Consider the following 141,289-nt stretch of genomic DNA (forward strand, 5'->3'; position numbering starts at 1 on the left):
CCATTATAGCTTTAACTTTCTGAGGGTCTACTCTAATCCCAACTGCCGAGATCACATGCCCCAGGAAAATTACTTCCCTTAACCAGAACTCACATTTGGACAATTTGGCATACAACTTTTTATCTTTTAAAATTTGCAAGACGATCCTCAGATGTGTGCTATGCTCTTCATGGGATTTCGAGTACACCAGTATGTCATCAATAAAGACAACAACAAACTGGTCCAAGTAGGGCTGAAAAATCCTGTTCATAAGATCCATGAAAGCAGCAGGTGCATTCGTTACTCCGAATGGCATTACGATGAATTCATAATGACCATATCTCGTTCTGAAAGCTGTCTTCGGAGTATCTTTCTCCTGGATCTTCAATTGATGATAACCCGAACGTAGATCAATCTTTGAAAATACCGAAGCTCCTTTTAGTTGATCAAACAAGTCATCAATGCGCGGAAGAGGATACTTGTTCTTGATGGTCACCTTATTGAGCTGTCGATAGTCAATGCAAAGACGCATTGATCCATCCTTCTTTTAACAAATAACACCGGAGCTCCCCAAGGCGATACACTTGGTTGGATAAATCCCTTCTCTAGCAATTCTTGTAATTGATTCTTTAACTCTTGCAATTCTTTCGGAGCCATTCGATAAGGTGCCATTGCAATCGGAGCTGTTCCCGGCATTATTTCAATTTGGAATTCTACCTCTCTATCTGGAGGTAATCCTGGCAATTCAGCAGGAAAAACATCAGGGAACTCTCGAACTATTGGAATTTCCTCTAACCTTTTCTCTTGAGCTCTGGAATCAATCACATTTGCAAGAAAACCCTGACATCCTTGTAGCAATAATTTCTTGGCAGACATCACTGATACTACATTTGCTAAAGGATTAAACTTTTCACTGTTCACACTTATCTCTATTCCGTCTGGACTTTTCAGAGTTACCTTTTTCAATCTGCAACTAACATCTCCATAATACCGGAACAACCAATCCATTCCCAGAATCACTTCAAACTCGTCAAAGGGTAATTCCATCAGATTAGCAGGGAATTCAATTCCCTGAATCTTTATGGGACACCCCTTACAAATTTTATTCACCCGGGCACTCTGGCCTAACGGAGTTGTTACTATATTCTCATTACTCGTAGCTTCTAAGGGAATCCCCAACTCCTTTACTAACTTACTTGTAATATATGAATAATTAGAACCCGGATCAATCAGTACCAATACTAATTTATCATACAACTGAAAAGTACCTGCTATAATATCAGGGTCATCACGGTCTTCACTTGTCTTTAGGTTGTATACTCGAGCAGTGGATCGAACTTCAGGTTGAGCAGAGAATTCAGACGGGTTCCTTCCTCTGCCTCTTCCTCGTCCTCTTTGTGAGAAAGAACCAGCTCTTCCAGATGGTGCCGGCTCACCAATAATCAATGGACAATCACGGACAAAATGTCCGGCCTCTCCACATCGAAAACAAGTCCCAGCTGCCATACGACAAGTTCCATAATGGTTTTTCCCACACTGCTGACACTGTCTCCCTTGACCCGGAGTAGATCTCCCAACACCAGATTCCACTGACTGCGTCTGTCTAGGTCTTGCCTGACTTGCTCCCCTAGCAGACGATGCAACTGATTCTGATCTAGCTTGTGATCGAAATCCCGAGTCTCTTCCCCTTTTCGTTGGTGTTGAACCAGAATAAGTAGTCGTCCTCTTTGATGTCTGAACCCTTGAGTCCCCAAATCTTTCATTCTGAGCCCTTTCAAGAGCTTTTGCACGATTGATCACCTCCTGGAATGAGGACAAGTTTAATACTATCAACATTTCTTTAAGTCTAGGGCGCAAGCCCTCCACGAACCATTCGCAAGCATCTTTTTCAGTAGGCACAAGCTCGGCTGCAAACCTGCTCAGCTTATTAAACTCACATTCGTACTCATACACAGAGCGGCTCATCTGCTTCAAATTCATAAATTCCTGCTTCATTTGGCGGATAAACTGATCTCCAATATACTTGCTTTTAAATTCATCTAAAAACAAGGACCAAGTCAACTGGTCGGTTGACATCCTCATGGTGACATTCGTCCACCATATCCTTGCCTGACCCCTTAATAAAGACACAGCTCCATCTAATTTCTCCACTTCGGAACAGTGGAGACCATCTAACATTATTTTCAAATCATTCAACCAAAGATCCGCTGACACCGGACCTTCCTCAGCTTCTCCCTTAAATTCGGGAGCTCCTAAACTTTTCAATTCTTTTGCTACATTAATTCTGGGAGTTAGTGGAGCAGGAGGTTGAAGACGCGTCAGAATAGCGTCTAACGTTCTGAAGAACGTATCTTGATCTTGTACAGGCACTCCTTGAGATGCCTGTTCTTCACCGTGCCTGGCCAGGGCAGGTGAATTACTGCTTTCAGCATGCCTATCTTCTCCCGCTTCACTTCGGGAGCTATTATGTCCGGACATCTAATAAGAATAAACACATTATCCTATTAACAAAACAACATACTCATACTATACCAGAACAGAGGTTCTCACTATTTGTTGGCATGTATTCCATTTAAAGACTCCATAGACTCTGGTTTATGCCTAGAATCGGCTAAACCATAGCTCTGATACCATTAAATGTAACACCCCCAACCCATACCCGACCCGGATATGAGTCAGAGATACTACATTGACTTTAAAACACAACTCTTAATAAATAATAGTAAAATATTGGGACTTGTATTAAGAAAATACAATAATATACATACTGTAATATAAGTTTACAAAAAATATTCAGAGCATACACAACTTAACTCTTTAATTACATGCCAACTGCTATTACATAACAAAATAACCTACTGATAAGTTGCTTCTGATCTGATGGTTGCAGGAGTAATACTGTCAAGCTGCTTCACCTGTCTCTTCTATTTTCCTCGGATCCTACGTGTGAAACACTCACACGCTAAGTCATCGACTTAGTGAGGCAACAATAATAAGGCAATGTAATGTAATGAAAATGTCAGGATCATATGAGATGAGATGCAAACATGTAACTAATCAATGTAGTATACTTCATCAATATCCATACCTGTAAGCGTATGACTGTAACATTCATTATTCAGTATTAATAAGTTTATTGGCCCATGATAGCATATTGAGAACCTAAGGTATTTGAGTAATGTGAGGTTGTGCACTATGCTGTCACCACAGCTCGTATAAATGCACCGAAGTGCCCGTAGAATTGCACCGAAGTGCCCGTAGAATTATGTCCATAAGGACCACGTAGAATTCCTTAAGAATCATATACATATACTATGGATCAAGTATGTGTCTTTCAAGACTTCATACAGGTTCCAAAGGATATACATATGTCCTAAAGAACCGAGTATACCCTCTACCCTTGGCATGCCAACTATACCTATAGTTCTCATCTACATAACATGGGCTTATACCTTTCCCGTAGTTCATATCGCGTAGCCATAGTATTTCCATACCTTTAACACATAGGCATATCATTTACATACCTTTATCACATAGTGCATATAACTTTTTCTGCATATTCATGTCATGTAATACATATAATATGAATTCATGTCATGTAATATTTAATACAAATTCATGTCATGTATCATAATATGGAATGTAATCATATGTCAAAATATGGAATATAGACTTATCACAAGTCTAGAACTGAATATACTACTATATTCATGCTATGCATATGCACTCACCTATACTTCTTTGCCTTTTCCTCGATCGATCCTACTTGTAGATTGTTCCCGAACTCGAGTAGGCTCGGTATCTACATAAACATAATTTTTAAGATGATCATCAGATGTCTATGTCTTGCAATTAAGCTTTAATAGCTTACTAATTTAAAGAATTTATAGCTTAGTCTTGCTTTCTTTCTTTCTTCTTCTTTTTCTCATGGGGGAATCGGTTTCCCCCCTGGGGTATCGGTTCCCCTATAGCATTCTGGAATTTCTTATACGATGAGGGGGTATCGGTTCCCCCCTGGGGGTATCGATTCCCCTCTTACATTCTGGAAATTCATTTCGTTGAAGGGGTATCGGTTCCCCTTGAATGGGTACCGATTCCCCCAACCCAGAAATCCTATTTTGAGCCCGGAAATCATCTAATTTCAGCTCAAACATACTTATTTCAATCCCTTTAACACTCTTAGCTCTCATACACTTACTTAAACTAATTATTAACCATTCAATACCTCTAAAACTAAGAAAACTCCTCATCCATATAGAATTGAAGAATCTTACTCCAATTTCAACTTGTTCTAATTTCAATTCTATTACTTCATACTTCTTAATTAGCTTATTGACAAGTCAAAAATCTGATTCAAACATCAAAAACTCATTCTTATCAAGATTTCATCTAAAAACTCATTTTCCAAATCCTTCTCTAAATCACTTATCTTGTTGTTTTAATGTCCTATAAGCTTTCCTTTAGCTTATATAACATCTAAGCTTCCATTTGAAATCTTAAAACCTCAAAGAACTACCAAGTTCAGATTCTTACCTTAATTGCAAGCCACACGCTGAGAGAAGGAAGAGAAGAAAATAAGGAAGAAGGAAGAAGAAATGGGAGGGTTCTGGAACCTATGCCACACGTGGGTCTCATATATCCCATACATTTTATTTAATAAAAAAATTTCCTTGCAAATGACCATTTGGTCCTCACCTTAATCTCATATTTACCAACCTTTATTTTTAAACTATATAATTGTTCTACTTTAATCATCAAATGTTGTAACTTTGCAATTTAATCACTAACCCGGCATGGAGGATGTTACACAACATGTTTGATTCTCACTTCTGAATGAAGACTATGTTGAATGAAACAACAAAACACTACTGAATGATTCAACATTAAAGTACATTTTGAATCATTAAGCACCCGATATTTTACCATAATACCTATTTTTTCACATGTTGTCTTATTAAACAATCATATCTTATAATATAATAAATCATTATGAAGTTAAAAATGAAAATATTCATAATTCATATTGTACATTCAGAACCATTATCAAATAACATGTCACATTCAGAGCTAATTCATACAGAGTCTTTGAATCATTCAGGCCATTGAATCTTTCAACGCTTAATCATTTTATTTTATCAAACAACACCTAAATGTGTTATTGTACAAATTTGCTTATCCATCACATCAAAAATTTCATCAACAATTAATGGTAAGTAGCTTGATCGGATTCGAATAGAAAATTTGAAGGCCTAACTGATAATTTTTTATTTAGTGATCAAATTATAATCGATCTCATAATTTAGTTATTTCCACGATAGTTTACCCTATAATTTAATTAAGATATGTTTTACCATTATCGTATAAGCTCTCTTGGTGACTGATGAGAAAAGGATGACGATAAGAGTAGATGTAAAAATGACGATCATAAAGATGATGAAGTTGACATTCGATAATGGAGGTGTAACTCTGCATTATGTGTATGAAGAAAAATGAAATAGAAAAAAAGGGGTTGAAGATGGTGATGTCCAAGGCATGGATTGAGGTTGTCGAGAGACATGTAAGAAAGGAAAGAAAATAAACACCCAAAGCATCCAAGTCCAGGTTCAATGACACTTCCCTTCATCAAGTCCATGGAAAACGACATGCATTTTCCATTTCTCTTAAACACTTATCTCCATATACCTCAAATGCATGTCATTTTGAGGATTAGAATAAAAATATATTTTTAATAATGTAAAGTGATTATAAGGTAGTATCTGTTTAGAATATTTTTTAGTCATTGAGAACGGCACACACCCCCTTTAAATGCAGTTGCCCGAACTCGAGACATCTAGGGAGAACAACATTTTCTTTTACCATTGAAGTTGATTGATGAGCTCTTCAAATAAAAATAGGGTTAACTACATGGATGATCACTTATGTTTGTGTTTTGTCCATTTTTTGTCACTGATTTTAAAAAACATAAGATATGATCACTTTCGTTTTTATTTAATTAAAATGTGGTCACCCCGTCGTTAACATCAGTTAAATATTTTGATATAATCACACATTTGGTATCTGTTATTTACATATTCTCTAGATTTAGTCATACTTTTAATAAATTAAAATAAATTTAATCCTCCAATCGAATGATGCCACATGTTATGCCACACGTCACCGTTCGGTTGGAGGACTAATTTTATTTTAATTTAATATATTTATCTCCACCAATCAAAGAGTGACATGCCTCACCCTCTAGTTGAAAGAAAACAAAGGAAAGCAAATTGAGGCAAAAAAGATGCAAACCTTGTTCACTTAGAAAACTAAACATGTATCCAACCATTAAGCCAAGACCATTGCTTGGTCTAAAATAGACAACATGGTGTATATATTTTGTATCTTACTGTATAAATACTTAAATTCATAATATTTTATATATATTAACTTAAAAAAAATATTTTTGTATTAACTTATTAAATATATTTTATTATTAACTTAATTTAAAAATATATATTTTATGTCAAAATTTATTTAAAAGTATGACTAAATTGAGATAATATGTACATAACATAGACCAAATGTGTGATTATACCAATTACCACGTCACATATTTTGTACTGTTAACCGCAGTTAAACCGTGATGACTACATCTTAATTAAATAAAAACGAAAATGATCACATCTTATGTTTTTTGAAATCAATGATCAAAAGTGGACAAAACACATACATAAGTGATCATCCATGTAATTAACCCTTATACTTGAAATGTGAGTCGAGACAAAATCAAGATCAAACAACGATGGATAAACACTCTATTTTTGACCCAAAATAAAACGTTAGAGGTCAGAATGTTCTAAAAAAAAGAATAAGGATCAAAGTGATAATTTAATCAAACATTAAGAATTTTTTTATATTATGCCTTAAAATTTTAAGCCATAATTAATATCTAGGCTCTAGCAGAGCGTCATCGAGAAAGCCCAACTCCAAGCCCACGCTGAGCTTCACCGCAACAACATAATCACCTCTCCCGCGCTCGAAGGTTCCCCAAAACTAACCGAGCGAGCGACGAAAAAGAAAAAGAGAGTAGCAAAAATGGTGAAGGTCCGCCTTAACACCGCCGATGTCACCGCCGACGTCAAATGCTTGTGTCTATCTTATACGAAGTTTTTTAATAATTATTATGTGTTTACCATTTTTTAAAAATATTTATAGATCTGCTACTGATCATGTCGTAAACTATTCACACACATGCATATTTGTTGTTATTGTTAGGAATTTTGATTGAAATTGAGATAAGTGATAATTGAAAAGAATCTCACGTTGTTTGAAAAAAAAATTGAGACAAGTGAGATTTTATCCCCATAAGTGAAATTTAGGGCATTGATTTCGGTTTTTAAATGTGTCGAGTGAGATTTTTTATTTAATTTTAATTTTTTCCTTGTTTTTTGGGTTGTCCTTCCGGTTCTAAGATTTAGTCTTGACTAATTTGAATCGACCCGCATCGCACACTTGATTTTGGTGGGTGGGTCTATCTTATACGATATCATGCTACTTATCACTCGAACCAACCCCTATTGATTAATTTTTTTTCTTATTTAACTAGAGTGGTGAAAAGTGCAATCGAATATTTTTTGGATTTATTTGGGGTATTAAGCAGGGATGGGCATGGGTCGGGTCGGGTTTTTTGTCCACTGACCCGACCTGAGAACAAGGAGTCCTCCACCCGATATCTGACCCGACCCGACTAAAACAATATTTCACCCGGCCCGAACCCGACCCGATAAATAACTTAAAACTCGACCCGAAATAATTAAAAAATATTATTTTTATTCAATAAAAATGGTGACTTAACTGGAAAAAAATAATATATAGAGGGATATTATTGTAATTATTCCTAAATATATAAGGTAAAATTATATGTTTTTTCGGATCGGGTCGGTCGAGTTTTTTCACCTTAAACCCGAACTCGACTCAACCTGAACATCACGTTTAAAAAATTCAACCCGACCCGAACCTTTAAAAAAAATCGACCCGATCGGACAGAATCGGATCGAAACCCGTCGGGTTCCGATCCCATGCCCATCTCCCTAGTATTAAGATTGTGAAAATAATTTGTGTATTATTTCACATTGTGATTTCTCTTGTTGTCTTTGACAACGAACGTGTTTTTTTCCCCCTTCTCTATTTAGAAAGTTTTTATTTAATATCCTTATTTTCCTCTTCGTGTTTTATTTCTCAAGTTTATTTATTTTTTAATTAGATAATTTCAAGAAAAGATCGATCAATCTATTTTCACCGATCGAACGATATTGAATGAGTGATGATTTTCTTACCTTTATATTTGTATCATTGTCTTAACCTCCACATTACAAAATATTATTACTTTGAGATCTTTGAGGTTGTCCCTTGACTTCTTAACACTGTTATTTGAAATCGTCGTGACTTCTAAGTTGGTTGATTGTCACAAAAAGGTGTGACAAGATAAAAGTATGACACTTTTAAGCGATCATGTGAATTAGTGGTACTTATCGAGCAAATCGATTGCGAGTTGGATAGTATTTGACTCGTGCTTGTTAAAAATTTGTCGCTCAATTCGTTGCATGTTACTCGTTAAGCTTGATGCTCATTGCTCGTCTCGTTGTTCGATAAACTCACTGAAATATTTATCTTATTTTCTTAACTATAGGTAAAATCTACTAATATTATATAGAACTTAATATAAACATAAATTAATAAATTTAACCCAAAAATTATCAAAATAGTTTATGAAATAATTTTAAAGTCTAAACTCTAAAGTAACAATTTACAATTACAAATAATACATCTTAATAAATAAATATGTTAGAGTTAAAAAATATAAGGGTTAACAAAATTAATTAATATTATCAAAATATAAGGATTTTTTTTATATTATGCCTTAAAATTTTAAACCATAATTAATATCTAGGCTCTAGCAAAGCGTCATCGAGAAAACCCAATTCCAAGCCCACGCTGTGCTTCAACGTAAAAACATAGTCACCTCTCCTGCGCTCGAAGGTTCCCCAAAACTAACAGAGCGAACGACGGAAAAGAAAAAGAGAGGAGCAAATATGGTGAAGGTGCGCCTTAACACAGCCGATGTTGCCGCCGAAGTCAAATGCTTGCGACGGTTGATCGGCATGCGTTGTTCAAACGTCTACGATCTCACTCCTAAGGTTTTTTTTCTTCATTTCTTAAATCCCTTTACCCTTTCTTAATGCATCAGGAGTCTCTTTTTTGTTGTTAAATATAAAATCTAATGATTAATGCTGACGGATTTACGATTGTAGACGTATATGTTAAAGCTGATGAATAGCAGCGGCGTTACAGAGTCGGGAGAGAGCGAGAAAGTACTCTTGTTAATGGAGAGCGGCGTCCGTTTACATACAACTGCTTATGTTCGGTCTGTTTTTTATGTTTTCTTGTTTATTATAATGTAGATTTTCATTTTAATTGTTTCAAATTTACACTACGAATCGTTGCTAAATGTTTATAGGGATAAGAGCAATACCCCTTCTGGCTTTACTCTCAAATTAAGAAAGCATATTAGAACTAGAAGGCTTGAAGATGTCCGGCAGCTCGGTTATGACAGGGTATCTTTTTTTAGCTTGCTGTAATTTTTGTTTCCTTTTTTTGGTGTCAATTTTAGGAGTTTTGTTTGCAGATAATCCTTTTCCAATTCGGTTTAGGCGCAAATGCACACTATGTAATATTGGAATTGTACGCCCAAGGAAACATTATCCTCACTGATTCTGAATTCATGGTTTTGACTCTTCTTCGTTCTCATAGGTAGCAGTTGTTCTCATCCTCTTTAAATTTAGCAATTTGGGAATGCAGTAAGAATGTTGGACTTGGTGATGTTTAATTTTTTGTGGCAATTTTTTCCTTTTTGAAAATTTGTGGTTTGAATCTTTGGATGTTTGCTAGTTTGTAAATTAAGGCAATTAGTTTGATAAAGGAATTGTACACATTCATTCATGGCAGGGATGATGATAAGGGGGTTGCAATCATGTCTCGCCGTCTATACCCTACTGAGATATGTCGGCATTTTGAACTAACCACCGTCTCGAAGCTTCATACCGTCCTCACTTCTTCTGGTGAACCTAATGAGAATGAAGCTACTAAGGGTATTGAAGATGAGAATAATTCGCTTGATACAGCTAAAGGAAATGAAAAAGAAAAGAAGGGTAGTCAAAAGGGTGGTAAAAAAGGTGGGAAACCTTCTGAGTCGAACAAAAGTGCGAGTGATAATACTCGTGCCAAACAGGCTATGTTGAAGAATGTTCTCAGCGAGGCATTGGGTTACGGTCCTGCACTCGCTGAGCATATCATTTTAGATGCTGGCTTGGCTTCAAACACAAAAGTAACTAAAGATAACAAGTTAGATGATGATAAGATTCAAGCTTTGGCTCAAGCTGTTGAAAAATTTGAGGATTGGCTGCAAGATGTTATTTCGGGTGAGAAGGTTCCTGAAGTACATTTTGATGCAGAAAAAGAATTCAGGAAAGGATGTCCTCCTCTCTGAAGGAACTGCTGGCCAGGTTGCACTTGTATTATTAAGTATTACTAGTTATCAAATTTTCTGTAGGACCGAGTTGATAATTGATCCTTCAAATAATTGACTGAAGCTATTGTATTGATTAAACTTCCTGATTCATGTGTGTTCTTGCTAATTGTTCTCTGGTAATTTTCTACAGATGTATGATGAATGCTGCCCTATTCTATTGAATCAGTTCAAGTCAAGAGAGTATGTGAATTTTGAAACATTTGATGCAGCTTTAGATGAGTTCTACAGCAAAATTGAGAGCCAAAGGGCTGAGCAACAGAAAAAGACCAAGGAAAGCACAGCCAGTCAGAAATTAAACAAAATTCGCTTGGATCAGGTTTGTGATACTGATATGATTTCTACATGTTGCTTTATAATCTTGATAGCATGGCTATCCTTATGCTGATTATCAAGAGCATGTCAATCTTTTATTGTCATGTTAATGCCAGACATGCTTTGCTACAGGAAAACCGTGTTCATATGCTGAAGAAAGAAGTTGATAATTGTGTCAGAATGGCAGAACTGATAGAGTACAACCTAGAAGATGTGGATGCTGCCATATTAGCTGTTCGTGTAGCTCTTGCAAAGGTTATGAGTTGGGAAGATCTTGCTCGTATGGTAAAGGAAGAGAAGAAATCTGGAAATCCTGTGGCTGGCCTAATCAACCAGCTGAACCTTGAAAGGAATTGCATGACATTGCTACTGAGCAACAATCTTGATGAAATGGATGATGATGAAAAGACACTCCCAGCGGATAAGGTACTATTTCAGTTTAAATTTAGATTTCCCTTGCAATGCTTATTTATGCTTTTATTAATTTCGATGCACATATTGATCTGCTTCTGAAGTAATCTGCATATGTTAACTGATTTTGCCGAATATTGGTAATTTTCAGTAGCTCTTGCAGCATATATTTGTAAGTTAGTTGAAGTCTTAGATATTGTGAACTCTGATGTTTTTATTGTCTTTTTCATAAATACCTTCATCCTCAACATTAATTTTCCTTCCTATGTGGGGGTTCTCTTCATCTACATAAAATCATGTATGTATTAACAGGAAATGATTTAACACACACAAATTGCACCCTAATTATCTGGTTGCTATTGCTGTTTCTCACTTTGAAAAGGTTGAAGTTGATTTGGCACTTTCAGCTCATGCCAATGCTCGACGATGGTACGGGATGAAGAAAAAACAAGAGAGCAAGCAGGAGAAGACTATTGTAGCTCATGAGAAGGCTTTTAAAGCAGCTGAGACAAAGACTCGTCTTCAGCTTTCACAGGTAGCTGTAACTGTTATTATTCCTGTGGTCAGCTTGACACACAACTCAAGCTTTATTGGTTGAGAATATAATTAAATATATATATATATATATATATTAAAAGGATATGGGGTTTTGGTTCTGCTCCAACTCTGACAAACTTCAAATTGGCTCCGTGGTTGTGATTGAGATCATTATTTAATTGTCCCTTGTTTAGCTTGCTGAGTGAATCATTAATGAATTGCAGGAAAAAACTGTTGCAACAATTACACACATGCGCAAAGTTCATTGGTTTGAGAAATTTAATTGGTTCATCAGCAGTGAAAATTATTTAGTTATTAGTGAACGTGATGCTCAACAGAATGAGATGATTGTCAAGAGATACATGTCAAAAGGGGATCTGTAAGTATTTTTTTAATGGTTTACTTTTGTTCACTCTTTACTTCCAAGCTATTGCATTTTGAATTTCTCATGGATGTTCTTCATCTGAATTTCTATGCAATAGAGTTCACCATGGAAATCAATACTATAGTTTGGATTGGGGAAGAATTTCATTTAAAGTAATTCAAGTGGAGGACATGAGTTGAGGAAGAGTTTTTCACTGAAATATGCGTTTTTTGCTTTTTCTTTATTGAGGCATAACAATTATTTGATTGTTTCAGTATTTCTCTAGTTACTAGTTTAAAAACATGGTTTATAATATTATCTTGATAGTCACTTGCTTAATGAAACAGGTACGTTCATGCGGATTTGCATGGGGCTTCGAGTACAGTAATCAAGAATCACAGGCCGGAGTGGCCAGTACCACCTCTCACGTTAAACCAAGCCGGATGTTTCACCGTAAATAATCTTCCTGTCCCCTTAGTTAATACTCTTTATTTTCCAGGAAGAACAAAGTACAATACAAGCAGCTCATATTTCGTTTTCTTTTTCATGAAATAGGTTTGTCATAGCCAGGCATGGGATTCAAAGATTGTTACCAGTGCTTGGTGGGTTTATCCCCAATAGGTTAGTAAAACTGCTCCTACAGGGGAATATGTTACTGTCGGGAGTTTCATGATACGTGGGAAGAAGAATTTTCTTCCTCCACATCCTCTTATAATGGGATTCGGATTATTGTTTCGCTTGGATGAGAGTTCGTTGGGATCACATTTAAATGAAAGGAGGGTGAGGGGTGAGGAGGAAGGAGTAAATGATGTTGAAGAGAGTGGTCCTCCCATAGAAAATTCTGAGTCAGAATCAGAGAAAGGTGGTGAAGCAACTGATGTGCCCGAAGTAGCAGCTGAGAACGGTACTGGTTCTAATGATGTTGATAATGCAACCGTATCTGACCTTGTAGACAGTGGTGTTGCTTCTGTAAGTCCCCAACTTGAGGAGCTCCTTGACCACGCCCTAGTTCTTGGATCTACTAATCTCTCAAGTAAACCTCCTGTTCTGGAAACATCCCAAAATAATTTGGCCGAAAAAGATAACCATGAGAAGAATGCTACAATTAAGGAGAAGCCCCATATTTCAAAAGCCAAAAGAAGAAAAGAAAACTCAAGAAAGGAACAGGCAGTACTGCTGCCAATGCTAACACAAAGAAGGGCAATGAGAAGACAAAAGAGAATGTTAATGCTGTTAATGTAACTGGAAATAACTCGAAACCAGGTGGTGGAAAAATAAGCCGTGGGCAGAGAGGCAAACTCAAGAAAATAAAGGAGAAATATGCTGACCAGGATGAGGAAGAGAGGAGCATTCGCATGGCGTTGCTGGCTGTGAGTACCCCAAATTGATAATTTTTTACACACTTAAAAAAATATCTATAAATGTTGTGGACTTCTCTCTGTGTGTGGGGTCTCTTGCCTCGCCGAAGATTTTGTGAACTGCAGTCTTCGGGGAAAGCTAACAAAAATGAAGGGTCCGATGATGGGAAAACTACTACCAGCAATAACCAGAAAGCCAACCCTAGTGGTATGCTCTTTCCAGAAGTATTGATACCAAATTAGATTTTCTTGAGTCTAGCAATTTGAAGTAGAGAATCCTGTTATGGAGCATAAAAAACCTGTTGATTTTAAAATTTTCAGGCCCTCAAGATACCCCTAAAACATGTTATAAATGTAAAAAGGTAGGCCACCTTTCCGGGGATTGTCCTGAACATCCTGATGCCACTTCGCATCAAGCAACTGGAGTTGAAGATGATCGTTCAGGTTTGGATGATACGAATGACTTGGACCGAGTGGCCATGGAGGAAGACGATGTCAACGAGATTGGTGAAGAAGAGAAAGGGAGATTACATGATGTGGATTACTTGACAGGGAATCCTCTTCCCAATGACATCCTCTTATATGCTGTGCCCATCTGCGGTCCCTATAGTGCAGTTCAATCATACAAGTACCACGTAAAGATAGTTCCCGGAACAGCGAAGAAAGGAAAAGGTTTTAAAATTCTCTACTTCACAGTGTCGAAATTAAATCGTCGTCGTTTAGAATCCTGTTTTTAACTGTTGTTATTCTGGTGCACGGCTGCAAAGACTGCCATGAATCTGTTCAGTCACGTGGGGGAAGCAAGTAGCAGAGAGAAGGAATTGATGAAAGCATGCACGGATCCCGAGCTTGTGGCGGCTATCGTCGGCAATGTGAAGATCACGGCAGCCGGTCTTACTCATTTGAAGCAGAAGCAAAAGAAAAGCAAGAAGAGCAGCAACAAGTGAGAAAGCTAAACAATGCCGGTGTTGTAGTAGTAGAGAAGAAGAGAGGACTAATGAAATGCAGCGTTTTATTCTGATTTTTTTTTTACAATTAAAATGTTTTATATGTTGGATGTATTTATAAGAAAATATAATTATTAGTATAGAAATTATAATTTTCCCCAATATTTAATTGGCACAGTACAACTTAGATTCATTAGAAAATAAGAGAGATTATATTTAAGGATAAATGATAGCCACCGGTCATTCAATTATTAATGTTTTCTTACTGTAGTACTGAATTGTTTTTTTAATAAATTTGATTATTAACGTTATATTTTAAAATTATAATTATCAATCATTAAATGGTGATGTAGTTTGATGTAACAACAGCTGTAGTTTTAAATTCTATAAATTCTACTAATTTGATTCTTATTTTTAAAGTAATTTAATTTTGGGTTAATTATGTGGATGATTATTTATGTTTGTGTTGTGTATATTTTTTGTCATTAATTTTAAAAAAAAATATTGTTACTTTTATTTTTATTTAATTAACATGTTACCACCTCGAGTTAACTGCCATTAACAACAGTAAAATATTTTGATACAATCATACATTTGATCCTTGTTGTTTACATATTCTCTCAATTTAGTCTTACTTTTAATAAATTAAAATAAATTTAATCCTTAAATCTAATAATGTCACATGTTACCATTATGTTGGAGAACTAACTTTATTTTAATTTAACATATTTATTTTTACCAATCAAAGAATGACATGTGTCACCATCCGGTTGAAAGAAAAAACAAAGGAAAACAAATTAGGGTAAAAAAGATTCAAACCTTGATCACTTAGGAAGCTAAACATGTATCCAACCATTAAGACCATTGCTTGATTTAAAGTAGATAACATGGTGTATATATTTTGTATCTTAGTATATAAATACTAAAATTCATAATATTTTATATATATGAACTTAAAATATATTTTTTATACTAGTTATTAAATATATTTTATTATTAACTTAATTTAAAAATATTTTATTTTTATTTTCATTTAAAAGTATATATTTTATGTTAAAATTTATTTAAAAATATGACTAAATTAAGAGAATATGTAAATAACATAGACTAAATGTGTGATTATACCAACTATCACGTCACATATTCTGTTAATTGTTAACAACAGTTAACCCGTGATGACCATATCTTAATTAAATAAAAACGAAAGTGATTATATCTTATTTTTTTGAAATCAATGACCAAAAGTGGACAAAACACTAACATAAGTGATTATCGAGTAATAACCCTTTAATTTTTTTATAATTTAACCCACCCATCTCTCTTTTAAAAATAACTATATTTTCTTAAAAATTAAATCCCTATCATATATATGTTTTCATTGAGGAAATCATCTGATCATGATTTTTATTTTTCATATTATTGAATGAAATCACCCCCTCTTTCCTTCTCTTTCTCACACTCGTAACTCTAAAATATTATTATTATTATTATTATTATTATTATTATTATTATTATTATTATTATTATTATTATCAGATCACAGGCTGTAACGAACTCCCAAAATCAAACACAATAATAATAACATTGAATGGTCGAATGCTCAAAGCTATGTTGTACAGCTGAATTGTATCATTTGGTTGCAAGAAAGCATTTTGATTCACTTTGACAAAGCAAATCCAAATAAATCAAGAATCTTCATCTGCTGCAGCAACATCACTTAGGTCTAAACCTTCTGCTGGCAGGTCTGAGGTAAGGGGACCTAATATCCCATCCGAGCTCAGAGTTAACCCACTCTGCAGCATTCCATCACCGAGTTAACACAAGTATACTAATCGAACACCGTTGTTTCTACAATCACCGTCTAACTAAAATCGTACCTCGGGTTGGAATCTCAGCATGTCTGCTCGAGCCATAGCCTCTGCTTGGGCGATTCTCTGCCTGAACGTCTGAGCCATCTCTTCAGCCTGTAGGAAAAAAAGGAATGACCAAATTTGCATTTGTTATGTCCGATCACTCCAATCAACAAAGAAGAGGTTCGGGATCTACCTTCTCGAAAACAAGAGTTGGATTGCGAATCATGTCTCCCAGGGTAAGCTCGAGTTTCTTCGTTGAAAGACTTACTCGTCCCCTTTCGCAGTCATGGCTCAGTATCATGACCTATTCCCTTTTTTACACGGGTTTTAGAATATAGTTCTAAGAAAGCAGGATTTTCTTGCCAAGAATTTAGTGTTTTGTAACGATTCACCTTTAGAGCGTCACCGGGTTGAAGAACGGTAGCAATAACCGAAACACGATCATGACTGATTTGACTGACATGAAGAAGGCCGTTAATTCCGCCGATGTCGATGAATGCACCGTATGGTTTCAGGCTCTGAACAGGTACAAGCACAATCGATCCGATTCCGAGCTGCGCTTGGCTGTCAGCCATGGCCTGAAGACAAGTCTAGACTGTTCCTCGTCGACCTCGACAAACTTCAAAGGGAGCTCCTTATCTTAAAGCTCCTTTCTGGGTTTTCTTTGGTTTCACCGAAAAGCGAGATGAGGAGAGTGGGGAACATCTTAGACCTGTGAATTGTTAAGCCAAAGACGCCATTTTTATCAAAATATCACCTTCAAACCATTAATTACCTGTCAGACATCTTCTCTTCTAATATTAGCGATCTAATATCATTTTTTATAAAGTGATAATATGATGTAAAAGATGTATTTTTTAATTTTTTTTATCTTTATATCTAATGACATCATAATAAACCATACATATGAGTGTCTTAACATAGAAGCATAAATAGTTGGCTCCTGCTACTTGTTTTTTTAATCCTTTGGCAGATAATTCATAATTCCAAATGAATCAACCATCACTCTGGGTGGTAGTTTTGGCATTTGTATCGACAATGACAGTGGCGTTATTGTTGTTGGTGTTTGGATTGGTAGAGGAATCGATTACACACCCAAACAGGGGAGGCGATGTTTACACTGCTCTCCAAGTATGGAAACCTATAATCACTGATTACCCATTGGGAATTTTGAGGATTTGGATTGTGTTTGGTGTGTGTGCTCATAAAGGGATATTTCGTGTAAAAAAATTGATTCTGAAACATTTGTTGGCCATAGATTTCAACCATTCAAGGTCTAGAAGGAGAGGAAGGAAAGCCAAATCTAAAAATAATAATCTCTCCGTGTAAAATTATCTAAAATTTATAGAGAAGTTTATGAAAATTTATATAGAAGACGACACCGTTTCAGTCCTTTTAAGACGAAAGCAAATCTAACTAAAAAAATCTTCCAACTTTCCTACTCCTTTGTACTCTCTCAGAGTTTCTCGCAAGGGTTTCCAATTTTCTCGTTTTGATTCCACCCGAACAGCGCCTTCAGCTGAACCTTTCAGAAGTTTGGATTCTCTCTCTTCCAAAGAAAACCCTAAATCTGGTTTCAACAATGGCTACGACTTCGAATGTCCATGACGACTCAGGTTTCTTATTTTTAAAAAGAACAAAGCTAACTCTTTGATCACTCTAGGAAAAGAAATTTTCTCCAGTAGTAATAGTTTCTATATATTAGAGAATTTTAATGTATGGGTCTCTGTCATTTTCTGTTTTCCTGAAACGTGATATATATATATATATATATATATAATGTTTCAGGTAGTGCAAATGGAAAAGAGGTAACAATGAACAAGTCTGGGAAAGAAGATGCTATGACTTTGAATTCAGAGCTCCAATGTGAAAATACTGGTGAATTATTGTTATGTTTCAGCTTAATATCCCCCCCCCCCCAATTGATCCTGATTTTGGTTTTGTTAGAGTGGGAATTATGTTTATCATATGGATTGTTGTTTTTTGGGTTATGATAGAGGAGAAATCACGGGTGGAAGCGATGTGGGAGCAAATGAATAAGGGAATACCTAAGAATGCTCTGAGACAATTTTCGGCCAATAGAACTTCTGCCACAAATAAAGCTTCACAAAAACCTTCAAACGTTAGCAGTTTCGTATGCTACTCGGTTTTAGTTCAACTACATGTTAGATTGTGTTGTGTAGTAACTGTTTGCTTTGATTTTGAATCATAGAATTGGATGAACTATCTGCAAATGAAACCGGCATCGCCTGCGGGGTATCAAGAAAGAAATACAGAGGCGAAGGCTTCGAGTGAGACCAAAGAAACTGATGCCAAAAATAAGGACAAAGCACTGAAGGAAACTACTGCAGTCCAGAACAACGTTGGTGATGAGGCAAAGAAGATTGCAGCCGCTGCCCTCTCAGCAGTGAAAGACGCAGCTGCCGCTGCAGCAGCTGCCTCAAATAGAGGGAAAATTGAGGTAAGCACTAAGCACATCCTTAACCCTGTTAGGAAAAAAATTAGGTGGCAACTAGAAAATGCCGTAGTCATGGAGTTTAATGGTTTATTAGAGCATGCGAGTATGTTTATGGACCTCTTTCTGCCATAGGTTTATAATTTTCTTTAGCAAAAGGCTTCATATATGTTTCAATATTTGAGCAATCCAAATGTTTGTTGATGAGCAGACCTGAGCAATGATCTTAATTCGATCTTCCCTTTTGTAGATAACCGAGGTTCGAGACTTTGCTGGTCAAGATATTGAAATAAAAAAGCGAATCAATGCCGATTCAAAAGAGGCGGCTGAAAAGTCAAAAGCTACACCTTCTGCAGTTGATGCCATTCTTGAACAAATCAAGAAGAAGCAAAAGCTCAGTGTGCTTGACAAGACGAAAAAGGATTGGGGAGAATTCAAGGAAGAAAATAAGGGGATGGAGGAGGAATTGGATGCATATAAGAAGAGTTCAAACCAGTATTTGGATAAGGTTTCTTTCTTGCAGCGGACTGATTATCGGGAATTTGAGAGGGAGAGAGATGCAAGGCTTGCTCTACAGGCTAGGAGGAGACCGGAAATGCGGGAGGACCCTTGAATGCGTACATCCTTAAGTTGCTTTTTCTTGGACCATCATGCTGAAAACTACTGTTGGAAAGACTCAGAGTTGTTGAGAACTGAACAGGGACTTTTTATTCCCATGATTTATTGAAACCCTATAGCAAAGACTTTTCTGAGTGAATATTTTCTTAGTAAATGTTTTCTTCTTCTCTCTTCTTTCCCTCAATCGAATCATATTTGTTATTGCAATTTGCACAGCTGTTTGCTTTAAGTGTAAGCATCACCTGTACCTTTGGTTTCTGTTAAGAAAGAATATCTCCTGTACTCCGGTGAAAAACGGCAGCACAATGGTTCTTTTTATTCGATTACAGTAAAACTCTAACCGAATAACTTGATAAACATGCACATTCAGTTTCATAGTGAACCATATATTGTTTGGCAAACAAATATTCACTCAAGCTGGGAAAACTGCAATATATGTTTGAGAGTAAATCATTTGAACATGGAATCTGCTTGAAGGTACTAAGTTATTAATTGCAGATCAAAGATCAAACAAATGACAGAACATGCTGTGTTATTGTCACTGAGAAAACGTAAAGCGTGAATGGAAAATGTCTAGTCAAGCATGACATATGCTTAAAGTGACAAACAAGAAGATGAGCGAGCAGTTTGTGCTGACTGCTGCCGTCAATCTTGAAAATTATCAAACATGAATCAAAATGAAGAATAACATGTAAAATCCATATTTCTAGATGTGGATTGGCTTGTCATAGGTGGCCATTGCAGCTTCCTTCAATGCCTCGCTCATTGTAGGATGTGCATGGCACACTCGTGCGATGTCTTCACTTGATGCGTCATAATTAATGGCAAGGACGGCTTCATGGATGAGCTCTCCGGCATTTGGTGCCATGATATGGACTCCAAGAATTTTGTCCGTCTCCTTGTCAGCCAGTATCTTGACTATTCCTTCAGCATTATCGATAGCCTTGGCTCGGCTATTTGCCATGAAAGGGAATTTCCCGACACGGTAGTTGAGACCGAGTTCCTTAGCCTGCTCCTCGGTCTTTCCTACATATGCAACCTCAGGATGAGTGTAGACAACTCCAGGGACCTTATCATAATCAACATGACCGTGTTTACCAGCTATAAACTCCACACAAGCAACGCCATCTTCTTCTGCTTTGTGAGCTAACATAGGCCCTGGAATTACATCTCCGATGGCATAAACACCGGCCACATTTGTAGCAAATCTATCATTGACTAAGATCCTGCCTGCCTTATCCGTTTCCACTCCTATCTTGTCCAAGCCAAGTCCAGATGTGAACGGACTTCTACCAGCAGAGACGAGAACAACATCGGCTTCAAGTGTGGTCTGATCACCTCCAGCAGCGGGTTCAACAGTCAATTTCACACCATTTCCAGTAGTATCCACACTTACAACCTTAGTTTTGAGCATGAATTTCATCTTCTGCTTCTCAAGTGAACGTTGGAATTGTTTGCGAATTTCTGCATCCATTGTTGGAACAATATCTGGGGCAAACTCAACAACAGTAACCTCTGACTCCAATCGGCCCCAAACTGAACCCATCTCAAGCCCGATGTAGCCTGCCCCAATGACAATCAGTTTCTTAGGGATTTCAGACAAAGCTAGAGCTCCGGTCGACGACACAATCCTCTTCTCATCAATGGTGATACCAGGTAAAGATTTGACATCAGAACCAGTGGCAATTATGATGTTCTTGCCTTTTACAACAGTATTCCCACCTTCAAGAGTGTCTACAGAAACTTCAGAGGGAGAAATGAACTTGCCATAGCCTTTGACATAGTTTACCTTGTTCTTCTTGAATAGACCTTCGATACCACGGGTAAGATTCGAAACAGCTTTGTCCTTTTGGGCCATCATGGCAGGCAAATCAACCTCAACCGAGGAGAGTTTCACACCGTGGTGGGCGAATGAATGCTTAGCTTCATGGTACATGTGGGATGAATGAAGAAGCGCCTAGATACAAGTAAATGCAACATTAGAAAAACAAGAAATCTTACTGCAACTAAGGAAGTTCATGGAAACAAATGTCGTAAAGTCTGCAACCACAATGCCGCAACCGCAATTTAGTACTAATATGAATCAAGTAGGAGTTTTCAGCACTGACTCTATTAAAGAGAACGGTAAAGATGAGAGCTTTTCTCTTCAATTTGATAAAACAAATATGCTCAAAAGGGCAAAAGGACACAATTGGCAAATCCCAGTCTCAATTTCACAGATAGAAAATCATATAGTAATAGTTTCTTAAGGTATTCACAATTGAGAGTGAGGCTACCATTTGAATACCAGGATCAGCTATACAATTCATGACCAATCACAATCTTAAAAGGACAAAAACAAAAGAACCCAAACAAATAAATCCAAATTTCATTAGAGATTTATAATCAAAATCGATTAAACAAATTATATATTCTAAAAAAGAAAAAAGAAAAAAATCCCAAAATGGAACCGAAGAGCATACCTTAGAAGGGATGCAACCGACGTTAAGGCAAGTCCCACCGAGGGTGCCGCGCTTTTCGATACAGGTAGTCTTGAGACCTAGTTGTGCAGCCTTGATAGCCGCCACGTAGCCGCCGGGTCCGCCGCCAACGACGACGACGTCGTTCTCTTCAGATCCTGAAGCGAAACCCCTCGAGAAATTGCTGAGTGAAAAAGAGTACTTCAACGCATCTGCAGGCGAATTCGATAGGTTTCTCGACAAAAGGTACGCCTTTCTCCTGGCCAAGCTTGCCAAAGCCATTTTCTTTAACTCTTTTTTTCCCTGAGAAAATTGTAACTATTCTTCCATGAACAAACAAAGAAAACCTTGGTCTGATTTTGATCAAAGCGGCTTGCTTTTTAGACGTTCAGAATGCAGCTTCGAGGGCAATATTCTATCAAAATGGCACATCTATGCTCCTCCAAATAAGTCTCATTGGTGATTGATCCCCTGTGCCGGCTGTGCATGAGGTTGATATTATAATATTCGATTCTTTTAACATATTACGTTTTATATTCGATATATATAATTAAAACCCGAATTCTCTCATTTTATAACATAAAGGGATATCCAATCAAATTGCGGTAGTAGTTAAAAATGATTGATTATTATTCTTAGAAATCTCAATTATTTGTTTTAGTAGTTAAAATGATGATTGTTATTTTTAAAGGTTTTAAGTTTGAATATGTCATTTGTAAGAGTGTTTGAACATTAATTATCATAAGATTTAAAAATTTAAACATATATTATCGTGTAATCACCCGTACCAATATATATATATCATCAAAGGGTGGAAGCCAAGCTTAAGAACTTCGATGATGGGATGTGTTTCTTTGATTGCAGCATGGGATTATTTTTGTCCTATCTCTAATGGTTTCTTTATTTCTGCATTTAACAAATAAATGGTGGCCTCATAGTCACACCCTCAACTGTGTGCATGATAGGATTTCAAGTTCGTTTCCTGCTAAGGATATGAAGACCCTCATCTTGGCACAAACTTCCAAACCCATCATGATGCAGACAAAAAACCCAACGATAACATTATTCAATCCTAACCCAATTTCAACCATGAATCTCAAGCTCTGTTACTACCACTTATGTCAGACACATTCAAACACAAATATAAAAAAAGATACAACTTATTAAATATCCTCCAAGTACTTGAAAAATTGCAAAATATCAAGATATAACTTTCTAAATATCCTCCAAGCATATGAAAAAATGGAATAGAACATGTCATGGTTAGGTCAAGCTTAGTCATAATAAGAAGAAATACCCCATGAAAGAACACCTATGCAAACTGGCAAACATAGAACATGTTATGATTAGGTCAAGGTTGAGTAATAAGAAGAAATACCCATGAAAGAACACATTCTAGCAAAGAATGTCATCGAATTTATGACACCATTTCTGCAGTGAGAAACCCCATTACAATCAATTCAAAAAATCCTGCAATGTAGTTTTACACCACCAGACATTATAAAAGAAAAAAACACAATCCGATATTTAGCACTCTCCCACACCTACAAAACCGCAGGCTGCTTTTTGTTTTTGTTTTCCTTTCTAAACTCTCTGAAACAGCCCAAAACAGATTGCAAAAGTTCTCTAGGAGTAACAAACGGTAAATAGATGAGAAAATTAATTTGTATGCACATTCAAATTCAATTGCCTTCTAGCAAGCTCTTCAGCCTATTCCTGGCCTCCTCTGATAGATTGCAGCTCCTAAACCTCCGCCGTTGGGGAGGGCATGACTCGACACAAGCAGGGGTAAAAAAGCAGATAATGATTGCAGTGAGATTATCTGATGAATTCAAGCGCGTTGCTTCATTGACTAATTCTCTGGCACACTCTTTGGGGTCATCATGTCGTCTTAGAGCTCGGCGAACCAGGCTGACGGCAAACTGGCTTGACATGACATCCCAAATGCCATCACAACCAATGATCAAAAATTCATCATCCTCTGATAATACAATCTGTCTAACATCTGGCTCTGCAATCAGAGGCGATGCCGATCCAAGAGGGAATTTCATGTCCCAATCTCCAAGAGCTCGAGTGACTGAAAGATAACCATTAAGATACCCATCATCAATGTAGCCACCCAATTCCTCAACTCGCTTGCGCTCTGGCAAGTAAGATGGTCTATGGTCTTGGGACATTTCAACAGCGGCACCTTTTCGGCAAAGAACAGCTCGACAATCACCAGCATTTGCAACTAGCAAATGCCTTCCAAGTACAAGAGCAGTCAGCACTGTTGTTCCACAAGAACTGCTAACACTGCTTTCAGCAGCCATGGCAAGGTCCGCAAGCAAAAATGCCTTCCTATGAGAATCCTCCAACGCTTTCAAGAAAACAGCATCGATATCAGCTACCTGTGGAAAATCAAAATCTTTGAAAAATAACCTTGTAGCATTGCTCTTGATATAAGCAGCTGCATCAGCACCACCATGACCATCAAAAACAGCATAAAAAGCACTTGGCATCAAAGGGTTAAAGATAGAACCCAGATGAGAAGATAGGTCGTCAATCCTTATGTGTTCGTCCTCCATAGATCTCCTAGGACCAATATCCACACAGCTGCCAGATCGAATTCTTGGCACAAATTTGACAACAGATGTCTCGATAACAGCATCACCAATGGTCTCAGCACAAGCTGCAACCTAAACAAAGGATAGGAAAAAAAGGTATAAAAAATAAGTATAAATCATCCAAAAATCAGAAAACCTATGAAAAACCTACGGTTGAACTTTGGATCCATGCCAGTTAGCAAAGCATGAACACGTTTATTTCCCCATAATTCAAAAGAAGCATAATTCGTTCATAAACCACAAAACCCATGAGAAATCTACGCTTGAACTTCGGATCTATGCTAGTTAACAAATCAAGATCTTTTTCCCTCTTTTTCTTGCTAACCCTAATTGAAATCCAGTAATTCTATATTTCCCGCAAAAAAAGGTAGAATTTAAATACAATTATGGATAAAATTCACAACAAATCATTCAAAAAAAACCCAAATCTCGAGGGGGAAATCTCTTTTTCGATCAACCAATAAATAAGATCCAAACCCTAACACCGTTCAATCAAAAGAATTGACCATAACAAAATTCGACCCAATAATTCCACAATCAAAACGAAAGACAAAAAAGGAAACAAAGAAGAAAAGGGGTTTGAAACAAAAACTCACCGAATCGAAGCGGGAAACCTGGGTAGAGATGGACATTACATCAACAGCTTGGTGGCGAAAAATTATATCGGCTTCGGCTCCCATATTAGAACTAACAATCATCTCTAAGAACAACCACGAATCGGACAAATACCGTCCCCTTGATAAACAAAACTCTTTTTATTTTATTTTTTCAAGAATATCAAATGAACACTTTCTAGGGTTTAGCCAAGATGGAAAGTTGCGTGCTCGCTATTCTTCTTTTATTTGTAGATATTATATGGTAAGGCCATATGGAAAACGGGATTAGTCGGTCATTGTGACCGGCACGTGTAGGTGGAGGGTTTTTAGATGGAATGGGGACTCCATGGATATTTTAAACCTGCCGTGAATGATTAAATGACGAGTTTACCCTTATTACTGTTAAACTTTGCGCCTGATTAGGGGCATTGAGGAGTTGACTGTTTTGCTTTCACGTTCTGTTGGACAATAATGATTATAATGACTACAGTTATTTATTTACTTTTTCATAAAATAATTCATATATTAATTTTTTAATAGAACAATAAATAAAATCTAAAATAATATGTTTAGATATTTCGTCTAGATATTTATTTATTTTATTACAAAAGAAAGTAGTTCGTAGACTATATGATCCTGGAGGATAAAGTCTTACAATCCGCCCGAAAGAGATCTTGCACCACATTAGGAGGAGAGTCAAACAAATGGAACTCGAACGGTAGTGATCAAGCAGTTTTCGCCAATCTGTTCGCCATCATGTTACACCCTCGAGGACTGAACACCATAACAATACTCCAAGGGCGAGCTAAAGCTTCTTTTATGCACATCACGAAAGGGGAGAAAGAAACCTCGCTCTGATCCGGATTAATCACCGATAATGCTTGTTTGTTGTATGTTTCCACCATCAACTCTTGAACTCCCGAATCTCAAGCGAGCTTCAAGCCCTCAAAGATTCCCCTTTACTCCGCCTCCAAGGTTGAACATATACCAATGGATTTTGAGAACCTTGCAACCCAATTTCCCATAGAATAGGGCAAAATTTCACCAAATGTACTAAGTCTCGAATCCGTCCACCTGGAGTCATCCGTATTTAATTTCAACTATCCCTACTTAGGGGGTTGCCATTGTGAGGAGCTAATAACCATCCTTTTCGTCGAATGCTGCTGAACATGTGCTCTTAATAATTCCTGAAGCATATGTAAAATCCTCTACAAAACACTTTCAAACTCCACAAACCCCGCATCAAAGATTCTTTTATTCCTTCGACACCAAAGGTTCTATAAGACCACACCAAACAGGAGATTCCAATCCTCGAATGCAACCGGAAAGCGACAGTGATTAGCAAGATTACCTTCAATTCACACCATTAAATCTAGCTGAAAGAAGGACACTTCTCTTGGCTATAGTAGTGCCTCGATACTGCATTTCAATAAATGACAACTGTAGCATACAAGTGAATGAAAGTAGTCACGGGATGACTCTACCTATTTGCTTTGCGTAGCAGTGCCTGGATACCGTATTTCAATAAATGGTAGCTATAGCAATTGTGAAAGGTAGTTGTGATAGACCGACTCCCATCATAGCCGTGCTTAAAAAATATTATGTTAATGATAATGGGAGTAAATGTGTGATTAAATGGTTAAAGAAATTCTAAAGCAGAATAGAGAGCTTATCTAAAAAATTTCTAACTTTGTTAAGCATAGACTGGATACAATCACACGCACATAATGCAAAGGGTCTTGCTCTAGGGAAAAGTTCTTGAAATCATGATTTGTCTAGCATGTTGAAGCCAAATATTTTTTAGGGCTGAAATTTTATCTCAACATTACTGCATTGACTAAACTTTTGCCATAACATTATTTTCTGGTAATTATCATCAATTGCTTGAGGACAAACAATAATTATGTTTGGGGGTGTGATAACCCCATAAAAAGGCTACATTCTGTGCCTTTTTACTTAAGTTATTGTTTGTTTTAAAGCCCATGTAATAAAATTTAGATTGTATTTAGGTCATGTAGTTGCATTTGGTGGTAAAATCTTGTTACATCACAAATTTATTGAAAATCGGTGCTGCTAAGGGAAATGTTTTACTTTTGTGGTGTTGTGAAGGCGATGAAAGCTTAAGGAGAAGATGTGGCTGCTGTAGTATGTTGAAGAAATTGTTGTTGTAGCATTCTAAAGATGGAACGTTGAAAGACTTGCCACAGCGAAAGATGGATAGCAGATCTGGAGGAGAAAAGACAAAATAGGGTGTCACGATGGTACGGAGGGGAGGTAGTACCGGAGTATTATTCGACAATGTCAGGAAGGAAAGCAAATGAACTTGCTTTAACATGCACATTGGCACTTTTCGTTCTTCCTGCAGAAATGGTTACGAGCAGAATGTAACTCGATTGCTGAACATGAACTGTGCCCTTTTTGCCATCCAATCTTTCTCTTCCATCAAATTTTAGGAATAAAAATCTCACATTTGTTTAAGATCAACACCAGGGTTTCAAATTGTGATCACGGTCGCGTTTTCGATTATTTCGAATTTACCGTGATTGCTACCGTCGCGGACGTTATTACGGCTGTCGCGACGAAACCGCTATTTCGCATACCGTTTTTTAAAATCCTGATCAAGACCATTCAAGCCAAGAACTACAATCAATACACCACCATACCATTTCTTCATTTTGATTAACCCAAAAGCTAAACTTAATGATTTCATCACTGGAAAAAGTGCTAAACCCTAATACCCCATTCCTGAATTCTTGTCTTCATCACTGTGAAAAGAAATTATAAAAAAAAATCTTTTAGCTGGAAATTACAAGGAAATTAACTGATCCACGGAGTTAGATTTACAAGTATGCTGTAAGAACAAGTTATCAAAAACAGCAATTCATAATGTTGGTCGTTTAAAAAAAAATTAATAAATGTTGAAAAAATAGCACCGATGCACCATTAATGCTGCTGCATATGAGATCTAAGAACATTAAGCTTACCTGAAACATGAGATCTAAGAGACATGAAGAGAACTCAACACTAAGAGAGCCGAATCTTAGAAGCTTCAACGGTTAAAATGGATGGAAGGGAAGAATTCGTTTTATTGCAAAGATTTCTTTTGTGTTCTGAACTTCTGGTTCCCTGTCTGAAAGAGACAAACCATCGGCCGAGATTCTACTATTGGAACGCAGCGTTTTGATTACCTTATTAGATTATAGGGTAAACTACGTATTTAGTACTTAAACTATTAGTTATGGTCTGTTTTAATACTTAAACTTTCAATTTTTTAAAAACAATACCTAATGTTTAATTTTCATTTTATTTTAGTACTCCACCGTTAAAAACTTAACGCTTTTAGTACATAAACTATCAGTTTTGGTCCGTTTTAGTACTTAAAATTTTATTTTTTTCAAAACTTAATGTTAAATTTTGAATAGAGGTACTAAAATGAAACAAAAACTAAATTTTTAAACAGTGGAATACTAAAATGAAACAAAAAATTAAACTTTAGATATGATTTTGAAAAAAAAAAGTTTAAGTACTAAAACGAACCAAAACTCATAATTTAGGTACTAAATGTATAATATACCCTAAATTATAAAGTTGGAAGCTTTGATGTATAATCAGTTAATCACAACCATTTCATGCTTGGCAATTGACATTAGTTTGACTTCACCAATTGATATGAGTGGTTAAGTGAAATACTAAATTTTTTAAGATCCTATATTCAAATAGATACTATAAGGGTGCGTTTGGTTCACGGAATGTAAGATTATCAGTGGGAATAAAAGATTACCAGGGAATAGGATTACTGGGAATGTTGTATTTTGTGTTTGGTTGGTTTAGCAGGAATGTAAGATTACCGTGTTTGGTTAAAGGAATAAAAGATTATTGAAATGTATATTTGACCAAATTATCCTTATTATATATTTGTATAATATTACAAATTGTAAAATATTTATATATTTTCTTTAAAAAATTAAATTCATAATATTTATATAATTGTTTTAACAAAATTTAAAATATAAAAAAGGTTTAATGAAAGGGTAAATTTTTTTAACCCCTGAACTTCATATAAAATTTTAATTATAGATTTTTTTTTGTAAATCTAAAATAATTTAAGGATAAATTTGTAATTTAACCTTCGTAGAATTTTTATTATTCAATAACAGAAGAAAGATATTTTTGAAAAAAAATAAAAATTTAAGGGCGTTTTAATCCAAAATGCCAGTAATGTTACAATACCTAAGGGAAGGGAGGTAATGACATTCTCGGTAATATACCCTAAAAGTTTACTATTGGTAATAAAAACATTACCAGAAATGAGATTCCCGGCCAACCAAACATGGGAATGTGGGATTCCCATCCCATGAGAATCTCACCCCATAAGAATCCCACAATCCTTGAACCAAACACCCCCTAAGGGTATAAGTATATTTTTAGCGTGTTAAGAAAGTTTTAAACATATATTACTTTTTAATCACCTCACACTAGTTTTCATGTTATAAAGCTCAACATAATTGAAGCCCTTGTAGTTCTGTTCTCATCTTTCTTATTATGCTGGCTGCAGTAAAGGGTCCTTGGCACATTCTGGATTCCATATAGCTATAAGTAGACCTTGGATTAGTATTTTTTTTTATAGATTTTCTTTGCTTGGCTAAGCTGACTCCGACTTAATAGTTTATACTTCAAGGAGAAGAAAGCAAGGACGGAGTGAATATGTTCGGATTGCGATTGATGAAACTGGGGAAGTGCTTTGAAATGATTATGAAAATTTAGTTAGAAGAATTATATTGTGCGATAACCGCTCTTACATTCCCTTTTGATTGCTCAGTCTATGATTAGCACTTACAGATATTTTCAGGGGTTTATATATGTTAAAGGGGTCATCCATGGGACCCTGGCTTTTGGTTGACTTGAGTAAACATTACAAGGTTTGCAGATATGTACTGCAGATCTGCTTGTAAATGGTGGTGTTTTTATTTTTAAAAAGCGAATGTATGGAGATCTATGATATAGTAGAACACTTTTGATCATTGGTGCAAAAGATTTTGGATCAAGAACTTGTGCCTTATTCGCTGAGGGTACCCGTAGTGTTGTTTACATGCATACTTAATAGGCTACAACTAGAATATCATGAAACTAAGCCCTTTACTTTCTTTGATTTTGTCTCTAAATATGTTGTGAACATATGGACATTAACTTGAGCCAATATTTAATTTACTGTACAGCAACATAATACTGCTGTGGTTGTTGATATGGTGAGATAGCAATTCAAAAAGCATATGCACGAGACAGATCCGGAGAAGATTCAGAAGCTGAAGGACGAGTAAGCCTTCATTTTTCTCGTTTCTTGCATTTTCAAACCATTTATTCGTGGTAGCTGCTTGGACTGTTGTAGAAGAATGTAGTTATATACTGGTGGTATATTACAACAGAATAATCTTTTTATCACTTAAGCTAGAACTTTAAAGATATGCAACTAATGAGATATGCTTGCATGGAATGTATTTGCTTCGTATTGAATTTCGAGTCTTTCACAAACCTTTAGCATTGTTTTAAGTTGTGTTGTTTGCTTCTGCAGTGCTGCAAGGGGGCTGATTAACCACGTACTCTACGAGTCTGAGAAGCTATCCGGAAGAAAGTTCAGCAACAGCTCTTGATAGTGAGTTTTTATTTGATATATTGGTGTTAGACAGTTTTCATGACTGCTCAACCAAGTAACAAAGAGAAGCTTGAATTTTGGGTTTCCTATCGATATTCATGGTGTGATGTGATGCATCACGTTCTAATGAAACTTGACTGAGTTGTATACTTAATGTACGTTGTATGATGCATTATACTGAAGTTGTTCCAAGTGACATTGCATAATCTTGTAAGTGTGCCGGTGTTCCTTTTCATTGGGAATTAGTTAAGAGACGGACGCATAATTTTATGCTAAGGAGCGAAGTTATAAAATTTTTCGGGAAGACGAACTTATAAAGTTCTATGATATTAAAATCAGTTATCAATATAATATAAAGAAAAAATTTAAAATATATGATAATTTAAAATTTTCAAACGACGACAACTACTGTTCATTCTTGAAGTAAGTCAGCATGGGCTAGGATGGTCTTGTAGACACTAATTTTCGTCGACATATTTTTTCCCCCTTTATATGTACCTACATATTTATATATATACATATTTTGAAACTACGTATATAATATATAGTTTTTAATAGTTTTTAAAATTATATAATATATAGTTTTAAAAAAAACATTTTAGAAAATATATATAATATATAATTTTTAAAATCATTTGAAAAACTTATATATATATATAGTTTTTGAAAACATTTTTGAAAACATATATATTATAGTTTTGAAAACATTTTGAAAACATTTATATTATATAGTTTTTAAAACGTTTTGGGAAAATTTATATAATCTTTTTTGAAAACATGTTGGAAAACATTCGTATATTATATAGTTTTAAAAAAAAAAAAAACATTTTGAAAATTTATATATTGTATGTTTTTGAAAATATTTATGTATATATATATTATTATTATTATTTATTATTATTATTATTTTTCATTTTTTTTTTTTAACTTATTTTGGTTTTGTTTCAGGTCCAAAACGGGGTCCAAATAAGTCAGAACGGGCCTGAACCAGCCCAGCACAGGTTTGTGGTCTGAGAACCCTAGGCACGCATGTCAACACGCGCCGCACGGGAGTTCAAGGGTCATGAGCGAAACGGCCGGCCGTTATCCCGGGACTGACCCATCCCGGGATGGTCGGTCAACCACGAACCGAGTACTCCACAATATCCGGGGTTCTCAACGGCCGGCGGGGGTTATAAAAACCCACGGCCAAGTCACTGCCAAAGAGAGGAACATCCACTGAAAACCCAAGAATCGGGCACAGCACACCGAGAGAACAAAGAAACCAAGACCAGAAACCATCATCGTGTACCACACAGTCAAAACACATCAACACAACAAAAACATAGAACATCACAACATCAACACAGCATCAACAGTACTAAAGTACACGAAAACAAAGCCGAAATAACATCACTGAAGCCAAACCCCAAACACAAGTAAAGGAATACATAAAAAGGCCAAAGCCAAGAGAAACCGAGAGCGGGCACGGCGAGAACAGAAGCGGAAAGGTCGCCGGAAAGGTAAAAGGTCGAGACTTTTTGTTTAGATCTACTCCGGTAGGTGGGGTTTTTGGGGATTTTAGGCTTGGTTTCGTGTTTACGGGGTTAAGGGGAACATCTTGCTAAGGTTTGGTTTTGTTTCCGGCGGCCGGGGCGGCGGCGGTGCGGCTGAGTGGGCCACCAGACGGTGGCCGGATATCGCCCGAGGAAGGGCTGTTTGAGAGAGATATCTCTCAGTTGAGAGAAGAAATCTGGAAAATGGAGAGAAATGATTCAAAATAGGCCGGTTTTGGTATTTATATACCAAGGACCATCCTGCAAATACAAGATTTTTAAATCCCTTCCGTGGTCCCTGATACTTTGAGTCGCAATTCATTTTGGTCACTACCTGTAAATTTGCCTTCGAATTTCCAATTGAATCAATTTGGTCCATGTTTATATTTTTTATATTTCGTGAATTGGCACCTAACTTTTTCTTTTCTCTTTTGCAGTTCATTTTTAATACCAATCTAGCCCATTAATTTCAATTTGTCTCAATTTGATCCTCTAAGTCGATACTTTATTTTATTCTTTTTTTATGTTTTTTGATTTATCTAACATTTGTCTATTATTATATTTTCTAACATTTTTGACTTTTTTTAGAAGAACTCCAACCAATCAAAGGTAAGTAATGTGAATCGAGTTTTTAAATTTAAATTTAAATTTTAAATTTTCGCAACTAAGACAACCGACAAATTAATTGGTACCGAAAGGGCGGTTCAAGGGTGCTAACCCTTCCTTGACCGTAATCGACTCCCGAACCCGACACGCTTCTGGTACAACGCAGATCAGGTAAGATGGTGTCCGACCCACCTAAATTCATTTTAAAATGGTCGGTGGCGACTCCCAACCCAATCACTCAAGTCGAAGCCCAATTCCGGGGCCCAACCGAAAGACGGTTACGACAGCTTGGCGACTCCGCTGGGGACAGGTAAGTGAGTCAGGCCAGAATTAATTTTCGGTTGTCTTTTTATGCGAAAATTGTAAATTTAAATTTTAATTTATTTATTCAGTTCCGATTATTTACCTTTGATTATTTTTCAAATAAATAGTTGTACTAACATTTTTTTCAATGATTTCAGATTTTTGAAAAGTTTCTATCTCAGGCTCTATACCCGAGCTCCGAACCCTTTTAAGTGGGGGTGAAAGCGACGCATTCGTGTGAATTTATTCACCGCACATGCCTAGCAAGTAGCCTTCGGGATTCATATACCTTATGTCTTCGTGTGAATTTATTCACCGTGCGGGCATAAGGGAATGTGTCCCCTCGAGTTTAACTTAGTCCACACAAGCCTGTGATGGGTTTAGGACTAAGGGTCTGGTAAGCCCAAGGGGGCACCGGCAAGGAGAACTCGAGTACCTTTTAGAACCTAAACCAGGAGAGTACAGGGAATTAGAGCCCACCCCGAAACCTCATTCCAAACCCTAGGCTGTTTTATTTCCTGCTTTATTTTCTGTTCAAAGCATGCGAACTAGACAAACATGCGGCTAGGATTTTTTGAAATTAGCATGCGGGATAGAAATCATGTCTGTGTAGGAATATTAAGCATGTTCGGGTAGATTATCATGTGGGGTAAGACTTTTCATTTTCATCATTTTTATTATTATCATCATTATCTCACTAACTTTTTTTGTTTCTCTTCCTCCTTTCATTTTTATTCTTTGGCATTTTTTTATCATTCGCATCATTAAAACGAGGTATTGATCCACAAAAAATGTGTTTGTTAAACATGAATAATTTGTATTAATGGATAAAGGGGTTATAATACGAAGAGATAAAAAGCTCAGAAGTCCAGCCGTGGTCAAAGAATACTCAGAGGCAAAGGTTGCAGGGGCAAGATGAGGAAAATGTTGCTGGCCCAGAAACTCCTTTTGAAAACTACGATAACAAGTGGCAGAACCCCAGCTAAGCTGCAGACCATTAATTGATGAATTCTAAAAACAAGTCGACAAACTTCGGATGGAATGCTCCAAAGACACTTTCGTTCGGAACAAGCTCGGTAGAAAGTGAAAGTCGGAGATGCAGTCCTTCGAGATTTTTTTTTTTTTTTTTGGGGCAAGCATCTCATTATTTGCACATTTTAGCCAAAGGAGCCGGAATGGTTCGACAGGATATTCAACTAGTGAAAAAGACGAATCAATTTGTCAGAAGCTGTACAGGATTTGTACCATCAAAAAAGGTTTTTTGTCTCTTCAGATGTAACACTTTTGTCACCAATAAGGGTTATTCAGAATAACAGGCACATTTTTTGGATCAATGCCTCGGACATTTCATGCATCATGCATTTAGACATTTTGCATTTCGTTATTTTCTTTGCATTTTGTTATTTTCTTTACATTCACATTAACTAACATATACATATCTCATCAAAAGGAGTAAATACTGGATACACCGTCTCAAGCATTGGACACACCCCATCCACATAACACTCGTTTGAAGAAGAAGAGGATGGAAGCCAGAATTACACAAATCGAGGAGAATATGTTAAAACTACAAAAAGAGCTAGAAGACAAGATAAACCAGAACAGTCGAAATACTCTAGAAACAATCACAAAGAACCAAGAGTCCTTGGTTGATCAGATCGTTGCCAAGTTAATTGGCCTACAACAGACCAGTGTGCCTGGGGCAGGTTCATCGGAAGGGGTAACTATACAACCTATCCCACAAGTGGTTATCTCACCTGAAATCTTACCAGAACTTCGGGGGGACTCATCGACGGCAAAAGCAAAGCCCTCGTCCTCTGTATTTAACCTTAAGAACAATCCGGGTTATTACCATGTACCGGATTTGGACGAAGAGGACAAAGCAAAGAAGATGGAGGAAAAAATCAAACAATTGGAAGACCAAATGAATATAGTCAAAGGAGACCGTGACTACCATGAAATCGATGCAACGGAACTTAGTCTAGTCCCGGACTTGGTTCTTCCCCCGAAATTTAAGTCCCCAGAGTTCGAGAAGTTTGACGGGAACAGTTGCCCATCCGCTCACATCACCATGTTTTGCCGAAAGATGACAGGATATGGAGGAAATGACCAACTCCTGATCCACTGTTTTCAGGATAGTCTGTCGGGCTCAGCCATTCGGTGGTACAACCAGCTCAGCCGATCAAATATCAAGACCTGGAAGGACCTGGCCAAGTCATTTCTGGAACAATACAAGCATATCAACGACATAAGGCCAGATCGAGTTATGCTACAAAGCATGGAAAAGAAGCATAACGAGAGTTTCAGGCAGTACGCACAAAAATGGAGGGACTTGGCTGTGCAAGTTCATCCACCGTTAGATGAAAAGGAAACCCGGAAACTTTTCGTGCAGACTCTGAAGGCTCCATACTTCGGGCATCTGGTGGCGATCACATCAGGAAGCTTTTCAGACTTGGTTATGGCCGGAGAAATGATTGAGTCGGCCATAAAGCAAGGCAGGATTAAGGATGGGGAAGCCAGTAAGAAGCCTCCTATGAGGGAGAGGGATGGAGAGGTTAACAACATCAAACACTTCAGCAAAGGTGTTACAATCTCCAGCCCAAAATCAACTGCAACGGTACCGTCAGGTACTTCTAAACAAGATTCCAGGAGGGAAAGGGAACATTTCGACCCTATTCCCATAACCTACAAAGAGCTTTACCAGCAACTTCTTGACACCCATGTGGTGTCACCATATCCAGTAGAACCCATGAAGCCCCCATACCCCAAGTGGTATGATGAGAATGCGTATTGTGAATATCACGGCGGAGTCCCAGGGCACACAATTGAGAACTGTTACGCATTCAAGAGGGTTGTACAAAAGATGCGTAACCAGAACTGGATCGACTTCAACAACTTGGGGGCATCCAAGTGAGGAATATCATTTCATCATTTGAGGCATTCTGTTTGACTTTGTTTTTCTTCCATTTTTTCTCAAGTTTTTGTAAAGACATTTTAATCAAATTTATGTTACTTTAAAAGATGTTAAGCAATGGATCATATTTGCAAATTTGCAATTCTTTGCATATCATTTGAATTAAGAAACTCTGTAAACGGTTCAAAGTTACGAATCTTTGGCGAAGTAACATGATTTAAAACAAGGACTTTGACCTTATCCAGAATATACCCTCAAACACCATACCCCGCTCTTGGAATTAACCAATATACCCTTTTCCTTTCATAAGATGCGGACAACACGGGGCATCATTTGCAGATGACAATTACTAAGTTTTTTATTTAAGACTTTCAATGACGATGATGATCTTTACAAATGAAAGAGTCGAGTAGGTGAATCCAGTTTAGGTCAGTTGCTTGAAAATTGAACTCTAAAGATGAAATTTTTGACTTTCAACGAATACCTAGGCTATAACAGGTTCTTCTTGACAATCTTAAGAAATTAAATCCGTAAAAACTGAGCTATTCCGCTAAGGCAATTGGTTATAGAGGAAACTTGAAAGCCCTGGCCTTATGAGTAGATTACGTTCAAACCATGACATTGCTCGGACACTTGGCAATTCGGTGTTTGCTCCACTGCTCTTGTCAGGCTGAAGACTCTGTGATGAGATGAACTCTTCAGTTAACTTGATATTTGTGATTATAATATTAAGCTGTCCCTCTAAAGCAATTGGTTAAACACCCCGGCTTTATGGATTCAGCTAGTCAGATAACGCCGAATTAAATCAAATTTATCTAAGCAAGAAATTTTCGGTAAAATGGACTAAGGGAGTTAAGGAACACCTGTTATAGTCAACTACACACGAGCACTCAAGAATTTCATTTTTAGACCGATGTTTTTGCACTGCCTTTGTTAGAGGAGCCTACAAAGCTTGAACAAATAGAAGATTTCAGAGGACTGAAATAAAAGGTCTAGTAAGTGATCATGCTAGTTGCGTCATCTTGTCCGCACCCAATTGAAGTACCAAAGCATGTCAAGATACTTTAAAAAAAAAATGATGACATTTTTTTCCAAAACCTTAGAAAGGAGGCCAACCTAAAGCCGACTTGTCCCTTTGAACATTTGTCAAAGATTTGTAACTCTGAAAGCATTAAAAGAGCTCTTGATTCCTTTGATATTTTTTGAACTCACATTTACAATTTGATTCAATTGCGAACAATACTTTACATTTCTCTCTCCTGAAACAAGAAAAAGGAGAAAAACGTTTTCAAACAGAACGATCTCAGATATGAAATGTCTGTAAAGCCCAAGCTCGAGAAGCAAATGGGGCACGATCGATTCCATGGACCAGATTGGCAGGCAAAGCACGAGACTCCATCCAAGAAATAACACATAATTTATTCATGTTGCATCTTAGACATACTTAGGGGCATTACATTCATCATTTTAGCATACATAATTTTGTAGCTGTCAGAGTCAAGCTTCGACTTCAGGATGAAGGTTACTCGACTTGCAAGCACCTTTAAAGGACGAGGGTGTAACTCAACAGCAAGAAGCTATACCTCAAGCGACTTTACATAACTACAGATCTCAGATGGGTTCGAGAACCAATTCAGATCAAATCTAGTTCGGTTCAAAATCACCAGGAGCAACATGTTTTCAGTTAACACTTTCAAGCCAGATTTCAATTCCACGACGGAAGATATCCGGCTGTCAGAATTTACCAGTAGGTTTTCCCAGACCAGCTTAGGGGAACCACCGGAAGAATCATGACCGTTTTTCGACCCGTAAAGGAAAGTCATTTTTAAACAAACTATTTGCAGCTTAGCTCAAGGCCAGAAGGGCTATCTGCCACCAAGACCTTCGAGTTCGACTACGCTCAGCTCCAAGGCACATCATTTGCAGAATAGCTTAAGTCGAGAAGGGCTATCTGCCAAAGACCCCCGAGTTCGATTACACTCAGCTTCGAGGGCACATCATTTACAGCATAACTCAAGGCTAGAAGGGTTATCTGTCACCAAAGACCTTTGAGTTCGACTACGCTCAAAGGCATATCATTTGCAGAATAGCTTAAGTCGAGAAGGGCTATCTGCCAAAGACCCTCGAGTTCGATTACGTTCAGCTTTGAAGGCACATCATTTTGCAGTATAACTTAAGTCAAGAAGGGTTATCTGCCAACTAAAGACCCTTAAGTTCGATTACACTCAGCTTCAAGGGCATATCATTTACAGCATAACTCAAGGCTAGAAGGGTTATCTGTCACCAAAGACCTTTGAGTTCGACTACGCTCAGCTCCAAGGCACATCATTTTGCAGTATAACTTAAGTCAAGAAGGGTTATCTGCCAACTAAAGACCCTTAAGTTCGATTACACTCAGCTTCAAGGGCATATCATTTACAGCATAACTCAAGGCTAGAAGGGTTATCTGTCACCAAAGACCTTTGAGTTCGACTACGCTCAGCTCCAAGGCACATCATTTGCAGAATAGCTTAAGTCCAGAAGGGCTATCTGCCCACCAAGACCTTCGAGTTCGACTACACTCAGCTCCAAGGCACATCATTTGCAGTATAGGTTAAGTCGAGAATAGCTATCTGCCAAAGACCCCCAAGTTTGATTACATTCAGCTTCGAGGGCACATCATTTGCAGCATAGCTTAAGTCGAGAAGGGCTATCTGCTAAAGACCTTCGAGTTCGATTATATTCAACTTAGAGGCAAATCAAGCTTACAGAATAGCCCAAGGCAAGAAGGGCTATTTGTCAATAAAACTGTCGAGTTCGATTCCAATCAGCTCGATGACACCTCAATCACACTACTGTTTGGCTGCAATCAAGGTTTTCATATCCAGAAGAAGACTTGGGTTAGCCGTGCCTTAGTGACAATAAACCGTTTTTCCGGCAGTATAGCTTAAGACGAGAAAAGCTATTTGTCAACGAAGACCTTCGGAGTTCGATTTTATTCAGCTCGAGGGCCTATCAACCACAGGGTGGAGTCAAGAAACTACTTTCAAGTCGAATTTTCCAACCCAGATCTTTAAACCGAGGAAAAGACCGAAGCAGACTACAGCGAGAAGCCACATCCCGATTCAAATCCCGAACTGCGGCTTCAATTCTATATCATTTCGAGATGGACTCGACTTCGCGACGGAGGAGCCATCCGCAACCCAATTCGACAGGGAGTTATTTTTCAACTCCACAGAACGAAAATTTGTGTCTTTTTATCTTTGTCCTATTTTTCGTTCCACGAAAAAGGACAAAGAGGGGCAGCTGTAGACACTAATTTTCGTCGACATATTTTTTCCCCCTTTATATGTACCTACATATTTATATATATACATATTTTGAAACTACGTATATAATATATAGTTTTTAATAGTTTTTAAAATTATATAATATATAGTTTTAAAAAAAACATTTTAGAAAATATATATAATATATAATTTTTAAAATCATTTGAAAAACTTATATATATATAGTTTTTGAAAACATTTTTGAAAACATATATATTATAGTTTTGAAAACATTTTGAAAACATTTATATTATATAGTTTTTAAAACGTTTTGGGAAAATTTATATAATCTTTTTTGAAAACATGTTGGAAAACATTCGTATATTATATAGTTTTAAAAAAAAAAAACATTTTGAAAATTTATATATTGTATGTTTTTGAAAATATTTATGTATATATATATTATTATTATTATTTATTATTATTATTATTTTTCATTTTTTTTTTAACTTATTTTGGTTTTGTTTCAGGTCCAAAACGGGGTCCAAATAAGTCAGAACGAGCCTGAACCAGCCCAGCACAGGTTTGTGGTCTGAGAACCCTAGGCACGCATGTCAACACGCGCCGCACGGGAGTTCAAGGGTCATGAGCGAAACGGCCGGCCGTTATCCCGGGACTGACCCATCCCGGGATGGTCGGTCAACCACGAACCGAGTACTCCACAATATCCGGGGTTCTCAACGGCCGGCGGGGGTTATAAAAACCCACGGCCAAGTCACTGCCAAAGAGAGGAACATCCACTGAAAACCCAAGAATCGGGCACAGCACACCGAGAGAACAAAGAAACCAAGACCAGAAACCATCATCGTGTACCACACAGTCAAAACACATCAACACAACAAAAACATAGAACATCACAACATCAACACAGCATCAACAGTACTAAAGTACACGAAAACAAAGCCGAAATAACATCACTGAAGCCAAACCCCAAACACAAGTAAAGGAATACATAAAAAGGCCAAAGCCAAGAGAAACCGAGAGCGGGCACGGCGAGAACAGAAGCGGAAAGGTCGCCGGAAAGGTAAAAGGTCGAGACTTTTTGTTTAGATCTACTCCGGTAGGTGGGGTTTTTGGGGATTTTAGGCTTGGTTTCGTGTTTACGGGGTTAAGGGGAACATCTTGCTAAGGTTTGGTTTTGTTTCCGGCGGCCGGGGCGGCGGCGGTGCGGCTGAGTGGGCCACCAGACGGTGGCCGGATATCGCCCGAGGAAGGGCTGTTTGAGAGAGATATCTCTCAGTTGAGAGAAGAAATCTGGAAAATGGAGAGAAATGATTCAAAATAGGCCGGTTTTGGTATTTATATACCAAGGACCATCCTGCAAATACAAGATTCTTAAATCCCTTCCGTGGTCCCTGATACTTTGAGTCGCAATTCATTTTGGTCACTACCTGTAAATTTGCCTTCGAATTTCCAATTGAATCAATTTGGTCCATGTTTATATTTTTTATATTTCGTGAATTGGCACCTAACTTTTTCTTTTCTCTTTTGCAGTTCATTTTTAATACCAATCTAGCCCATTAATTTCAATTTGTCTCAATTTGATCCTCTAAGTCGATACTTTATTTTATTCTTTTTTTATGTTTTTTGATTTATCTAACATTTGTCTATTATTATATTTTCTAACATTTTTGACTTTTTTTAGAAGAACTCCAACCAATCAAAGGTAAGTAATGTGAATCGAGTTTTTAAATTTAAATTTAAATTTTAAATTTTCGCAACTAAGACAACCGACAAATTAATTGGTACCGAAAGGGCGGTTCAAGGGTGCTAACCCTTCCTTGACCGTAATCGACTCCCGAACCCGACACGCTTCTGGTACAACGCAGATCAGGTAAGATGGTGTCCGACCCACCTAAATTCATTTTAAAATGGTCGGTGGCGACTCCCAACCCAATCACTCAAGTCGAAGCCCAATTCCGGGGCCCAACCGAAAGACGGTTACGACAGGTCTCTTATGGTGTTTATTTAGTCGAATTGGTTTCTCTTCATTGCATGATTTGTGAATACATGAAGCGTCTCCATATACACCTTGCAGGCTTGTCCTGCAAGTGTAATTTGTGATATGTGACATGAATTTAAAATTTGAGAATCTTATACTTTGAAAAATTTATTAACCTAAAGAAACGCTTTTAAAAATTTATTAACCTAAAAAAACACGTGTGAAGAAAAATCGATGAAGAAAACTTAATTTCATATGTTTAATTTTTTTATTTTGTTAAAAACAATCATAATATAATAATTTTTTATACTTTACAATTTCATTTTATTATAAAATCTTTTTACGAACTTTATTTTAAAAAATAATACAGACCTCTACATTTTTAAAAGATAATCACACGCGACAGCCTTAATATACGACTAAAAAAAATACTACCGATTTTGTTATTATTTAAATAATAAAACTAGTAAAAAATTACCGGTCTGGCATCTTGTTTGTACGTATATTATCTCCATACACGTTTACTGCTCATGACTAACTCAGCTTCGTGTTTTGCTTACCCTAGTCTAAATACAAATATTCTTTGCCCTTGTCATTGTAAGCCATTATTTATTTACGGTCAAATTATAGATTTGATCCCTTATATTTTGAGATATTTCTGGGCGTTTGTTGGTTAAATGAGCAAGTAAAAATCAGTAAATAAAGGACACAAATGTAATGCTATCTTAGCTTTTTCCTCTTGCATTTCAATTATTAATACAGTCGTCTTATCTTCAGTAAAAGCAAAAGGGAACTATTTGTATTAATAATTGAAATGCAAGAGGAAAAAGATTACATTGTTTTCCCACTTATTCAAAGTGCAAGCACCTCCCCCCTAACAAAAAGCTAAAACAACTGTATTTTTTTAGTATTGATGGATTTGAAGCCAAGCTTGGATAATTTAAGGGGCCAAAAGAACAGCAAGCAAAGGCTGACCTGGACATGCATTTGTGGATTAGCCACCCTACAACAATGAACAATGATTATACACTCCGATTTACAACAGTTAACACTGCCACCATAACTGCACCAGGTTCCAGCAAAGAAATAAGACCAGTTAATCATGAGCCTCAGCGCAACTACGTACCCTTTTTGGAGGAAATACCACCTTCATCAAGCTGTAGGGTCTTGGGATTAAGAGGAATAGCACCAACGGTTAGAACACCGGGTGATTCAGTAAATCCACTGACTTTTAATGTCATTGATCCTACGTTTACCACCTCAACAGCATCAGTTTTTGTAGCAGCATCCGCAGAGAATTTAGACTCATCCTGCTTTGGATTTATGCAGAGAGAGCTAGTCTTCAAATTAGATGCATCATCTTTAGCTTCATTCATTGATCTTGCGTTTGATGTATCAAAATCCGAAGAAACATGCTGACCAGATGAAGCGACAACAGTCCTCAACAATCCCAGATCACTTTTCTTGGTACTTCTCTTATTTTCATTCAGAAGTAGCTCACCATGGTTTATCTTACTGGCAGGATCAAATGCACTCGCAGGTGCTAGGACCGGGCTCTCCGAACTTTTAAATAGCTGCATGGCTCTCTCTTCCTGCATGATTCTCTGACGATTTTCATAGTACATAAAGTCGTCAAGTAGAGATGTCTTCATAACGTGATTTTTGAATATTTTCAGCATCTCCATACCTTGTTTGTACATTATCTGCATTTGACATAACATTTTATAAGAAACAAAACAACATGAAAATCTCATAAAAAGATCATAATCGTGGAGTAAACAATTCAAAATTCACAAGCCCAGATAGAAATGTTAAGTCATAAGAGAAAAGAAGTTTATAAGAGAATAGTAAACCGAGTTTAATATTTTATTGTTTGCCTTTAATTAGAGAAAGGTAAAGCTCTGAACATACCTCTTGTGTATCCCTGCTATTAGTCACTGGCTTGTTTTCATTGTTTTCTAATATGATGCGTCTAAAATGGCTGTTTGGAGCATCTTTAACGATGTGCCATGTGACAGGGAAGCTTCCACTCCACTTATCGTTCTGCCAAAAGTCCATGTCCTTTTGGAAGTCAACCGGACCAATCATCTCCGCTACGCCACAGAATTGTCCAGTGGCATTAACCTGTGTGGAAGAAGGACCATGTTGTAGTTAATGAATATCAAAGAGACCACCTACTCACCAAACAGGTACAGAACTCACAGAAAAGAAGAGGAAGATGGGGCAGCTTCTAGATTTCCCTGCAGTTATTTTCTGTGCATCTTCAAAAGCACTCTCAAGTTTCTTGTTCCCATGGGGTGTAGAAGACCAAACATTGTATTTAATACTCTTGTGTACATCATCCTCACTATATGATTTTATTACAAAAAATTTTGCATCAACACAGTCAACTGGAAAATTATCCTTGTTATATCGGTCAGTATAAATAATGATGTTTCCTTCAGCATCATTATTTCCCGCTTTACTTGTGTATGCTTTAACCACGAGTTGGTTTTTAGATCTGTTGGTTCTAGGACCTCGATTCTGCTCAGCCCATGTATCCGGGAAGCCATGTGCATCATTGAAAACCCTTCCAACATGGATCTTGGGTTGAAGTTTATCCAGAGCACCAAATCCAGGTGCACTTGCTCCATAGGCAGAAATGGCATTACTAATTGGAAGATCTTCTTTTAAATGATTATGGTGAGATTGGAGTTTTCCACCAGGAATGTTGCCAATGGGCTGAAAGGAACACGAAGCAACTCCAACCTACAATGATAATCGGTAATAAGAACCTTCAAATGGGGCACCCAGTGAACGGCTATAGCACGCCCATCAAAATTAAAGAAATACCAATTCAATATAACCGTAAACCAGAAACTAAGCATTGCACCTGATGAGCCTGTGCGGAAGCTGACTCAAAACCACCAGGAATTCTTCCCTGGATTGCATAATCCTTACTTTGTCCATCTGTAACCCTGCTCAAGGAATCAGCCTGATTAGGAGTAGATTCTCGGGAAAGGGTTGCAGATGCTGAACCAAGGATATGTTTAGCTCCTCTTCCGTCGGGTCTAGTACCGATTGATGCATGAGTATCTAACAAAAAGTCTGTTGAACTATTTGGAATGTTATCTGGTTGGATGAAAACAGGAACATAACCGGTTGGAGATACAGGGTTTTGATAAGGGGTGATAGTGTAATATTGTTGCGCTCCTACGAGTGGGCTGTCACCAGCCACAGCACCAGGTATGTAAGGATTGTATGGGTTGTGTGAAGACTGTGCATATCCATAGCTTGGTGTGTAATATACATAAGGAAAAGTTTCAGTTTGGGAACCCTGAAGAAGAGAAAGTAGGCCTTGAGCAAATTTTGAAACAAAAAATAGTAAGAAACCACTTATCTCGGTGCAGATCTAAGTCTGACAACAAAAATGTATCAATCCCAGAGTTCAAAAGATTAGTTTACCCACCGAATATTGGACATCTGGACCATCTGCAACTAAAATATTCTGGTGGTCCTCCCATTCAACGGGTGATTCAAAACCTATCCGATTGCAATCAACAGTGTACTTGAGATTCTATAACTAATATTATCGCCATGTAGAATACAATCGAAGCATTTAAATTACCTGTACAATAATATACATAGTTGGTGGCTGTAGGGTAGTACATTCCCTCATCAATAACAAACTCAGATGCTCCCTCCTGGTACATAGCTGCTACTAGTTCAAGAAATGGACTTGACTTGTGGGTTAAGCAGAGAATTCTGAATCTGAAATCAAATACACCACAAATGTCATCGAAAATACAATTACATCCACACGAGAAAGTGAAAATGGACAAGCATATTGGTATGTAACAAATCTCAAGCAAAAAGGCTTTTCCCTTCCCATAATTACACGGGAGAGGAGAAAAACAACTCATAGTAAAGCCAGTAGCACATATCAGAACTATAATTCCTGGACTACAAAGAGTCAATTAAAAGAGATGATGAGAAGATAATCCAAAAGGGAAATCTATAAGCAAACTACACACTTCAAGAAAGAGGCTTATGTATCTCGGTTGGTGAAAATCAAACCCACCATGAAATTCCTAGACTAGGAAAACAAAAAAGTAGAGGAAAAAAAATGGAAAAGGAAAGCAATGGCATACTAGAGATGGACCCTCTTGGTAATTTCAAATTCTCATCTAATTTAAGTATTTTCGAATATTAATAACATGTTTTCGCCCTATCTAAAATTTTACAAGTTCGACTACTAGCATAAAATTCTATGTTCGTCTTTGGCATTCACATAACTGAAGCGGATTACATTTAGCTATTAGATTTAGAACTAGAAAGGGGACAAAAACAACTTCGCAACACTTAACAGGAATGAAATACCTTTCCCGAATACACGCATTTTATCAAGAGCAAGTCAATAAAAAACAAAAACAAGCTCAACCCAAACGCCACAAATCCGAGCTGCAAATCTAATCTTGCAAGGATCAATAACAAGCTCTCTAGTTACAGTGAAAAGTTGTTTAAACATCAATCGAAGCAAATCAAGTTCCCGAGGATAAAAAGTAAAAAAGAAGGCTTTACGAAGAGAGAATTTTACCGGGAAATAAACGAATTTAAGCTTCAGTTGACCTGGGAAGTTGCTTCAAAGAAAATCCCTGAAACTTATAGAGAAGGGGATGGGATTTCGGAGACATTTCCTTCAACTTGAAACCCTAAACCTATAAAATATATAGGATTATATATGGTAGTTGATTTTAGTGCTCGTTTGATTAACTGATTTAATTAATTGATTTGATAAATTAATTCGATTGATTGATTATATAAAATTATTTAGTAAAATTTAACTGATAGTTAATATAGGTAAAATGATAAATAATGATATAATACATTTAATTGTTAATTATATATATGTTTTATAATATTTTAGTCTTTAGTATAATGAAATTATTCGAAAAAAGTACTTTTGACAATGAAATAAATTTTTTTTAAAAAAAATAGTAAATATTTTAAAATTTTTGAATATATTTTTTAAATTTAATATTCACAAATTTAATCTTATATAAAATATCAACATTACATTTTTTAATTTTATGTTTTGTTATATTTTCTTAATTAAAATATATTTGAGAATCTACAACTCAAAAATAAAATAATAAAGTAAAATTTCATTAAAAGATATTAGGATATAATTATGGAAATAATAAGGTCAAATATGTCTTTTAACATCTTATTTCGCAATCAGCTCTTTCAAACCATTGAATTTTCTAGTATTTTCATTTTTAGTTTATTTTGTACAATAATCTTTTTCAAAAAATTGTATACCAAACACTAAAAATGAAGAGTTTAACTATCAATAAGTTAAAAGCTCTTCAAAAAGTTGTTTACTAAACGCTCTATATTTTCCAATATATTTATATGGAGGTTAGAATTAACTTACACAATGTAAAACTCTTTAGTTTTACACAGATTTAAGACTGTTTGATAATTGAAAATATATTATTAAAATTGATTTTTTCCAATAAATATCTTCACATTTCCTACTTTTAAACTCATCTTTACCTATCAAATGATCTTAAATTTATATAAAAATAAAATAGTTTTATATTAGGTAAGAAAATCATGCTATATATATATATATTTGTGTGTGTATAAAGAGAAGATAACAGAGAGGTTTCAAAAGGACGACAACCAGACGAGTTAATTGACGATAACGGACACGAATGGCTTAGTTAATATCGAGATTGCCACTCACTTGCAACGTCGTCAGTTGGCTTTAACTTCTAGAGCTACATGCCGTGACGGTTTTTGGATAACAGCCCAATCGTGTGTTTTTAGAATGGAAATAAATAAAAAAATGTTTTGCCGACAGTGATTTATTTAGAATGGGATTGGTCCGTGAGGGACGGACATCATAGAATATCGAGAATGAGGAAATCAGTTATTCTGCAATGGACACATCATCCAAATGTCACATTAATGCCACATGTTTTGTGTTAGTTGGTATAGTTTTGTCAAATGTACCAAATTCAAATCTACTATAATTATTTATAGTTTAAATTAAAACAAAACAAAACATAGAGCCCTTTTTTGGAAATTTTGTTTGTTGAATCCAAACAAAACTATGAAAAGGTAAATCACATCCCTGACCACTTAATTATGAGAGGATTTTAATTTGACCACCAATCTTTTAATTTTGTCGATCAAATCACTCAATTATCTAAATGATTCAATCAAACCATTTTCCATTAATATTGCTGATGAAACGACATGTCGGTTAACAAATTTGGTATAATTACACATTTAATCCTCATTATTTACACATTTTATTGGCTTGATCTTAATTTAAATTTAGGGTCCGTTTGTTTCACGTAGTGTTTGGTTGCAGGAAATCCAGTTGGTCAACGTAAAACATTTTCCTAGTCAACAGAATTTCTTTTGTGTTTTTTGAAAAATGACTTACGGTCTGATTTTTCGTAAGTTATTTTCCGGATTTTTCACTTCAAAGAATAAATACTCAAAATAATTTTATTTTTTATTAATTTAATATTAATAAAATATTTTAATATCATTTTAATCAAAATATTAATTATTAAATATTTAAAATATATTTATTAATATTTCTAATAATATAATATTATATTTTTAATATTATAATAAAATAATCAATTATATTATAATAATATAAGATATTATATTTTTATTTTAATAATATATAATAAATTATTAATAAAATTTATATTATTTATTAATTTCATAGAAATAATATGATTAAATTATTAATAATGAATAATATTATTTATATATTTAATATTATAATCTAATAATATTTTAATAAAGATATTTAAAATATTAAGTTTTATGATAAATAATATTATTTATTTTATTTAATATATGTAATAAATAATTTTTAAAAATTCATCAATTAGTGGAAAAGGGATTTAAACAACATATTTTAAACATAGTAAAACGTTTTCCAGAAAATGTAATTCATTTTACAGAAAATATTTTCCGGAAAACGTTTTCAGTGTAACAAACGGACCCTTAATTTTGAATATATTGATAGAACGTGCCACCATCTAGTTGAAGGATTAAATTCATATAATTAAAAGATAATAAAAATCAAATTCTTAGAATATGCAAATAATTTGGACTAAATATGTGATCATACCAATTTGGTTAATTGACACGTCAATTCATCCGTCAAATGTTAACAACACGTGACTTGATCGATATCATTTAAATAATTAAGTGATTTGATCGAAAGAATTAAAAAAAAATCGATGGTCAGATACAAATCTCACGTAGCTAAGTCGTCACAATTATAATTTACCTAAAAGAATTGAATAAATGTGAGGAAGAAGAGGGGAAGGTTCCATTGGTAGGTTCCATTAATTTATTTAGTAATGAATTTCTGAAGCTTTTTATCTTTGCTTGCGGAAGAATAAATAAATAATGTATTCTAGATTATTTAGTTGAAGTTTCTTGGTCTATATCATGAGTAAGAGGAATTTTTAAAATGATTAGCAAGGCAGTTCATCGAATGTGATATTGCAGTCCACAGCATTAATCACCTAGCAGGTGAATGACAATCTCTTCGACATGTTAACGACAACTGATTTGATTATGATTTTTATTATTTCGGTCGTGGCTATGATTATGATGCCATGTTCGTACTATGTCGAGACTTCGGCTATAACTTCTACGTATGCTCCTATCATCGATGTCTCTTTTGTTATCAAATCCATCCCGATCAAAGCCACGACCACATCTTCCATCAAAATTATCTTCATGTAATGCAGTAGCTCCAAACGGGGACGTATGCTGGATTTTATGTTAGGAGGGGCGAATTTGAACTTTTAAAATTTTAGGGGGTGATCTTGAACTTATAAAATTCTTGGGGGCAAAAACATATTTTTAATAGAAAATATGTAGCAAAAAATTTAAAATATATAGTAATTTTAAAATTTCAGGACGCGACTGGGTTCATCTCTGGCTCCAAAGTTATGTACAAGACTACAAGCTAGTTGGTCAACCTGCAACGTCCTTAACACGTATAAATTAACGAAAACCGAATTGAAGATGTTATCATAAAACAATTGAAATCAAGCAAGAACCAAATCAAGCATATCATACATTCTTAATCTTAATCACACATTCTATTGCTCTCATTAATAGTGGCGGAACTTGGTGATAATATTTGAGGAGGCCAACTTAAAACTTTTTAAAAAAATTAAAGGTTTAAATTAAAAAAATTAAAAATTTAAAGAGCTCAGTTTACGATTTTTTCAAAAAAAAAAAGGTCTAACTAAAATTTTTAAAAATTTTAGAGGCTTTATGAGATTTTTTTTAAAATTATGGGAGAGTTTTAATTAAAATCATTTAAAAATTTTAAAGCTTAATATGAATTTCTAATAATTTTGTAGGGGCCAAATTATTTTTTTTAAGTTATAAGGGTCTAAAATTGAAATTTTCAATTTTTTTGTGTGGTCGAGGGCATGGCCCCTCAATTTTAAAAGTTTGGAGATATATTCGTAATTATTACACGAAAAAATTAATAGATCATATGACATTAGTACTGTAGTAGTGTTACGCCAAGTTCATTGACAACATATCGCATACAATGTTCATACCATTTTAGATCAAATTAAATTCATGACCAAAATGACCATTTAATATCGATACCTAAAAATGAGTATTGATATTGGACACGTGGTATCGATACTAGAGTAGAAACATCGAAACTTACCGACTTTGAACCTATTTTCAGTATCGATACCTAAGCTTAGTACAATACTACTATAGATAGTATCGATGCCGAAACTTAGTATTGATACTAAAAGTACATTCGAAATACTAAAAAATCATTTAATATTGATATCGAAGGTATAATACCGAGAGCGAATGCACAAAATAGTCATTTCTACTAAACAAACATGCATAAACCTTAATGCATCATAAGCCATACTTGATTCATATCTTGGCTTACCACGTACATAAATGAGCATATAGCTCTTCTTATAATTTCATGTACATAATTCGACTAGATTCATGCTTTCATAACACAACTCGCCTTATTTTTCGATTTTGAATTAAGTTTTTAAATCATTAAGTTTAAAATTTAGAATTATTTTGAACAATTAATGTTTAATTTTTGAAGTTTTATGATCAGGGACTAAAAAGTAAGAATTGTGAATTTAGTAACTTCAATTGTAAGTAAAATTTTATAGCTCATTCATGTGCATGTAAAAGATTAAGGACTGAAGCCTTAATTTGCCCAAATTTCTTAAGTGGTGACTTATTACTCGTGTCATTCAATAGAAATTTTGGCCAATTTCTTTCATTGAGAAAAATTAAGGTTTATGGGTATATGTTATCCGTAATGAAACTCAAATCAACAATTTTACCTCTAACTTTTAATTGTATCGATTTCGCTCTCAAATTTATTAATTTTGCTTTTTGGTCAAACTTTAATCGTTACGATAATGACATGACAATTAACGATAATACTGATGCGATATACTAATAGTATACAATTAATTACATGCATACGTTACTAGGAAGGAAGCAACCATTACACATAATTATACCATGATCATTATGCCATTTTCAAACACATGCCATTTCACACAAGTCATTTCTGAGTCGAACATCACTCAAAGCAGATGACGGGAAACCTTTTTCCCGGAAACCACCTCCGCATTTCTTTCTCGCCTTCTTCACCTCCATATTTTACGACGTATTGTCCGACCAGGAGCTCGATGTTTCTTTGGAAGCAAGGCTCACTTCCATGAACAGATTATCGGATATGTCCCAAAGGGTTTTTGCAAGTTTTGCATTATGTGAAAGCCTTGACGGATCCACACACCTACCTTCTCCACCAAAAAAGTATACCCCAGATACTTCCTGAGATCAACGGAGTCGTAAAATCAATAGTTTCACATGTTCGGAACGAGAGAAAGGTTCGTTACTCTATCGAAGTTGCAGACTTCAGCCTGGGAGACTAACAATATGTTTGAATTCATCATGTATTACTAATAGCATGGGAGACTAACAATGAACTTACAGGTGGGGCAAGGGCTGCATCAAGAATGGAACTAACCCCCTTCTCGGGTGACTGCAAAAGGCCAAACAGTCCGAGAACTCGAAACGATAAATTCGAAAGACATGAAGGGACTTCCCTCATGATGTTGGTTTTTACACACCCAGGATCAGCAGCACTTCAAAAGAAAAACCAAACCATGTCACATAGACACTACCATAAAGCATAAACTGAAGCAGAGATGCAGTAATAGGAATGGTTTTCCAGATGAAGCATATTAAAGATGTTATGAAACCCATCAAAAGAGAAATGATAGTTCCAACTTTCAAATGTTTCTCTTTTTCTTCATGAGAATACGTTTAATCGGAATCGTTTAAAGATATACTTTACAGAGACATGACAAGGTTGATCCGTTGATCCGAGTTGCTGGTGGAGTTCATGCGAGAACAGAATCAGGAATACTGTTGAAACAAAATCATGCATCAACGATAGAAGGGACATCATAAAGGTAATCACCATAATCTTCCTTGATAAGTAAGTTACATTTAGAATACTCATAGATAAGAGCACACGGATATTGTTCTGATCTCAAGAAACGTGTCCCGGAAACCGCTTCCTTGTCAACCTTTAGATCAAAAACTGAAGCAAAGTGCACTAATGCAGTTATTATAGGGTTTTCCTTACCCCTGTTCTTTTAAACACTATGCTTGCCAGAAGAATATTTCATATGGAGCATATAGAATTATACTCACCACATCGATGCGTAAAGGACGTAACGTTTACTATCCGTGAAGGAATGGGGCTTCTTTTCAGAAGAGGTAGTAGAAATTTGGTCAGACAGAACGCCCCTATGTAATTTGTACCCATCATCCTGAGAAACACAAGTGAACTCGTAAGAATGAACTCGAGGACCAAAAAGCGAAATTGCAACCACATGAACAAAACAGCAAGTTGATGTTAATCTGCACTAGCAAGTAACCAGAGGTGAAGAATATTATACGCTTGTACCAATGCAGAATCAAGGCTAGAGCATTACTGATCATAGCCTTCAGGTGTGATTCGCGATGATGTTGCCAGTATCCCGGCATTGTTGATCAAGAGTTGCACCGAAGAATGCATATTGCACTCCGAAAGCCACTGCTGAAGCGAACTTTTGAACTCCGAAATCGATCGGAACGACGACAGGTCAACCACAAAAGCTTTGACAAGGGCATCTTCGTTCTGGGCTTTTATCTCTGTTACAATCTGTAACCAACAAAAGCTAAAATGATAATTGATGAGGAGCATTACAAAATTAGAGGCCACATACAACAATAAACTCGTTGTGTATAAATCTATATACCTTTGATAACAAATGGGATGATCGTCCAACTGCGGAAAAAAGCATAAACAAATGTCATTTGTTAAGGGCGAGTACTTGAACGAGTTGAATCAAAAAATTTCGAATTAATCAAATTGATAAGTCATATTTTATAACTCAAACTTTATTTAAATTTTTTTTTCGAGTCGAATCAAGTTTAAGAAATTCAAGTCATGTTAAAATAAAATTGTTTGAGTTTATATTTAAAATTTAATTATAAATATTTATAATGGTATAATATTAATTGATTCCCTTTCTATAATCATATATGATATACAAACTTAAAAAACAATTCATTAATTACTAAAATTTCGATTTTCTATTTCATAACTTAAACTCTATTTGATTTTTTTTCGTGTTCAATTTATGAAATTTCGAGTCGATTCAAGTCGAGTTTCTTAACGTCGAATTGAATCGGAAAAAATCGATTTTTTTGGAGTTTTATTCACCTCTATCTTTAGCAACGATAAGAACCAAAACCCAGAATAGAATTGAGAGCAAATTTAAAGGAAATGAAATAAGTGGTGTGCAGATCAGAGTACCAAGAACAACATAGAAACCTTCCCGTGAAAGAGCGTATGCAGCAGCAGCTCCTAGTCCTGATGTAGCCTGCATCAATGAGGGAATCAAACAAACAAACACTAGAAGCTAATAATCATCCAGGAAAGTGGTGAAAACAGAGAAGACATACGCCTGTGATGACGCAAACAGGGGTTAGAGTCTCGGAGATTGGAGGAAGACATCGGGGGTAGGATTGCGCTTGGCGGGAAAATATCCTCTTGCTGAGTAACTGGAAGTATGGAATCAAGAGTGAGATGGTCCAAAACACGGCCATTCTCCAAAAACTAAAGGACGCAGCGAAACGGAGAGCTTCCTTCAACTCCTTTATCATGTTTTGCAGCTTCGATGAATTCATAAATATGATACTAGAAATAGTAAGCAGTTGAATCGACAAGATAGACTGAGTTTCTTTGAGACAATCTGTCGAACACTTTATGCTCTACACTGATTGTGCTTGTCGTGCACCCTCATCTTCCCGAACTTAACGGCCTACGACTTTGGGGTAAACTAAGAATTATATTTGTCCCTGTACTATGCTAAAAATTATTATTTGATCTACAATTTTTAATTTACTTTACTTTAGTCACTTTACTTTTATATTATTATCCAGATTTATAATACGTTTAAGTATTAAAACTAAAGTGATGGCATTTTTTTAAATTTAGACCTAATAAAAATATCAAAATGCTAAATTTTAAAAAAGAAGTAAATCCATAATTAGACCTAAAGAAAAAAAATTAACAAAGATATATATTACTTTATAAAAGGAATATTTAATTTTCAAAGTAAAATATGTATGTTCATAATTTTATATTTTTAAGAATGATTACTTATTTTTTTTGAATAAATATCTGATTTAACTCTGAATATTAATTTAATAATAGGATGTGTTTTTCGACGTAAAACGTTTTATAAATCAACTGAAATTTTAAAATAATTTTTATGAATAATTTGTATTTTCTATTGATTCATGTTAATTTTGATTGAATTTATAATATTTTTATTAGTATAAATAAATATAAAATAATATATATTCAAATATTTTTCATCATTTGAGAATGAACTCTTATACACGAATGTATATATTCTATACTCGCAAAGCGATTAATTTCCTCTCAAAGCTCAATAAACAAACTCTTGCACACCCAAAAATAAAAATGAAAAAAATTAATGATTAAATTTACAAATTTCCATCCCCACACACATGTAATAATAAAAAGTAGGTAAAAATTTACCCTTTTACCCCTATAATAGACCCGATTTATCACTTTCGGCTCAATTATATTTTCTCATCAATTTAACATTTGAAGTTATTCAATTACATTATTCTATACTCTACCATTAACTTAAAACCCTAAATTATAAACCTTAAACACTAACTTTAGGCCTAAATTAATGCGAAAATACGATACGAGTAAAAATGATAAATTGGGTTTATTACAGAGACAAAGATGATCCTTAAGCCAAAAAATAAAAATAAAAAAATATAAATCCCTCTCTTTTTCATTGATGAAGTGATTAGTGTGGGGACTTCTAGGAAGCTTAATTTGAGGGTTCATTACAAGTAAATGATACATGCAGGATCAACAACGCAGGAATAATAAGATAAACTAAAAACAAAAGCAGCTGTTAAGTGGTTCAGTTATTACATATGCTCCGAACATGTTACGGGCAAAGATTAAATTTGGATAGCTCAGGGTATCATCACACATAAACTAAAGCCTGCTACAATCAGGTACAGCAGAAAAGAATGGCACAAACGGTTCAACCTCCTCGTCCTCCCTCGTATTCTTCGACCGCCGTCTGCTTCATTCTCTAGCGGTCCTGGGTTCCTTTCGAAATCAGGACTTTATCAGCCAAACCGGTTCCGAATTTTAGCCACACTGGAGATTTCGAGTAGGAGATTTTCTCACCTTGGTACAAACATAGATGTAATGGACATCGGGGTTCTTTCCGAGTACATCTTCCACCGAGCTACCACTCTCGTCCAACGGAACCGGGTTTGTCAATTCCCTCGCTTGCTGGTCAGAAGTTCCTTCCTGTGCCAATTTCGCTGCATGAAAAAGACATACATTAAAAGCACATCATACATGCCAGGCTGCTATATATGGTGGATGAAACTCATTTTATAGGCTCCAAGGATCTAGTTAAGTCTCATAGATCCTAGTCTAATTCCGGACTGATTTCGGCGTATGAACGGCAATCTGCACCAGAGATTTTCGATTTGAGGTCTCGGGTTCAAACCTTGGGAAAAGAGGTGAATATTACGGGATGGGAGACGGTCCCCTACCATTGAGAAACCGATTGAATATTACAGGCCGCCATATATTTATATAAGGTAATTACTTTACATGCTCTATATAGTATATAACAGATTGTTAGAAAGCATTATAAATTCTTGGCTTCGGCGGTCACCAGAACTACAACAAACACACAAAGAATTTGAAATCAAAACAAAGCGAGAAACGGTACGGCATCAACAGCATAATAACCAGACAGGGGAATTCAATCAACCTATCACATGAAGTTTTATGCTCCAACCGCCTGACTCTCTCAGCAATCCGAGACGATACACCGGAGCGCCGTATGTAATCTGCAGCACTTGCAAGAACAGTCAGGTAACCAGAAAATCAAACACACAGATAGAAATCCGAATGCAGGCAATGCATACACTCGAAATCCATTCCCACACGATATATTTAATGCAAAACGGAATAAAAGGCGAGTAAATTTACCAGAATATAGACTCCTTTATCCTTGAGGACCCTATAGTTTTGTTATCAACTGCCTCAATATATGGTGAACAGATCAAGAAAACCCATAAAAGGAAAAATTGCAATGTATACAAGTCTAGTAACTTTTGCAAAGATGATTACATACCTCCAGACTTCGTCAAGCATTTGCGCCGCATTCTGCCTTGAATTACTCCCACACTGCACCAGAAAACTTCCCCATCAACTTATTAAAATCAAAATCGGATCAAAACAAACACGATAAAACTCACCATGATAGAATCAAGAGTCCCTGGAAATCACAGATTCGAAATGAGAATCAGTCTAGAAGCCATCAATCATTGAACTAACAGAAATGAAAACAAAATCAACACCTTTATCGATAACAGCATCGAAGGAACCAGATTGAAAAGGACTCATATCTCGTACATCCAATTTAATATCTGCAACAAGAAAACATGACCAGAACACGTAAAAAACATATCTTTCTGTAAGAAAAATGTTGAATAACTGAAAATATTAACATACATTTCAGTTGCTGCCTGTTGGAGTACTTGGCCTGCATAGCATCGATGACGACGGAGGATATATCGACATTGACAACATCCTCGTACCCATCATTCACCATCTCTTCACTAAAAACTGCAGAAAAAGTGGAGATTTGTTACCTAAAAAACGAGAGATCTGAGAAAGGGTATGGCTATATTCAGGGACGAACTTAGAATTTTATGCTAGTACTAGAAACGTATTGTCAATAGAAAATATATCGGCATCGACAACATCCCCCACCCATCGTTCACCATATCTTCACTAAAAAACTGCAGAAAAAGTGGAGATTTGTTACATAAAAACGAGAGATCAGAGAAAGCGTATGACTAGATTGAGGGACGGATTCAAGATTTTATGCTAGAGCTAAAAACATATTATCAACAGAAAATACATCGACGCTAACAACATCATTCATCATCTCTTCCCTAAAAATGCAGAAAACATGGAGATTTGTTGCATAAAAATGAGAGATCACAGAAAGGGTATGTCTAGATTCACGCGGGATTCTATTTTAATATAAAAAAATAGAGGAGAATTTAAATTTTCAAGAACTATTGCCTCGTCAACCCTCTGGGTCGGTACCTGAGTTGCCGCATCCGACGACGAGAACACGATGGTGGCGGTGGGGGACATAAAGGCGGATAAGGGCAGCTAAGGAAGGGTACTTTTGGTACCAATCAAAGGGAGCGGATTCAGTGGCGTAGCGGTTGTCCCAGTACCATGGCTCACCGTAGGCTTGAGATGATGGCGGCGTCCCCATCGTCATCCTGCTTTTCTGCGACAAATTATGATCAGATCTTGAGTTTTCTTCTTCCGTAATGGGATTTGGTGTTGAGAGAGAGTGGGAAGCTATTGCAAGAAATGTTGTCAGGAGAGGAGAGATTTGGGTTTGTCGCAGGAACATCGTCGTGCCTCGCTTGGGATTGGGCCATGTTTATCATCATCATCATCATCATATCATCATCAACATCTGCTACAGTGTGTCTATCCAACACGTGTACTTTGTCCAAACAGTAAGGAAGAAACACGTGTACTTATTTTGATCCACGTGATTTGGAACTTTATTCGGTATACCAACATATGTTACAAACTCATATTCATAGCATAAGTTAAGATTAGGATCGGCACGGGACAGGGCGGATTTTTGATCTCTTTGATCTCAATTCAAAAATATATACTTAAAATCCGAAAAATTTTACATTTTTTTTTTCACTCCGAATTTTTGACTAAATATGTGATCCCGATCGATCTGAATATATTAATTTATAAAATAACTAAAATAATATATTTATAATTATTTATTATATTTTAAATTATGAAATTAATATATTTTAATAATATAAAAATAAAATTTTTAAAGTATTATATATATATATATATCTGGTCTGTTGGTCAGTGATTTTTTACTTAAAACCCGACCCCAACCAGTTCTAAAATTTTATACCATATAACTCGTTCCGCCCTACCTTGAGCCTCGAAATTTAAAAACACCCTATAAAGTCAAGTCAAAATCCGTCGAATTTGAGTATTTCGATCTTCCCTAATTAAGAACAATGAGGAATGGGTATAATAAAAAAATATTATAAAACTCATTATTTTTTAATTAAGTGTAATCTAAGATATTAATCTTTTTAACATTTTCAATTATCAATTAAAAATATTAAAATATAATGATGAATGTAATAAAAGATGTTATGATGAATGTGTTTAACGAAAAATATTAAAAAAAGTTAACATTAGATCACACTCAAGCTTCTTCAGTACTTTGTAGTTTGGGAGGGTTATCTTTTGGAGAAAAACTGGCTCAAGTCTCTCTTTCTTGTTGCGTGATTGAATATTCCCTCCTTGAGCTCACCGTTTATCAGTGTTATTTTTTTTATAGCTTCTCATTCTAGATTTCTGGGTTATTTTCATATTTTATCCATTTATTATTTTTCTTCTGCTAGAATTTGATAGGGTAATTCAAAATCATCTCTGTTGTATGTTTCTGTATCTGAAATATTTTTTCCCTTTTGCTTATGTTAATTATTGCACTGGTTTGTGTTTCTTTCATAATTATTGGGGGAAATAATTGTCCCAGTTTGGGAATTTGAAGTCTGTTGGTTTCAGTATCACAAATCCTTCATCGCTGCTGTTTGATTTTGCTAAAAAAAGTGTTTTTCTTTAACAAATTGTTTACTGTTGGAATCTAGTGTTCTTCGTGAAGACTTTGAATTCTGAAAATTTTTATGTTGTTTTTCTGGGAATCATACGCTGGGAATTTAGTTTGGGGAATTATATATGTAGATATGCTGAATCATTAAAAGAAGTTTGATATTTGTGGGTAGATTTGCTTTCCATTTTAGTTGACTGTAATCCAGCTAAGTATTATTAATTGTTTTCTTTAGTTTTCTTTCTTCTTGTTTATTACTCTTAGCTCACTTTGTTATTTTTTTTCCTTTTGTCTGTAGATCTGGTTTAGATCAAGGATTTTTCTTGTGTTTTTTCTTTGTTAGTTTTCGATTGTCTTCTAGCTGTGGCCTTAAGTAAGTAAGATAGTGTTAATTAGTCTTAAAATCCTATTAAGTAACCAATTATGTTTCTTAGTACCCCTTAATTATCTAGCGTTTTATTGGTGCATCTTCTGTCTTCTTTGGATTCCTTTCTCATAGTTCCTCATAGCTTCGGCTATAGATGATTACCTGAGGTCATGTCCTTCTTTTAGACCCCATAGGGCGTACAGGGGGAGGGCTCGACAGAGTGATCTCAAGGAGACTAGACTTAGAGTTTGTTCGTTGAATGTAGGCACATTAAATGCTGGGCACATTAAATGCTAGGTTGCTGGAGCTGACCGACGTACTTAGTAATAGGAAAATAGATTTTGCATGTATTCAGGAGACTAGGTGGAAAGGTGATCGCGCCAGAGAGTGTAATGGGTACAAGTTATGGTATTCAGGCGTAGATAACGCTAGAAATGGGGTGGGTATCTTTGTATCCTCTAGGCTCAAGGAGAATGTAGTAGAAGTTTGTAGATACCAAGATAGGATCATGATGCTTAAGGTTATTATAGAAGCAGAAGTGATGAATGTCCTATCAGTGTACGCCCCACACGTTGGCCTAGGGGAGGGAGAGAAACGTTGCTTCTGGGATCAGTTAGATGATGTACTTAGGAGTATTCCGGAGGACCAAAGAGTTTTCATAGGGGGAGACTTCAATGGCCATATAGGTAGCGCAACCGACGGGTATGACGGTGTTCATGGGGGTTTCGATTTTGGTAGTAGGAACGAGGAGGGGCGTACGTTGCTTGAATTTGCTATTGCACACGATATGGTGGTCACTAACTCCTTTAACAAGAGAGATGTGAACTTGAGTATGTTCCATAGTGGGGGACATTGTACCCAAATCGACTATATCCTGGTTCGAAATCGGGATCGATGGGCTTGCATTGACTGTAAGGTGTTCCCTGAAATGTGCATCACAACACAGATTGTTGGTTTTGGTATTCCGCGTACGCCACGGGCGGAGCACTCATAGGAGGGTTACACTTGGTAAACCTAGGATACTTTGGAAGAACTTACATGGAGGGACAGTTGATGACTTCAGGAGTAAGGTTTTGTCTAATACATGTTTTGGAACTACGAACTCAAATAATGCAAATATTTTATGGAAAAATATGGCAAATTTCGTCAGAGAGGTGGGAAAAAATACCCTTGGGTTATCGACATGGAAGGTCAAGGAGCATAAGGAATCGTGGTAGTGGAACGACGAAGTCCAAACTAAGGTGAAGACAAAGCAAACTTGCTTCAAGAAGTATCTACAATGCAATGATGACGAAGAAAGATCGAGAGCTAAACAAAGATACAAGGAGGCAAAGCGGGAAGCCAAGAAAACGGTGGCTAAAGCAAATGATAAGGCATACGAGGAAATGTAGAAGAGATTAGACACCAAGGAAGGACAAAACGACATTTTCAGGCTAGCAAAATCCAGGGAAAATAGGAAAAGGATCTAGGTAGCATTAGGTTTATTAAGGACAACAATGCTGTTCTTTTAGTGAAAAATCATGATATTAAGAGGGTTTGGGGTAGTTACTTCATTGGCTTATTTAATGACGGTGCCTCTCCCAATAGAGATAGTACTGTTGATAGGTCAGCCGACCATCATACTACGACCAATGACTGCCCTACAAGTAGGATTGGGTTTGAAGAAGTCAAAATGGTTCTTAGAAAAATGGGGAGGGACAAAGTTGTCGGTCCATATCAAATTCCTATCACTGTGTGGTTGGCCCTAGGAGAAGAAGGTGTTAAGTGGTTGACCAACATCTTTAATATTATTTTAGAGACTGCCAAGATGCTAGAGGAGTCGAGAGAGTCTACGGTGATACCAATCTATAAGAATAAAGGAGATCTCTAACGTTGTGGCAACTACAGAGGTATTAAACTACTCATCCATACCATGAAGCTATGGGAAAGGGTGATAGAGGCTAGGTTGAGACAGGTTACTAGGGTTTCGAAAAACCAATTTGGATTTATGCCAGGCAGGTCTACTACGGAGGCAATTCATCTACTCCGACGGCTTATGGAGAAATATAGGGAAAAATAGAGATCTTCACATAACGTTCATTGACCTTGAGAAGGCGTATGATAGAGTTCCCCGCGATACGATCTAGAAGACCTTGGAATCGAGACGGATCCCAACTGCTTATATCCAGGCGATTCGTGATATGTACTGTGGATCTACTACATTCGTCAGGACTACAGTTGGCGACACCGAGGCTTTTTCGGTGGAAATCAGACTCCACCAGAGGTCGGCTCTTAGCCCTTACATCGTCGCCTTGATTATGGATGATATCTTTTGTGCGACACCAGACGGGGTTCCATGGTGTATGCTTTTCGCTGACGACATTGTCCTAGTTGCTGAAGCAAAAACTGAGCTGAATAGTAGACTGGCTACCTTGAAGACTACTTTGGAAGAAAAATGTCTAAGGATCAATATTGAAAAGACAAAGTATTTATGTTCAAACTTCAGTGGGAACCAAAACGATGAAGATGTAAAAGTATGCATAGAAGGACACGTTCTCCCATCAAATGATTGTTTCAAGTACCTAGGGTCTATGATACATAAAGATGGGGGTGTGGATGACGACGTTACACACCGTATTAAGGCGGGATGACTAAAGTGGAGGGCTGCTACTGGAGTTTTGTGTGACAAGAAGATGCCTCTAAAACTTAAGGGAAAATTTTATAAAATAGAAATAAGACCAGCGCTACTGTATGGATCAGAATGTTGGGCATTCAAGAAGGATCACGTAAGGAGGATAGAGGCCGCAGAAATGAGAATGTTTCGATGGGCATGTGGTAGGACTCTGTGGGACATGACACCAAACTCTGCTATTAGGATGTCCTTGGGGTGGTGCATGTATCCGAAAAATTAAGGGAGGGAAGACTACGGTGGTTTGGACATGTTTTTAGGCGATAACCGTCAGATACAATCAAGATGGTAGAGTCGATTACAGTCGACGGTGCCAGAAGGAGAAGACGACCAAGGCGGAAGTGGGAAGACTGCTTGAGATCTGATTTGAAGGACTTAGCCCTTACCGAGGACATGACCTCTGATAGGAAATTATGGAGACTTAAGACCAGGGTAGCCGAGTAGTGAGGGTCACATCCGTATGGTGTATTATCTCTGTCTTCTTTTAATGTCTTTGTAGTAATTTATATGACTTCTACTTTTTATACGTTTCTGTCAATGGAAATTATGGAGGCTTAGAACTAGGGTAGCGGAGTAGTACTGCCTTTGTTTAGGTTTTAACCCATTTTATTTATTCCTTCTCGTAGCTTGCTATCGTTAACTTCTGTGTATCATTCTCTTCATGTTTCCTCTTTTTAAATTTTGTCGGGTCTTATGTTTCTATCTATTGCAGAGATTTTTATGTAGGGATTACTTCTCATTTACAGTCGCGCATATTGAAGACTGCATTATTAACATTGTTCAACTATGTATTTATTTAACTATACATGTATTGCATTCTATCTTTATTTTTAATTTTCTGATTGCCGGAGGTCTTCCACAGAAGTTGCTTTCAACCTTGCGTTGGGGCAGCCTACTACCCTACCTCCCCCTTATCCCATTGTATATGGGAATAGGGTTTTGTTGTTGTTGTTGTTGTTGTATTATATCACACTCAACTGAAAATATTATACTTTTTAAGATAAATTACAAATTTATTTACTGAATTTTACTATCTCTTCTATTTCACTCGTACTTTAAAATTTTCTAATTTAATAACTAAACTTTATGCATTGGGTTTTTAATCGATCATTATTTTTATAACAATGTTAAAACATGATTTATTTTAATATTAAAACTCAACCACATAAGATTTATATTTAATAAAATAAATTTTAATTTAAAAAAATCAATTTTTAAGAATTTTTATTTCAAATTCATATTTAAAATCCTATACCAAAACCCAAACCTATGGAGGGTAATTGGTCAGGTTAGGGTCGGGTTATTGGTCAACTCGACCTGATCCGAAAATATGCATTTTCACTCGAACTCGATCTGATTTGAAAATTTTATAACATCTACCCGACCCGAAAAATATATATTCTCCACCCGACTCCGACCTTTTAAAGTATTAATCTAATCCGATCCGATCAGATAAAAAATAAAGATTTAATTAAAAAAATATTTTTAAAAAATTATATTATTATCCTCGGGTCGGGTCGGAGTTTTTTCATCTTCCACCCGACCGTCCCGAGCTAACCTCGTCTCTTAAAAAATCGAACCCAAAACCAACTTTTTTTAAAAAAATCTAACCATATATAATTGAATCATATTGAAACTCGTCGGATTCGGATGAAATTGTCATCCCTACATAAACCTATGAATCCTGCGACCAAAGGAGTCTGCTAATTAATAGATGGGCATGAAACTGATGAAAGTCCACAAGGAGCTTCAATGAAGGTATTGTAAACATGTTTAAGAACCAAAAAATAAAAATAAAAAACCAATGGCGGGCCAAAGCTTACTCATTGGGTACGTATTCACCCTGAAATTTAAATTTTATCCGATTAGTTAATTATTTTATTAATGGTGTACATCTTGAAATTTTTCGTGTCTACCTTAAAATTTGAGTTTTTTTCGATTATTTACTTATTTTATAGTCGGTGCATACCTTGAAATTTTATTATTTTATATTATCAACATAAGTGAACCCATCCGAAAAAATATTTCTAGATCATCACCGAAAACAATGAATTGTGTCTAGTGTTTGTTCTTTCTCTGAAACCCAAAACTAAAAATACCAAAACAGAAGAGTCGCAATCACTCCACGAGCCGTGTCTTCCCTCCAACGACTAGCCGCCTTTAGTTGTACATCTGTTTAGCCATTGGGAATAAATTCTTCCCACTGTGAAAAGCTCTTTGCTGTCTTCATAGCCTATAGCCATTGTGAAGGCAAAACTTAGTTTAATCAATATTATTACTAAAGTAATAGGGATTTAAAGTGTTATTTAACCAAATTTTTGAAAGGGGCCAGAGACCTTTCCAAGCATGACATGATTCTACCCTGCATTTTAAGTTTTTAAGCCTATACCTTATTTACTTGATGCTCAATCTTTCGTTCAACAAGCAGAGAATGGATGCTTGTTGATTTATTACAAAACGATCCTCTAAGCCAAGTATAAGATTCTGCCTCACGTTTGGAATCACACTTTCTTCTCCCCCATGCATTATATATATATATATATATATATATATATATAGACACACGCATGCACACACAGCAAATTAACCTTGGTTGGTCCTACAACAACCAGAAAGCTGTGTTTTCAAAGACTTTGTATATATCCAAAATGACCACGGCTAACTCGGTCGACGGTAACCCAGACGGTACATATCCTTTCATGCGTACAATCGATGTTGTTTGGACCATGAAGTATCTGTGTCTGATACCTGCACTCGAGTTTGAGTAACATACCATGCAGCTGCAATGCCTGGTTTAGTGTTTTTCAATGATTTCAGTTTATATTCACTAGCTATTCTCATTGCAGATCAAGTTGCAAGATCTATATCAGAAGCAGCACCCAGGCATTACATACTAAAGATAATGTCGTTTTCTTTTCTCAGAAAGACCGGCATCGACAAATACGAATCCGGAGAGTTCGACGCCGGTGGATACAAATGGTACCTGTTATTTTCTTCTATATAAGTTAATAACATATGTTCATCAGAGCTTGAACAGCATTTCTGCTTTGTGTACTGCCACAGGAAACTGGTGCTGTACCCACATGGAAACAAGAGCAGAAATGTGAAAGAACACCTTTCTCTCTACTTGGTTTCTGCAGATGTTGCTTCTCGAATCGATTTAGATTTGGAAGTCCATGCGGTTTTCCGGTTTTTCTTGCTCGATCAGACCAAGGACAACTACTTGACTGTTCATGGTATTTTTACAGTTTCAAAGCATTAGCTGCATACAGATATGAGATGAGATGCTTCAAAAATGATGTTTGAACCTTCCTGCTTTTTTGATGCCTAGATGCGACGGGAAAAGACTGGCGATTCCATAGATCGAAGCATCAATGGGGCTTCGATCAGTTGATTCCGATTAGAACTTTTAATGATGCTGGCAATGGATACCTACTGGATGACAGTTGTGTGTTTGGAGTTGAAGTGTTTGTTACCAAGGAAATGTGCTCAGGGAAAGGTGAATGCTTATCAATGATTGATGCCGTAAGTTCCAAGCATGTGTGGAAGATTGAAACCTTTTCCAACTTGGATTCTGAATACCATGAATCTCTACAATTTTTTGCTGCCAATCATAAATGGTACACCATTTATTTCCTACTCCTATCCGGTATTCTTCGAGATTTTCTCATGACGACCTGTAAGATACTATCACTTCCTTAGGTTGCATTTCGCCGACATCCCGAGAACAAGCTGGTATTCTTCTCAGGCATCCCATGTGTCTCAAGCCCTAAGACACCAGATTGTGCGATGCAACCTAGGGGAAGCGGTAGTACCGTTCCAGTCGATGGGTCGTGACGGATTTTAAGCAATATTTCAAGGGGCTTTTTCTTCACCTTCATGATACAGGACAATACAGATTTTTCCCAAAGGAAGAAGGCATAAATCAGGCACTAAAATCTCAATATATTCGTCTTTGGTAGACTCGGACAAACTTAAGGATGGTTCTAAAATATTTGCAGAGTTCACTTTGCGTATTAAAGACCAACAACAGAGTAGACACATTGCTGGAAAAGGTTTAAAACCCTAAATTATGCATATGTATGTATGAATGTATGTGTATGAAGCTTAAAATATTGATTTTCATTTGCAGTTAGACACTGGTTTAGTGAATCAAGCCAAGAAAGTGGATGGGGAAATTTTGTTTCTTTGGCTTATTTCCATCATACGACCAGTGGGTGCCTAGTGAATGATATGTGCATGGTGGAAGCAGAGGTGACTGTCCACGCGGTTGCCAATACAATGTTCGACACTCGAAGTCAAATTGTTGAGACTAATCGTCTAGTAAGAGAATCGAGATGCAAATGAATTTCGTCTTCATTTTCCTTCAAGTATTTGCATCCAGCACTCTATCTGATGCATACAGGAGGAAATAATCCTCAAAATGCATATGCATATGCATATACATATACATATACATATACATATTTGGTAATGTTTGCATTGGAGTTCGAAGATAGAGATGAGAGTTTTAGCCAAAAGTTTTCTCAGTGCTGTAACACATGTAGAGAAACCCATCTTCATCTTTGAAAGAATTATAGACAGACCCCATGAATACATATGTTCTTTTACCTGTTTGAGGCAATGCGTTATTCACAAACACAAAGAGAGCTTTTCCGGGACTCAACTGCAGCCTCCTAGTTAGAATGTGAATGAACTGACCGACCGACATGTCTCGAGGAACCAGGAAACTTGAGAGTCAAGAAAACAGGATGGTTGCAAGAAACCAATTAAAATATTCACCAATCTTGGTGTTAAAACTCTATTAACAAAGAAATGACAAGAAAAGAAGAATAAAATACTTATTCTTCTCTATATCTGGGAGGTCTGTCCTTGAATATCTTTCAATCATCACCTGGAGATATAAACAAACACATGACAGGCAGTCAAAAGGTGATAAACAATCACTTTGGGTGTCGTTGAGCCGAAGCGCGGCTCTTTAATAGTCGCTTTTCGGCACAACAACATCCATATCGAACAGGTAACTGAAAATATTAATTTTTAATATTTTTAGTTAAACCGAAAATATTATGAAAAAAATGTAGTTAATAGAAAATGTTATAAAACAGGTAACCGAAAATATTATGAAGAATATGTGTAACCAAAAAATGTTAAGAAAAAGTTAACATTTTAGTATGCGTTTCTCTCAAACATTACATGATTCTATCCCTACATTTTAACTTATTGAGTTTACGAATATCATTTTATCTTTTATAATATTTCGAATCTAATTAAATAATAATAATATTTTGAATCGAATCAAATATATCTATTTTATTTTTTATTTTTTACTCATATAGATAAGATTTATAATATCTTTTAAAGAATTTATTTTAAGGATAAAGTATTTATAACGTCTCAATTCGACTAAGTATCAAAACTAACTATCCTGTATCGATATTAAAAAAACGTTCTAAACTCTCTCTCTCTCTATATATATAAATAAAAGTTATAATTTAGAGATAAAATTAAAATATTTAAAAATTAATTTTATAATTTAGAGAGGTATCAATTACTAGGAAACTTAAAAAACCTTAATTACTCGATGCTCCATCTTTCATTCAACAAGCAGAGAATGGATGCTTGTTGATTTATCACAAAACTGTCCTCTCTAAGCCAAGGATAAGATTCTTCTTCAAGTTTGGAATAACACTTCCTACATCAAATTAACCTTTGTTGATCCTACAACAACTAGAAAACTGTGTTTTCAAAGACTTTGTATCCGAAAATGACCACGGCTAACTCGGTCGACAGTAACCCATACTGTATGTATCCTTTCATGTGTACAGTCGATGTTGTTCAGACTCTTCATCTTTCATAATTGTACACTGATCGGTCTCCCTGAACCAACTAATAGAACTACATCTTCAAACCATCTATGCGTGCCACGTCGATATACTTGTCTCTGAACTCATCTAAGAACTAATCCCACATAGGTACCTCTGGCTGTAGAGACATATCTACAGTCTCCCACCAATCGATAGCATCACTCTTGAGCAAAGCGCTGATGCACTCTAACTTACCCTATCTGATGTACAGAACTGATGGGACTATACATGCATAAGTGAAACAAACATGAGGTAGGTCTAGTAGTGTGGTCAGTTGAATTTCAAGTGCATCTCAGAATAACACTCTAGCCTACTTTGAATGCTCAAGAGTCTAGGGGGGTAAAAACCGAAATTTTACGTGCATCAAAACTTATATCTCTAGCTTAGCTGGACATTCTAAAGTGAGATTATCCTCTCACTAACTTCTAGCTCGCTTGTTCTCTCGCCTAAAACGTTATGAGAAGGCTTATTAGTCTGTTACTATTGTTATTTAATAAGTTGCTCTATTCTGATCCCTCGTTACTTAAGGATGCTTTAGTCACTTTGACTTAAAGGACGTCTCTATATGTTTCAGGATTCAAAATTGACTACTGAGTTTGTTGATCACCGTCTGAAGCACTAGCTAACCTAGTACATGAATCGGGTACATTACTGAGTAACAACATTCTAGTTGTTTTTATCGTACTTCCCTTCAGTACCTCATGAATTGAAAGGGACAACTTACACTTCTTGGGTTCACTGATGTTCTCGAAGCTCACACTTTTCGCTATTATTGAATCTGACTTATTAATCGTATTGCTCGTCGGCATATCCTTTGTAACGTTCCTTGTCTTTAACAATCCGTATTCGTACTCCACAGAAGATATTTCGACATAATATGCTTAATATTGCTACATCTGTTTTTAGCTATGTTAGGTCACTTATGTCCCTCACTGACTAAGTCTTACTATTACGGATCGTTCTTAGATCTTACGGACCTTAAACATGTCAAATCTGACCATCTAAAGTGAGTAGTATCTATACTCTACTTGCAGTATCAACACCCTAGGGTCAAGTATCGATACCCCTATGAGTATCAATACAAAAAATGCATTATATTGTGAAAAGAGGGGCCTCAGTGTCAATATTGTCACCCTAAGTATCGATACTACCCTTAGTATTGATACTCCCTTCCCAAATCCCTAATTTTTGCCCCAATTTAAACAATATCGATAATGTTCATCCGAGTATCGATACTCGAACCCGAAAATGATTTATTTAGGCTCGGGAATCACCCAAAAATCATCCTAAAGGCAATGATTTGGTTTCTAAACTTGTTCTGAAGCTTTAATAAGTTGTTTAGGGTCATAAGGTGTCATAAAAACGCATTATTAACACCTAAAACGTGATTTGCTTAAGAATTCAAAAGTAAACCCCAAAATGCTCACATCACCGGATCTTAGCAAAAACTCTAAATTTATGAAAACTTAATATTCCAAAGGATTAGAAATACACTATCTTGATGTTTGAATATCGAAATAAACCTCCTTTAGCTAGCAAGCACTTTCCTTTTTGACTTGGTTGATTTTTCACCCCTTTTCCTTTAGCCAACAAAGATACAATGATTTCTTAATATACAAAGAGTTGTAGGAAGTGATTGAGGCTAATTAAAAGCTTAAAGTAATATAGAAAGATACTCTTACCAACACTTTGAACTATGGAAGCTCGGAGAGGAAAAGAAGATGAGAAATGAAGAAGATGAGAAATGAAGAAGATGACAAATTGCTCTTTTGGTCCTTCACATTTTGTCTCATAATAAAAAATCCATTTTTTATGACAAATTGGACCCCAATCCGAACCCAATTAAGCCCAACGATTTTCTTGTGAATTTCACGAGGTTCACTTATCTTTCCCGTAAACTTAAAACTATTAGCCCGAAATTTGGGGTGTTACAGAAACTGCTATTTGTTAGGTAGTACAAAATATCATACGGAAACCTTTGGAAAAACCTCATATATATTTTTCAGTAAATCATGAAGTACACATTCCTACTTCGCTTATATTACAGATAAGAGGCTATGACTAGTACTGGGACTGTTGTATTTCCAAAAACAAGAGTACAATGTTAGTATCCTCACTTTTCGGCTCAAGCCTTCTTAATATCTAATATATATAACTTTTATTTTTATTAGATAAAATAAAGATTTAATTTAAGAAAATATAAAAATATATTATTATAATTATATCTAAATATATAAAAGGTGATTATAATATTATCTCAGGTCAAATTAAATCAAAATTTTTACCCTAAAAAATCTTAATCAACATAATTTAAACTTAAATTAAAAAATTGACCCGATCAAATCAAAATCCGCCGAATTCCAATCAAATATCCATCCCGACATCCACCTTTCAACTTTCTTCTTCTTCAAAACATTTCTCCACTTATAATTTCAAATATTTATTTATTTTTGTTTAATTTATACTGAAAATAATAAATTTGTTGTTTTCTTCATTTTTCAGCTAACAATTTCGCGTTGATTAAAGTTGATAAATTCATGATCAACACTACAACCATAGATAACAAAGAAAATTTTAAAATATTTTGCAATTTTTGTAAAGTGAAATACCACAATTATTTTTATTTGATAAGTAAATCCATTAAATATTTTTTTTTATAGAAAGTCGTTAGTTTTATTAAAAATAGAAAAGATTCAAAATTATAATGAAGATTTACAAGCATAACCGTAAATTTAAAATATAATTATGACATTTTTCTATTATCATTAAGACAAAAACTAGTCACCTAAATCACATAAGAACCAAAGAATGAAAAGGTTAAAAAACATAATCAAAAACTCGAATAAAATAAAGATACGAATAAATCTGACTGCATCGGTAAGCGAACCACAAAAGGGGATTAAGATGCTGAAAGACCACAGACAAATCGCAAATCAGAGTCAAGCGACGTGAGAAAACTATCCACAAACGCAAAACGCGTATTCAAATCAATCCGAGGGTCCAAAGCATGGAAGATCATCATAATAACAAATAAGTGTCATCTTGATCAGTCGTGGCGATGTCAAATCCAAAAAATAAAACAGCAAAAAAATCGTAAACAATGGCAAAAAAACGTAAACTACCAAAAGTCATATATAAACAAGCCACAAAGACAGATATAAACATGACATAAAAGCATAGAACATGTCACAAAGACATAATTATTCTTATTAAAAAAACTAAAAAATAAAGAAAAAAAAGATAATCGACAGGCGGCAACTAGCATTAAAACCGGTGTTGCCACCAGTTAAACAAAATTAAAGAAGAAAAAGTTGAATTAATTAATAAAATTGACACAATTGTAAAGAAGAAAAAAAGGAAAGAGAAGAGGAGGAAGAAAGTGGTTAGGTTTTTAAATCCATTAAATACTTAAAATAATTAAATATAATTTTTAAAAATAAAAATATAAAGTTAAACAAAAATTATATACATACATAATTTTTTGATTAAATATACATAAAAATTAAATTAATATTTATATTTATTATTAGTATAAAAAATAAATCTTATTCAAAATTAAAATACATTTAAATAATATATATATATATATATATATATATATATATATATAACTTTTATATATGTTACACACTAATATATAACACTAATTTCCTTCTTATGTATCACTAATTTCATAGGTAAAGTTTATAAACACTAACTGAATTATGTCAAAAATATGATTATTTTCGTACACTATATTGAATTTTTAAAAATTACATAATCATCTTCTTTTAGTCGACGGTGACAACAATCTTAGTTTTCTTATTTTTCATATTATGTTTTTTTTTCCTTGAGTTTTTTTTTAAATTTTGAATAAGAATATATGTCATTGTGACATGTTTTTCTATGCTCGTGTGACAAGTGTTTTCTATGCTCTTGTGGTATGATCCTATGGCTTTTGGTATGTTTTTCGCATACCTTTGCGGTCGTTTCGGTGCTCAAAGGTCCTCACCATATTTTATTTTCTGATTAATCTATCGGTGGTCAATATTGTCAGATCCCCTCTTTAGTAAAAGGCTGTTTGTCTTTATAATCATAATTGTGTGGCGAGGCAGCCTATCAGATAGTTTGATTCGCTCACCACTCTTTTATCACTTCGTAAAGCATCTCGTTCGACAAAGACGATAAGTTTTTATGAAGGTTAATGAGTTCTTTTCATGTTGGTCGTTATTCTCAAATGAATGTTTTATCTTTGGGTTTAGCATTCTAGTTTTTGTATGAGTTTTTGGGTGACTGTTGTCTCCACTTTTCTTTATATGCTTGAGTGTTTTGTAATTCGAATTCCTTTCTTTTGTTTTATTTAATGAAATCCAATTGATATTGTTTAAAAAAAACTTTACATAATAGGTATTAAATTTTAAATTTTATTACGCAATTTATTTAGATATTTTTAATTAAAAGTAGTATCTAAATTATTATTTATAATTTTATCATAAATTATTATACCAGACAAAAAACTAAACGAGGTAAAAGCTAATAAAGGAAGGGAAAAGGAAGCCTGCCTTCACATGAAAATCTCTACTACCATTGTACCATGCAACGATATGGACCAAGGTCCAAGATCCAAGGTTGCAACGTATACGTGGACTTGGATCCAACGATATATATGTGTGTGTGAGTTATGATTCACTTACATTGTGTAAAACTTTTTTAGTTTTACATTCTTTTAAGATCGTTGAATGAAGGAAAGTTGAAAGTTGAGATTAATTCATTGTTTTTTTTTTCTAGTGAATATCTTCTCGTTTCCTATTATTAATCTCAGCATTGGATTTCCTCTCATCCAACGATCATGAAAAGGTGTAATATATATGGTTATGATTCACTTACACAATGTAAAACTATTTAGTTTTACACAGATTTAGGACCGTTGGATGAGTGAAAATAGATGGCTGATATTGTCTCCTTAATTTTTCCCCCAGTAAATATCTTCACATTTCCTATTTTTAATCTCAATCATTTGTATTCACTCATTCAACGGTCTTAAAAATGTGTAAAACTAAAAGAGTTTTACATTGTGTAAGAGGATCTTGCCTATATATATACGGGGACATGATCCATTAACATCAACCTTTAATTTTTCTCAATCCACTGATCTTAAAGGTATAAAGCTTTTAATATTACACTAAATGTAAGCGGATTGTGCCCGTGTATATATATATATATATATAGGCATGATCCGCTTAAACTATGTAAAACTAATAAGTTTTACACCTTTTTAGTATCGTTGGATAAGGAGAAATAAAATGTTGAGACTAATAGTAAGAAATGAGAAGACATTCACGGGGAAAAAAACGATTTAATCTCATTATTTGATTTTCACTCATCTAACTATCCTAAAAGAATGTAAAACATAAATAAATAAATGAAATATATTTAAGATTTGAGGTTTAGGATTAACGATTTGGGTGATGGGTTTAGAGTTAGGGTGTAGGTTTTAGGGTTTGAGTTTTAAGATTTGAGATCAGGTAAAAAGAGAGATTGTTTTGCTATGAGTTAGAGATATTAAATCTAAGTAATTTATTTAGCCGTTATTTCCCTCGATCTAGTAATCCTAAAAATGGTGTAAGTGGATACTAATATATATATATATATATATATTCAAAGAAGAGGATAAAGAACTACTGGTATACTGCCATTTTAATGACATGCATATTAATATGAGAAGCTAACTGTTCCCCCCCCCCCCCACAAAGTATAGATGCTAACCGGTGCATATGGCACATGGGATTCATCCTTTTCCAGTCAACTCCGCCACAGGAACAGCCTGTACCTATGTAAATTCTTTCTTCTACTTTAAGTGTTGATTTCAATAATTTCTTCTTTTCTCTTTTCTTTTGACGTCATCCCAAGTATATTTATTCCATCCTCAATAAACAACAAGCAAAACTCTTTAATTCCATGCTTGTTCGCTCCACGAATATTTATATGACAATGATGACATTGGTAGAATTAAATCTTTAAGTTCATTGCTCTATCCATTCACGGGAAGGATAGAACCAAGCCATTTCCCTTTTACTGTTCTGCAGTAAAACCAAAATTCAAAGTCAAAGAATTGATAAAAGTTGAAAAGGACATATCAACACCCCCATGGAATTTGACATTGCTAGTTTATTACAAGTGTTTTGCATTTGTTCTGTACCACAGCCGCCTTCCTTCATCCCCTTTTTCTCTCTCTTTGATCTTTCTTACATCACTGTTATAATAATCAATGCTTAGGTAAACGTATATTTCAAGCATCCGTATGCTTTGATAAACAAATTCATTCTGGGAAAAAAAACTTTGTTTTTAAGTCGCAGACAGAGACCAAACTCTGCAAACAGACAGAGTTGACATAGTTGCTGACTTTTAAGGTTTGTTCTACTTCTATGGTTTTGTTGCGGTGTTTGGTTCTTCTTTCTCGGAACTGGGTTTTTGTTTATTTGCTGGTTTGTTTATATGTTTGGATGATTGAATTGAAAGTAGGAACTGTTTTGCTGGTCTTTTTTGTTGATTCTGTTCGTTAGAGTATATCATGGTGATAATATAGAGGTATGAACGTGTTTAGGTGCCGATGAGGAACTTCGATGCGCCCCTTCGGTGCCTCTTGAAGCCTGGGGGCACAGAACCTTTAAGGGCGTCTCGATTTTTCGACTGAAAAATCGAATATCCGGGAAGAGTTCGATCATCTAAATGATAGGCTTGTGTGATGTTTTACATCAACAATGTTATGCAGGCTATGGTAAAACAGACTATATATGCATAGGTTAGGATATAGGCTATGGATTGCAAACCAGACCAAAGTAGGTGCTGCTGAGGAACATCGAGGTGCCCCTTCGGTGCTTCTTGAATCCTCGGGGAACAATACCTTTAAGGGTGTCTCATTTTTCGACGGAAAAACCGAATATCCGGGAAGAGTTCAATCATCTTAATGATAATTTCTGACTTGTGTAATGTTTTACATTGTTATACAGGCTGTGGTGAAACAGACTATATATGCATAGGTTAGGATATAGGTTAAACCTTTAAGGGTGTCTCGATTTTTTGACGGAAAAACCGAATATCCGGGAAGAGTTCGATCATCTTAATGATAATTTTTGACTTGTGTGATGTTTTACCATGTTATACAGGCTATGGTAGAACAGACTAGGTATGCATAGGTTAGGATATAGGCTATGTAGTTGCAAACCAGACCCAAAGCCTGAGTCTGAGAGATAAACGTTTGCAGTCCTAGAAGACATTGGTAATTTTTTCGGATTGTCCGGAGTTTGAACTCGAGACTAGGTGTCAACTGAAGAATCAATAACAATGCTAGTTGACGAAGACGTCGGTATTTAAATATATACATAATAATTTTCGAAATGATCATGTGTTTCATCCTTCCTGTCTGTCAATATTTCATTTCTTAATGTCTATATGCTAACTAGCAGGAAAAGGAAAGAAACATGAGTTGCTTTTGCTGTTGTGAAGAAGATGACACACATAAAGCTTCTAAAACCGGACCATTCATGGCGAATAACCCTGCAAGTAATTATACAGTCTCGTCTCTTTGTATAGTTTCATGCGTAAATATGCTTAAATTAGCAACATATATGTGTGTAGGCAATGTTGGAGGATATGGATATCAAGAAAGGGCAGCAGCTGTCACAAGGGATCCACAGCCTCCTGTTATAATTCAACCGATTACCATCCCTGCCTTGTCGGTCGATGAGCTAAAGGAAATGACCAATAATTTCGGTAACAAATCGTTAATCGGAGAGGGGTCTTATGGAAGCGTATACTATGGCGTTCTAAAGAGTGGGAAGGCTGCTGCCATCAAAAAGTTGGACTCCAGCAAGCAACCAGAACAAGAATTTCTAGCGCAGGTTGGACCTTCCTTAACAAATTTCATCGAATAAAAGGATGCTCACATGTATTGCAGAATGCATGACTTCGCTATTCCGAATAACGTATCTAACAGGTCTCCATGGTATCGAGATTGAAACACGAGAACGTTGTTGAGCTTCTTGGTTACTGCTTCGATGGATCCCACCGTTTCTTGGCATATGAGTATGCTCCTAATGGATCTCTCCATGATGTGCTTCACGGTAAGCAATATGTGAGTGTCTGTGTGTGTTGCATAGTGGACTAATGCAATTATTCGGTTAATGAACATATACAGGGAAGAAAGGTGTGAAAGGAGCACAGCCAGGTCCTGTTCTGTCATGGACACAGAGAGTTAAAATTGCAGTTGAGGCAGCAAAAGGCCTTGAATACTTGCACGAAAAGACACGTCCTCGTGTAGTCCACCGTGATATTAAGTCCTGCAATCTACTTCTTTTCGAAGATGATGTTGCCAAGATTGCTGATTTCGATTTGTCGAATCAAGCCCCTGATGCGACCGCTCGTCTCCATTCCACACGCGTTCTTGGAACCTTTGGTTATCATGCTCCAGAGTAAGTTGTTCCTTCACCTCCTTCTGTTTTTAAGTTTCTGATTTTGCATCTTGCTGAGTTCGAGTAATCGATCAGTTCGAGTAATCGATCAGTTTGAGCTGCCCTTTGCCAAATATATAAACCAGCCGCATGATAGTTGACAGTACGACATTGATTAATTCCTACTTGTGACTTTGAATGGTAGATTTGCAATGACGGGAACGCTTACTTCGAAGAGCGACGTCTACAGCTTTGGCGTTATCCTTCTGGAGCTCTTAACCGGACGTAAACCAGTCGATCATACGCTGCCACGCGGACAGCAGAGTCTCGTGACATGGGTACGATTACTATTCGATAAATTCGTATTCACCGTATCTTCACAATAACATCTGATCTCCATGTGAATATTTTCATTTGCGGACCGCGTTATAGGCAACCCCGAAACTAAGTGAAGACAAGGTGAAGCAGTGCGTTGATGGAAGACTAAACGGACAATACCCTCCCAAAGCACTTGCAAAGGTAATTGTTGAATTTTGATAGAGATAAAGGAACTACGTTTCAAAGCATTGATCTTAACAGACGTCTTTTTTTTTTCCGACAACAGCTGGCCGCTGTTGCTGCATTGTGCGTTCAATTCGAAGCCGATTTTCGACCTAATATGAGCATCGTAGTGAAAGCTCTTCAGCCTCTGTTGAACACAAGTCGCCCCACAACTTCCCATGCCCAAAGTGAAATGCGGCGTTTGTGATAAAAGACGAGATTTTGTATCGAGACTGGTCGATGTCGAAAAAATGTCATTATGATTGGTTTTGTAGATAGGTGCTGTGCAGAATCTGTAGGGAATGTCATAGTAATGAAGTGCAGGCCAAAAAGTGTGTTTAACGTATTGTCTGTCTCTATTTCTACATTGGATCTTCCTTTAATTCCAAAGCATAAGATTGTGACAATTGAGGAAAGTGTTGCAGATTGGACAAGTTTGGAAACTGTGGTGTCATTATCGTTGGACCTAAAACCATGCGTAAAGATGATGATGCCATCGTCTTCATGGTCGTGAGCACACTTATTTTTGCCCCTCCTCCGGCACATGGAATGCGAAATCGACATTACTTGCCTGTTAAGGTAACTCCTCTTGTAGCTTCCCTAGGGCAGTAAACGAACATAAATCGAGCACGAACAACCTTAAAAATTAACAAACGGGCATGCATAAAGATCTATACCTTCAAACTATACTTGTTTTCAGCCCCAAGCTTCCCATACATTTCTTTTCACCCTAGGATCAAAAGTTGACAGATTTACTAGAGACAACAGCTCTGCTTACTCTTCTCATTCTTCTCCATCCCAGCAACAAAGAATTCATAATATCGAATAGAAACGCCTAATTCGAATAACGGGACAAAATTATATGGAATCCATATAGGCATGTACGGAAAGTCTAGTGGCAATGACCTTTCAAGGCACAAACTAATATGCTCTACAACCTTTTGAAGAAGATATCTACTTCAAAGCTCCACAAAAGAAAAGAAAAATCCCTCAGTTTCCTGCATCTGCTGGAAATCTCAGCTAAAGGGCCATCTGAAGGTGTCGGAATAGAACCGAATGCAATGGTGGTGGTTTCCCTTGTTTTCAGCCTCTAAAACCCGTTTTGTCCCCGAGTCTACGGTTGATCTTGCATTCAGCTCCCCAACCTTGAATCTCGATCATCACCCCGATCAGCATCGGAGTTTTTCTTCTGTGTATCAACATCTGAATTAACTGACTGATTCCTTCTGTCTCCTATCCTGAAAACTCTGTCCACGATACATCTTCGGAGTGAGTCAAGCTATAACTTCGACCGAGAACTAGACATTCTCCTATACGACAATTAATCTAAAAGCGAGCTAGTAAAGTATCAGAATCAAACCTCTCGAGGAATAGGATACTCCTCTGCTTCAAGCATGCGAGTAACCTGACTCATCTTTGGTCTTTTTTCGGCATCGGGGTCAAAACATCTCAAAGCAGTCAAAAGAGCCCGTTTAAGAGCACTAATTGATGGTCTGGTCTCAATGTTAGGGTCAACTACTTCCTCTGAACGTCTGAGTTGAACCATCATCTTTAACCACTCGACCATATTTACCTGAGATTTCATGGTACAATTGGTCATGTAAAAAATGCTATACCGAGTCTTTTCGAAGCCTATGCCGATGAAGAAGTGTAGTTTAAGTACCTCAGGCTGAGGACGACCATAATCTACCAGGCATTTTCCAGTAAATGCTTCTAAGAACACAACACCAAAACTATAAACATCACTCTTCTCGTTCAGGAGGCCGGAGTTAGCATATTCTGGAGCAACATAACTGAAAGACCGTGTAAACAGGAGACAAAGATAACATTAACCAACGACTTCTTTAGCTTCTCGAATGATATAATTCCTTACTCGGAGTAAAAACAAAAAGAAGCAAAAAACAATGATAAAATAAACCGGAGAATGAATTATCTAGTAACAATTGATCATAGAGGAAGGGCAGTATTCTCACCCGAAGGTACCCATAACTCTCGTAGTGATATAACTCTCCCCGTCATCTAGCAGTTTGGCCAGGCCAAAATCAGATATATTCGCATCGAAGTTTTCATCAATCAGTATATTACTCTATTTTATGTCTCTATGCATGACTTTTGGTTCAATCGCCTCGTGTAAATATGCCAGCCTGCAACATTTAGTTTTTAGTAACAATTAAGGTTAAAACCGAGGTAAGTTTTAACAACCAAGATTTTCGTTTAAGACCGAGTGGTCACTTACGCTTTGGCAGTGCTGAGAATGATCTTTATGCGAGCCTCCCAGGTAAGATATCCCTTGTGAGACATATCCCCAGGGCGCCATTGCTCTAAATTGCTGTTGTTGACATATTCATAAACCAATAACCTGGATTTTATAGCAGAAAATTTTAGAAAAAAACAGTAAATATCGGTTTTCTTTCTATTCCGCATAATAACTCGCACTGATAATAGACATAACAATGCTTGCGGAAATATTCAAATCCAGGGAGTACATATAACAACATGGTACCTCTGTGTGCCCTCGATGCAGTACCCAAGAAGTCGAACTAAGGTTTTATGCCGCACCTGACAAACGGCTTCAACTTCCACCCGGAAAACCTTGTCAGCTTGTCCACTAAAGAAAGCATAGAATCATTATCAGCCAATGCTACAAGCTGCAGGCAGCATAACATGAACAAAAGGATTAATCTTTCATATAAATAAGCTTCACCGCAACATACGATTGTTAAGAAGCTTTTTGGCAGCTACGGGAGTCCCGTTAATCAAATTGCCCCTATAAACTTCTCATTAAGGGTGTTCACCCCACCATTGTTCGCCGAAGCTTGATCAACTTCTATCTCTTTAGTTTCCTCCGACACGAGAGGCGCTTGGCTCAGAGGAAGCATGGCATTCCCCCTTCTGGTTTTCTTCCGAAAGCTAAGCCACAGCGACACGCTAAGGATAACTACAAACACCACACCTAAGCCAATTACAATAAGAAGCCACAATTGCAGACCAATGTATACTTTGGACAGAGTTTTGTTTAGATCAGATGCCATTTTTCACCAACACCAAGATGCCTGAAACATGTTCAACTAAAATAACTTAACAATCAATAACAGCTACATATTTCTGCATTTATTCAATATATCAATTGGTTTAAGGCCAAAAGCAAATACCAATCAAATCTATTTGACAGCAAAAAAATGCAGAGTTAAAGTAAAAATGGAAAAATAAGAAGAAATAGAGTGCTAAACCCAAAAAGACCCTTCAACCTAAAAAAAAAAACCCCTTTCTTCACATAATAAACAAAAACCAGGCATCACATTTCCATCAAACACTCTACATTTGACAAATCATCACAAATAAAGACTGGAACCAGTGCTAATATGAGGGGGAAAGGGGGGAAAGGAAGAAGAAAGGAGCAAAATTTAGGACTGCGGGTGCTTATAAAGAAGAAATGGGCAAATCCCAGAGGAAATGAAAGCATAGTGAGAGGCGATAAAAGGGGATGTTGGACTATAAAAAAATATGGGGTTTTTGTGGGGTTTCATTTGATAAATGGGTCACAAGAAGAGGTAGGTAATGAAGAAAGACATGCCTTTACATTAACAGTGAAATGGAAGCAGCTTACACAACAAAACAAAACAAATGGAAAACCCCTTTTTTCTTTCTTTGCCGTTTCTTCACTTTTATTTCTTCATCTATCACAAATTTTTTACATTGATTCATTATGACCATATATTCCAAATCCTTGATTGTTGTTTTAGATGTTAATTTCGTAATCTCAACAGTGTTCTTTTTAAATAAAGGTGAAGTCTTTATGTATTGGATCTGCATGCATTAGTCAAAGAAATACACTGGACGCCAATACCACCGAGCTTTTGATCGACCATATTCACTTTCATGGTATATACAAGATGGCTGACCATACGTATGCATGTATGTATAATGTATGTATGATTGAGGAATCAAGCATAGTACCCCACAAAGCTAAGAGTCAAAAAGTGGGGTTGGAATTCCAAAGTTTGCAGAAGCATTCATTCCAAGGCTAAACCCCACAATGATGATAAGAAATAGAAGGGCAGAATTGCTGTAATAATGAAACATAGGATGAATGATGAGGTGCAGAGGAATGATGGTTGTTTTGATAATCCAATGTTTTTCTTTCTGAGTAAATATATAACCCAATGTTTTGATCTACCTTGTAAAGGTCAATGATTATTGTAAAACACAACTTGCATCACATTTAAGCCAAACCCCCAGATTGCTTCAGATATCAGTTACCAGCACAGAGAGATGTTAATTCATTTTTCTTTGTTGTTTATTTATCTATCATCAATCATGACCATCCGCTGGTGGAATTCATGATTATTTTATTGCCACTTTCTCCATGCCTGTGTATGAACAAACTAAAGGTATAATATATATATATATATATATATATTCACCCACTCAATTAACTCAAAATTATTTATCTTTAACTCAAATATTCGCCCATAAATCTTCTTATTGATATTTTTTATCAAATTTAAATAGCATGCTCCTCTAACACTATAAAACATCCGTACAACTTCAATTCATATAAAATATCTATGTAACTTTCCATTCTTATTTTTGATAATGAATTTATTCCTTTTACAGTTTAGTATCTTCATTTTACATTTTATTCAATTTACCTTTTATATGTAAATTTTCTACAAATTCTTTCCCTCCATCGTTCATTAACTCTTTGCTCTCATCAATATTTTGTTCTTCTAAAATACTTTTTTCAAAAAAAAATTATTAATATATTTTTTAATTTTAAATATCATTTGATTTATTAAATAACATTGAAATGTAAAAAAAACATAATATATATATTTATGGTTAAAGAATGTCGTTAAACCGGATCAATCCACACCATTGCATTATAAACATTCACAACTAAATTTGAATAAAAACTTGAAAATTCAACTAGATTTTCACAAGACTCGTTAACTCAATTATCTCGAAATTTTTTGACTCGACTCGTTCAAATACTTACCCCTACATGAAAGAAGTGCTTCTAATAAGTGTTCAAATAAACATGTCAAATATTACAAGACAAGAATTATGCAAATTTACGTGAAAAAAAAAACTAAAAGAAGAAACCACAAATATATAAGAAAATTTTCATTATAGTCGACGACAAATTACAAGATGATTTTGCAAAGGTACATGTAATCCTAGTTGCATGATGGAGGCTACACATCCACCATATATCCCCATTTTTGTTCCTAGTTTATTCCTTTATCAAAGCAGGTTTGATTACTAGGGTTCATTAAGTAAACTAGATTTTAATCGAATTATGCTTGCATCTAACCGGCAATGCAGAAGAAGCTATTATAGGTTTGATTGTACTTAAAGATCTGTTATTCTCAGTGAACAAAAGAAGAAGGCAACTAACTTAACAAAGGTTCTTGGTCAGTTTGTAATTCTACTTCAGAAACTACCAAATTCAGATCATCAGAATTCAAACAAGTGCCATCGGACATGTAACATGATTGTGTGCAACTTGAAATGGCTAACCAAGGTCTACGATAAAAATATGCCTGAAATATTCTTTCTATATCTAACAAGTCCTAATGTTGTATGGTCTTATATATCCACCAGAAGCCAGGAATCAAATGTACAAAGACACATGAAACTTTCGATGTGCGACCTGCAAGAAAACCAGTCTAGGCAACTCCGAAACAATGCAGTAGTACTAAGCATGTTCTTATCCATTCAGAAGACTATCTACAATGTATTACCAGATGATACTTGTTTAAGGCTTTCAAAACATAAAGAGATTGAAGAGGCGGTCTCGGGCTCCATTCCTCATCAAGGATCAGTTCACGATCGCAGAAAGAATCGGATATTCAAGTGGACAAACAAGCAATAACCAAAAAATCAAATGAGCAATGTATATAAGTTTAGAATATAAACTTGGAATATAGGAGACATTCGTGGTTGCAGAATTTAGGCCATTCACTCAAGTCCATCAAATATCTAAAACTCTAAAGCATGCAATCAAACTACAAATCAAGCCATTTCTGGTAATAAGCACAGGTGTTAGGAGAGATTATTCCATCAGGGGTACAACGACTTATCTGCGGACAAACTCCACAAGGAATGAAAGCCAGCGCGCCAAGCTTGGGTTCTCCTCCATAACCTCTCTTACCAATGCATTTATAACAAACTTTCCCGACTGGAATCGAAGCAAACTCCCCGGTTCCGGTACTTTTCACTTCCATAACTTCATTATCCAGAACCAAAGCCTTCACAATTTCTTCGACCTGTTGTTTTGTCAACTCGATTTGACAAACATTGCTCCTCTTAATAGCATCCGCAATCCCTTCCAAAGTAGCAACTTTCACGCCATAAATCTTCCTCCAACACTGCTCTTTCAAGACGTTTATAAACTCCGTATCGAGGCTGCCTTCAACGTACCATGCCCCACCGGTTATTTCGCTGGACGGCTCGAACTCGGCAGACATGTAATGCTTCCTACCCCGATTTTGGATGCTTTTCACTTCTTTTACGAGACTCTTAGATACAAGTGACTTAATACATTTTGTGATTATGTTTTCGGCAAGATTAATTTCTCGTTTAATTTCCCATTGCGACACGCCCATGTCTTTTTTGCTTCGGATTACTTCATGAACACTCTTTTCATGTTCTGTTACGGCGGAATCGGCAGCCGGACCCGGGCGTTTTCTTTTCGCGCTCATTCTAATATATGTAGGGAAAAGAAGAATAAATTAGTTGAATATTGAATTACCAGTTCGAAACTTATTCTACATTAACAGCGCTGCCCGCCACCGACACCACTTAAAAAAACAGAGGGATGGTATGAGATGAAACTGGGTGACAAACAGTGTGTATTAACATTCAATTTTAGTTTAGGGCTTCAGAAAATTACCTTACTTTGCCTGACGGGAGCTTGAAGGCAAGAGATGGATTACGAGGCCGGCTCAGAGTGATGGATAACCGTTTGTCTGGCGGCAGGGATCGTGTGAAGAGATAGACGAGGTGGTTCTGGAGAATTTTGAAGGGAAATTTTGGCTTTCAATTAATAAATTATTTAATAAAAATAATTTAGAAATTTTAAAAAATAATTACACATAACCTTTAAATCACATACCTATTTAATAAGAGTTAAAAAATGCTCATTTAAAATATATAATCAAATTAAAAAAGGTAAATTACACGGATCATCATTATATTTCTCTTTATTTTCTATTTTACTCATTGTACTTCATCACTAAATTTAATGTAATTGACAAATTTGGTCACTCAGTCGTTTCCCCCACAAACGACATTAAATAATATTATTTTGTTAATTATTTCTTCTTCTTCACCCTAACTCTCTCTCACTTTCGATCCATCATCTCCGGTCAACGGTGGCTTGCATCGCCGCCACTAGCAGCCTCAGTGTCATCTCCCGAGTAAACCCCAACCACTAGCTGCCCAAAATCGATCGTTAAAACATCGCAAATTGTGAGAAACCCATAACGACGACGCTGTTGATTTTTTCGATTTTCAGCCGATTCCGTTGTCGTTGCACCTCATTGCCTTCACCAATGAGCTCATTGTCCAGTTCTGACCGAAACCCATGTGGTAGTATCCCTTCGCTGTCGCTCTATCATCGTGTGTCTTACCTCCGTCGTAGGTAAGAGAGGAGGGCTGATGGGGGAATATGACGTGAGCGTTCTGTTAGTCGAGATAACAACTTAGTGACCCAAAAACTAATTTTATTAAGTTTAGTTATCAAAAACACTAAATATATAAAGTTCAATGATGAAATTGATCAATTTTAAAGTACAATAAGTGAAATAGAAAAAAAAAAGCAAATTACAATGACAATCCATGTACTTTACTCTAAAAAACAATGGGTAGCACAAACCAAGAGACAATAGTGATAATTGAGATCTAGAGTTCGGGCATTGCTATTTTTTTAGATCTCAAGTTCAAGCACAAAGAATGTTAAATGTGTGAACGTTCAATATCAAATAGTTAAAGAGTTAAAAAAATTAGATTAAGTCAAATATAACACGTGGATTCAACTATAATAAATTGAATAAATTATAATAAAACTTATCATGGGTATTCTTGATTATTGCGTTATAAGATCAAAATGCTCCTAAAATAAATAAATAAATTCGTGTTGCTTAAAAGGATAGAACAAATGCAATAATGTCTCTTCCAATGACACGAAAAATATGTGGAATTCACTTGAGAGATTTCTTAATTTCTAGCCATACAACAATCTTCAAAGTTAAACTTCCAAATAATTCGACAACCGCTCCCACAAAATTTACACAAAACAACAAACACCACCAACCGGATGTGCACATCTCAGGCAAGAATCAATAATATAAAATAGAAAAGCAAAAGAAAATTGTATTAGATCCCTCACACCAACTTCCCAATGCTCCCAGTCCCATCTGTTCGACAATATAAGCAGAACAAATCACTCACTAATTTCAAATGGTCACCTTTTATTGCGGGTCCCTTAGATATAACAATCTCCTTGAAGGTGCTGGAGGTGCCAACCCCCCCGGAATATCTCTGATATCTTTGTTGTTTGGATTCACAATCTGAAATTTCCACGTTGCAATTAGAAAATCAAAATTTTGTGCACTAGAAGCCGATCATTGTGAAGAATGCGTCTGAATAGCATTGCTTTTGGCTTTCTAAAAGCACTTTTCACCAGCAAAAGAAATGCTAAACAAAAAGCTTTCGCCATCCAAATCACTTCTTCACAAAGTGATTTGGAGTTGAAACACGACATTGGCTACTAGTTACTTTTTAAAAGGACTTTTCAACCTCAACAGTAATACTAAACTAGCCCATAATTTTATTTAAAAGAACACGGTTACTATGTGGCTTAGTTTGCTGCAAGTATTTAATTGTAATTAGTTGTGACAAATGTACACTTTCATCTTTTCATATCACAAATGAGATGATGGGGAAGTTCAACACGTTCAGCAGGCTACAAAATTGAAATCAATAAGGTAAAAGAATACCTTCACAACTATGATGGCTATAACACCGCATACTATAAGAAAAAGAAATAGCATGATGCATTTATCAGTGGCCACCTGGAGGAAGAAGAAAGATGATTAATATGGCATAAAGGATTGTCAAATTGAACGAAGGTTGCATCTAAAGTGCTAACAATCAACTAACCTGCCTACCGATCTCCTTCACCAGCTGGGATGCCTTCTTAATAGAAAACTGGATTGTATCCAGCTCATTTACAATACGGCCCATTTGATCAGTCTGAATAACTTTCAATCAATCAGCATATGCACACGACACAGCAGTCTCAAGAAAAATAATAATAAACGACAACTTAATCTGACTTACTTGGCCTTTTAGAGTAGAAGCAGTTTGGGTTCCCACTTCAATTGTTTGCTCGACAACCTGTGAGTCTAAAAGGTAAGAAAAAAGAAAAAGAAAATGGCAACAACGAAGTGGAGGCCTGCCCTGCACAAGGGAACAAAAAACTGTTTGTGTTTACCTTTTGTGTGCGTTCAATGGCCTGATCAGTCTCATCCATCGTCTTCATCCCATGATCAACAAGCTCTTGATTTGACATTGCTGCAGGCAAAGTCATGCATTAGTAAGATAGCCTGATAAGAAAAGGCAATCTCGATGCTGAGATTCTGTTGTTACAAGTTCATAATTTTGAGTAAAGACCATGGACTAGACTAATTTTCCTGAAGCATCCAAGAAAGTCATGAATAGTAGCTTTGTTCCCACACTGTCCAACATTCTAAGAAGACTCTGCCTCCCAGTTTCTAGGCAATAGTTGAATAAAAATGCATACAGCATGACAAAATCCATAATCAACTAGATCAGCAAAATCATAATTGATATGAAATACAGTTGTATTAGAATGTATTTGCATATATAACTTTTAAAGAAAAATAGCAGGTAATAACAGAAAAACCATCATTTTGATAGCTAGGAGTCGTTGATCCCAAATAATAATTCTATATGAATCACAAACTCAACCGAGGGTAAGTAAGATCTTACATGATGCCACTTTAACATTTTCATCTGCTATTGGTTCACTGACTCCAGCTCCCATATCAAAGAGTTCAATTTTCTTGTTACCAAGGGTATTCATGTATCTGCAGGTACACATTAAAACATGAAAACTACAGAGGAAAAAAAGGACAGTCTCATTGGGCTTTTATGGGCTGAACTCTACCACTCAAAAATTGGTTTCACCCTACATTAGGAAAAAAGTCAAGTTTCAGACTTGGCTAATCCCCAAACTTCACAACTGAACTGGCACACTGTAAATACAAATTTGAACTTCAGATGGAAAAACTAAAGTCACCATTATTCCCTTTAGGATAGTCAAACTTACGTTTTTCTCAATGCTACATACGAATTCAGTTCTTTGATCTGCAACAACAACAACAACAAAATATTAGAAACTATAAATAACATAAAAAGAAAGCATATTAGGGGAGATAATTCCACCATAAAACAATGTGACTATCCATGTCAATGGCAATCTTATTTCCTCAATTAAACCATTTTATGATGTGATAAACGTTTGTTAACTTCCAGGCTAATAAAACACTCTTATTATATGCCTATGCCTTTCGATGCAATAGTAAGGAAATTTGAGGTTCGGAAAAACTTACCATAGATTGCTTCTCATCATTGAGTTGCTTGTTCACTTCAGGAAGATTTTTACTTTCCTCATCTTTAATTTCACGATCAAACTCCTTGATTAATCTGCAAATAAACAATTCATTGAAAATAGGAATTAAAAGAAGGTAAAAATGAGAAGAAATCAAATATATCATATAGAACAAATAGGGCAGACCTTTTACATTCCCTCATCTTGCCAGTAAGCTCTTCCAGCTGTTTGCTTTGCCTATTAGAATCCTTCATCTTATCCAGCCTTTGAAACCCATTTCTGAAAAGCAGTCATCATAGTTTATAAATAGAGTTTTCAGATTTTAGAAGCTCAAAGGAAAACTCAAAACAACAAAGTCGAAATCTAGTCCAAAGAAGAATACTAAAGTCAAAACACTCGGTATGTTGAAACAAGAGCCGTGATTGCAGATTACAATACGTGGCTAATTCATTCGAGTAGTAAACAAGTCAAGGGAAAGTAGAAGAGGACATACGACAGAGCACGGAAAAGATCGCGGATTTCGCCATGGATCTGCTCCAATTGAGGACTCATCTGCAACTCCGTGGTGGCCATGAAGTCAGCCAGATCTTCAATTTCGAGTTCACAAAACTATTTATGTTCTCCTCATTCAAATCCCTACGGAACAAACTTCCAACAACAAAGAAACCCTAACCACTACCCTCGGGCAGGGGTTTTCTTTCCCTTTTTATTATTAAAAACAGCTAAAAATAGAAAGGAAAGAGAAGTTTCGAAAGAGGATGAAACTTGAAATTTATGGGTTTTCGATCAAAAAGGGTTTTTTGAAGGATTACTGAGAGAGAGAGAGAGAGAGAAGCAGCAAAGCAACAAAGCCTGGTATGGAATGAAAGCGTAACAGAAGGGATAAAAAACAGAATCGCTGTCTCCCGCTGTCTCTTTTATTATATATATTAGGTTTAATCATATTTTAGAGCCTCAAATTTTTTTTTGTGGAAAAATAAATATGACTTTTGATTTTTTTTAGGCTTAATATAAAAATAATTCTCAAATTTTGTCTTGAAAAAAATATTTTAGTATCTAAAAAAAATTTCGTAAAAAATAGGTGGTCACTTTTTTCTATTACTATTTTAAGTGTTCGATTGTTAACTATTATTAAAAAAATATTAAGTGACATGTGTTACATTCTAGTAATTTTGAGAATTTTTATTTAAAATATAAATATAAATAAAAAACCTTAATTTTTTTTCAAATCTTAAAAAAAACTAAAACTTTAAAAATATTAATTTTAATCTCTTTGCCACCGCAGCCACCACCAATGTCTTCAATCAGCCGAACACCCAACGACATGTGATCGACCAACCATCCACGATCAAAACCCTTATACTTCGTAATTGATCGAATACTAAATCTCCTTAAATATATAATTTCTTAAACATAAATCCTTAAATCTAATACCCAAATTCCTAACTATAATCCCAAAATTATTATTAAATTCAATTGAAATTTATTATTAAATATAATTAATTGAATCATGGGGATGATGGGTATAGCACAGACCAATGCGAAAGGGAACGCAGTGAGGAGTGGGGTTGGAATTGTGCAGGGGAGGTTTTTTTTAAATAAAAAATATTTTTAAAGAAGTAAAATTATTAAAATTATCAAAATATGACGCATGTCATTTAATAAGATTTTTCTAACAATGGTTAACACCTAAACACCTAAAATGGTAACGGATAAAACATTAGACATATATTTTTAATTAAAAATTATTTAGGCACTGAAACTGTAACCCCCTCAGACCGATGCGGATGATTCGATCCGATCCGATCCGGGTGTCACATTAAGGCCACCGGAGCGACCCACCGTAAAAATATCAGAAAAATTTGAAAATTTTATTAACACATGTAAAATCATAAAATCAATTTATAAATACAAAAGTAAAATTTATCAATATTCAGAAATAAAACAAGTTTTAGACTCATATGCAAAACAAATTACAATCTACATGCCCCTAATCACATGCATCATATTCCGCAAACAACGCCGATGGAACTCCTCTACTGAAGTCGATAGCCGCACATGTACGATTCTTTTAACCTGAAATGATGAGTAACATAGTGAGCTTTGGGAAGCTAAGTAATACAATACTACCAGTTGATGCTATAGGACAAGCAGATAAATGAAAAGCCATAAAATTTCCTTATTTAAACAGACATATACCGATTTTCAGGATAAGCTGGGATTCCACTGGTAGTTAATCGAGTAAAAGCCATGAGATCGCAGTTCATAGGAAACATTCATAGTATCAAGTTTTCATGAGATTGAATAAGATGTCTAGTGTGTTCCAATCAAAACTAGTAAAAATATATAAATCTTTTAAAACCATAGTGGAACCCTCTAACCAAACTCCATTATACAGTTCCCCAAAACTGCATCTATAAGGACTTACCCTAAGCACACAGCAAAGGGAGCCAACCTAAGGGTATGCCTTAGGGCTTATGGGCCTACCCAAAGGTATCTTTAGTTCCGTAAGGATTTACCAGCTGGATCAAGGTTGTACCTCCATACTCCAGAATCCTATCTATATAAAAATCCAGTAGAAACCATCTTTAGTCGTAAATCATAATATATGGATCGTGATCTAGTAATGTGTCATAACCGTGATAATGAAATAAATTATATATATGTAACATCCTCCATGTCGGGTGAGTGATTGATTTGCAACGTTTCAACATTTGGGGATTAAAGTAGAATGATTATATAGTTTAAAAATAAAGATTAGTAAATATGAAATGAAGGTAGGGACCAAATGGTCATTTGGAAGGAAATTTTAATTAAAATAAGATGTTATGGGGTATATGAGAACCACGTGTGATTTTTAGGTTCCAGAACCTCCCATTTCTTCTTCATTCTTCCTTACTTTCTTCTCTTCCTCCTCCAACCGTGGGCTTGCAATTATAGGTAAGAAACTGAACTTGGTAGTTTCTTGGATTGTTAAGATTGGAAATGAAAGTTGGTATGTTATATAAGATAAAGGAAACCTTATATGACATTAAAACAACAAGATAAGTGATTTAGAGAATGATTTGGAAAATGAGTTTTTAGATGAAATCTTGATAGGAATGAGTTTTTGATGTTTGAATCAGATTTTTGACTTGTCAATAAGCTAATTAAGAAGTATGAAGTAATAGAATTGAAATTAGAACAAGTTGAAATTGGAGTAAGATTCTTCAATTCTATATGGATGAGGAGTTTTCTTAGTTTTAGAGGTATTGAATGGTTAATAATTAGTTTAAGTAAGTGTATGAGAGCTAAGAGTGTTAAAGGGATTGAAATAAGTATGTTTGAGCTGAAATTAGATGATTTCCGGGCTCAAAATAGGATTTCTGGGTTAGGGGAATCGGTACCCATTCAAGGGGAACCGATACCCCTTCAACGAAATGAATTTCCAGAATGCAAGAGGGGAATCGATACCCCCAGGGGGGAACCGATACCCCCTCATCGTATAAGAAATTCCAGAATGCTATAGGGGAACCGATACCCCAGGGGGGGGAACCGATTCCCCCATGAGAAAAAGAAGAAGAAAGAAAATAAAGCAAGACTAAGCTATAGATTCTTTAAATTAGTAAGCTATTAAAGCTTAATTTCAAGACATAGACGTCTGATAATCATCTTAAAATTATGTTTATGTAGATACCGAGCCTACTCGAGTTCGGGAACAATCTACAAGTAGGATCGATCGAGGAAAAGGCAAAGAAGTATAGGTGAGTGCATATGCATAGCATGAATATAGTAGTATATTCAGTTCTAGACTTGTGATAAGTCTAGATTCCATATTTTGACATATGATTACATTCCATATTATGATACATGACATGAATTTGTATTAAATGTATTACATGACATAAATTCATATTATATGTATTACATGACATGATTATGCAGAAAAGTTATATGCACTATGTGATAAAGGTATGTAAATGATATGCCTATGTGTTAAAGGTATGGAAATACTATGTCTACGCGATATGAACTACGGGAAATGTATAAGCCCATGTTATGTAGATGAGAACTATAGGTATAGTTGGCATGCCAAGGGTAGAGGGTATACTCGGTTCTTTAGGACACATATATATCCTTTGGAACCTGTGTGAAGTCTTGAAAGACACATACTTGATCCATAGTATATGTATATGATTCTTAAGGAATTCTACGTGGTCCTTATGGACAAAATTCTACGGGCACTTCGGTGCAATTCTACGGGCACTTCGGTGCAATTCTACGGGGCACTTCGGTGCATTTATACGAGCTGTGGTGACAGCATAGTGCACAACCTCACATTACTCAAATACCTTAGGTTCTCAATATGCTATCATGGGCCAATAAACTTATTAATACATAATAATGAATGTTACAGTCATACGCTTACAGGTATGGATATTGATGAAGTATACTATATTGATTAAGTACATGTTTGCATCTCATCTCATATGATCCTGACATTTTCATTACATTACATTGCCTTATTATTATTGCCTCACTAAGTCGATGACTTAGCGTGTGAGTGTTTCACACGTAGGATCCGGGAAATTAGAAGAGACAGGTGAAGCAGCATGACAGTATTACTCCTGCAACCATCAGATCAGAAGCAACTTAATCAGTAGGTCATTTTGTGATGTAAATAGCAGTTGGCATGTAATTAAAGGGTTAAGTTGTGTATGCTCTGAATATTTTGATAAACTTATATTACAGTATGTATATTATTGTATTTTCTTAATACAAGTTCAAATATTTTACTATTATTTATTAAGAGTTGTGTTTTAAAGTCAATGTAGTATCTCTGACTCATATCCGGGTCGGGTATGGGTTGGGGGTGTTACATTTAATGGTATCAGAGCCATGGTTTAGCCGATTCTAGGCATAAACCAGAGTCTATGGAGTCTTTAAAGGGAATACATGCCAACAAATAGTGAGAACTTCTGATCTGGTATAGTATGAGTATGCTGTTTTGCTAATAGGATAATGTGTTTATTCTTATTAGATGTCCGGACATAATAGCTCCCGAAGTGAAGCGGGAGAAGATAGGCATGCTGAAAGCAGTAATTCACCTGCCCTGGCCAGGCAAGGTGAAGAACAGGCATCTCAAGGAGTGCCTGTGCAAGATCAAGATACGTTCTTCAGAACGTTAGACGCTATTCTGACGCGTCTTCAACCTCCTGCTCCACTAACTCCAAGAATTAATGTAGCAAAAGAGTTGAGAAGTTTAGGAGCTCCCGAATTTAAGGGAGAAGCTGAGGAAGGTCCGGTGTCAGCGGATCTTTGGTTGAATGATTTGAAAATCATGTTAGATGGTCTCCACTGTTCCGAAGTGGAGAAATTAGATGGAGCTGTGTCTTTATTAAGGGGTCAGGCGAGGATATGGTGGACGAATGTCACCATGAGGATGTCAACCGACCGGTTGACTTGGTCTTTGTTTTTAGAAGAATTTAAAAACAAGTATATTGGAGATCAGTTTATCCGACAAATGAAGCAGGAATTTATGAATTTGAAGCAGATGAGCCGCTCTGTGTATGAGTACGAATGTGAGTTTAATAAGCTGAGCAGGTTTGCAGCTGAGCTTGTGCCTACTGAAAAAGATGCTTGCGAGTGGTTCGTAGAGGGCTTGCGCCCTAGACTTAAAGAAATGTTGATAGTATTAAACTTGTCCTCGTTCCAGGAGGTGATCAATCGTGCAAAAGCTCTTGAAAGGGCTCAGAATGAAAGATTTGGGGACTCGAGAGTTCAGACATCAAAGAAGACGACTACTTATTCTGGTTCAACACCAACAAAAAGGGGAAGAGACTCGGGATTTCGATCACAAACTAGATCAGAATCAGTTGCATCGTCTGCTAGAGGAGCAAGTCAGGCAAGAACTAGACAGACGCAGTCAATGGAATCCGGTGCTGGGAGATCTACTCCGGGTCAAAGGAAACAGTGTGAGCACTGCGGGAAAAACCATTATGGGGATTGTCGTATGGCAGCTGGGACTTGTTTTCGATGCGGAGAGGCCGGACATTTTGTCCGGGATTGTCCCTTGATTGTTGGTGAGCCGGCACCATCTGGAAGAGCTGGTTCCTTCTCACAAAGAGGACGAGGAAGAGGCAGAGGAAGGAACCCGTCTGAATTCTCTGCTCAACCTGAAGTTCGATCCACTGCTCGAGTATACAACCTAAAGACAAGTGAAGACCGTGATGACCCTGATATTATAGCAGGTACTTTTCAGTTGAATGATAAATTAGTACTGGTACTGATTGATCCGGGTTCTAATTATTCTTATATTACAAGTAAGTTAGTAAAGGAGTTGGGGATTCCCTTAGAAGCTACGAGTAATGAGATTATGGTAACAACTCCGTTAGGCAATAGTGCCCGGGTGAATAAAGTTTGTAAGGGGTGTCCCATAAAGATTCAGGGAATTGAATTCCCTGCTAATCTGATGGAATTACCCTTTGACGAGTTTGAAGTGATTCTGGGAATGGATTGGTTGTTCCGTTATTATGGAGATGTTAGTTGCAGATTGAAAAAGGTAACTCTGAAAAGTCCAGATGGAATAGAGATAAGTGTGAGCAGTGAAAAGTTTAATCCTTTAGCAAATGTAATATCAGTGATGTCTGCCAAGAAATTATTGCTACAAGGATGTCAGGGTTTCCTTGCAAATGTGATTGATTCCAGAGCTCAAGAGAAAAGGTTAGAGGAAATTCCAATAGTTCGAGAGTTCCCTGATGTTTTTCCTGCTGAATTGCCAGGATTACCTCCAGATAGAGAGGTAGAATTCCAAATTGAAATAATGCCGGGAACAGCTCCGATTGCAATGGCACCTTATCGAATGGCTCCGAAGGAATTGCAAGAGTTAAAGAATCAATTACAAGAATTGCTAGAGAAGGGATTTATCCAACCAAGTGTATCGCCTTGGGGGAGCTCCGGTGTTATTTGTTAAAAAGAAGGATGGATCAATGCGTCTTTGCATTGACTATCGACAGCTCAATAAGGTGACCATCAAGAACAAGTATCCCCTTCCGCGCATTGATGACTTGTTTGATCAACTAAAAGGAGCTTCGGTATTTTCGAAGATTGATCTACGTTCGGGTTATCATCAATTGAAGATCCAGGAGAAAGATATTCCGAAGACAGCTTTCAGAACGAGATATGGTCATTATGAATTCATCGTAATGCCATTCGGAGTAACAAATGCACCTGCTGCTTTCATGGATCTTATGAACAGGATTTTTCAGCCCTACTTGGACCAGTTTGTGGTTGTCTTTTATTGATGACATATTGGTGTACTCGAAATCCCATGAAGAGCATAGCACACATTTGAGGATCGTCTTGCAAATTTTAAGAGATAAAAAGTTGTATGCCAAATTGTCTAAATGTGAGTTTTGGTTAAAGGAAGTAATTTTCCTGGGGCATGTGATCTCGGCAGTTGGGATTAGAGTAGACCCTCAAAAGGTTAAAGCTATAATGGATTGGGAAGTTCCTAAGAATGTGTCTGAAGTTCGGAGTTTTCTGGGACTTGCCGGGTACTATCGAAGATTCGTTAAGAATTTTTCGATGACTGTGCTGCCTCTAACGAAGCTAATGAGAAAGAACGTATCCTTTGTTTGGACTTCTGAATGTAAAGAAAGCTTCGAAGCTTTAAAGAGAATTCTGACGGAAACTCCGATAATGGTTCAACCGGAATCTGGCAAGAATTTTGTAATATACAGTGACGCATCCCATAACGGGTTGGGGTGTGTACTAATGCAAGAGGGAAAAGTGGTAGCATACGCATCGAGACAGTTGAAACCACATGAAAGGAATTACCCCACTCATGATCTAGAAATGGCTGCTGTAGTATTCGCTCTCAGGATTTGGCGTCATTATCTTTATGGGGAGCGTTGTTACTTATATACGGATCATAAGAGCCTGAAGTACCTGATGACTCAAAAAGAATTGAATTTGAGGCAACGTAGATGGGTAGAGTTCTTAAAGGATTATGATGTGATAATTGACTATCATCCCGGAAAGGCTAATGTGGTAGCAGATGCTCTGAGTAGAAAGACGTTTGCAGCTTTACGAGCTATGGATGCAAGATTACCTTTAACGGGAGACGGTGGTCTTTGTGCAGAATTAACCCTTAAACCAACATGGTTGGAACGAATAGGAGAATTGCAAAGTAAAGATGAAAGGTGTTTGAAAAGAATTGAGCAAGTAAAGAACAAAGAGATTAAAGACTTTGAGGTCAAGTCAGATGGAAATTTGTATTTCAAAGGAAGAATTGTGATACCCGACAATGACGACTTGAAGAAGGAGATATTAACAGAGGCTCATTGCAGTCCGTTAACGATGCACCCGGGTGGAACCAAGATGTATATGGATTTGAAGAATCGATTTTGGTGGTCAGGGATGAAGCGAAGCATCACCGAATTTGTGTCTAAGTGTTTGATATGTCAACAAGTCAAAGCCGAGCATCAAGTTCCATCAGGATTATTGCAACCACTTTTCATTCCTCAATGGAAGTGGGAAAATGTTACGATAGATTTTGTTTCGGGGTTACCCTTGACCCCGAACAAAAGAGAATCAATCTGGGTAATGGTTGATCGATTAACTAAGTCAGCGCATTTTCTCCCTGTTAGAACGGATTTCTCTATGGAAAAGTATGCAGAGCTGTATATTAGAGAAGTTATTAGATTGCATGGAGTAGCTGTTTCCATAGTCTCTGATCGAGACCCTCGATTCACTTCTAGATTCTGGAAATCTTTGCATGGAGCGTTGGGGACTCGTTTAAACTTCAGTACGGCTTTTCATCCTCAGACTGATGGGCAATCAGAGAGAACTATTCAGATATTGGAAGATATGTTGAGAGCATGCGTAATGGAATTTAAAGGATCATGGGAAAAGTATTTACCGCTGGCAGAGTTCACTTACAACAATAGTTATCAGTCTAGTATAAAGATGGCCCCCTATGAAGCATTATATGGAAGAAAATGTCGTACTCCATTAAATTGGTATGAACTCAAAGACCGAAGTGTTCTTGGTCCGGATTTAATTCAAGATGTAGAACAGAAAGTTCGAGAAATTCAGTATAACCTCAAAGTGGCCTCTGATCGGCAAAAGTCCTATTCTGATCTTAAAAGGAAAGAAATTGAATTTCAAGTTGGAGATAAAGTGTTTTTAAAAGTGTCTCCATGGAAGAAGGTGTTGAGATTTGGTCGGAAAGGAAAATTGAGTCCTCGGTTTATTGGACCATATGAGATTGTAAAGAGAGTAGGACCTGTAGCATATCAGTTAACTTTACCACCTGAGATGGAAAAGATACATGATGTCTTTCACGTTTCAATGCTTCGAAGATATAGATCTGACTCTTCTCATATCGTGGCACCAGAGGAGATTGAGGTTCGTCCTGACTTGACTTATGAAGAAGAACCAATTCAAATTTTAGCACATGAAGTTAAGCAATTGAGGAACAAGATTATTCCTTTGGTCAAAGTGTTGTGGAGAAATCACAGAGTAGAAGAAGCAACGTGGGAGCGTGAAGAGGATATGCGACATCAATACCCTCATTTGTTCGTGCAATGAAAAATTCGAGGACGAATTTTCTTAAGGGGGAGAGATTTGTAACATCCTCCATGTCGGGTGAGTGATTGATTTGCAAAGTTTCAACATTTGGGGATTAAAGTAGAATGATTATATAGTTTAAAAATAAAGGTTAGTAAATATGAAATGAAGGTAGGGACCAAATGGTCATTTGGAAGGAAATTTTAATTAAAATAAGATGTTATGGGGTATATGAGAACCACGTGTGATTTTTAGGTTCCAGAACCTCCCATTTCTTCTTCATTCTTCCTTACTTTCTTCTCTTCCTCCTCCAACCGTGGGCTTGCAATTATAGGTAAGAAACTGAACTTGGTAGTTTCTTGGATTGTTAAGATTGGAAATGAAAGTTGATATGTTATATAAGATAAAGGAAACCTTATATGACATTAAAACAACAAGATAAGTGATTTAGAGAATGATTTGGAAAATGAGTTTTTAGATGAAATCTTGATAGGAATGAGTTTTTGATGTTTGAATCAGATTTTTGACTTGTCAATAAGCTAATTAAGAAGTATGAAGTAATAGAATTGAAATTAGAACAAGTTGAAATTGGAGTAAGATTCTTCAATTCTATATGGATGAGGAGTTTTCTTAGTTTTAGAGGTATTGAATGGTTAATAATTAGTTTAAGTAAGTGTATGAGAGCTAAGAGTGTTAAGGGATTGAAATAAGTATGTTTGAGCTGAAATTAGATGATTTTCGGGCTCAAAATAGGATTTCTGGGTTAGGGGAATCGGTACCCATTCAAGGGAACCGATACCCCTTCAACGAAATGAATTTCCAGAATGCAAGAGGGGAATCGATACCCCCAGGGGGGAACCGATACCCCCTCATCGTATAAGAAATTCCAGAATGCTATAGGGGAACCGATACCCCAGGGGGGGAACCGATTCCCCCATGAGAAAAAGAAGAAGAAAGAAAATAAAGCAAGACTAAGCTATAGATTCTTTAAATTAGTAAGCTATTAAAGCTTAATTTCAAGACATAGACGTCTGATAATCATCTTAAAATTATGTTTATGTAGATACCGAGCCTACTCGAGTTCGGGAATAATCTACAAGTAGATCGATCGAGGAAAAGGCAAAGAAGTATAGGTGAGTGCATATGCATAGCATGAATATAGTAGTATATTCAGTTCTAGACTTGTGATAAGTCTAGATTCCATATTTTGACATATGATTACATTCCATATTATGATACATGACATGAATTTGTATTAATGTATTACATGACATAAATTCATATTATATGTATTACATGACATGATTATGCAGAAAAGTTATATGCACTATGTGATAAAGGTATGTAAATGATATGCCTATGTGTTAAAGGTATGGAAATACTATGTCTACGCGATATGAACTACGGGAAATGTATAAGCCCATGTTATGTAGATGAGAACTATAGGTATAGTTGGCATGCCAAGGGTAGAGGGTATACTCGGTTCTTTAGGACACATATATATCCTTTGGAACCTGTGTGAAGTCTTGAAAGACACATACTTGATCCATAGTATATGTATATGATTCTTAAGGAATTCTACGTGGTCCTTATGGACAAAATTCTACGGCACTTCGTGCAATTCTACGGGCACTTCGGTGCAATTCTACGGGGCACTTCGGTGCATTTATACGAGCTGTGGTGACAGCATAGTGCACAACCTCACATTACTCAAATACCTTAGGTTCTCAATATGCTATCATGGGCCAATAAACTTATTAATACATAATAATGAATGTTACAGTCATACGCTTACAGGTATGGATATTGATGAAGTATACTATATTGATTAAGTACATGTTTGCATCTCATCTCATATGATCCTGACATTTTCATTACATTACATTGCCTTATTATTATTGCCTCACTAAGTCGATGACTTAGCGTGTGAGTGTTTCACACGTAGGATCCGGGAAATTAGAAGAGACAGGTGAAGCAGCATGACAGTATTACTCCTGCAACCATCAGATCAGAAGCAACTTAATCAGTAGGTCATTTTGTGATGTAAATAGCAGTTGGCATGTAATTAAAGGGTTAAGTTGTGTATGCTCTGAATATTTTGATAAACTTATATTACAGTATGTATATTATTGTATTTTCTTAATACAAGTTCAAATATTTTACTATTATTTATTAAGAGTTGTGTTTTAAAGTCAATGTAGTATCTCTGACTCGTATCCGGGTCGGGTATGGGTTGGGGGTGTTACAATATAATTGATATCCACATGTACACCATAAGTAGTCTCATGATTAACCCAAGGGAGTGCCTTAGGGCCTGAGAGCCTACCCAAGGATCACCTTAGGTCCATAAGGATTTACCAACTTGATCAAAGTTGTACCTCCATACTCCAGTCTACCCAGATAATGTCCCAATAAAACAATTCAAGTAATAACCAATGAAAACATGAAATCATAGTTCATAACTCAGTAAATTCCATGATTCCATAAATAAAAAAAATCATATATTTCGGTGAAAACTGAAATCAGAGAACACATACCATTTTGCCATGGTTCATAAACCAGTAAATCAATAATTTCGTTAAAACTCATTTCAAAACATATAAAATCGTCATGTAGTACATGTGGAACACACTAGAAGATCCAAGTATTTTTTAGCAGCACTGAATAATTATTAGGAAAACGTGAAACTTATATAGTTTGATCGGATTCCAGGAACGAGGCCCTATTGAAAGGAATCAATTATTAATAGAACTAATAAGACATTTAAAGTTGATACTTTAGAATCCTACTATGATTCAGGTGCATCAGGAAGGTGTTCAGGAACCTTTATACTGAATAATTTCCAGATTCATATTTACGGAGAGTGATTCCATTACTCAAACAATCTGGGGTATTCAGCATTATGTATTGAATTAACATATTTTTGTCCAATTGAACCAATGGGGTATTTAGAATCCTTTGCATCTGAGTTACTTGTGTGATCAGATATAATCGGAGTAATTTAAACTGATAAGGGAGAAATGAAAGTTCATGACATTTACCATTTGTGTCGATCTATCGGATTATTGAGATAACTCAAGCTGAACAACTCCCATAACTAATACATGCTGACTGGTCCATTCAATGCCCTTCCAGGATATTCACTCTTTAATACCAACAAATTATTGTCCATTGATCACCTTCATAATTATCACTAAATAGATCTTAAAGAGACGAACATATATTCCAATGATCTTTATTCACTCACACGTTGCAACACTATCATGAATATGTCAACATACTTGATTCGTGGTTCACAACCCATGGGGACAGTACATCATGCAAGCTCATCAGTGTTTCCAGACTTATCCAAGTCACTCACTTAGTCCTAAGTCATTAAAGTTACTTAGGTCATTTAATATTCGAGGTTAATTTATTCTTCTCATATCTGAAAGTGTTATTTAATACAGTTCTTAGATGTTCCTTGGGTCATTTCACACTTTAGGGCATTTGGCCATTTTACATTTTAAGCATATCATCATAATTCCGCTCAATTCTATTAGTGGCATACTTTCAATACGTTAGGCTTGAATGCAATATTGTTCCTTTAGCACTCAGGGTATTTTGATCATTTTATCATTGAAGGTTATTATTATAGTTATAACGAAGCTCGAGGATATTTCAATAATTTCTTTAAATTCAATCATTTGCAGTTCCTCAGATAATTAGTCAAATATGTCCTTTCACAGTTATCTTCCACCATCAGGGGAAGTCTTGGTATTTTTTCCATTATAAGGGCATTTTTGTAATTTTATATCATGGTGCTCTTTTCGGTAATTTTATATCCAGTTAAACTCGGTATTTAACCTTTTAAGAGAATTTATCAAACTTCATATATCTTGAAACCGAATCATTTATTATTAGACCACTAAACTTATAATTATTTTTGATTGATCTTCCGATTTCTCTTTATCGAGCCGTCTGAGTCTTATATCATTTTCTGTCCTTATTCCAATTTTACGTGTGAGTCCACTGATAATTAAATAAATCTATTTTATCAATCAATTCCATTCATGCAATTATCATCCATCAATGAGTCTGAAAAGCATATAAAAGGTAGTAGAGCATTACTTCAGTTTCTATGACATACTGATCGACCATTTAAACTTCATTTGATCGCCCTTGAACTTGAATTTAACGTCCAATATTTTCTCAGATACAAAGCAATCGAATTTATGTCAGAAACTGAACTCAATTGAAAAACCATATTGAATTCCGAAGGTAAAACATTGAAAAATTACTTACCGGGTGTGAATTTGGCAAAACGGACTTCGAATTAGGATTTAGGTCGTCGAAAACCATAAAATATAACCTTTTCGAAAAAGTTTACCTTTTGGTCAACGGTAAAAGTCAGTGGTCAAAGTCAACAGGTTGACTCGAACCGAGTTGACTCGGTGACTGGACCAGGTAGACGGGTTGGGAATGCGGGTAGGGCAGGCGGGTCGACCCGGTTCTAGAAATTTCTCCAGCCGAGAAAAGGCCCACACGCACCCAGCGGCGCGTGAGGGCGCGTGTGACGGCGACGGATGTCCGATTGATCGGCCAATTACACCTTGAGCATCAACACATCATTCAAACCAAAATGAAACAAAAATATCAACCAAAACCGGAATAAATTTAACCAAACTATAAACCCGAAACTTACACACGGTCACCGGCGAGAACGACGACGGTGCGGTGACCCAGGGTCAGGTTTTATGCGGAACAGACTGGTGAACCCGTTGGCAACAACGATGAGACTCGACACTCGACGGTTCGACTGGAATCGCCGAAAATGAGTAACGATCGGGGTTTTATTCGACGGGTTTCACGACGTGATTAACGGCGAACAACACCGCTTCACGACGGGCTAAGGGCCGGGTTTTGATCATCGTTTGACGGTAAGCCTATAGGTGGTGTCGGAGTCGCGAACGGTGGGCAAACGAAGACAGATTGAGGCTGCGAAGGGAGATCGACGGGGAGAGGGATTTGGGGATTTTTGGATTAACTGATCGGGGAGGGGAAAGTTAAATTTGCACTTATAAACAAAAATCGACAAATTATGGGTAAAGTTAAAAACTTAACGAGACTACATTTTTATGGGTAGGTTACGTCATTCATCACTCAATTATCTTCTAACTCCTATTTTGGTACTAAAGTTTAAAAAATTTCAATTTAATTACTCAACTTTCAAATTGCTCCTATTTTAATCACTCTAATTTATTTTATTAACAATTTTTTTGACATGACATTTTATATTATTATTTTATTAATATATAATTAAAAATAGAAAAATAAATTTGAAAGTTAGAGTGATTCAATTATTAGTAATTTGAAAGTTAAGTAATTTAAAACAAAAAATAAATAAATTTAGTGACCAAAATAGAAGTGAGAAGATAGTTAAGTGATAATGATGTAATTTACCCATAAAAAAGTGTCATGTGCAAATCACCCGTTAAGTTTTTAACGACGAGGTACTAAAACGAATCAAAAATTACACATTATGTACGGTTTTGAAAAAAATCGAAAGATTAGGTACTAAAACATACCAAAATTGATAATTAGGTATTACGAAACTTATCCTTTAAAATAAAGGTTATAGTTTGAAAATGTGAGATAAAATTAACTCATAATACTATAAGTAAGACTTGGGTGGTAAAATTAAAATTTTGAATTCATTAAAATAATTCAAATCAAATAATATTGAAATAATTGGAATAACATTGCTCCGTTCTCCAATGAGGCAATGATATGAATTCAACTAGTACGTTTGGTGTTTGTATACAAGTCGGATTCTTTGTCGGAATCTTGGAACCTCAACCATCTTGACTCTACACAACTACCTATACCACTGACAGTAATTGCAGAAGAACAACTCATGTCCTTTAAAGCTGCAGCCCGGAGGAGCGGTTGTTCCGGCCGAGGAAAGCCCCCGTCGCACGAAATCTTGTACCCGATAATCCCTTATACGTAGAGATAGATGCAAGATTTATGCTAAAGAGACGAACTTATGAAATATCTACGTGGACACCAGCACTTGGCTTTGTGGAATGCCCAACTCATTTGACAGCTTCCTGCATAACTGTCTGTAAAATGTAGAATCACCGTATGATTTTCTTAATTCAACCACATGCAAGGACGAGCTTATCTCAAACACCTGAAAGAGTTACAGAATCATCAAATTAGTGATAAATCTGCTCGAAGAGCACACGTTTCGATTCGATACCAACTCGAAAATTACCTCGGCTGTAATGGAAAGACGACTGCCGAGACATGTCTGGCCATTCTGTTCCTGTGTTGCTTTCAGCTGAAAATAGAAGAAGCATTACAAGTTGAGCACCATACATACATATATATATATATATATTGCCACAGAGTGTACTAACCCTTCCATTTTTCGTTTGGACTCGAAATCCCTTCTCTGTTACAGTATCTTTGATCCTTGCAAGCAAGTTCTTAGCCGAATGATTGGATGTGAATCTGACCTTCCTTTCAGATGCATCCTGCATGCACATATAACTTGTCAATCAGTATGTATGCATGTATGTATGTATGTATTCATGCATGGATGGATGGATGGATGGTCTCACCTATTGTTCAAAGAAGCCAGATAGGTCCAGGGACGAGGACATTCCTATCAACTGAAAAGCATTAATACGAGGGGGTGCTTCGGTTCCGTCGGATCCCTTCATCAAATGATATGTTTTACTCCCATCAGTTTTACGTTGAAGTTCTGCAAATTATGGAATCAAAAGATGAAAAATTTTGTTGTTGTTGATGTTTCATACCATTTCAGACATGGAGAAGGCTTCTTCATCGATGTATATATCGTCTTCCTCATCGTAATGTACAGCAGGTGTATAATCTTGCTTGAACCATTCATCAGCTTTGATATCCGCCATTGTTATCCTGGTTTCAGGGTTCGGATCAAGTATCCTTGTTATCAGGCCCCATGCACCAGGTGATAACTCTTTTGGCATCTTCGTAACCCCTTTCGAAACCTGAGAAATCCCACAACAAAATCACGTACCGACAGTGACATATTAAAAATACTTTTAAAATGGGTAAATATATATTAATAATAAAAAAGTTTTTGCATAAGTGGTCACAAATAAAACTTTATAATCAACATCGTCAATAAAATTGATAACTAACATTAAGAAATTCGGATTTTAAGATAGATATGTGTCTTCTTCAATACATACATACGTATACATGTATCCTAATCCTAATTCCAATCCTACCTAGAGAGGAGGAGAAATGAACTGTAGAAGAAGGTAGGGGAGTCCTCCTAGTAGGTCTAAATCTAATACACCTTTTAAAAAATAATATTGATTATGCAAATTTTCATATTTTTTCCTACTTTAACCCATTAAACTAATTTTTATAATTTTTTTAATAATGAGGATGCACTTACTCCCCTAGAGAGTTTAGTGTATCTGCAACTGATACATACATGATACATACAACCCATCCATCTATAAGTGTGGTATGTGACACATCACAGTCCCAAAATTTGAGGCTCAACAATTTGGGGCCAAACTTAAAAAAAATCACGATTTTGCTTCTAAGAGGGTTCGTATGATATTTTTTTTTAAAAATATCATAAACTGTCCACGTAGAATGATCTCGCACTCTGTGAAAAGTGAGATCAGATCTCGTGTTTTTCGAAAAGCAATATTCATGTATTTATTGTGTCATTTACCTAAAAATTAAATAAAGTTATCTGAAAAGTTGATGGACCTCAATTTTATAAAACGTGAGGTCTGACATCGCTTTTCACAAAACACGATATCATCCTACATGGATAATTTATGGATTTTTTTTAATTAATGTTGTTTGGGGTTGTTTTTCCAATAAAATAATATATGGAGTTTTTAATTTAATAATGTCATTATTGTAATTATTCTTAAACATATAAGGTACAATTACATTATTTTCAAGTTGGATATGTATGTATATTTTTTTATCCTAAATCCAACCAAATTCGAGCTTATTCTCTAAAACCACGACCGAATTCAATCCGACTCATATTTTTCTAAAAAAAAACCGATTAAAATCTGGTCAGGTCGAAACCCGTCGGGATTGATCTCATACCCATCCCTACATGTATGTATACCTGATTGGTGATGTTGAGCTGGATGATTGTGGACTTGTCGAGGATCTTAAGGGCGAAAGGTTGGCCGGAGTGGAGGTTGCTTCCCGATTTAACTTTGCCGAAGCTTCCCTCTCCGAGCGTCTTCCCCAGCTCGTAATTCCCCAATTTCAGAACTCTCATTTGCCGAATTCGACTCTTGTAAACGAAGAAAACAATATTCGATTTCGAATGTAATCAGAAACTAATATGACTAGCAGAGATCTTGGCACAAAAAAATAAATATATACAAAGACAATATAGGATGTTGTAGAACAGGCAGGACCGAGGAGGAAATCACCAAACCAGTTTGTTTAGCGATTTCCTGTCCTGTCCCTGTCCCTGTCCCTTGTCTGGTCTGGTCTATTAAAAACAATATTTATAGATACAAATACGGAGAATATATAGGGAAGGAGATGATGAAGAAAGGCAAAAGGATAATAAAATCTTATGCTTTACCGGGAATGAAGGCTTAGTATCTTAATTAGGAGGATTTTCATAGACAGTAAATACCAAAATTTGCATGGTAAAAATGTAAGGGTAGGCCGGTATCACTTAATTATGAGGTTAATTTTACTTTTGATCAATTTAAAAAAAAAATCAAGTTTCTATAATAATATATTGGATTAAAATAAAAATAATTGTAAGTGTTCACATCATATCATTTTTATCATTTAGGCGTTTAAATTATTTTTCGGTCAATTCATGTATCTAGCTTTATAAATATTATCATTTTAAGTGTCTCAGCATAACAAATGTTAAATTTTTTATTAAATGACATGTGACGTATTTAGAAGATTTTAAAAATTTTATTTTAAAAAATAAAATTATAATTAAAAAAACCTAAAATTTTCTTAAATGTTAAAAGGAAACAAAAACTTTGAAAACCTTAATTTGAATTTATATACCAACGACAACCACCGCCTTTTGCCCCCGTTCCCGTCAGTCGAACTTCCATTCGATCGTACCTCCACCTGACCAAACAGTCACGAGAACATGAACCAAAGAACGTTAAACCCCCGACAACCCGACAACCCAAAACCCTATATTTTTATCACCGATATTTGTGCATGTAAGGGGAAAGGGGAGCTAATCGGGAAATGATCACGTCCGACAGCTTTAATATTCGGCTAAGGAAATACGTTACCGGTTTTATTATTATATTTTTAACAAAACCGGTCAAAATTACTGTAAACATTATTATTTCTATCAGTTTTATTATTATTGGGCGCTTTATGGGTTTGATAGAATACTACCAATTTTGTTATTTTTTCTACTGATTTTATTATTATTAAACATTTTACAGGAAATATTAAGAACATTAATATTTTATTTAAAAATAATAATATTTCTGATAATTTTTATCGATTTTATTAAAAAATAATAATAAAATTAATAACACTTTTCCTTTATGTCGTAATGTATAACTCCCCCGAACTAATCCCTGCAACCAAAGATGCACATAGCCGGATTTAAATTCGATCCGGATCGGATAGAAACCGATCCGGTTTTTTCACTAAGCCAAAAAACTGGTTTATAAAAAAACCGGTTCGGATCATAATCGGTTTGGAGGGCCGGATGATGTAACCGGTGTAACCGATTTCGGTTTGAAAAAAACCGGTTTTTAATCCGGTAAAAAATCCGGTCATCCAATTTTTTAAACCCAGACCGGATTTTTTTCCGAATAAAAAACTGGTTTTTTATCCATTTTTTTTCAAACCGGTTTTTAATCTGGTAAAAATTCCGGTTGTCCAATTTTTTCTCAAACCGGTTATACTATCCGGTTTTAAAATATCCGATCCGGTTAAAAAAAACGATTTTCCCTAAATTCGATTTCAAATATTTTTTTCACAAAATCAGATATTCAGATTTTGTGCACCTCTATCTGCAACCTCACGCCACTGCTTGATTTACGAATGACGGCCCACCTCCTTGATGTAATCGGTGATAGAAAGCTGGGTAGGAAGGAAATAAGAATTTAGGATTAGGGACTTAAATGTCAAGGATTTTAGATATTTTAAGGGATTGAGATATAGCCGGTCAACAGATGGTCCTCGATGGGTGGGTGGGTGTTTGACGATGGCGACACTATCCTAGAAGCTCTGTGGCAGCCTGTGTCGGCAGAGGTATTTAAAATTAAGATTTTTAAAATTTTGGGTTTTTTTTTTTGTAATTTAAGAGAATTTTGGGTTTTAAATATAATAGTATTTTAAATGATTTCTTAAAATAAAAATTTTAAAATTATCTAAAAGTGACACGTATGATTTAATGGACTCTTTCAACGGTTATTATTACCGAGACACTTAAAATGATAACATGTAATGTTTGTAAAATTAGATACTTGAATCGATTGAAAATATTTATACACCTAAATAGAAAAAAATATAATTTGAACATTTATTTTTATATTAAACCTAATATATTTATATATGATTATTGGGGTTATATGCACATTTAACTGCTAAATTAAATTTAATATTTAATTCACAAATCAAATATTTTGAATAAATATTATTTTATGATCACTCAAATCAAATTAAAATATATGGGAGCAAATTTACGACAAATGTAAATAAACTCTTCACGTAATATTATTTTATTCAAACTTAAAATAATAATAATGGAATAGCTAAACATGTTGAGGTCATAGAGTGCGCTTAGCAAAAATCCATTCTTTTTCCAAGAACATAGACTAATATGCAGATTGATATATCCCCGGGATGCAAATAAGCAGAGATAAAATAGACGGTCATTTTCCTAAAATTATAAAATTATCATATATTTTAATTTTTTTTAAATTATTATATAAAATTATTATATATTTTAATTTTTTTTTCTAAATTATTATATATTTTTAATTTTTATATTTTTTACTAAAAATTTATGATAAAATTTTATAAATTCAAATTCAACCGTATATAATCATGATCTCATATAATGTTGTATTGGAATAAATTAATAGAAGTGGGAACAAATTTTTTTATTAGTACTAAAATATTTGAAGTATTATTATTATTAAGAGAAAGGTACAAAATTAAAACACAAGCCAACAGGTTTAGTTTATACATCACGTCATATAGTCCTTCAACTTCGTGGCATCGTCGTTGCGGCAGGCACATCAGAGCTCCTCGTCACGTTCACGCCCTCCGCTGTCAACAGAACTATCTTTCATCCCTTGCGACTTCTGCTTAGCAGATTCGTAACTCGAAGCTATCGACTCCTTGGCCGCCTCCATGGTCTCTCCGGCTTTGTTTTTGGCCGCAGCCGCCCACGAGAGTCCCTCCTCCGTCTGAGCATTCCTCTTCTCGGCCTCATCCGCCGCCTTGTCCTTCGCTTCTTCCTCCCTCTGAGCACTTTCGCCTTGTTTGAACCCGAGACCTTCCGGTATCTTGCCTTTAACCCATCCTGTCCACGATTCAGTCGACTCCTTGGCTTCTTCTCCGATATCCGATGCTTTATCGGTGGCCTTTTGTGTCCTGCTCTTGAGCTCATCCTTGGCTTGTTGTGTTTGCCTGTCGATCTCATCCGTGGCCTCCTCCGTCTTGGCTTTCATCTTCAAGTAGTCTTTAGCGTCGTCATCCGTCGACGGCGTGTGGCCGACGCTCGTGCACCACACGACAGCGGTGCCGATTAGGAGTGTTGACAGAATGAGAAACCAAACCGGAACTTCCTTGGAAGCCATTGATGTAATATGGGGTTAAAAGTAAAGCAACAGATTATACTATTTTCAGAGATGGAAGAAGAAGACGATGATGGAGTTGGACTATGGGGGCTGTGAATTTAAAGGAGGCGACGGGGGCTGTTGTCATGCAACGTGGATAACCGGGAGACGTGTGAGGTTGCCAAGTGCCGAAATTCGGCATTCCACGTATCAGTTCTTAGGTGGTGAGGTGAAAAGCGGTACGTCTCTGTGTCCAAGGACTAGGAGTTCCCCATGGTCGGAAAACTCCAGAAGAGTGGGGGTGTTTGGCAAAACAATTGATTGTTGATAGTCGGTAGATTTGATTTGATTAATTATTTATATAAAATTTAGTTGATAATTTATATCAGTAAAATAATAAATAAGAATATGATATATTTTGTTATTAATATATATATATATATATATTAGGGATGGCAATGGGTCGGGTCGGGTCGGGTTTTTGGGCCACCCGACTCGATCCGAGAAGAAAGGGTTTTTCACCTGTGACCCGACCCGACGAAATTAAGGTTTCACCCGACTCGACCCGAATATATGACTTAGAAACCCGACCCGACCCGAAATAATAATAAAAAAAAATTTATTCAATGAAAACAGTGACTTAATTGAAAAAAATTATATATAGAGGGACATTATTGTAATTATCCCTAATATATAGGATAAAATTATATATTTTTCGGGTCGGGTCGGGTCGGATTTTTTTTCACCCTAAACCCGACCCGACCCGACCCGAACAGTACATTTAAAAAAAACCTGACCCGACCCGAACCCAATTTTTTTTTAAAAAAAATCCAACCCGATCGGGTCGGGTCGGAACCCGTCGGATTCGGGTTGAGTTGCCATCCCTAATATATATATATATATATTTATAATATTTTAGTCTTTATTTGATTGAAATTATTTAAATAAAATGTTTTTGACAATGAATTAAAATTTCATTAAGAAAATTAGTGAATATTTTTAAAAATTTTGAATATATTCTTTAAATTTAATATATACAAATATTAATCTTGTGAGATTGATATTAATTTTGTATAAAGTATCAACATTACATTCTTTTTACTTTTATTTTTATATAATTAACTACTTTTATTCAAAATAGGAAATATCATAAATTACAATAAAGATTTATAATCACAATGTAATTAGAAAAATTTTCAATAATCATTGAAACAAAATAGTAACTTAAGAAAGATTAAATTTAACAAAAAAACTCGAACAAAGATACATACAAATAGATCTGATTGCATCGACAAACAAACCACAAAAGGAGATTAAACTATTGACAGACCACCGACAAACCACAAATCAGACTCAAGCGATGTGAAAAGTTATCCATGAACACAAATTGGTTATCTAAATCCAATCTGAGGGTTCAAAGCAGGAAATATCACTAGATATCAAATAAGCGTCATCTTGATCAGTCTTTATGATGTTAAATCAACCTTAAAAAAAGATAAACAAAAGACGGCCGAAGAATTAAAAAACATGTCAAAAGGCATAAAAACGTGTCATAAAGGTTGATGAAAAACGTGCAACACATGTAGACTTATTGAAAATAAAAAAGAAAAAGAAAATAAAGATGCAAAATAGAAAAAGCAAATAAATAATACCGACAGTCGACAACCAACATTAAAGTTTGTGTTGCCATCGATCAACAAATCCGAAAAAGAAAAGAGATGAGTGGTATACCAATGAGAGAATATTAAGTTTTTAATATAATAATTTTTATATTTAAGGTTCAATAGAATAATAAAATAAAATTTTAACTTAAATATATTAGGATGAAGGTTATTTTATTATATTAGGTTTTATTTATGGTAATTATGTAATTATGGGAAAAAATAAGGTCAAATATGTCATTTAACATCTTATTTTGCAATCAGCTTTTCCAAACCGCTGGATTTTCAAGCATTTTCTTTTTCAGCTTATTTTTGCACAATAAACTCTTTCAAAAAGGTGTTTATCAAACACTAAAAATAGAGGGTTTGATTACTAATCAACTATTTATACTCAAATAATGTAAAAACTCTTCAAAAAGTTGTTTACCAAACACCCAATATATTTATAAATAAAGAATCGGGTCGGATTCGGGATATAGTAACATGGTGAAAGTGTCCAGTTCTAATTTGAAACCCCGTTCAGATCGTTACATTCTAATTTAGTATTTTTTTCTTTTTAAATTATAATTTGTTAGGATTATATAATCAAATTATATGGATTTAAAATTATTAAATTAAAAATTAATAAATTAGTCAAGTGATTAAAGATGTTTATAACGTCTTATTTTATGTTAGTTTAAATCTCAACATTTGTCATAGAAATATAATCTCTCTATTTAATAAAAGAGTTATTAAGTTAAAAAATATAAAGGTAAACTATATAAATGACTACATAATTATAGGTTGGGTAGCGAATGACTTTCCTTTTAAAATTTACGTCAATATGATCATTTAACTATTTAAATGTTTTTAATATAATCACATGACGTTAGCATTTAACAGAAGCGTCTACGTGGCAGTTAACAAGATTGGTATAATTAGGGCACGGGTCCTTGTAAAGTTACGTATTCGCGGTGCTCGAACCCAACTTTGTTTTCTTCCATTTTGGTCACTACTTGTGTATGATTTGTTTCCTTGGATTTTCATTTAATGCAATTTGATCATGATTTTGCTTTTAATTTGTCTATTTAATTAATTTGAGCATTAAATTTAAAATCTTTTTATTCTAGTCATGTATTAAATTTATAGATTAAATCCCTTAGATTTTAGAATTAATCAATTTGATCACCAATATTAACTTTAATTCTTAAATTTTAATTAGGTACTAATTTCAATTTAATTTAATAAATTTATTTCTCCAATCAAATTGTGACACATGTCACAATCTAATTAGAGGGTTTTTTAAATTTTAATTTAATAAATTTTCAATCCAATCAAAAGATGACGTGTGCCACCTTTTGAATTGAAGTAAAAATAAATAAAGATGAGTTTTAACACCCAAGGGAATCCAACTTGTGTCCCAAGGGTAACTAGAGCATGTCTTAACCACCGAGCTAATTCTCACGCTTATTATTGAGATAATACATATGTTATACAACTTGTTCAAGTTTAGATAGAAAAAAAATTAAAATAACTTAATTGGATTTGAACCCAAAATTATTTAGTAATCATGCAAGCCTTAAAAAATAAGATAAATCTAATATTTAGGAATCAATTATATAGTTTTCATATTTATTTTTAAATGATTATAAATTTGAAATCATTAAAAAATAATTTAATATTCAAGTTATAATATATATATATATATATATATATATTAGTTAATATTTCTATTATAATCATAAGATTATGACAGATGCCACAATTTGATTGTTGAAATAAATTTATTAAATTAAATTAAAATTTGGACCTAATTAATTTTGCTGATCAAATTGATTAATCCTAAAACCTAGGGGATTTAATCTACAAATTTAATACATGACTAGAATAAAAGACTTTAAAGTTAATGCTCAATTAAGGCATTAGACAAATTGAAAATAGAATCAAGATCAAATTGCATTAAATGAAAATCCTAGGAAACAAATCATACACAAGTAGTGACCAAAATGGAAGAAAACAAAGCAGGGTTCCAGGGCCACGAATATGTAACTTTACAATAACTCGTGCCCTAATTATACCAATTTTGTTAACTGCCACGTAAACACTTCCGTTAGTGTCCACGACAGGTTGCTATATTGAAACCATTTAAATAATTTAATGGTCATATTAACGCAAATTTTAAAATGGTGGTAATTTTGCAACCCATCCTATAGTTATGTGGTCATTTATGTAGTTTACCCAAAAGGTAATGAATTACAAGCCAAATTTGATTTAACAAACAAAGTATTAAGCTAAAAACATAAACTAAATTTGATATTTATGCATAATATAGGAATTAAAATCTGAATTTGATTTAATATATATAATAGATTTTGCTTGAGCTAGAATCAAAATATCATAACTATATATATTACAAGTGATTAAATTAAAATGTATATCCAATATTTAAACAATTTAGCACTAGACTACAAACAAACAACTTGTTGAAGTAATAGACATAAACAAATTATTAAAAAGATGATTGTTATTTTTAGATGTTTCGAGTTTGAATACGACATTTGTACTGATTTAAACGTTGATTAGCAAACGATCGAGAATTTCGAAGAGTATTTGGCAGGTGGGTCATAAATACCTGGTTCTGATTGGATTCCATGGATTAACTAGTACAAAAACTACACGCAACAAGTTACAACTTTTACACCTAAGCTAAGCAGATTGGTCGCATTTGCTTTTGTTGTGGCCAAGCTTTTTGCACTTGCTGCACCGTCTCTTAACAGCTTGCTTGGGTTTATCTGCGGATTTTCTTTCACTTGGCCGTCCCACCGGACGGGTTATGCCAGGGGGTTGCACAAGCACTTCCGACGATTCTTGTTCCGTACACCCGTCCAAGGATGGAATCGGGTTTATGGATTCGGAATACGTAAGTTTAAAAGCCTCGGTCGTAAAGTATCTGTAGCAATAATCATACACATCCTTGCCAACGTGCTCGATCGCTGCCGCGGCATGCAAACACGGTAAGCCGTTTAGCTGCCATTCCCTGCAACTACACTCCCAATTTTCAAGGCTTACAACATGCATTACGTCCAAAGTATCACGAACCTTGAAACTACTGTCGGGTGAAAGTACTACTTCAAGAGAACGTGAATCGACAAGACTTCGTCGGAGGATTTCCTCTGCAGAGGGGGTAAGCTTTGATGACCACTGATCTGAGTCCATCTTCCGTGTACAGATGAATTCCAACATTTTACGGCGTATCGTTTCGATCACTTGTGTAATCGGCATTGCACGTAAATCAGAAACCCAGTCATAAAATGATTCCGTAACACTAGATTTAAGATGATTGTACCTAGCGCCCTTAAAAAATGCATTTGCCCAGTGCTCAGGTTCCGTTTGGAGGACCCATTCGTAAGCCTCTTGTGATACAATTTTTATCGTCTCGACGCACTTCTTGAACTCTTCAGCAGTTGAAGCATAGGCGGCTTTATGAAATTCCGAAATTAGCACGCGAACAACCCCTAGACTTAATGATCCCTTAAACTTCTTTTTCAGGCTTTCTGTTAGCAGATGCAGGCAATAACCATAGAAACAATTCGGAAATACCGACCCAAGGGATTCACTCATCGCCTTTTTCATACCTGCTACGAATGTTATCTCATGAGAAGTAGAGAGCACAGTCTTCAGCTGCTGAAGAAACCAATGCCAATTATCATCGCTCAATAAATCTACTATTGCAAAAGCTACTAGAAAAATACCATCATTTCCATCCAAAGCAGTGGCAGATAACAGTTCTCCCCCGTATTTCGACTTCAAAGATGTGGAGCCAAGAAAAAGTAGAGGGCGGCAACCATTCCAGAATCCATAGAGTGATGCATGGAAAGCGACAAATATTCGTTGAAAACTCGAGTCTTCTTTGGTGTTGAGAATGGCAGCACTGCCAGGATTTGTTTCCAATATTTTCTCACACAGCAAAGGCAATTGACTATAAGCCTTTGTATGTGAACCTTGAAGTTCCTCTAGTGCAACAACTATCCCCTTGTGAGCCTGGGAATAATTTAGCTCGATCCCAGAATCCCGTCGAATATAGTCGATGATTTCTACTGGCTTGCAAGTCGGGGTATCTCGTAACTTTTCCTTTACAATACTCGCAACGAACTTCCCCGAGACACTTGCTCGTAACGATCCCACACCACAGGTATGGGTGTCATTCATCCTTTGAATCCTGAACAAATTGGTTTTAGACAATTTTGACGCACCCAAGACCCAAGGACACCCTTCAGCTTTACAACTTGCATGAAATAGCTTTCCATTGCTGCGATTAATTCTGTAATGGAAACTGTGTGCTAAAGAAAACTTTTTCCAAGCATCGTGAAGTTCATGTCGAGTTTTAAAACTCTGACCTACTCCTGTAATGCAACTCTTCCACGGCGAAATCCGAGGTGTTTTTTGATTCTCGGTGTCTTCTGCACCAGAAGGCAAATCCATAGGAGTATCAGCGGTATAGATAGGTTCATCGGCGGCAACATCAGTAGGAGCATCAACCGGAGAAACAGATACATTGGGCATTGTATGACTGAACCTGCATAGGTATCAGACTATTTAAGCAAACAAAATGTAAAAAAAATCAATCCCCAAAACTGAACCATCATCTTAACCCCCAAATAGGACTAAATAAATTGAGTTGAGCTCAACTTGACTCGAAAAGTTCAAAGCTGAGCTCGACCTGACTCAAGAAGTTCAAAGTTGAGATCGACTCGACTCAGAAGCAGGCAAGCTTAAAATTGTCAAACTCATCTCGAAATAAAAAATAGTTGGAAACATTCTCAGACTTAGCTCGATTGAAGTTCGAATTCGAACTTTTTGAGTCAGGTATCAATTAGCTCATTTCGGCTCCTTATGATCTTAACTCGAGTTCACGTCCATTCAAATCGAATTTTGATCGACTTTTGACCAAGTCGAACTCAAGTAACTTGATAATGTCTCATCTCATTTTCAGCTCTACGCCAAACACCTAACAATTCATGCTCCTATGTTCTACATTACACTCTCAAATCCACAACCTTCAATAAGTCTTACATCCATATTCCCCGTATATTTTGTAATATAAACTTGAAAACAAAACAACTGAAACTAAAATGATCTGATCATAAATCTTCATTTTCTTAACAATTTATGACAATAAAGAAACTGTAAGCACAAGACAGAAGAAAACGGGAAAAGGGTGTGCAAAGGAGAGGTTTTTGACCTGCTACAAGGCGTGGAGGTGACGTCGCTAGGAGCAGGAGGCGCTGGCGTGAGGACATAAACATCAGCAGAAGCAGAGTCTTCATGGAACTCAAGGAAGCGCTGAATGTCTTTGTCAGTGGAAATGGTGATAAGGGTGCGATTATTGTTGGGGAGTAAGTACTTAATGGTGAGTGAATCGAGGTCATACTTCCACATATCAGCAATCTCGGACTTGAAATCATCGAATTTGGTGTCGACGGTGAGACTGGTGGCGTGGGCATCCCCTCCGGAGTAAGATAGTGTCCCGTCGGCATTGGTGGTGAACTTTCCGCCGGATTGACATACAACGATCAGCTTTCCGATTGTCATTGCGATAATAATAAAACTGACACATAAAAATCTGTCTTTAATCAATCAATATATCCTCTAAACGATAATAACGCATGAATCTTTTTTGCAGAAAATAAGATACATTTAGGGGGGAAAATGGACAAACAAAAGGATGGGCAACAAGAAGGGAAATTGAAATTCAAAGGATGAGGGAGAAAGGAAATGAAGAACCTGCTGATTAATTAGGGCAAAATTTGGACTGCGTCAAATCGGAAGAGAATTACCTGGAAGGACTGGTTCATGAATTAGGGCTTTTACTTTTGTTTTTATGTTTCATTTAGGGGTGCTTTCATTATATAGGGAGCACCTCCGCACTCCAATTCACTCGATTCGAATTCGATTTGAGACTTTAACGAGCATAATCGAGTAAAGTTTAATTTAATTTAATAATTTTGTGAATAATTTATTATTATTGTTATTATTATTTTAATAGTTATTTTAAAAATTATTTCATTCAAAAAATTATTAATTTACTAATAAATTATAAAAAATATAATGAATGACTAATCTATTGAATTTCTAATAAATAATTAAAATACTAAATTATTCATTAATAATTATTATTTTATTACATCCAAAAATCAAATCCTAATTATTATTTTGGTGTTTGGATTTTGAATTTATTTTAAACACTCTTTTGATATTTTTTTTTGATTGAATTTATTAATTTATGTTTATATTAAGTTTTATATAGGATTAGTAGATTTTACTTATAGTTAACAAAAATTGGTGAGCTTAAAGAGCAATTAGTCGAGCAACGAGCTTAACAAACAATGAGTCGATCAACACATTTTCTTAATGAGCACGAGTCGAGCAAAATTTTAACGAGCTTAACGAGCAACGAATTGAGTTAAGCAACAAAATTTTTTAACGAGACCGAGTCGAGCACTGCCCAACTTGTAATCGACTCGCTCGATAAACCCCCTAGTTACATTGGTTTCATAACTGGTAAAATCATTTGACCGCTCCACATACCACAACACAGTTCAATTTAGTCCTATACATTTTTAAAAGAAAAAACATTTGTTAGCTACAAATAGTTACAAAATTAACTATTGATTTAATGAGATGTATTTTATTATACTAATTTAAGATATAATATTAACATAATTTTAATTCAATAGATATTATTTAAGGAAAGAATATTAAAATTTTATTTTTTTGAATAGTTTGATGTGATTATAAGATAATATATGTTTATATTTTTTAGAAAAAATAATAATTTTTTTACCATTGAAATTATTCACTTCGTTAAAAATTTATTAAATAATATATTTTTGTATTTGTTTTAAGGATAAATTATAATTGTGATCATTCAGTTATAAGGAATTTTAATTTAAACATCTATATTTCAATTTTATTAATTAAACTCCTTAATTATTTAAATGATATCAGTAAATTATTTGTCGTTAACATTTGATTGATTAATTGACGTGATAATTAATAAGATAGATTTAGTTATACATTTAATCCTTATTTTTACACATTTAGTCATCATTACTTACACAATAAAATCTTTCTTCAAATGATAATCTTTCTTCAAATGATAGAAATTATAAGTAATAATGATTAAATGTATAATTATATTAATTTTATTAAATACAACATCAATTCATCGTTAAAATATTAACCACGTATAATTTTATTGGCATCATTTATAAAGTCAAATAATTAAATTGACAAAATTAAAAGATTTGAGGATAAGATAAAATCTTGAATAATCAAGTAGCCACGGGTGTAGTTTACCCTTGTTTTAAAATAATCGGTAGGCCTATAAACAAACATGAACGAGGGTATGTTCATATTCGTTCGTTTACCTTTAATTGAACAAGCGAATGAATGAATACGAACAATTAAATGAACATAATTTCTTGTTCGTATTCGTTTATTAAGAAATTTAAATGATAAACGAACATAAATTAACGAACGTAAACAAACACAAACGAACGAACATAAAATTAATTAAGTTTATATTTGAGAAGAGTTTTTTTTAAAATAATTTTAGGATTCATATTTTCTTTAATTGATTTGAGTATTTTTTATTTGGGTTTAAAATTAATTGAGTTTAAAAATATTAATGGGTTTAAAGTTAAAATTTATTAAGTTTTTATATTTCAAACGGGTTTGGAGAACATAAACAAACATAAACAAACGAACATAAACGAACGAAATAAATAAACATAAATGAACGAACATAAACGAACGTATAATCGAACGTTCACGAACATAAATGAAAGAACGAGCCTTTGTTCGCTTTCATTCATTTAATTTAATGAACATAAAATCTTGTTCATATTTATTCATATAACAAATAAACATAAATGAATTTCCAATCGAATGATCTACGAACGGTTCGCTGAATTAGTTCATTTACAGGCGTAATCATAAGCACCAAAGTGAACTTGGTGCTATAATAAAGAGACTTCTATAATACTTTTAGGGTGTGTTTGGTTGGGGGAATGTGAGATTCCCATGGGAATGAAATTCACATTCCCCCGTTTGATTGGCCGGGAATGTCATTCCCGGTAATCTTACATTACCAATAGTAGATTTTTTTGAGTATATTACCGGGAATGTCATTACCTCCCTTTCCTTAGGTATTGTTAGATTACCGGCGTTTTAGACTAAAATGCCCTTAATTTTTTTTCCTTTCAAAAATATTATTATTCTGTCATTGAATAATAAAAATTCTACGAATGTTAAATTATAAATTTATCCTTAAACTATTTTAGATTTACAAAAAAAAATATCTAATTAAAATTTTATATGAAATTCAGAGGTAAAATTTTATATCAAGATTAAAAAAGAGTTAAGAGGGGAGACATGGGGTGTGTTTCAGCAGCTTTAGTCCCTTCTTCTTCTTTATATACAAATGGCCACCTTTCTTCTCCCAACAATTATACTTCTCTATCCGTATATGACTCAATTCTCTCATGTTTTTTTTTCTCTTTCAATTTTTTACATAAATAATATAAACCCATTTCTTCTTCCTTTTTTGTTTGTAATTGTAGGTGGAAGATGGTGGTAACCAGCTGCAATGGTGAAACCCAGTAGCTAGACATGCACATGGTTGGATAAAAAGTAATCGATCCGGTTTTTCTCCTAGCTAAAAAATCGTATTTTAAAAAAATCGGTTCTAATTTTAATCGGTTTGGAGGATCGGATGGTGTAACCAGTGTAATCGGTTTCGATTTTAAAAAAATCAATTTTTAATTCGATAAAATTTCGGTAAAAAATCCGCTCCATCCAAATAATCCTTTAAACAAATGCATACCCCCAACGGCTATATTAACGACTAGTTTTTTAAACCCCATAACCGGATTTTTTTTGAATAAAAATCGGTTTTTTATCCGATAAAAAATTCGATTGTCCAATTTTTTTCTAAACCGGTTATACTCTCCGGTTTTAAAATATTTGATCCGGTTTAAAAAAAACGATTTTTTCCAAAGTTGGTTTGCTTTCCCTCTTTGTGTTTATATATGTATGTGTTGACCGGAATTAATGAGTCTGGACGACTATAGTAGATATGATTAGCCGATGAGAGATTAATCGTTGTCCGGCATCCAAACCCGGGAGACAGAGGAGGATTGAATGGAGATGGAGAATAATTGTTTCTTCTCTTTTTCGGTCTTAATTGAGAGATTTATAGTGATTCTTAGTGTTGGTGTAGGCAGTGTCATTATGATTACTCCTAAGTTAGCAGGCTAGGCGGATACGATTTGATAGTAGATTTAACTCTTATAGGATACGTGCGTTGTCAGGATCATGTCCGAAGGTTGCAACTTCCCAAAGGATGTCAGGCGTTTGAGGTCCATATTCGAAATATGGAAGTGCTCTCGGAGGAGGTGCTCCCGGGTTTTCCGGAGGTTATGAGGTGCAGAGGGGGTACACCGGAATGTATGCATGTATTTCACCACCCCTTTCACCTTCTCATTCGTCTCACCAGATTCTGCTCAAATACACATGTATAATGCTAATTGCCTTCTCTGTTTAACATTAGCATTACAAGCTCCATGAACCAACTTGTTTTAATTTGAAGAGCAAGAGCTAATTTGTTTCAAATCTAGATAATTGGTGTACTCTGCGCTATCTAAATTCTGGATTAGGTTGCAAATGCAAAACAATCAAAATTCTGGTTGGAATTTTAAGAAGTTGATGAAATTGGAATCGGGTTAGGCATTGAAAACCTAGGGTGGCTTGGCATCGGTTGGTTTGGTGCAGCCTTTCCATTCCAAGGCACTCGGTTATCTCCTGGATGACTTTACTAGATGGATTACCAACTTAAAATAAAATGATCTCATGTGGCTATGACATTTTAGTGAAGAAGATGAGACTAGGGACCAGCTGTTTTTTTCGGTTGTCAACACTATATTGTTTTTTTTGGGGGGGGGGTATTATTTCAGCTTGTAGTTTCAATAGAACAGTGTGTACATGGTTGAACTGGGTAGAGATCTGATGAATTGATATTGATGCTCGCACGCGCGCACACATATATATGATAGTTGGATGAACAAATTTATGCAGTAGGTAAGCATTAAACCTTGAGGAAGTCCTTACAACTGTAAAGTTGTAGCAGTTTCCTTTACTGCTTTCTTTGGATAAATAAATTCTACTTATTCAAAAATTGAGAAAAGAAATCTTTAACATTTCCATCTGATGCTATGCATGATTCCTGGTTTCTACAGCAGTCGGAAACTTGACGGCAAGGTTTCAGGTTCTTATATCTCGAATACTGAACAACACTATCTATTTCAGGTTGGCAATTTCAAGTTTCACCACCCACTATTCAGTGCATTGTAGAAAAGGCTTTAGTTCGAATAACAAAGCTCGAACGAGAGCATCTTCACTTTGTCGGTGCAAGTCGGACAGATACGGGAGTTCATGCTTGGGGTCAGGTCCGACTTTCTTACTTGTATGAGAATTTGATAAGCATGCATCTATAACTCCCAAACTTACATACAGTCGATAAGGTTTTCAGGTGGCACACTTCATTACACCTTTCAATTATGACAGCTTGGAGACTGTTCATGCTGCTCTAAATGGGCTTCTTCCTTCCGACATCCGAGTTAGAGAGATTGCTGCTGCAAGACCCGAATTTCATGCTCGGTTTTCAGCAAAAAGCAAGGTTTACCACTACAAGATTTATAATGACAGCATCATGGATCCATTTCAGCGTCATCATGCTTACCATAGTTATTATAAACTCAATACCGCAGCCATGAGAGAAGCAGCAAAATTGTTTATTGGAAAACATGACTTCTCAGCTTTTGTTAATGTTTCACGTAATGACCGAGTGCCCAATCCAGTGAAGACAATATTCCGTTTCGAAGCTATTGAAATGGTAATTTTTGGTTCTGAACATTCTTTATGTTTCATGAAAACATATTCTTTCTTGAATTTTAGCATCTAGCTACCATGGATTCACTACGTCATTCAAACCAGTTTGTTTCGATATTACCTACGAGGCTTTGAAAACCTCTCATACAGCTTGAGGTTGAAGGTTCAGGATTTTTGTATCGACAAGTTCGAAACATGGTAAGTTGCTGCAAAATAAAAAAAATGCCACTTTTTTCTAGTTGTTTACACATTGATGTTAACTAGGACAAACTTGCATTGCAACTTTTTAAGCTCCTGGAGAATAAAATGCACTGGATCTGCCTATTATCTTTGAATTAACTTGTGATGGAGGGGTAAAATATGATAGCATAAGCATTTTCTTGGTTCTGACCTGTAAATATTGCAGGTTGCTTTGTTGGTTCAAATTGGAAAGGAAGCAATTCCTGCAGATATTGTTCCAAAGATTTTGGCAACTCAAGATCGTAGAGAACTGGCTAAATTTGCCTTGTCCGCCCCACCGCACGGCCTTTGTCTCGTGTCTGTCAAATATAATGAAGAGCACCTGCGGCTTCCTTCGGAGTGCCCCACAACTAGCTTTGGTAGGTACCACACTATCAGCAAATGTAAGCTCTTACAACTCACAAACCCTAAATTTTGAACATATCTGAATTAGTCAGCAAAGAAATTGATTGAGATTTTCTTAGTTTGTTTATGGTCTCTGTGGTGAAAACTTGAAAGTTCCATCCACTGAATCCTAGTATAGCTTGCCAATAGCTCAAAACAGCAGCAGATTTTGATGTAAAGCCAGGGTTCAGGATAAACAGCAAAAGTTACAAACAATTTCATACTAGAATCTGATGACAACAGAGTACAAGAATGATCGATCGAACCAACAAACAACTTCAACTTCACACAATTGTTAACTAACAATAACAACCAAGAACAGGACACTATACCATCTAAAAAGAATGTAATGCTCTTGTGGCCGTGGTCTGCTTCAAATTTACAGATGCTTCATGAAATAGCCTATCCACAACACATCAGTCTTGTGAGGGGTACCTTAATGATCCGATCTAGTCAAGGTAAGAAAATGATCTGATCTAATGATCGATTTCTCTTGGATGCCAGCTTCAATTGTCTCATCATTTCAAAGTTTGTCTCCCAACAATTTACACAAAGAATATCAACAAAAATCGAAAAAGCTATCAACAGAGTTAAGTTTCAGTATGGAAAATGTCCAACTGCTAGCTACGGTTGGTCCTGAATTTTGAGGGCAACCAATTCACTCTGTTGCTGTTGGTTTCTATGTCTTGAACTGTTAGGGAACCATCTTTGGAGCCTCTCTGGCCAAAACCTGGTACAGGATGCAAGCACTCATATCTTCCATTGAAAATAACAATTGCAAAAGCAGCAATACCAAAAAATTACAGAGAAACTACTACCAAAAAGGGATTTAATTTTTCTATCATATTTCCTAGTAGATATCCACGATGTTTTAGAACCCAAAGAAGATGCCACCATCATTGACATACTTAATTTTTTTTCCTGCCATACGATCTCAGGTTTCATCATAGTATATTCACAAACCAAAAAAGTATTGTCTCCACGATTCCAGCACTACAACACTGCTAGACTTGTCTATGAACCAGGTTATAGTCTCGGCTGACTTTTTGAACCTCTGCCGAAGACCACACCTAGCTCGTCGGGTTATTAAATAATATTTGAGCTGCACAGTCTTGAAAAACCGCGTCCAAGACCCAATCCAAAAAGTAACTTGGTCTTTAGACATGTCTAGTTATTACTTTGAAAGTAAAAATGTTGCAGAGAATTGCACAAAATTTCAAATGTGATTAGTTAGATGTGTTGAGTTGAGTGGTCTAAAGTTATATATGGAAAAAGTCCTTCCAGATCCTATTGAGGAAGTTATAATTTCTGAAGAAAATGTAAGAAAATCAGAGTTTGCTACTTACAGTTCCAGTCTTTCATAAATTGCTCGCCTGACTGAAGCATTCAAACCATAAGCTATTGAGTTGAAAAGGCCCTAAAATGAATAGACAACAATAGCAAAACCGGATTCTCAGAGAAGCTTAAAGCACAAGCACTTCATTCTTTATGCAGCACTAATGGCCCTATCCATTGAGGATCGACAAGATTTAGAGATGACATAACTTGGTTTTCAATTCCAAACAACCCACAATTACCCATTGAGGGCTGGCTACATATGGGAGTAAAGGGGGGTTACCCGTTTTGCCTCACCCTCCAAAGATTTTCATTATGACCCTATCCATGATATATGAATTGCATAATCTTAAACAAAACAAAACAAAACAAAAAAAAAGAGAGAGAAAAAGGAAGAAAGATTAACATATGACATCATATTCATCAATAATAATTTACAACAAGCCAAGGAATTTTTTTTACCCAAGATATTACTTGGAAACTTACCCAAGTTTCCATAGTGGAATCAAAACAAGTAAACAACTCCTTCTAAATTGACCATACTCAACTGTGCTCATAGTAGGTAGGTAACAAAAAAAATAGTTTTGCAAGTGAGATATAGTTCCCATACTAACAAACATAATAACAGATGCACAATGGTATATAATTCATAGTTTCAGAAGCCAATACCATAAGTCCAGCAGTCCCAACATCAAGAAATGAGAGCCAAAAGATCTTGTGGCCTGGCTCAATAAAATCGTGGATGCGATTGATTGAGCCAAATGCCCATGATCCAATCAGGATTAGTGGATAGTAACCCCACCGGTTCAGAGCCTATGGGAAAAGAAAATCAATGGCAAATAGCCTTAATTTGAATTAACAATGCTTAAAGGTAACAGCGGGAAGAAGCAGAAACCAGCTTATTCGAATAATAACTATAATCCTATGGCTTTCACCGGGAAATCTCAGAGAAAGTAGAAAAGGCAATAAAGAACCATGAAACAACTAAGTCCTTCTCTATTTCAAACTAGGGCAGAAACCTGAACAAGTAGAGTTGTACTTACATAGCAGTCTGAAATGAAGACAGGTAATCATCAGATCCATAGAAACAAATGATGATTACAGTGGATAATAATCAGGGTAGTGAACAGCATAAATACATGATTGAGCATTCAAGCAATCAAAGCAACAAAAATTGAAAATCTCTAGTTTATTTGTATGTTTCATATCTTTAACTTCAAATCTACCACATGCTCTTATGATAAAAAAAATCTATCATATGTTTGAGGAAAGTAGAATTAACTTTGTGTCTGTCCTCGAATCAAACGGGTATGCACGATCTGACATGCCAACTGCCATCTAAAATTTCCAAATATAGTACACACATGACCTCAAAATTGCACAAGTGCATATCATATCAAATTTATGAAAATAGATAAAGAGCAAACGTACACGAGTGGCATTGTTCAGCATGCGTATCACTTGAAAGTATGTAAAACCATTGTAAAGAATTGCACCCCATAGTGGGACGTAAAATGTTATAAAGTGAACTGCCTGCATACATATGCCAAGTACGTCAGACAATTCTAGAATTCTAAGAAAACATGCTACATTTATCATAGGATAATTAGAGGTCAGTTTTTTTTTGTTTTGTTATCTCATTGTTGCGATGCTCAATTAATATGAACAAAAGATAATAGAAGACATGATTTTCTAGATACAGCAACTCAAGAGCTACATTCAGAAAGACAAGAAAACAGGTTAAGGAAACATGAAAGCCTTATGAAAACCAAAGGCTTGAAGGAAAAGTTGAATCTTTTAACATAAAGATTAAATCTAAGTAGTGGGCAACCTGCCAGAGATTGCTAATTGTCACTTGCCTTTCCAGTGCGACCTGTTTGTCCCCAACACCATGCACCAAAATGTGTGTGGTCATTACCTATAGAACGAATGACAGTCATAAGGAGTGAAGTTCCTGCAATAGAAATCCCATATAAAATAGTTGGTTAACAGCATTAAGCAAGGGAGCAGGATGAAGAAAACAAAGTGGCAAGTGTGAAGCAGTAACACCGAAGTAGAAATAGAAACAGGAAAACATGAACATTGAAAGAAGGCTAAACAGACGTGGTGAGATGTTGAAGAAGAAATCAAAAGTTGATATGGAAACAAATATATATATTATCATACCCCAAACATACAACTGAAAAATTGCCTCCATATCTTCAACATCGGTTTTGTGTCTAACAACAGTACGATGAAGAGTGAATGCCGTAGTTGTTGCCCAGAGGAAGGAAGCAGCACAGAAGAAATGCGTGGTGAAGCCCTGAGCATAACAAAAGAAACCTTTCCATGGATCTCTGCAGTGTGAAAACAGTTCCATACATACATAATTTCGTTTTAGTACACGGGCAAGCCCCAAATTCCCAGAAAACAATCGAACACATCAGATGGAACTGAAAATTGATCGCCTGGTAGAGTGAATGCAATAGTTGTTGTCCAGAGGAAGGAAGCAGCACAGAAGAAATGCGTGGTGTAGCCCTGAGCATAACAAAAGAATAAATGATATATATTATCTCTTAAATTTTATGTAAAACATATTATTTATCTTTCTAAATTAAATGCTTGTTAAAGCATAATGTGTCACGTTTCTATCAACTATCATTTTCTATATGAAGTTGATGAATTTAGAAAAATTTCAAGTAATATTTTAAAATTAAAGGGATAAAACGATAAAAATAATTTAATTTGATAAAATATGTATAATTTGAGGGTAATTTGTATCCCTAGATCTAGCTTAGGGGTTACAATTGAATTAAAATTAAAGGTGTTTAAAATTGGGTACATATATTTTCAGGCATTCAAAATATCGGGTACCTGAAATTTTTGGGTACCAAAATGTCGGACCGTGTCCTGGCCCGTTACATTCGGGTACCCGTGAGTCGGAAACTTGTAAAACTTAGGTACTTGTATTTATGTGACATGGATACCGATTTTTTTTATTTTTTTAAGTTATATTATTTTAAATAATTATATAGAAAAATTCAAAATTCAAAATTTAAAGGTCTATAATATATAATTTACACATAAAGTTTAAAATTATGAATTATATAATTGGAAGATAAAATTTATTAAAAATAAAAATAAAAAATATAATTAAATTTTAAATATTTTGAAGTTGAAATAAATGTTTTAAAAAGTAATTTAGAATGTTAGTGTAAAATAATTTAAGAAATTAAGAATTTAGAATGTTATGGTCGCAAAATTTAAGAAATTAAGAATTTAGAATGTTATAGTGAAATAATTTGAGAATTATGAATAAAAATTTAATAAAAAATATATATATAAGAAATTGAGTATTGGGTCGACGAGTATCCAATTAAGTAACATTTTATGACCCGAGTCCAACTTGAAAATCTAAGAAAATAGCAGGTCGAGTACCTGAACCGGAAATTGGATATTTTCATTATAAACACTCGATATTTTTTAATTGGGTCGACAGGTCGAGCCAACTCGGTCGGGTACTTTTGAACACCCCTTATCAGGGTATCCACGTTATTCACATAAATAGTATACGAACGAAATTTGTCTAATAAGTCATTTTAAAGGAAAATGTTTACCAACTAAAATATCAAAGATAAACTCATGCTACTGTTAGAAGAGGTTGAAAATAATATTTAACCTCATACAGTACGAAATTAATATTTCATCTTCTATAACTAAACTGGTTCTAAATTTGGATAATCCGAAAATGTAAGACAGAAATAGAGTGAGCTATAAAGCTCAACGTGCCCTCTAAATACAAATAATTCTTAATATAAAAATATTGATTATCCAGACATAATATAATAAATAACATAATAATCAAGTAACAGTAAAAATAAAAATTTATCACCAAGAAAACATATAGAGCTTCACACAAACCTATCTTTCATTGTAGATAAATAGAATGTGAAACGTTATCTTTCGTTGCGGATAAACAAAATAGGAACGTTACCCTCCAAAAAGGTACCCAAATCAGAATACAAAAATCAGAGCGAGGATAATGCCCTCCGTAGACGATCCCAAATAGAAACAGGACGGGGACAATCAGAAATTGGAAAATATCACATAAATGCATAATTAGAATACAGACATATGTACAGATAACATCATATAGTATAATAGCATAAAATTATTTCTTAGTCATACTAGAATAAAATATCCTAGAAAAATCTAATATAACATATAATTAATAAATGTTTCTGATATCATACAATTCGAGTTTAAGTTATAAAATAGAACTCAAATAACTTGAATAATTTAAAATTTATGGTAATTAATAGATTAATTTTCAAGTTTGAGCCGAGTCATTTAACTTGTGTGATATTATAAATATCACTAGTTAAATTTAAACAAAAACTCAAATATATCCACTTGAATTTTATAAACTTGATTTGACTTAAACTTTTTTAAAATAAAGTTTGAATTATAAAATATAATTTATTAATTCGAATAAATTATGATTTTTTAACTTAATTCGACTCAAGTATGTGTATAGGTCGCTAACGTTGTCTTTAGGGGTGTAAACGAGCCAAGTTGAGCTCGAGTATTGCTGAGCTCGACTCGACTCGAAAACTCTGAAATGGAGCTCGACTCGACTCGAACTCGAAATCCTGAACTGAAGCTCGTGAGCAGCTCGAAAAGGCTCGAAATGAAAAAAAAATCTTAAACTTAACAAGATTGAATCCTCAAACTCAAACTCGAACTTGAACCTTAAATACATGAAAGTCTTATTGTATTTTTTTAAAAAATCAACACATAAATGTTAATATTATTAATAATTTATTTTTTAAAAAATAAAATCTTAATATATTATATTTTCGAGCTACTCACGAGCTTTTCGAGTCGAGTATCAAGTAGCTCGTTTCGGCTCGTTAAGAATTCGAGTCGAGTCCATTCGATCCGAGTATTTATCGAGCCTTGACCGAGTCGATCTCGAGTAGCTCGCGATCTGTCTCGTCTCATTTACAACCCTATTTGTATTCATTACAATTTTAAGTATATAGGTCGTAACCTTAGTTTTCAAAAGTCCGTCCAGACGAGCCTAAGACATCGGTCGACGGAATGGGAGAACCAAAGTATTATTTAAAAAAAATAAAAACAATATTTTTAAAAATTATAAATACGATAGGTGTCATTTATCAATTATTTAATGATCACTATAATATAAATACTCAAAATTATAACGAAGTAAGCACAAGATTTTTTAATCACCCAATATTAATAAAAAGGCTTAAATATCACATTTGCACATGTAATAGACTAAATTTATCGTTAACACATCTATCATGTTTTCGTATCAATTTAATTGTTAAAGTTGTTTAATTGCATCATTCCATGCAATTCTCCTAACTTAAAACTCTAAATTATAAGCTCTAAATGCGATAGAGATAAAAATAATAAATTAGATCTACTACAATGATAAAAATTACTTTTAGTTAATAAAAATTATAATTTGAGTGCTTATTTTTATATTAAGTAAAAACAAAAAGGCATTATAATTTGAAGGGAAGTTTCACCTGTTGCGGAAGACGGCTATCAGATAGAGTAAAATCGTAACTAATAATTTGAGAAAATAAAAATGAAGATAAAAGAGACACAAAATTTACGTGGAAACCCCCTAAATAATATAGGGTAAAAACCACGGGCAACAGTAGAAGAATTTCACTATGAGAAAAATAGGAATTACAACCTCTCTCGATCTACCAATAAGAAAACAATGATAATTCTCTCTTGTTAAAAATGAGAAAACAACTCTAAAAAAACTCTCTAAATTCTCTCTAGTATTGGAAGAAAGCTAGAATGATTTGGGATGGTTTTGAAGCTAAATGAGCTAAGGTATTTATAGTTGAAACTTAAGGACTAATTTATAAATATCTTAAATTACAATAGCTAAAAATATGATTCTACCATTATCCAAAATTCAACATTTTCCAACTACTTTCGATGCCAAATTTCCAGCTAATTTTGGTGCATTTATTGCACACACTTTCCACCGAAATTTGTCATCAATTTGGCCACTTCTATGTTGACTTTTCAACATCACCAACCGACCCGTAGAAGAGGGCTAGTGAAGAGGTTTTGCACTAACTTGACTTCGAACCAATCGTTTACATTGGCTAATTGATTGTGACGAGACAACTTCAACCCTAATTCTACATTTGAGTATGATTAGGGTCTAAGCATGCGTGCATACATACATACATTCACGAAATGCCATAGTATACATCACCGTCAGATTGTAGTTTAGTAATTGTCCAGCCTTCCTAAAAAAATTTATGTTGAGCTCTCGGTTTTAAAGTTTTATTTTAATTAATTTAGATTAATTCGTATCATACATTTAATTTTAGTGGATGAGTCTCTCCAATAAGACTTTTCTGTATATACAAATATTCGAACTTGAGAACATACTTAAATGATATTAAACTGTTTACGACTTCAACAAACCCTTATTGTCAACCTTCCCAATTTTCATTCTCTCTCTCTCGTTAAATGAAATGATTAAAGTTTATAGTGGTTCACTGACTGATAATCAGATTTGGTCATATCTATTTTTTGTTCAAATTTTTGTATGAATTTTCAATATTTTTCTTGTATGGTCTTAAGCGACTAGTTTCTTATGTCTATGGTTATAGGAAATGTCTTAATTATGTATTTAGATTACGCTTATTACTTGTATAAAAAATGATTAACAATAAGAGTTACCCAAATTAAACCTCAACAACGGGTGATACATTAAATCTTCTAAGTAAGATCACGTGTTCAAATCATGAAGTTTGTAAAATGAGTAAACTGTTGGAAGAATTCTCTATATTAGACTTCTATGACATTTTGTATGGACTAAACAATTTCATGGTCAAGGCGTTTATTGTTATATCTTGAGATTTAGAGTTCGAATACCTCATATACAGATATAAATATTTAGAGAAAATAACTTCAGTGACCGAAAATATCTTATAATATACGATTTTAACCAACTTTTTTTGGATTTGCCAAAATGACCAACAAATTCGCAACGCGAATTCAAATTTCGCAACTCAGGTTTCAAATTCGCAACGCGAAAATCAAATTCGCAACACAGAAGTCAAATTCGCAATGCGAAAGTCGAAATTCGCAACGCGATTTAAGATTCGCAACGCGATGCTCCAAAATCGCAATGCATTTGTTTCTTAAGAATTTTCTCTAAAAAGATAGTATCCGCGTGGACGTGTCGAAGACACGTACGACCACGACGGGATGGACGGCGGCGGTGCGCGAGAGTCGCCCTTGTTCTCTTTCACTCAATAAGAAAGTGAGAAATCCAAGCCTTAAATACCCATTTCCAATAGTATTTCTAATACTATGTGGGATTTAGTATTACCAACACTTGATTCCAATATTAAGTTAAAACATTTAACATTTAGAAGTTGGAACACATTTAACAAAGTGAACATCCTTTCGGTGGCCAAGATAATTAAGTTGGAACACATTTAATCAATGCTTTGCAATGTATTTGGCGAAAATTGGGTTAAGAGAAGATAAAAGAGATGAGTCGAGCAGTCTACTTTTCTTCCTTGCATTCCCAGTTACACAGCCGCTTGGTTTTCTTCAAAATCAAGCAAAATGCAGAAAAACGTCATTGAAGTTGAAATCTTGATGCCCCAGAAGCAAGTCTAAAACCACCCCATTGCAAGCTTATCACACCCATTTTCCCATGTCGAGTTTTGGAGTTAAAGACCAGCCAGCAAGGCCCAAAAGTGTGTCCCCTGACAGCACCAAGACCAGCAGGAAGAGTTTGGTGATGAACAACAAGCCTAGGCGGTCCAATGTTGTTAAAGAGAACACGGGCTCACCGGAGAAGAAGAATGGTGTTCGTGAACTGAGGGAGAAGCTGAGTTGCAGTGAGGGTTTGGTCAGAGATTTGCAGGCTCAGATGATGGGGATTGAGGGCTGAATTGGATGGGGCAAGGAGCTTGAGTTTCTTAATAGAAAACTCAAAGAGGATCTTGCTGCTGCTGAGGCCAAGATAGCTGCTCTTTCAAGCCCTCACCCTCACCAGGTGCAGCAGCAGGTTAGATCCTTATTATGTACTGTAATTTGCATATGAACCCAAGATTGCTTTTTTTTTTTTTTTGCTTTAGATAAATAGTACGACAAAGGATTTAAATTGCGGCTGCGGTCGTGTTTTTTTGTTGCTTTGCGTTTACCGTGATTGTGGTCATTGTGAGGAGGGATTTAAATTTGCGGATATAGTAGGCGGCAGGATGCTATTGCAGTGATTACGGGTGTCGCGGTCATGTAATTATGATTTCGGACGGTACCGCTATCTCTATTTAAATCCCTGATTGCGTATGTGAAATAACGGTTTAGGACGATACCATTATCGCTATGTAACGGCTGCAATTTAACTCCATGAGTATGATTATGATAAAGACTCAACATTTTGGAACAAATTCCTTTCGAGTTCAAACTTATTTTGAGTTATTAATCAGAAAAATTCTCCTTTTTGAGTTTTTGTTATTGAAAATGTAAGATTTCTAACAACTTTCATTCATTGAAAGAAGAGAGAGTCAAATGGAGAGTACCAGAGCCCCAGATTCATACAGAAACTCATTGCCAACAAATTGGACCACCCGAAAGTTGTAAGGGAGACAAGAACAGTTAAAGCGCCATTAAGGGCAAGTGCTTGTTTGACTCCAAATGATGCTGGAGCACAGACAAATGCGCCAATAATTCACTCCTGCCACCACCTCCACCATTGCCACCTCCACCTGCACCGCCTCGGTTTCCTGCTAAAAGAGCCACAGCTTCGAAGGCTCCGTCCCTTGTAGTGGACTTGTTGACAAGGAAAGAAAAGAAGATGGATTCCCCAGCAGTAGCAGCAGCAGCATGGAATCCGAAAAAACTGACCGTTGTTAGTGTGCATAGTAGCATAGTTGGCGAAATTCAGAATCGATCAGCTCACCTACTAGCTGTAAGCACATGTTCTTTTGATTAGAGATGTAGAACTGGTAGGTTTGTTAAAAATCAATGACCCTTTTGCTAGATAAAAGCTGATGTCGAAACAAAAGGAGAATTCATCAACAGCCTCATCGACCGAGTGTTGGCTGCAGCCTATAAAGATATAGAAGATGTTGTGAAATTCGTTGATCGGCTCGACAAAGAACTTTCATCCTTGGTAAAGTCTCCAAGCTCCCTATGCTATTTGCTTTGATATTGATCTTAATCATTGTCGGTCTTAACGAATCTCGAGTCACATGTAAGTCTGCATAACAACCATTAGTTGATTGTCATCAAAGAATCTGCAAACAGAACCTAGTTTGTTGAATTAGGAGATATTTCTTTTCGATGATGAACAAGTTCTTCACGACTTCAAGAACTTTAAGCAAAGGTATCTGCTAATGAGGCTGTTTTAGGAAATTGGTGATGGACATTCGAGTTATTTGCCTACAGGCTGATGAGCGTGCCGTGTTAAAGCATTTCAAGTGGCCTGAGAGAAAAGCTGATGCCATGCGAGAAGCTGCTATCGAATATCGTGATCTAAAATTGTTGGAAACAGAGATTTCTTCCTACGAGGACGACGCTAGCATTCCGTGTGGAATTGCCTTGAAGCTGATGGCTGGGCTACTGGACAAGTAAGGCTTGCATGAACTGCACTTTGGTTTATAGTCTGAATTCTCCCCTATTTGGGATTTAGTCAGGAAACTGAATGGTTTGGTCACCCATGTAATCGTGCTAGGTCGGAAAAGAGCATACAGAGGCTTATCAAGCTGAGAAATTCAGCGATGCGTTCTTAACAGGAGTGTAAGATTCCGGTCGATTGGATGCTCGATTCAGGAATGATTTATAAAGTAAGCTTACAATACATAGCAGGCTTCACGTCGAACTGCTCTTCCTCTTTCACCATGTTACGAATAATCCTTGTAATTTTGTAGATAAAGCAGGCTTCGATGAAGCTGGTCACGATGTACATAAAAAGAGTCGGAACCGAGCTTCAAACGGCACGCAGTTCGGACAAGGAATCTGCACAAGAGGCACTGCTTGTGCTCCAAGGAAGTCTCTGCTTTAATGCTTTTGGATTCAATCTTATTCTCATTTTTCTTTATACAATTCTTATCTTTGATTTTTTTTTAATTATTCAAATTTCGTAAATTTAAATTTGATTTTTTATTTCGAATCAAATTTTGTTTATCCATCGTCGAAGAGATGCCTATTAATTTAATTATTCATTTTACTTTACAAGATGGTAGGATATATTACATTTATAGATTAATAGTTGTTGTTTAAGCATGGAAGGGGCATATATATAATACATGGATATGAACACAAGTGACCCCTTCACATGAATATAGAATACTCACAGCTTGGCATACTTCTTGAGGTTCTCTCCGGCATCCTTAGCATGCTCCGGCACCGGCATGTTGCACATAAGTGTAACTCTCGACGATGACACCAACGATCTGTTATTGCTCTCTGAACTTCGATTCGAGTCCCTGATTTTCCATAGTCGCACCTCCCATACCTATCGTATCCCGATAAAAATTATACGATAAAAATTAAGATATTTATCGTCGATTACAAATACTAATCATTTTGTTTAGATTAAACTAGTGGAATATTGTAATTGAAAAAAAATTAGGAAAATATTGCTTCGAAAAATTATTGAGAAATAAGGGAATTTTACGGTACTAAAAAAATATCGACAAATGAAACCAACTTTCGATGAAGTTGCTGGTATATGCTGGTTTTTCTTTTCTTTTCTACGTTTTTGATACTAAATTGAAAGAAAGTTAAAATTATAGGGAGTAAAATGATTTTTTTAAAAGTTAAGATTTAAAATTACCAATAAAATTCTAGCAATTCAAAATTAAACAGTCAAAATGATATTTTTAGGGTAAAAAACGATGATAATGCACTCAGAAGACCTTGTCGACTCATAAATCTTTTTAAAAAAATTCATTTTAATCGGACATCCAAACAAATTGAATGATGTTTTCCAGTAACTGAAAACAAATTATTTTAATTTTGGTCACTAAAATTTATTTTTTTTCAATTTAATTACTTTATTTTTAAATTACTCCTAATTTAAGCACCCTAACTTTCAAATTTTTTTTATTTTAATCATATATTCATAAAATTTAAAAAATGTCATGTCACAAAAATTATTAATAAAATAGATTAGAGTAATTAAAACATGAGCAATTTAAAAATTGAGTAGATAAATTAAAAAACTTCAAACTTTATTGATCAAAACAAGAGTGTGCAGATACCTGAATGATGAATGATGTTCTTTACTTATTAAAATACAGTGCCATTAAATTCGTAATTGCGGGTACTAAAATAAAATAAAAGGTAAACATTAAATATAATTTTGAAGCAAATGAAAGTTTATGTATTAAAACGAAACAAAGATGATAGTTTAAGTACTAAAATTGTAATTTTACCCATGATAAAATTTCAGTGGCGCGGTAGGTAAATGAATTGATATAAATAAATAAAATGATTTTCAAAACTTTAATGTCCGCTCAAATTTTACCATATGTGATTTATAAAAAAATATTTTTATAGCTCACCTGAATGGTCCTTCCGAGATTAACGGGGGTAGCTTCGGCAAAGATAAGTTCGCCGAGTTCCGCGCGCTTTAAGTGGTTGATGCTAAGGTGGATCCCCGCCACTCTTTTGAAACCGCCGGCAATGTGCGCCCCCATGCTGGCCAGCGACTCCGCTATTAGAGCCGATACTCCGCCGTGCAACACCTTAAACGGCTGTTCTCCCAATACAATTCACAAGATTATTAATCCAAAAACAAAAACAAAAAACAAACAGAAACCGCGTAATCGGAACCTGACAGCACTTTTGAGTCACACGGAGGAGACCGGTGACTTTTGTCGGCGACAAGTCTTGTATCTGAAACCCAAACAGATGTAGCGCCGAATCCAGAACAGCCGTCTTGTCCGAAGAAGATGAAGACAACGATTCGTCCATTCAGCGAGTAAACGAGAAATCGACGGTCTGATTTTGAGGATGATTTTTGGTCGTCAACAAACTTGGACCTCTGTTTTTTTTTTTTCAGAATGAGAGGAAAAGTGACGTGAGAAACGGACACAGACGGGATTTATATGTTTGCCCCTTTTTGGAACGGCAACAACGAGGAAAAAGCAAAACAAAGCGAGGGTAGTTTGGTACATTAGCGGAAGAAAACATTAAAAGTTTGGTAAATTACACAAATACTCACTGAACTTTACTTTTTATCCTATTTCAGTCATCATACTTTCAATATTTTCAAATTACTCACTAAACTTTAGACATTAAACTTTTTTTACTCACTCAACTGTTGTCTCATTAACAGTGTGATTACGTGGAATATTATAGTATTATAATATGCCAAATAGGATTTTTATTATTAATATTTATTTCATTCTTTTTCACATTCACTCCCTCAGTCGTCTTCTCTCTCCCCTTTTCTCTTACTTTCTTTTCAAGTTAGCCCCACATTCCCTTTCTACTCGTTTCCAGTTGGTTCCGGTTTCCTCAGCTTACTCTCTTCTCTCTGGCTTCTGTTTGTTTCATGAGAAAAATTCGAGGGTGTTTTTTTTTTCTCCTTTTACCTATGGCTTGGCTTCCTGTTTTTATTCTTCTTTTAGTTGTTTCTCAAGCAACAGCTGATGAAGGTAAAGCTTTTTATATCCGACTCTTCCAGTTACTCAATCTTTGCTTAATACTTCATTTAATGGGATCTTACAACTGATGAGCTCGATCTCTTTTCGATAAACTTTTTGGGTCTTCTTTTATTCCCTTTGTTTGTTCTTCAAGTTATTTGAATGATAGAAATCTGATGAAACATGCACTATGTAAACACGTTTGAGGGGAACTGTTTTGACTGTAATGAAATTCTTTTACCTTTTTACTTTGCTTTGGGGGATTTTAGTAGGTCTGAAGCATTAAATTGGGGAATAAGTGAGGACAGAAGGGAAGTTGGGGGCATTAAAAGAACATACAATTTTCTGAACTCGACAAGCCATGATAATCTTGGAAAGGTGTTGCCTCATTGAATTTGTTTACACCTCCAGCAGTACACAGGGAAGGTTTCGAGTGTTTCATGAGCCACTTTTCAATAAACCAAAGATAGAGGTTCAAAGAGCAAGAACAACACATGTTTCCATTAGAGAAGACTTACGAAGCAAATAAAATAACTTGTACTGGCAAATCAATGGAGATTTCAATAAACCTAATTTTTAGCTAGCTTCATATGAATAACACCATCTGGTGTCTATTAACGGGATGAAAATGATTGGTCTCGTATACTTCCACCTATCGAGATAAGGAGAGTTTCCACTCATTAAGCGGAGACTTCTACTGTTTTACGATTGTTGTAATCTTGTTGTACGAATTGGGGGATCAAGAGTTGTTCGATGCCGTGGATGTCAACTCAGGACGGTTGATGGTGTTGGAGGCAATGACTTTGGATGTGTCGTTGAATTTGGCACCGGAGGAATAGTCACCATAAAACGCCATTTCCAGACTTCTTTTTCTCTCTCGCTGTAATTTATTCTTGGAATTGTCTGTAGTGATTAAAATGTCTTCATCATTGCTGGTTTTGATGGTGGCCAAACCAGACTTGTGTGAACGTGATATGTTTCTTTGTTCCATTTTTATTCTTTGTTTGTTTTATGAACCATCCTCGAAGAAGGAGAAGAAAGAGGTAGTCAACCATCTTTGAAGAAGAAGAATAAGAAAGAGATAGTCATGTCACTCTCTCATGGTTAATACTTTAACAGTTTACCACGTCTTTCACGCCATTAATTATTTAATAGTAGAATGACAAAAAAAAATTTAATTTCTAAAGTTAGTAAGTAAATTAAAAGAAATTGAAAGTACGGTGAGTAAAAAATTATAATTGGAACAGTTACTATCAAGGCTTAATTCTTAAATAAGTGTTTAAATTATATCTTTTGTGTCGAATAGGTGCTTATGGTATTTTTTAGCTCATTCAGGTGTCTAATATTACAAACGTGATCATTTCAGGTGCTCGGATAGATAACGAAATTAATTTCCTCCGTTAAGTAACATGTGTGACAATATGATAATTTAAAAAAATTAATTAAATTATATAATTTTTTTAAAAAAGAAAAGACATAAATTTTGAAATAACTCAAAAACTTTAAAAACCTTCATTTTAACCCATAAACCCACGCTAACCACTGCCTTTTGTCCTCGAAGAAGCTCCACCCGACCTCTCCTTCCCCGGCGACCAAAACCCTTATGAAATCATGGCCAAAGGACGACCAATCGATAACAATTCGATGTTTTATACCTCGCGAACCCTAGGATGAAAATTGCGATCTCACGCGATTCTGATGGTGAATCTGCGACAACTATGACGACATATAACTAGGATGATGACAATGACTACTTAGACGGTGATAGTCATGGCCAGAAATGGTGCCAGCGATGGGTTAGTGTTAGTTTGGGCTCTTATTTGGGAATTAAACCTACTATCAATTTTGAAGTTAAATTTCATATTCCCAAAGATTTTTATAGGAAAAAATAAACTTTTATTTTTTTAAAACAAAAAAATATGTATATTAATAAATTTTACCATTTATTTTATATATGTTAATGATTTTTTAATATTTGTTAAATGTTAATTTAAATAAAAATATTATTTTTATTGTAAATCCAAAATAGTGATTTTAAATATATTTGTTCATAGTCATCTCTTATTTAAAAGTTGAAATTTTGTAATTAATTTAATATTTAATTTATAAGTTTAATAAATATTTATATCTATGCTAGAGTTTTGGATTAAGTATATAAACTCTCACTAAATTATATTGAAATAATTTTTTTGTTATTAATTTTTCAAAAATATAAAATAGATATTGAACTTTTAATTTTGTTATTAAAGGTTGTTTGTTTGTCTCTTAATGGAATCATTCAGCGCTGAATGCTGAACCGTTCAACATTCAACGCATTTGTTTCGTACCTCTAAATGATTCAGTGCTGATTAATTCAGCAAAACAGTGTTAAATGATTCAGTGCTAACTGATTCAGCAAAACAGTGCTGAATGATTCAGCACAGAAGTATATTCTGAATGATTCAGAGTCATTATCAAACAGCATGTGACATTCAGAGCTAATTCATACAGAACTTCTGAATCATTTAATATTTGAATCATTTAGCGCTTAATCATTATGAAGTAAACAAATTATTGTCGTTTAAGGAATGACAAATTATATTAAATTAATGAACAATATATCATTTTTTTAAATAAAACAGTCAATTCATTTATTATTCAACCAAGACAAAAGTAAATGGGTTCATGGAATCCAGCTAAGAAAGCAAAACGGTGACACCCAAGAGCTGCCCGTTCATCTTCTCGCTCCAAAAAACAAGTTGCATTGAGACATCGCCGGCGAGAGAAGACAGAACCAAATAGAGACTATGTAAAACTGCATATCCTTCGAAGATGAGCTTAAACCGAAGCCATCCTCTCCTATCCTCCAAAGCCTTTAACTCCACACAATCCGGTGCTTCCTCAAACCAGAACGAATCCTCTGAGTCGGTACCCGAGACCACCGCCATGCAGTGAGCCACAATGTTTCCTTCCCTGGGGATGAAGTTAACCGAGCATGCATGAAAGGAAACCGCTCATTGCTTCGTTACATATAGTTAACTTAATGTTGTGATCAAAATGAAACCAAAACGTAATATTAGTATGATTTTAAAAGAAAATTTGAATGATCAAAATAAAAGAAAGTTGATAGTTGACTTACTAAACGTATAATTTACCCTTACTAATAATGTTAGGTCAAAGCAAAATATAAATAAATCATTCGACAAATCCACTCGTTAAACATGAACATTAAAGTTTTTTTCCCCTTCACCCTAGCACGCCGGAATATTTTATTAGGTCAAATAATGTTAGCTGATTAGGTATAACTAACGGATATCATATGTAAAATATGGTTATTTCAATTTAGATAACCGACCTCTATTTTTCAATACCTATTTGGTTTAATACCAAAATAAGTGCAAAAATTATATCTTTTTTTAATAGGTGTCTAAACTATTTTTTGACTCATCCAGGTATCTAACGTTATAAACGTTAGCCATTTAGGTGCTCAGGTCGTCAATAACGTTAATTTTCACGTTAAGCGACACGTGTCACAATCTGATGCTTTTACTTTTTTATTAAATTATATATTTTTAAAAGAAATACATAAATATTTTGAAATAACCCAAAATTTTGAAAACCTTCATATCAACCCCTAAACCCACGTCGATCGTCTCCCTTTATCGTTAACGAAGCTCCATCTGACCTCATCTCCCTCGACAACCAAAAACCCCCATGAAATCATGACTGATCGACGATGAATCGAGGTTTTATACCCCACGAACTCTAGGATGAAAATCGCGATCTCGACTACCAATCGACGACATATGACTAGGAGGATGTAGGGACTATATCAACGGTGAAAGTCGTGGCCGAAAAGGGCGACGTCAGTGGGTTAATAATAGTATTTGAAGATTTTAGGTGTTTTTGGGACTTTTTATAATTTAATAGAAATTAAGGTTTTTTTTTATAAATATAATAATATTTTAAAAATAAATAAATTTCAAAAGCACTGAATTGTGACACGTGTCACTTAACGAGGAAATTAATGTCATTGATGGCCTAGGCACCTAAATGGGTAGTGTTTATAACATTAGATACCTAGATGAGTCAAAAAATAATTTAGACACCTATTCGAGATTCAAGGTATAGTTTGGGCACTTATTTTGGTGTTAAACCTACCTATTTTTAATTTTATAATGTTTTCTGTTGTTAAAAATAGTTATTGTGTAATACCCTTAATTCAGTCTAAACATAAACCATATTGAATATATTATTAAAATTGAATCAGAATCAAACACATATTGAAAATCATGCAGACCGTTTAAACTTAATTTTAGGGTTTGTTAATTTCACGGAAAATAGATTCTGGAAAATAAATTTAGTAAAGCAAATTATATTTTTTAGAAATCATTTTATGGCGTTTGAATGATGTTTTGTAAATCATTTTCTACTGGTTTGTAATTTTTTTAGAAATTATTTATTAAAAATATTAGATATTATTTATTAAAAATATTATTATTTTTAAAATATTAGAACAATTTATTTAATATTACTTAAGTCAACATTATTATTAAAATATTATGTCTATAATTTTATAAATAAAAATATTAAGATTATTATATTTTATTAAAATAAAATAATAATAAATTATATTAATTATTTATTAGAATAAGAATAACATATTATTAATTATATTAATTGTTTATTAAAATAATAATATTATTAAAATATTAAAATTATAATATTTAAAAATAGGAATACTATATTATATTTTAAGAAGTATATTTTAAATATTTAATAATTAAATAATATATTTTATGAAATTAGTAAATAATATTAATTTTAATAATAATTTATTATATATTATTAAAATAAAAATATTATATTATATATTATAATACTGTAAGTGTAATATTAAAATATAATAGCAAATTATTAAAAATATCAATAAATATAATTTAATAATTAATATTTATTTTAAAATGATACTAAAATAATATATTAATATTAAAGATAAAGTATTTAAATAGTATCCAAACTTTTAGGCCGCTTGCATTTTGGTCACCTTGAAACTTGCCCTACATTTATCGAACTTTTAATTCATTTTTATTTGTATCCCTGCCAATACCTCTGTTAGTTTGTTGCTGACGTGGCAGGTAACCTCCCGTCAACTCTCTTCTTCTTTTCTTACACAGATAAAAATAATTTTCGTTCACTCCACCTCCGGTCAACGGCGACTCACACCGCCATCACCATCATTACCGACGTCGCCTCCCTATCACACCTCGACCCTCGCCATCACCATGGGACTCATTAACTTGGCTAACCCACAAGTGAGGTAAATCACGGCATCCATAAACTGGTAAAGTCTCGGTAGATACCATATTAATGCCAAAGTTTATGAATAGAGGATTAGCACTTTGTTGCCCCAAAGGATGTGGAGCAGCCAAAGCATTCAATTTGGGTGATTGCCAATCAAATTGCTGCAGAAGAAACCAGGACCCGCAGTCTTCTGCCATCAATACCATTTTCGTGCTTCAATGCTCGAAATCTAGT

The 141,289-nt window shown here is 35.3% G+C and overlaps 18 protein-coding genes, 1 long non-coding RNA gene and 2 pseudogenes across 23 annotated transcripts; 7 read left to right on the top strand and 14 right to left on the bottom strand.

Moving 5' to 3' along the window:
- Positions 1–9,012: 9,012 nt before the first annotated feature.
- On the top strand, positions 9,013–14,481 carry LOC120152495 (nuclear export mediator factor Nemf-like). The gene is given in 16 exon segments (XM_039164705.1): positions 9,013–9,152; positions 9,267–9,379; positions 9,473–9,569; positions 9,641–9,765; positions 9,961–10,449; positions 10,451–10,517; positions 10,674–10,859; positions 10,988–11,281; positions 11,649–11,801; positions 12,028–12,182; positions 12,515–12,620; positions 12,723–13,307; positions 13,310–13,537; positions 13,652–13,733; positions 13,847–14,195; positions 14,283–14,481. Coding segments are annotated over 16 exon segments (3,333 nt in total). The 5' UTR covers positions 9,013–9,047.
- A 1,651-nt stretch (positions 14,482–16,132) lies between these two features.
- Positions 16,133–17,006, bottom strand: LOC120152557 (30S ribosomal protein S1, chloroplastic-like). Its single transcript, XM_039164757.1, has 4 exons — positions 16,718–17,006; positions 16,519–16,629; positions 16,350–16,436; positions 16,133–16,265 (listed from the first exon to the last, which is right to left on the bottom strand). The coding sequence occupies exons 1-4, from the start codon at positions 16,898–16,900 to the stop codon at positions 16,158–16,160; spliced, it is 489 nt and encodes a 162-aa protein (XP_039020688.1). The 5' UTR covers positions 16,901–17,006; the 3' UTR covers positions 16,133–16,157.
- Positions 17,007–17,791: 785 nt separating this feature from the next.
- Positions 17,792–19,475, top strand: LOC120152496 (craniofacial development protein 1-like). Its single transcript, XM_039164706.1, has 5 exons — positions 17,792–17,941; positions 18,114–18,203; positions 18,323–18,447; positions 18,538–18,786; positions 19,031–19,475. Exons 1-5 carry the CDS (start codon positions 17,908–17,910, stop codon positions 19,391–19,393), a joined length of 861 nt encoding a protein of 286 aa, XP_039020637.1. The 5' UTR covers positions 17,792–17,907; the 3' UTR covers positions 19,394–19,475.
- Positions 19,476–19,950: 475 nt separating this feature from the next.
- On the bottom strand, positions 19,951–22,223 carry LOC120152579 (dihydrolipoyl dehydrogenase 1, mitochondrial). The gene is made up of 2 exons (XM_039164781.1): positions 21,861–22,223; positions 19,951–21,355 (listed from the first exon to the last, which is right to left on the bottom strand). Exons 1-2 carry the CDS (start codon positions 22,137–22,139, stop codon positions 20,105–20,107), a joined length of 1,530 nt encoding a protein of 509 aa, XP_039020712.1. The 5' UTR covers positions 22,140–22,223; the 3' UTR covers positions 19,951–20,104.
- Positions 22,224–23,256: 1,033 nt separating this feature from the next.
- On the bottom strand, positions 23,257–37,164 carry LOC120152572 (probable protein phosphatase 2C 13). Of its 3 annotated transcripts, XM_039164773.1 has the most exons (3): positions 37,131–37,164; positions 25,060–25,163; positions 23,257–24,535 (listed from the first exon to the last, which is right to left on the bottom strand). In XM_039164773.1, the coding sequence occupies exons 2-3, from the start codon at positions 25,159–25,161 to the stop codon at positions 23,540–23,542; spliced, it is 1,098 nt and encodes a 365-aa protein (XP_039020704.1). In that variant the 5' UTR covers positions 25,162–25,163; positions 37,131–37,164; the 3' UTR covers positions 23,257–23,539. The 3 variants fall into 3 exon arrangements, with proteins under 3 accessions (XP_039020704.1, XP_039020705.1, XP_039020703.1); XM_039164774.1 differs by lacking the exon at positions 37,131–37,164 and having other exon boundaries at positions 25,099–25,266; XM_039164772.1 differs by lacking the exon at positions 37,131–37,164 and having other exon boundaries at positions 25,060–25,266.
- Positions 30,306–30,798, top strand: LOC120152574. The gene is made up of 2 exons (XR_005518685.1): positions 30,306–30,373; positions 30,629–30,798. It is a non-coding gene; the product is annotated as an uncharacterized LOC120152574 (long non-coding RNA).
- A 4,986-nt stretch (positions 37,165–42,150) lies between the features above and the next one.
- LOC120152570 (YTH domain-containing protein ECT2-like) lies at positions 42,151–45,994 on the bottom strand. Its single transcript, XM_039164770.1, has 7 exons — positions 45,894–45,994; positions 44,925–45,067; positions 44,766–44,839; positions 44,190–44,633; positions 43,520–44,065; positions 43,229–43,441; positions 42,151–43,020 (listed from the first exon to the last, which is right to left on the bottom strand). The coding sequence occupies exons 2-7, from the start codon at positions 45,007–45,009 to the stop codon at positions 42,436–42,438; spliced, it is 1,947 nt and encodes a 648-aa protein (XP_039020701.1). The 5' UTR covers positions 45,010–45,067; positions 45,894–45,994; the 3' UTR covers positions 42,151–42,435.
- A 4,855-nt stretch (positions 45,995–50,849) lies between these two features.
- Positions 50,850–53,711, bottom strand: LOC120152571 (dehydrogenase/reductase SDR family member on chromosome X-like). The gene is made up of 9 exons (XM_039164771.1): positions 53,387–53,711; positions 53,238–53,304; positions 52,678–52,706; positions 52,372–52,580; positions 52,088–52,206; positions 51,879–51,974; positions 51,721–51,796; positions 51,360–51,513; positions 50,850–51,199 (listed from the first exon to the last, which is right to left on the bottom strand). The coding sequence occupies exons 1-9, from the start codon at positions 53,609–53,611 to the stop codon at positions 51,026–51,028; spliced, it is 1,149 nt and encodes a 382-aa protein (XP_039020702.1). The 5' UTR covers positions 53,612–53,711; the 3' UTR covers positions 50,850–51,025.
- A 1,142-nt stretch (positions 53,712–54,853) lies between these two features.
- On the bottom strand, positions 54,854–74,039 carry LOC120152545 (EEF1A lysine methyltransferase 4-like). Its single transcript, XM_039164745.1, has 11 exons — positions 74,035–74,039; positions 63,400–63,408; positions 57,120–57,307; positions 56,517–56,630; positions 56,363–56,431; positions 56,261–56,280; positions 56,137–56,189; positions 55,992–56,022; positions 55,771–55,849; positions 55,170–55,309; positions 54,854–55,088 (listed from the first exon to the last, which is right to left on the bottom strand). Exons 3-11 carry the CDS (start codon positions 57,301–57,303, stop codon positions 55,065–55,067), a joined length of 714 nt encoding a protein of 237 aa, XP_039020676.1. The 5' UTR covers positions 57,304–57,307; positions 63,400–63,408; positions 74,035–74,039; the 3' UTR covers positions 54,854–55,064.
- LOC120152508 (BTB/POZ and MATH domain-containing protein 6-like) lies at positions 64,510–66,071 on the top strand. The gene is made up of 5 exons (XM_039164715.1): positions 64,510–64,703; positions 64,788–64,960; positions 65,056–65,344; positions 65,613–65,779; positions 65,857–66,071. Exons 1-5 carry the CDS (start codon positions 64,510–64,512, stop codon positions 66,069–66,071), a joined length of 1,038 nt encoding a protein of 345 aa, XP_039020646.1.
- On the top strand, positions 73,848–76,967 carry LOC120152543 (pto-interacting protein 1-like). The gene is made up of 8 exons (XM_039164743.1): positions 73,848–73,980; positions 75,037–75,133; positions 75,209–75,471; positions 75,567–75,693; positions 75,768–76,041; positions 76,226–76,358; positions 76,453–76,539; positions 76,625–76,967. Exons 2-8 carry the CDS (start codon positions 75,052–75,054, stop codon positions 76,766–76,768), a joined length of 1,110 nt encoding a protein of 369 aa, XP_039020674.1. The 5' UTR covers positions 73,848–73,980; positions 75,037–75,051; the 3' UTR covers positions 76,769–76,967.
- A 947-nt stretch (positions 76,968–77,914) lies between these two features.
- On the bottom strand, positions 77,915–79,162 carry LOC120152548 (annotated as a pseudogene).
- A 3,075-nt stretch (positions 79,163–82,237) lies between these two features.
- On the bottom strand, positions 82,238–83,593 carry LOC120152547 (DNA-directed RNA polymerase III subunit RPC6-like). The gene is made up of 2 exons (XM_039164746.1): positions 83,459–83,593; positions 82,238–83,268 (listed from the first exon to the last, which is right to left on the bottom strand). Exon 2 carries the CDS (start codon positions 83,265–83,267, stop codon positions 82,572–82,574), a length of 696 nt encoding a protein of 231 aa, XP_039020677.1. The 5' UTR covers position 83,268; positions 83,459–83,593; the 3' UTR covers positions 82,238–82,571.
- Positions 83,594–85,037: 1,444 nt separating this feature from the next.
- On the bottom strand, positions 85,038–87,775 carry LOC120152544 (novel plant SNARE 13-like). The gene is made up of 10 exons (XM_039164744.1): positions 87,696–87,775; positions 87,389–87,481; positions 87,204–87,297; positions 86,921–86,958; positions 86,581–86,678; positions 86,063–86,142; positions 85,909–85,965; positions 85,729–85,821; positions 85,566–85,640; positions 85,038–85,136 (listed from the first exon to the last, which is right to left on the bottom strand). Exons 1-10 carry the CDS (start codon positions 87,773–87,775, stop codon positions 85,038–85,040), a joined length of 807 nt encoding a protein of 268 aa, XP_039020675.1.
- Positions 87,776–102,529: 14,754 nt separating this feature from the next.
- LOC120152509 lies at positions 102,530–105,233 on the bottom strand (annotated as a pseudogene).
- A 2,662-nt stretch (positions 105,234–107,895) lies between these two features.
- LOC120152550 (late embryogenesis abundant protein D-29-like) lies at positions 107,896–108,792 on the bottom strand. Its single transcript, XM_039164747.1, has one exon. The coding sequence runs from the start codon at positions 108,586–108,588 to the stop codon at positions 108,025–108,027; it is 564 nt and encodes a 187-aa protein (XP_039020678.1). The 5' UTR covers positions 108,589–108,792; the 3' UTR covers positions 107,896–108,024.
- Positions 108,793–112,825: 4,033 nt separating this feature from the next.
- LOC120152531 lies at positions 112,826–116,131 on the bottom strand. Of its 3 annotated transcripts, none has more exons than XM_039164735.1 (3): positions 116,045–116,131; positions 115,450–115,815; positions 112,826–114,783 (listed from the first exon to the last, which is right to left on the bottom strand). In XM_039164735.1, exons 2-3 carry the CDS (start codon positions 115,797–115,799, stop codon positions 112,914–112,916), a joined length of 2,220 nt encoding a protein of 739 aa, XP_039020666.1. In that variant the 5' UTR covers positions 115,800–115,815; positions 116,045–116,131; the 3' UTR covers positions 112,826–112,913. The 3 variants fall into 3 exon arrangements, with proteins under 3 accessions (XP_039020666.1, XP_039020665.1, XP_039020664.1); XM_039164734.1 differs by having other exon boundaries at positions 115,992–116,071; XM_039164733.1 differs by having other exon boundaries at positions 115,450–115,821; positions 115,992–116,050.
- Positions 116,132–118,638: 2,507 nt separating this feature from the next.
- Positions 118,639–121,913, top strand: LOC120152510 (tRNA pseudouridine synthase A 1-like). The gene is made up of 7 exons (XM_039164717.1): positions 118,639–118,733; positions 118,832–118,860; positions 119,524–119,717; positions 120,570–120,715; positions 120,799–121,165; positions 121,297–121,355; positions 121,564–121,913. The coding sequence occupies exons 1-7, from the start codon at positions 118,644–118,646 to the stop codon at positions 121,813–121,815; spliced, it is 1,137 nt and encodes a 378-aa protein (XP_039020648.1). The 5' UTR covers positions 118,639–118,643; the 3' UTR covers positions 121,816–121,913.
- A 351-nt stretch (positions 121,914–122,264) lies between these two features.
- On the bottom strand, positions 122,265–125,475 carry LOC120152555 (G-protein coupled receptor 1-like). The gene is made up of 7 exons (XM_039164755.1): positions 125,283–125,475; positions 124,976–125,070; positions 124,548–124,649; positions 124,398–124,454; positions 123,786–123,929; positions 123,128–123,198; positions 122,265–122,511 (listed from the first exon to the last, which is right to left on the bottom strand). The coding sequence occupies exons 1-7, from the start codon at positions 125,473–125,475 to the stop codon at positions 122,406–122,408; spliced, it is 768 nt and encodes a 255-aa protein (XP_039020686.1). The 3' UTR covers positions 122,265–122,405.
- Positions 125,476–131,067: 5,592 nt separating this feature from the next.
- Positions 131,068–132,951, top strand: LOC120152536 (protein CHUP1, chloroplastic-like). Its single transcript, XM_039164738.1, has 5 exons — positions 131,068–131,184; positions 131,675–132,087; positions 132,160–132,291; positions 132,567–132,748; positions 132,853–132,951. Exons 2-5 carry the CDS (start codon positions 131,974–131,976, stop codon positions 132,908–132,910), a joined length of 486 nt encoding a protein of 161 aa, XP_039020669.1. The 5' UTR covers positions 131,068–131,184; positions 131,675–131,973; the 3' UTR covers positions 132,911–132,951.
- Positions 132,952–133,295: 344 nt separating this feature from the next.
- Positions 133,296–135,186, bottom strand: LOC120152542 (1,4-dihydroxy-2-naphthoyl-CoA thioesterase 1-like). The gene is made up of 3 exons (XM_039164742.1): positions 134,958–135,186; positions 134,687–134,878; positions 133,296–133,635 (listed from the first exon to the last, which is right to left on the bottom strand). Exons 1-3 carry the CDS (start codon positions 135,096–135,098, stop codon positions 133,471–133,473), a joined length of 498 nt encoding a protein of 165 aa, XP_039020673.1. The 5' UTR covers positions 135,099–135,186; the 3' UTR covers positions 133,296–133,470.
- Between the last annotated feature and the right edge of the window lie 6,103 nt (positions 135,187–141,289).

The sequence above is a fragment of the Hibiscus syriacus genome, unplaced genomic scaffold, assembly GCF_006381635.1.
Source record: "Hibiscus syriacus cultivar Baekdansim isolate YM2019G1 unplaced genomic scaffold, ASM638163v2 tig00111092_pilon, whole genome shotgun sequence".
Taxonomy (NCBI): domain Eukaryota; kingdom Viridiplantae; phylum Streptophyta; class Magnoliopsida; order Malvales; family Malvaceae; genus Hibiscus; species Hibiscus syriacus.

Bases quoted from the DNA above. Each gene is read 5' to 3' on its own strand.
- LOC120152557 (XM_039164757.1), bottom strand. From the start codon at position 16,900: ATGGCTGACAGCCAAGCGCAGCTCGGAATCGGATCGATTGTGCTTGTA. The intron at 16,437-16,518 runs GTAGATCCCGAA...TTTTTCCTACAG, and splicing joins CAACTCTTGTTTTCGAGAAG to GCTGAAGAGATGGCTCAGAC. The intron at 16,266-16,349 runs GTACGATTTTAG...GGAATGCTGCAG, and splicing joins TGCTGAGATTCCAACCCGAG to AGTGGGTTAACTCTGAGCTC.
- LOC120152496 (XM_039164706.1), top strand. From the start codon at position 17,908: ATGGCTACGACTTCGAATGTCCATGACGACTCAG. The intron at 17,942-18,113 runs GTTTCTTATTTT...ATAATGTTTCAG, and splicing joins GAATGTCCATGACGACTCAG to GTAGTGCAAATGGAAAAGAG. The intron at 18,448-18,537 runs GTTAGCAGTTTC...TTTGAATCATAG, and splicing joins CTTCACAAAAACCTTCAAAC to AATTGGATGAACTATCTGCA.
- LOC120152579 (XM_039164781.1), bottom strand. From the start codon at position 22,139: ATGGCTTTGGCAAGCTTGGCCAGGAGAAAGGCGTACCTTTTGTCGAGA. The intron at 21,356-21,860 runs GTATGCTCTTCG...ACTTGTATCTAG, and splicing joins TCGGTTGCATCCCTTCTAAG to GCGCTTCTTCATTCATCCCA.
- LOC120152572 (XM_039164773.1), bottom strand. From the start codon at position 25,161: ATGATTGTTAGTTCTAATATGGGAGCCGAAGCCGATATAATTTTTCGC. The intron at 24,536-25,059 runs GTGAGTTTTTGT...TCCTTTGTTTAG, and splicing joins AGGTTTCCCGCTTCGATTCG to GTTGCAGCTTGTGCTGAGAC.
- LOC120152570 (XM_039164770.1), bottom strand. From the start codon at position 45,009: ATGTACCAGGAGGGAGCATCTGAGTTTGTTATTGATGAGGGAATGTAC. The intron at 43,442-43,519 runs GTGAGTTCTGTA...TCTTCCACACAG, and splicing joins CCATCTTCCTCTTCTTTTCT to GTTAATGCCACTGGACAATT. The intron at 43,021-43,228 runs GTATGTTCAGAG...TGTCAAATGCAG, and splicing joins ATAGCAGGGATACACAAGAG to ATAATGTACAAACAAGGTAT.
- LOC120152571 (XM_039164771.1), bottom strand. From the start codon at position 53,611: ATGAATTCATCGAAGCTGCAAAACATGATAAAGGAGTTGAAGGAAGCT. The intron at 51,514-51,720 runs GTATATCTTTAA...TTTCTTTTGAAG, and splicing joins CCTTGTCATGTCTCTGTAAA to TGCTGCTGATCCTGGGTGTG. The intron at 51,200-51,359 runs GTAAGTTCATTG...CGTTGATCTCAG, and splicing joins ATGCAGCCCTTGCCCCACCT to GAAGTATCTGGGGTATACTT.
- LOC120152545 (XM_039164745.1), bottom strand. From the start codon at position 57,303: ATGACGATGGGGACGCCGCCATCATCTCAAGCCTACGGTGAGCCATGG. The intron at 56,631-57,119 runs GTACCGACCCAG...CTTTTTCTGCAG, and splicing joins CGTCGGATGCGGCAACTCAG to TTTTTAGTGAAGAGATGGTG. The intron at 55,310-55,770 runs GTTGATTGAATT...TTTTTCATGCAG, and splicing joins CATAAAACTTCATGTGATAG to CGAAATTGGCACAGGAAGGA.
- LOC120152508 (XM_039164715.1), top strand. From the start codon at position 64,510: ATGCCTGGTTTAGTGTTTTTCAATGATTTCAGTTTATATTCACTAGCT. The intron at 64,704-64,787 runs GTACCTGTTATT...GTACTGCCACAG, and splicing joins GACGCCGGTGGATACAAATG to GAAACTGGTGCTGTACCCAC. The intron at 65,345-65,612 runs GTACACCATTTA...TTCATGATACAG, and splicing joins TTTGCTGCCAATCATAAATG to GACAATACAGATTTTTCCCA.
- LOC120152543 (XM_039164743.1), top strand. From the start codon at position 75,052: ATGAGTTGCTTTTGCTGTTGTGAAGAAGATGACACACATAAAGCTTCT. The intron at 75,472-75,566 runs GTTGGACCTTCC...CGTATCTAACAG, and splicing joins AACAAGAATTTCTAGCGCAG to GTCTCCATGGTATCGAGATT. The intron at 76,540-76,624 runs GTAATTGTTGAA...TTCCGACAACAG, and splicing joins CTCCCAAAGCACTTGCAAAG to CTGGCCGCTGTTGCTGCATT.
- LOC120152547 (XM_039164746.1), bottom strand. From the start codon at position 83,267: ATGAGCGCGAAAAGAAAACGCCCGGGTCCGGCTGCCGATTCCGCCGTA.
- LOC120152544 (XM_039164744.1), bottom strand. From the start codon at position 87,775: ATGGCCACCACGGAGTTGCAGATGAGTCCTCAATTGGAGCAGATCCAT. The intron at 87,482-87,695 runs GTATGTCCTCTT...ACTGCTTTTCAG, and splicing joins GATCTTTTCCGTGCTCTGTC to AAATGGGTTTCAAAGGCTGG. The intron at 85,966-86,062 runs GTAAACACAAAC...TTAGACTCACAG, and splicing joins CCATTGAACGCACACAAAAG to GTTGTCGAGCAAACAATTGA.
- LOC120152550 (XM_039164747.1), bottom strand. From the start codon at position 108,588: ATGGCTTCCAAGGAAGTTCCGGTTTGGTTTCTCATTCTGTCAACACTC.
- LOC120152531 (XM_039164735.1), bottom strand. From the start codon at position 115,799: ATGACAATCGGAAAGCTGATCGTTGTATGTCAATCCGGCGGAAAGTTC. The intron at 114,784-115,449 runs GTCAAAAACCTC...ATACCTATGCAG, and splicing joins ACCTCCACGCCTTGTAGCAG to GTTCAGTCATACAATGCCCA.
- LOC120152510 (XM_039164717.1), top strand. From the start codon at position 118,644: ATGGGGTGTGTTTCAGCAGCTTTAGTCCCTTCTTCTTCTTTATATACA. The intron at 120,716-120,798 runs GTCCGACTTTCT...TAAGGTTTTCAG, and splicing joins GAGTTCATGCTTGGGGTCAG to GTGGCACACTTCATTACACC. The intron at 121,166-121,296 runs TTTTTGGTTCTG...GGCTTTGAAAAC, and splicing joins CGAAGCTATTGAAATGGTAA to CTCTCATACAGCTTGAGGTT.
- LOC120152555 (XM_039164755.1), bottom strand. From the start codon at position 125,475: ATGGAACTGTTTTCACACTGCAGAGATCCATGGAAAGGTTTCTTTTGT. The intron at 124,455-124,547 runs GTACGTTTGCTC...TGGAAATTTTAG, and splicing joins TGCTGAACAATGCCACTCGT to ATGGCAGTTGGCATGTCAGA. The intron at 123,930-124,397 runs TTAATTCTACTT...CTTTTCCCATAG, and splicing joins ATTCGAGGACAGACACAAAG to GCTCTGAACCGGTGGGGTTA.
- LOC120152536 (XM_039164738.1), top strand. From the start codon at position 131,974: ATGGATTCCCCAGCAGTAGCAGCAGCAGCATGGAATCCGAAAAAACTG. The intron at 132,088-132,159 runs GTAAGCACATGT...CCCTTTTGCTAG, and splicing joins GATCAGCTCACCTACTAGCT to ATAAAAGCTGATGTCGAAAC. The intron at 132,749-132,852 runs GTAAGGCTTGCA...TAATCGTGCTAG, and splicing joins ATGGCTGGGCTACTGGACAA to GTCGGAAAAGAGCATACAGA.
- LOC120152542 (XM_039164742.1), bottom strand. From the start codon at position 135,098: ATGGACGAATCGTTGTCTTCATCTTCTTCGGACAAGACGGCTGTTCTG. The intron at 134,879-134,957 runs GTTCCGATTACG...TTGGGAGAACAG, and splicing joins TGACTCAAAAGTGCTGTCAG to CCGTTTAAGGTGTTGCACGG. The intron at 133,636-134,686 runs GTGAGCTATAAA...GGGATACGATAG, and splicing joins ATCTCGGAAGGACCATTCAG to GTATGGGAGGTGCGACTATG.